The 130,269-nt window shown below is 43.9% G+C and overlaps 2 protein-coding genes across 31 annotated transcripts in view; both read left to right on the top strand.

Moving 5' to 3' along the window:
- Positions 1–364: 364 nt before the first annotated feature.
- LOC115193574 (disks large homolog 5-like) lies at positions 365–112,536 on the top strand. Of its 4 annotated transcripts, none has more exons than XM_029752329.1 (35): positions 365–1,183; positions 37,846–37,914; positions 43,652–43,835; positions 44,876–45,019; positions 49,383–49,566; positions 51,771–52,030; positions 52,133–52,331; positions 52,542–52,655; positions 63,740–63,970; positions 67,030–67,214; positions 67,475–67,600; positions 70,065–70,197; positions 70,394–70,521; positions 70,630–70,805; positions 70,967–71,070; positions 72,934–73,026; positions 73,586–74,650; positions 76,626–76,746; positions 77,580–77,733; positions 78,247–78,344; positions 78,533–78,622; positions 79,343–79,511; positions 80,131–80,208; positions 80,953–81,115; positions 87,286–87,419; positions 87,808–87,972; positions 88,121–88,307; positions 89,033–89,181; positions 96,995–97,165; positions 97,286–97,479; positions 97,584–97,727; positions 99,771–99,898; positions 100,884–100,993; positions 109,643–109,752; positions 109,884–112,536. In XM_029752329.1, the coding sequence occupies exons 1-35, from the start codon at positions 883–885 to the stop codon at positions 109,985–109,987; spliced, it is 6,165 nt and encodes a 2,054-aa protein (XP_029608189.1). In that variant the 5' UTR covers positions 365–882; the 3' UTR covers positions 109,988–112,536. The 4 variants fall into 4 exon arrangements, with proteins under 4 accessions (XP_029608189.1, XP_029608187.1, XP_029608188.1 ...); XM_029752327.1 differs by having other exon boundaries at positions 366–1,183; positions 78,247–78,383; XM_029752328.1 differs by having other exon boundaries at positions 366–1,183; positions 43,682–43,835; positions 78,247–78,383.
- Positions 112,537–122,198: 9,662 nt separating this feature from the next.
- The window catches only part of LOC115193575 (calcium-activated potassium channel subunit alpha-1), a 381,356-nt gene continuing 373,285 nt past the window's right edge, over positions 122,199–130,269 (top strand). For all 27 annotated transcript variants that reach the window (XM_029752332.1, XM_029752334.1, XM_029752331.1 and 24 more), the window contains exon 1: positions 122,199–123,285. In XM_029752332.1, the coding sequence (XP_029608192.1) occupies positions 122,998–123,285 (288 nt within the window). In that variant the 5' untranslated portion in view covers positions 122,199–122,997. The remainder of the gene's footprint in view (positions 123,286–130,269) is intronic.

Genomic DNA, 130,269 nt, shown 5'->3' on the forward strand with positions numbered 1-130,269 from the left:
AAACCATATGAATGAATATATTCAACGATTTTAATAAATCTAAACATATTCATTGATATTCATATAAACATAATAAAACATCTCTTCAGTTTCAATTTTTAAGTTTTAATGTCAAGTACAGTGAACATCTCCTCTTCATCTCACCAAAATGGATATATGTTGGATACCAAAAATGTTTTAATTGGCTACAACAATGTTTGCTGAGTTGGTTGTCGTTACTGCCTCTTCTATAATGTATGTATGCTACAATGTATGTATCACAGCAACATTTTTATGCATTGTTTTAAATCCATTCTCATCTTTTCCGCCTAGGTTTTCAGAACGTATGCCCATTGAAAAATCAGGTGTGTCTTGGGGTAAGGCCCGCCCCGTTCTACTTTACATGGCATTGTATGGGAATTTGATTGACAGCAGGCAGCAGCTGCTGAACAGCCCAGACATTGCGCAGGATACAGTATAGCTGGGGAACAGCGAGCGAGTTACGGTAGTTTTCCTAGCACTTGAGTTGGTATAGTGCATGAAATAAATGACTCTTTGGAAAAAGCTCATGTGTTAGGGCAGGGTTTTCTCGGAATAACGCAAAAATGGACGAAGTTGCCAAACGTAAGTAACCTGGGAAAATGTATGGCTGTTTAGTGCAGTCAACAGTAGGCAACAAATATGGCTTCGTGTGCCTTTTCCTATTTGTTATAAAAAATTGCTGTCCCATGCCATTAGATGTCATGGCTGTTCTGCTGAATTCATACAAGTGACAATTAGGAAGTTAGTTCCTTGTTCGCTTATCGGGCAGGGGGGTCATTTTGGAGAAATAAAGCCAAGGATACGTTAGCTAACCAGTCTGCTAACGTTAGCTAGTTAGCTACCGAACTAAAGCGAACGGCAATGGAGCCAAAGCACAAAGAGTTGTTAGACCAATGCCACCAAAACTTGCTGGACTCAATAACTGACGCAGACCGGCTGATAGAGTTGCTGATACTCTCCGGTACTCTAAGCCAGCTCGACCGCTTCGAACTGGACCAAAACTGCTCTTCCAGCGCGGAGAAAGTGGACCAGCTTTTGAAGATGCTTGTGAACAAGGAAAGCGACCATTTCCTCGAACTGTGTGTGGCCTTGGAGAAGACGTACCCTGAGCTGTATTCTGCACTCTTTACTAACGGCGGTGGACCCGTTGACCATTCGTCTGGTAAGATACCATGCAAGCATGCAACACTTTTGCACATCAAAATGTATGACGCATTCTTGCTACATTCCTCCACACAACATTAGAGATATTGAAGTGCAACCTATACCCAAGTCTCATAGTGCACTTACAGGGTGGTCTGCTGTGCAATACTTCTAAAGGCTATTCTACATAAGATAAAACTGTTTCCTTCCAACCCTAGCCACATGATCCTAAGGATCATTGACTAGCTATGTCATTCTCATGTTGACATTAGGGGTGTTGATATGCAGCATTCAAAGCCATAATGCCAGAACTCCAGGTCCTTGTGAGGCCCTTGTGGTTTCTTTCAGGATGGAACTTTTTTGAAGGTGAAATATTGCTGTGGAATGAAAAATGTGATGCTGAAAAGAATGCAACTTTTCACATTTTAGGTTGTTACCAAAGTTTGGTTCTGTTTCAGCATCACGTTGTTCATTCCACAGCAACATTTTACCTTCAAATAAGCAAATGATCACCAGCAGAGACATAGAGGCCACAGGCTCTATAACCAAACTCGTATTACTATTTATTATAGTCTGTGTGGACTCTGCTACTGTTTGGCTAGGCAGTAGATGCTAAATGAACACACTTGCCATTCCTCCTTTTGAATGAGAAGCATACAATATGTATTCCAGAATAACACTTCAGAGACCACCCGTATATAGGTAACAGCATATCTTCATTACAGTTGCAATGCACATATAGAGTCGCCTTCATAGTGGGCATGTTCTACAATGTATAGGATACAGATGGGGCTATTTCACTGTATTTAGGTATGCTCCTCCCCCCCCATCAAACTATACTGAACAAAGAGGGCAACATGCAACAAATTCATTGATTTTACTGAGTTACAGTTCATATGAGGAAGTAAATTCATTAGGCCCGAATCTATGGATTTCACATGACTGGGAATACAGATATGCATCTGTAGGTCACAGATACCTTTAAAAAAAAAAAAAAGTAGGGGCATGGATCAGAACCAGTCAGTATCTGGTGTGATCACCGTTTTGCCTCATGCAGCGCGACACATCTCCTTCACATAGAGTTAATCAGGCTGTTGATTGTGGAATGTTGTCCCACTGCTCTGCAATGAGGATTAGGGCCTAATGAATTTACTTCTTCATGGATATTGGCCGGAACTGGAACATGTTGTCATACACTTCAATCCAGAGCATCCCAAACATGCTCAATGGGTGACATGTCTGGTGACAATGCAGGCCATGGAAGAACAAGAACTGGGACATTTTCAGCTTCCAGGAATTGTGTACAGATCCTTGCATTATCATGTTGAAATATGAGGTGATGGCAGCAGATGAATGGCACGACAATGGATCTCAGTACCTCGTCACGGTATCTCTGTGCATTCAAATTGCCCTGGGTAAAATGTGGTTGTGTTCGTTGTCTGTAGCTTATGCCTGCCCATACCGTAACCCCACCGCCAACATGGGGCACTCTGTTCACAACGTTGACATCAGCTACCGTTCGCCCACTCAACGCCATACATGTGGTCTGCGGTTGTGAGGTCTGTGGGACTTACTGCCAAATTCTCAAAATGTATGTTGGAGGCGGCTTATGGTAAAGCAATGAACATACAATGTTCTGGCAACAACTCTGGTGGACATTACTGCAGTCAGCATGCCAATTGCACGCACCCTCAACTTGAGAAATCTGTGGCATTCTGTTGTGACAAAACTGCAAAATTTAGTGGCCTTTTATTGTCCACAGCACAAGGTTCACCAGTGTATGACCATGCTGTTGAATCAGCTTCTTGATATGCCAGGTGGATGGATTATCTTGGCAAAGGAGAAATGCTCACTAACAGGGACGTAAACACATTTGTGCACAAAATAGAGAAATAAGCATTTTGTGCGTATGGAACATTTCTGGGATCTTTTCAGCTCATGAAACATAGGACCAACAGTTTACATGTTGCATTTATATTTTTGTTCAGTGTAATTCAAGTGTCCTTTTACTTTAGGTTTATTAGGGGAAATTAAATGCAGTAGCATTTTCTGTGTAGGGCTAAATGTGCACGTAATTTCCCAAGTTGTCATCAATATAGTAATATCATGTAATTTGCATTTACGTTTAAATACAAGTGCTTCCTGGCTTTTATATTATATGCTCACAGCCTGACTTGTTTCCATGGAAATGCTCTCGCGGCTGACGTGCCCTTTCATATCGACCCTAGCATGATGTGCATGCGTATAACTATGCTTATAAATCCATAACATGGTGTCAGTCATATTCTCTATTTTCCATTGTACAGTAGATTTCATATAGCCAGTACTATACACTCAGTTATTGTCCTACTAGACCAGTGGTCCCCAATTGCATTCAGCCGCGGTCTGTTTTTAAAAATTTATTGGTGAACCCTGTACTAGACCATTTTTAAAATGTTGCATCTGAATGACAGTCTTTCATTCAGCCTGTATGCACTTTCTCAAATGGAGGCTGAAACCAACCGTTCCCAGACAGTTTAAAGGTGGACTACAGTTGACTCTTGATAAATGCACATCGTATATATGCATTAGGGATGTGCGTCTTTCCCTTTCAATAGGATACGTATCTAGATACACTACCGTTCAAACATTTGGGGACACTTGGAAATGTCCTTGTTTTTGAAAGAAAAGCAACAAAAAAAACGTCCATTAAAATAACATAAAATTGATCAGAAATACAGTGTAGACATTTGTTAATGTTGTAAATGATATTGTAGCTGGAAAGAGCAGATTTTTTAATGGAATATCTACATAGGCATACAGAGGCTAATTGATCATTAGAAAGCCCTTTTGCAATTATGTTAGCACAGCTGAAAACTGTTGTCCGGATTAAAGAAGCAATAAAACTGGCCTTTAGACTAGCTGAGTATTTGGAGCATCAGCATTTGTAGGTTCGATTACAGGCTCAAAATGGCCAGAAACAAAGACCTTTCTTCTGAAACTCGTCGGTCTATTCTTGTTCTGAGAAATGAAGGCTATTCCATGCGAGAAATTGCCAAGAAACTGAAGATCTCGTACAAAGCTGTGTACTACTCCCTTCAAAGAACAGCGCAAACTGGCTCTAACCAGAATAGAAAGAGGAGTGGGTGCACAACTTAGCAAGAGGGCAAGTACATTAGTGTCTAGTTTGAGAAACAGACGCCTCACATGTCCTCAACTGGCAGCTTCATTAAATAGTACCCGCAAAACACCATCCTCAACATCAACAGTGAAGAGGCGACTCCAGGATGCTGGTCTTTTAGGCAGAGTTGCAAAGAAAAAGCCATATCGCAGACTGCCCAATAAAAATGATTAAGATGGGCAAAAGAACACAGACACTGGACAGAGGAACAGGAGTCGCCTCTTCACTGTTGACGTTGAGACTGGTGTTTTACGGGTACTGTTTTAATGTGCAAGATCAGGAACAGGCCGCCTACCTTGCATTGGTCAGCGCTCAAACCTGGGCACAGTGACGTTACCCTGTGTATCTGAAAATGACCATATACAGTTGAAGTGGGAAGTTTACATAGACCTTAGCCAAATACATTTAAACTCAGTTTTTCACAATTCCTGACATTTAATCCTAGTAAAAAGTCCCTTTCTTAGGTCAGTTAGGATCACCACTTTATGTTAAGAATGTGAAATGTCAGAATAATGGTAGAGAGAATGATTTATTTCAGCTTTTACTTCTTTCATCACATTCCCAGTGGGTCAGAAGTTTACATACACTCAATTAGTATTTGGTAGCATTGCCTTTAAATTGTTTAACTTGGGTCAAATGTTTCGGGTAGCCTTCCACTAGCTTCCCACAATAAGTTGGGTGAATTTTGGCACATTCCTCCTGACAGAGCTGGTGTAACGGAGTCAGGTTTGTAGGCCTCCTTGCTCGCACATGCTTTTTCAGTTCTGCCCACACATTTTCTACAGGATTGAGGTCAGGGCTTTGTGATGGCCACTCCAATACCTTGACTTTGTTGTCCTAAGCCATTTTGCCACAACTTTGGAAGTATGCTTGGGGTCATTGTCCATTTGGAAGACCCATTTGCGACCAAGCTTTAACGTCCTGACAGATGTCTTGAGATGTTGCTTCAATATATCCGCATCCTTTTCCTTCTTCGTGATGCCATCTATTTTGTGAAGTGCACCAGTCCCTCCTGCAGCAAAGCACCACCACAACATGATGCTGCCACCCCCATGCTTCACGGTTGGGATGGTGTTCTTGGGCTTGCAAGCCACCCCCTTTTTCCTCCAAACATAACGATGGTCATTATGGCCAAACAGTTCTATTTTTGTTTCATCAGACCAAAGTATGATCTTTGTCCCCATGTGCAGTTGCAAACCGTAGACTGGCTTTTTTATGGCAGTTTTAGAGCAGTGGCTTCTTCCTTGCTTAGCGACCTTTCATGTTGTGTCGATATAGGACTCGTTTTACTGTGGATGTAGATACTTTTGTACCTGTTTCCTCCAGCATCTTCACAAGGTCCTTTGCTGTTGTTCTGGGATTGATTTGCACTTTTCGCATAACAAAGTATGTTCATCTCTAGGAGACAGAACGCTTCTCCTTCCTGAGCGGTATGACGGCTGAATGGTCACATGGTGTTTATACCTGCGTACTATTGTTTGTACAGATGAACGTGGTACCTTCAGGTGTTTGGAAATTGCTAACCAGGATGAACCAGACTTGTGGAAATCTACTATATTTTTTCTGAGGTCTTGGCTGATTTCTTTTGATTTTCCCATGATGTCAAGCAAAGAGGCACTGAGTTTGAAGGTAGGCCTTGAAATACATCCACAGGTACACCTCCAATTGACTCAAATTATGTCAATTAGCCTATCAGAAGCTACTAAAGCCATGACATCATTTTTGTGGAATTTTCCAAGCTGTTTAAAACCTGTTAGGGATAGGGGGCAGTATTTTCACGGCCGGATAAAAAAACGTACCCGATTTAATCTGGTTACTACTCCTGCCCAGAAACTAGAATATGCATATAATTAGTAGATTTGGATAGAAAACACGCTAAAGTTTCTAAAACTGTTTGAATGGTGTCTGTGAGTATAACAGAACTCATATGGCAGGCCAAAACCTGAGAAGATTCTATACAGGAAGTGCCCTGTCTGACAATTTGTTCTCCTACTAGGGCATCTCTATCAAAAATACTGCATCTCTGCTGTAACGTGACATTTTCTAAGGCTTCCATTGGCTCTAGGAAGGTGCCAGAAAGTGGAATGAGAGCTCTCCAGTCTCTGGGCGAAAAACAGCAGGGGTTTTTGTGAGTGGGGCTTCTGAGAACAATGACACTGGAGCACGCGTGCACGAGACGACTCCATGTTTTACTTTCAGTGTTTGAACGAATACAACGTCGCCCGGTTGGAATATTATCGCTATTTTACGAGAAAAATCGCATACATTTTTTTTAAACAGAGTTTGACATGCTTAGAGGTACGGTAATGGAATATTTTGACATTTTGAGTCACAAATATTTTGACATTTTTTGTAACTACCCTTCGGATAGTTACCTGAACACATGAACAAAACGGAGCTATTTCAATATAACTGGATTATTTCGAACCAAAACAACATTTGTTGCTGAAGTAGAAGTCCTGGGAGTGCATTCTGACGAAGAACAGCAAAGGTAATACAATTTTTCTTATAGTAAATCTGAGTTTGGTGAGGGCCAAACTTGGTGGGTGTCAAAATAGCTAGCCGTGATGACCGGGTTATGTACTCAGAATATTGCAAAATGTGTTTTCACCGAAAAGCTATTTTAAAATCGGACACCGCAATTGCATAAAGGAGTTCTGTATCTATAATTCTTAAAATAATTGTTATGTATTTTGTGAACGTTTATCGTGAGTAATTTAGTAAATTCACCGGAAGTTTACGGTGGGTATGCTAGTTCTGAGCATCACATGCTAATGTAAAAAGCTGGTTTTTGATATAAATATGAACTTGATTGAACAAAACATGCATGTATTGTATAACATGATGTCCTAGGAGTGTCATCTGATGAAGATCATCAAAGGTTAGTGCTGCATTTAGCTGTGGTTTTGGTTATTGTGACATTATATGCTAGCTTGAAAAATGGCTGTGTGATTATTTTTGGGAGGGTACTCTCCTGACATAATCGAATGTTTTGCTTTCGTTGTAAAGCCTTTTTGAAATCGGACAATGTGGTTGGATTAACGAGAGTCTTGTCTTTCAAATGGTGTAAAATAGTCATATGTTTGAGAAAATGAAATTATAGCATTTTTAAGGTTTTTCGTATTTCGCGCCAGGCGCTACCATTGGATATTGGCGAGGCGTCTGTCCCTAACAGGTTAAAGGCACAGTCAACTTAGTGTATGTAAACTTCTGACCCACTGGAATTGTAATACAGTGAATTATAAGTGAAATAATCTGTCTATAAACAATTGTTGAAAAAATTACTTGTGTCATGCACAAAGTAGATGTCCTAACCAACTTGCCAAAACTATAGTTTGTTGACAAGAAATTTGTGGAGTGGTTGAAAAACGAGTTTTAATGACTCCAACCTAAGTGTATGTAAACTTCCGACGTCAACTGTAGGTCTACTGATTGTTTTAACTACTAAAACTATTGCTGATTGTGAACCTGAACCATCAAAATAGTGCGCACTTTGCCAAGGCTACTAATATTCCCTAGGGTTGTTAGCCATGCAAAATCTCTTGTAGATCAATGACTTACAACACAGTTCTATGCTTAGTTCGACACTGAAGGAGAGGGTGCATTAGTTGTCACAAAATATGGTATTTTTGGAAGAATTGGTGATTCTTAACGTTTGAATGGGTTTTCCAGACCTATGCATGCCCCATTTGGATCGGTTTAGGGTCCGCAGACCAATGCTGTTGTATCATTAAACATTTGAATCGGGGACCAATGTGTCTGTGAATTGTTACGTTCCTAATATGCATGCATACACACTTTAGTGCATACTCCCTTTTTAGTGTATTGCAGTTCACCAAAATGCACTGTTTTGAATGGTGGTTGATACCATGCTTCATTTAGTCAGTGGCTGTGCGGAGAGAGGGAGCGAGGTGGTGAGGGAGATGTTTACTTATGGGCCCTTCCCAACAATGCAGAGAGGGGGGAAAATAATTAGAACACAAGGAATGAGTAACTATAACTCATCACACAGGTGTCTTTCACTCACTGAACCATCTCTCTTAAACATGCGACATTGGCAATTTGCCCATTGCCACCTTGCTGTTTAATGCTGTAGATGAGAGGAGCAGCAGCAGGGCTGTATGTATGGAACTTCGACTGCGTCACACAAGGCACCCTACTCCCTTATGTAGTGCACTACTTTTGGCCAAAGCCCTATGGTCCCTAGTCAGAAGTGGTGCACTACATAGAGGATATGGTTGCATGTAGTACGCAGTCCGAGTGGGTCCATAGTGGTTATTCACCAGAGGACTAGCTCTACTCTGCCTGCCTGTTGTAAGGTGTCTCTGTGAGACGTGTATTATCATGCCTCCACTGCCCTCTGTATTAACTCCTGCTCCCTCCCTCACGGCTGCTGCTGCCTCAGCACACACACACAGGGAGAGCTGTAGTAGAGAGGTATTTTTGAAGATAATGAAAATAATTAAGTGCAGCGATTCAGGCTGACGCGATTACTGCGTTTAACCAGGCTGGCTGGTGAGAGAGCGGAGACGAGCCTCCTAGTTGCTTCAGGCAGAGTAAAAAGGGAGCGTAGAGAGGAGACTTAGCTCGTGTGTGAGAGCAACCTGCTCTCAAGCCATCCCCTCATATTCGCATTTCCTCACTGGCAGACTCTCTCCTTCTTTCACTGAGAGACACACACACACACAGTGCATGTATCATTCACTGTACAAACACACACAAGACACACCCCTTTGACTTCAAGGCACACACACACTTGCAAGCACGTAGACTGTGAAGGCAGTGGAGGAAGAGCAGCGCTTTGGTTCTCCCTTCTCCAACCCTCCCAATATGGCTGCTGTGGGAAACCGAGAGAAATGTACCTTCATTTTATGCACCATTAACATCAAAACTGCCAATATGAGAATTGTATTTAGTCAATTACAGAATATATAGCCTAAGTAGACCACCGGTATCTTTGCCTTGTATAATAAACTATGCTATAGCATTTCTAGCTGATTTCATTCATACACATTTGGTGCAATAGGGCTAATAAAAACCAATTTCATGCCTTCTAGTCCCCTGCAGTGCTTTGTGAAGAGACTTCTCCCAGTCCCCTGCAGTGCTTTGTGAAGAGACTTATCCCAGTCCCCTGCAGTGCTTTGTGGAGAGACTTATCCCAGTCCCCTGCAGTGCTTTGTGGAGAGACTTCTCCCAGTCCCCTGCAGTGCTTTGTGGAGAGACTTCTCCCAGTCCCCTGCAGTGCTTTGTGGAGAGACTTCTCCCAGTCCCCTGCAGTGCTTTGTGGAGAGACTTCTCCCAGTCCCCTGCAGTGCTTTGTGGAGAGACTTCTCCCAGTCCCCTGCAGTCCTTTGTGGAGAGACTTCTCCCAGTCCCCTGCAGTGCTTTGTGAAGAGACTTCTCCCAGTCCCCTGCAGTGCTTTGTGAAGAGACTTCTCCCAGTCCCCTGCAGTGCTTTGTGAAGAGACTTCTCCCAGTCCCCTGCAGTGCTTTGGTGTTTCACCTATAGAGTAGTTCTACCTGTATAGGCCTCTCTCTCCTGACTGACTGAGACATTGATTTAAACAGACACCAAGAGGAATGTGTTATGCACTGCTCCCTGACAGGAGCTCTCTCTGTGTATTGAAGATGGACCATTGCCTCTGGGCGACTGTGCTACACCTCAACTCGGCTCAGGTGTGTGCAGTGTACTCTGAAAACCTCTGTTTTTACGCTCTACTGATTTGTGGTGAGCTGAAAGGCAGTCGTTAACCTGTTTGGTATAGGGGGCAGTATTGAGAATTTTGGAAAAAATATGTTCCCATTTTTAACTGCCTCCTACACCAACTCAGAAGCTAGAATATGCATATTATTGTTCAGGTTTGGATAGAAAACACTCTGAATTTTCTAAAACTGTTTGAATGGTGTCTGTGAGTATAACAGAACTCCTATGGCAGGCAAAAACCTGACAAGGCTTCAAGCAGGAAGTACCCTGTCTGACAAGGAGTCGTGCGTCTTACCTCTTTTTATTGAAAAGTAAGGATCTTAGCTGTAACGTGACAATTCCCAGGGCTCCAATAGGCTCTCAGAGCCCGCGAAATAACTGAAGGTTTACGAGGGAACCTCAGGTTGAAACATATTATCGCCTTTTGTAAGTGGATGCTCGGAGGACCTTTCAATGATGCGCGTGCATGAGTCGCTTCTGAGGAGAAATTTTATTCGGCTGTTTAGGCTCAATGCATACTCCCGGTCGGAATATTATCACTTCTCTACGACATAAATGGCATAAAAATTTGTTTTAAACAGCGGTTGACATGCTTCGAAGTACGGTAATGGAATATTTAGACATTTTTGACAAGCCAACGCGCCATGCGCGGGACCGTGAGGAAGCATTCTGATAGTGTCTAGAACTCACGAACAAAACGTCGCTGTTGGAATATAACGATGGATTATTTGGGACCAAACCAACATTTGTTATTGAAGTAGAAGTCCTGGCAGTGTATTCTGATGAAGAACAAGCAAGGTAAGAACATTTTTCTTATAGGAAATGTGATTTTGGTGGAGGCTGAACTGGGTGGGTATCTAAATAGCTAGCCCTGTAATGCCGGGCTATGTACTTAGATTATTGCAAAATGTGCTTCATCCGAAAAGCTATTTTAAAATCGGACATATCGAGTGCATAGAGGGGTAATGTATCTATAATTCTTAAAATAATTGTTATGCTTTTTGTGAACGTTTATCGTGAGTAATTTAGCAAACTGTTAGTAAATTCACCGGAAGTTTGCGGTGGTTATGCTTTTTCTGAACGTCACATGCTAATGTAAAAAGCTGGTTTTTGATATAAATATGAACTTGATTGAACAGACATGCATGTATTGTATAACACAATGTCCTAGGTGTGTCATCTGATGAAGATTATAAAAGGTTAGTGCTGCATTTAGCTGTGGTTTGGGTTTATGTGACATGATATGCTAGCTTGAAAAATGGGTGTCAGATTTTTTCTGGCTGGGTACTCTGCTAACATAATCTAATGTTTTGCTTTTGTTGTAAAGCCTTTTTGAAATCGGACAGTGGGGTTAGATTAACGAGATTCTTGTCTTTAAATAGCTGTGAAATAGTCATGTTTGAGAAATTGAAGTTATAGCATTTCTAACGATTCAAAAATCGCGCCACTGGATTGAAGTGGCTGTTACGTAGGTGGGACGAAATCGTCCCACATACCCCAGAGAGGTTAAGAGTAGGCCTCTCTTTCTGTTTTCTTTCTGTAAGTCCTCTAGCTATCTCACCCACCCTCCCCGTTTCTCTCTTTCTATACCCATATCTCTTTTTGTTGTTGTCTCTTCCTCAGACTTGGCATCTGTTTTGAAGTGTAGCAGGCCCAAAGTTCCCAATCGTGTGTGTGTGTGCGGGCGGGCTGGCGGACTAGGACAGGACCAGTGGGTCTGTCTGTCTGCCTGCCGACCAGTGTCCCACTCCCAGTAGCACGTAAACCATGGGGACACAATGAGTTATGTCTTGACACTTTGTCACTGCTACTCACTACTACCAACCCAGTGCTCTTATCTCTTTCCTGGGATCTGACTACTGTAGCGCCAAGCTACAATCGCTCTCTTTCTCCCTTTTTCTCTCCCAGCATGTCTCTAGATTAGGCCATCAATCCATCCGTCGTACACCCAGCCTGTCTGCTGGATATGATGTAGTATAACATAAGGCCTATGAAATGACATGTCACTGGGCATTTTATTATTGTCTATTGTACTGCCGTGGTGTATCCACTCAAGCATAACGGGTTACAACCAGGGGTGTGAAGTTGGGGTCCTTAACGTTAAGAAAAATCCATAACCAATTTTTCCCCCACATAATTTAATCACAGTGCAGTTATCACAGTTGGTGTACTGATATGACATTTTTGGCCGACACCGATATCCGATATTTTCCTTGCCAAAAAAACCCGATACCGATAACCAATATTTAACATTTTAGCTGCCTTTTAAGCATTCTAGTACAGTTTAATAGTTAACACACACACGTGGACGCAGCGTTCTAAGTCACTGCATCTCAGTGCAAGAGGCGTCACTACAGTCCCTGGTTCGAATCCAGGCTGTATCACATCCGGCCGTCAATAGGGCGGCGCACAATCGGCCCAGCGTTGTCCGGGTTTGGCCGGTGTAGGCCGTCATTGTAAATTAAGAATTTGTTCTTAACTGACTTGCCTAGTTAAATAAAGGTTACACCACACTGACCAAAAAGTTATTTTGTTGGCATTTACGTATGTCCCCATTACCAGTAAAACATAATCAAAACCTATTTCTTTCACTTCCTGTTCTGTTTCGTTGTTCATTTGTTCAGTCCTTTCATTCTCAACCAGGGTTTCTCATACTATAGAACGTCTTTTGGGTCTTTGCGTGTCAAATAAGCTTGTTGACCAATCTGGACCTGAATATAACTGCACGTCACATAATAATTTAACATGTTCATTAATTTTTTATGTAGTTATTACACATTGATTACACTCACTCGTATTTCATATGTCACAACGATTCATAAACGTATGCTATGATGCTGGTAAAGTTGTCAGTGCTGGTCATAAATAAAAGCTAGCTAGCTCATGGATGCAAACAATGTTCTTCCCCATAAACATAGAAGAACGACATCTGTTTCAGTAGCTAACTCGATAGCTAGGTGTCATAATGTAAAATAACCCTAATTTATAAGACAGTTCTTATTTGATTAATGGTGGTTGGACCCATCTATGTGAAGCTAGCCACAATAAAGATTAGCCACAATAGTGGACTTCGCGGTTAGCCTTCAAAATGATGCAAATGAATACAAATAGTAGAATTATGCCATAATTGAATAGATCATGCTAAATGAGGTTGGAATGTTTATATAAAATCAACAAAAGACAATTTGTTAATTTGACAACAACCTGAACTCACACTGGGTGTATTATTATACTTTACGATTGCATTGGGGGTATACTTATTTCAGCGAACAGCCTTACCTCATGTCATTGATCCACAATCCATAGGTATCAGTCTACTCAGTGACACCCAGAGAACATTAGCATCGTAGCTCTTATTGCGGGACTCGGAAACAACTGTGAATTGAGTCACATTTATTGACAACCTATGTGTATTGAACACTATTCCAGAGGAAAAACAGTACCGTGTGGATGTTTTGGAGTCTGATAACTCTGAGGAGGATGTTGGGGGGGAAAAAATTATTGAGCAGACTGAAACCCCATTTCATTGATCCCAAATCCTTAGGTAAAGCTGTACAGGGCAATATGAATGTCAGTACACACAATAGGCTGACTGGGGAGGTGATTTCACACAGTCACAGTCCTGCGATAAGAGCTACAACGCTAATATTTGCATTAACTCTTCACAGTTGTGTGTGGGTGTCACCGAGTAGACTGATAACCCATTTCATTGCTTCACATTCCAACCTTGTTTAACATTATCTAGTCTAAATATGGCATGATAACACCAATTTGTAACCATCTGCATCACTTTCAAAGAGGTACTTTTATTTTGAAGGCAAACTGAAAATTCCACTACTGTGCCAAATCCTTATTGTGGCTAGCTTCACAGGATAACCCTGTCCGGTCGAGCGTCACTACTGTAGACAGATTAAGTTAGCTGGCTGCTTATAGCGTTAGCTTTTGGCAACAGGGTTAAGTAGCTGGCTAGCTATTTATTTACATGAAATGAAGTTCGACTTTAATAAGCGAACAACAATTGGCTACCTAGCTAATACTTACTCACAAGGATTCCTAAATCATTGCTGAGAATAATGAAAATGACTGCAGGTTCTACTGGTCATTGTTTTCAGGCTGGTTGTATTGGTGCTGGCTAGGTACCAAGCAAAAGCTAGCTAACGGTCCAGCAAGCTAGCTACCGGTCGACGTTGCGGTCGAGCAAATAATGCTTTATTACCAACGCAGTATTGTAAACACATCGTTCGTGGTCGGTGTTTGCTTGTTTGCAGACTTTTTTTTTGTACAGCTTTGACAGTGCTACTGATAGTAGTAGTGGTGGTGCTTGGCTTGCACGTGCAAATTCAGAACACACAACATTCCATAATAGCACTGTTATTTGACGTGTCAAAATAAAAGCTTATTTAACACGTCAAATTATTTTTTGACACCTGAAGACCCAAACTGCGTTCCAAAATAGGTCGTGAAGCTAATAGCACTGACGCTGTTATTGTATAACTCCGGTAGGGCAACATGTGTACCGGTGCTCGTCCAGTCGGGCGAAAGCCAACATCATCCACGACAGAGAACGGTGGATTGTCAAGGGCAATGAATCCCATTATCTAGGCGTTAATGGATTTCATATTTGAGTTATCTCGCTGAACTGTTCTTCTTTAAAATGACTGCTCGACTTGACTGCTCGATCCACACAGCAGACATTGTGGGCTAGGTTAGGAATGCTGTGTTGCCCGTGTAGCACAACATTTTACCTCGGCGTCATGTTTTATTTCACCTTTATTTAACCAGGTAGGCTAGTTGAGAACAAGTTCTCATTTGCAACTGCGACCTGGCCAAGATAAAGCATAGCAATTTGACACATACAACAACTCAGAGTTACACATGGAATAAACAAAACATACAGTAGAACAAAAGAAAAACAAAAAGTATATATACAGTGAGTGCAAATGAGGTAAGTTAATGCAATAAATAGGCCATGGTGGCGAAGTAATTACAATATAGCAATTAAACACTGGAATGGTAGATGTGCAGAAGATGAATGTGCAAGTAGAGATACTGGGGTGCAAAGGAGCAAGATAAATCAAATAAATAGATGGGCTATGTACAGGTGCAGTGATCTGTGAGCTGCTCTGACAGCTGGTGCTTAAAGCTAGTGAGGGAGATATGAGGCTTCAGAGATTTTTGAAGTTCGTTCCAGTCATTGGCAGCAGAGAACTGGAAGGAAAGACATCAAAGGAGGAATTCGCTTTGGGGGTGACCAGTGAGAGATACCTGCTGGAGCGCGTGCTACGAGTGGGTGCTGCTATGGTGACCAGTGAGCTGAGATAAGGCGGGGCTTTACCTAGCAGAAACTTGTAGATAACCTGGAGCCAGTGGGTTTGGCGACAAATATGAAGCGAGGGCCAGCCAACGAGAGCACAAAGGTCGCAGTGGTGGGTAGTATATGGGGCTTTGGTGACAAAACGGATGGCACTGTGATAGACTGCATCCAGTTTATTGAGTAGGGTATTGGAGGCTATTTTATAAATGACATCACCGAAGTTGAGGATCGGTAGGATGGTCAGTTTTATGAGGGTATGTTTGGCAGCATGAGTGAAGGATGCTTTGTTGCGATATAGGAAGCAGATTTAATTTTGGATTGGAGATGTTTGATGTGAGTCTGGAAGGAGAGTTTACAGTCTAACCAGACACCCAGGTATTTGTAGATGTCCACGTATTCTAAGTCAGAGCCGTCCAGAGTAGTGATGCTGGACAGGCGGGCAGGTGTGGGCAGTGATCAATTGAATAGCATGCATTTAGTTTTACTTGCATTTAAGAGCAGTTGGAGGCCACGGAAGGAGAGTTGTATGGCATTGAAGCTCGTCTGGCGGTTAGTTAACACAGTGTCCAAAGAAGGGCCAGATGTATACAGAATGGTGACGTCTGCGTAGAGGTGGATCAGAGAATCACCGGCAGCAAGAACAACATCATTGATGTATACAGAGAAGAGAGTCGGCCCGAGAATTGAACCCTGTGGCACACCCATAGAGACTGCCGGAGGTCCGGACAACAGGCCCTCCGATTTGACACACTGAACTCTATCGGAGAAGTAGTTGGTAAACCAGGCGAGGCAATCATTTGAGAAACCAAGGCTGTCAAGTCTGCCAATAAGAATGTGGTGATTGACAGAGTCGAAAGCCTTGGCCAGGTCGATGAATACGGCTGCACAGTAATGTCTCTTATCGATGGCGGTTATGATGTCGTTTAAGACCTTGAGCGTGGCTGAGGTGCACCCATGACCAGCTCTGAAACCAGATTGCATAGCGGAGAAGGTATGATGGGATTCGAAATGGTCTGTAATCTGTTTGTTAACTTGGCTTTCGAAGACCTTAGAAAGACAGGGTAGGATAGATATAGGTCTGTAGCAGTTTGGGTCTAGAGTGTCACCCCCTTTGAAGAGGGGATGACCGCGGCATCTTTCCAATCTTTGGGAATCTCAGACGATACGAGAGGTTGAACAGGCTAGTAATAGGGGTTGCAACAATTTCGGCAGATAATTTTAGAAAGAGAGGGTCCAAATTGTCTAGCCCGGCTGATTTTTATGGGTCCAGATTTTGCAGCTCTTTCAGAACATTAGCTGACTGACTGGATTTGGGTGAAGGAGAAATGGTGCGGGCTTTGGCGGGTTGCTGTGGAGGGTGCCGGGCAGTTGACCGGAGTAGCCAGGTGAAAAGCATGGCCAGACGTAAAGAAATGCTTATTGAAATTCTCAATTATAGTGGATTTATCGGTGGTAACAGTGTTTCCTAGCCTCAGAGCAGCGGGCAGCTGGGAGGAGGTGCTCTTATTCTCCATGGACTTTACAGTGTCCCAGAACTTTTTTGAGTTAGTACTACAAGATGCAAATTTCTGTTTGAAAAAGCTAGCCTTAGCTTTTCTAACTGCCTGTGTATATTTGTTCCTAACTTCCCTGAAAATGTGCATATCACGGGGGCTATTCGATGCTAATGCAGAACGCCACAGGATGTTTTTGTGCTGGTCAAGGGCAGACGGGTCTGGAGTGAACCAAGGACTATATCTATTCTTAGTTCTAAATGTTTTGAGTTGGGCGTGCTTATATAAGATGTGAGGAAGGCACTTTTTAAGGAATAGCGAGGCATCATCTACTGACGGGATGAGGTCAATGTCATTCCAGGATACCCGGGCCAGGTCGATTAGAAAGGCCTGCTCGCAGAAGTGTTTTAGGGAGCGTTTGACAGTGATGAGGGGTGGTCGTTTGGTCACAGACCCATTACGGATGCAGGCAATGAGGCAGTGATCGCTGAGATCTTGTTTGAAAACAGCAGAGGTGTATTTGGAGGGCGAGTTAGTTAGGATGACATCTATGAGGGTGCCCGTGCTTACGGATTTGGGGTTGTACCTGGTAGGTTCATTGATAATTTGTGTGAGATTGAGGGCATCAAGCTTAGATTGTAGGATGGCCGGGGTGTTAAGCATGTCCCAGTTTAGGTCACCTAGTAGCACGAGCTCAGAAGATAGATGGGGGCAATCAATTCACATATGGTATCGAGGGCAAAGCTGGGGGCAGAGGGAGGTCTGTAGCAAGCGGCAACAGTGTTGTTTCTGGAAAGGTGAATTTTTAGAAGTAGAAGCTCGCATTGTTTGGGTACAGACTTGGTTAGTAATACAGAACTCTGCAGGCTATCTTTGCAGTAGATTGCAACACCTTTGGCAGTTCTATCTTGGCGGAAAATGTTATAGTTAGCGATGGCGTTTTTGGTGGTTTTTCTAAGCCAGGATTCAGACATTATTATTATTATTATTACTATTATTATTATTATTATTATTATTATTATTATTATTTTTTTACATTTTATTTATTTGTAATAATGACAATTACAACAATACTGAATGAACACTTATTTTAACTTAATAAAATACATCAATAAAAATCAATTTAGCCTCAAATAAATAATGAAACATGTTCAATTTGGTTTAAATAATGCAAAAACAAAGTGTTGGAGAAGAAAGATAAAATTGCATTATGTGCCATGTAAGAAAGCTAACGTTTAAGTTCCTTGCTCAGAACATGAGAACATATGAAAGCTGGTGGTTCCTTTTAACATGAGTCTTCAATATTCCCAGGTAAGAAGTTTTAGGTTGTAGTTATTATAGGACGATTTCTCTCTATACGATTTGTATTTCATATACCTTTGACTATTGGATGTTCTTATAGGCACTTTAGTATTGCCAGTGTAACAGTATAGCTTCTGTCCCTCTCCTCGCTCTTACCTGGGCTCGAACCAGGAACACATCGACAACAGCCACCCTCAAAGCAGTGTTACCCATGCAGAGCAAGGGAAACAACTACACCAAGTCTGAGCGAGTGGCGTTTGAAACGCTATTAGCCCGCACCCGCTAACTAGCTAGCCATTTCACATCGGTTACACCAGCCTAATCTTGGGAGTTGATAGGCTTGAAGTCATAAACAGCGCAATGCATTGCGAAGGGCTGCTGGCAAAACGCACAAAAGTGCTGTTTGAATGAATGCTTACGAGCCTGCTGGTGCCTACCATCGCTCAGACTGCTCTATCAAATATCAAATCATAGACTTAATTATAACATAATAACACAGAGAAATACGAGCCTTTGGTCATTTAATATGGTCGAATCCGGAAACTATCATCTCGAAAACAAAACCTTTTTCCTTTCAGTGAAATACGGAATCGTTCCGTATTTTATCTAACGGGTGGCATACCTAAGTCTAAATATTCCTGTTACATTGCACAACCTTAAATGTTATGCCATAATTACGTTAAATTCTGGCAAATTAGTTCGCAACGAGCCAGGCGGCCCAAACTGTTGCATATACCCTGACTCTGTTTGCAAGAGAAGTGACACATTTTCCATAGTTAAAAGAAATTCATGTTAGCAGGCAATATTAACTAAATATGCAGGTTTAAAAATATATACTTGTGTATTGATTTTAAGAAAGACATTGATGTTTATGGTTGGAGCAACGTGTACCTAAGCGATTATATGCAACGCAGGACAGGCTAGATAAACTAGTAATATCATCCACCATGTGTAGTTAACTAGTGATTATGATTGATTGTTTTTATAAGGTAAGTTTAATGCTAGCTAGCAACTTACCTTGGCTTATTACTGTATTCACGTAACAGGCAGGCTCCTCGTGGAGTGCATTGTAAAGCAGGTGGTTAGAGCGTTGGACTAGTTAACTGTAAGATTGCAAGATTGAATCCCCGAGCTGACAAGGTAAAAATCTGTCATTCTGCCCGTGAACAAGGCAGTTAACCCACCGTTCCTAGGCCGTCATTGAAAATAAGAATGTGTTCTTAACTGACTTGCCTAGTTAAATAAAGGTCTAAAAATAAAAATCGGCGTCCAAAAATACCGATTTCCGATTGTTATGAAAACTTGAAATCGGCCCCAATTAATCGGCCTTTCCAATTTTAATCGGTCGACCTCTAGCTAAGACATCCGGGTTGGCAGAGTGTGCTAAAGCAGTGAGTAAAACAAACTTAGGGAGTAGGCTTCTAATGCATGAAACCAAGGCTTTTACGATTACAGAAGTCAACAAATGAGAGCACTAGGCACTGCAGGACCTGGGTTAACCTCCACATCACCAGAGGAGAAATAGGATAAGGGTACGGCTAAAGGTTATACAAACTGGCCGTTCAGCACGTTCGGAACAGAGTAAAAGGAGCAGGTTTCTGGGCACGATGGCATAGTGTACAGACAAAGGTAAGGTAGGATGTGAGTACATTGGAGGTAAACCTAGGCATTGAGTAATGATGAGAGAGATATAGTCTCGAGAGACGTTTAAACCAGGTGATGTCATCACATATGTAGAAGAGGGTCAAATACTTAATTCCCTCATTAAAATGCTAATAATTTTATAACATTTTTGACATGCGCTTTTCTGGATTTCTTTGTTTTTATTCTGTCTCTCACTGTTCAAATAAACCTACAATTAAAATTATAGACTGATCATTTCTTTGTCAGTGGGCAAACGTACAAAATCAGCAGGGGATCAAATACTTTTTTCCTTCACTGTATGTATCCCCTTGAAAGCGCCTTTGGCTACGGCATGTTTGTTTTTCTGTTTGGGTAGGATCACTACACTTTATAAACGCTGACACTAAACCTTCTCTGGAGACATGAACGGCATTTAACTTGTCTGTAAAGTAATGCCACTTCTGAAGTGAGACTAACTTCCATCACTAGGCGACCAGATCAGTCAATCCTAGCCTGCCTGCGCGCAGACCACTATTCCCTAAAAAAGTTTAAATATCACAACTTACCAAAACATTTAGTAGAAAGAAAGCACATCTAGCTACCCTACCATTAAAAAACTGCATAAACAACACAGCTGGACATATATCAGCAGCATTTGTTGTCAGGGATTCTAGGCTGGGGTCCAAGTAGACAGCCCTTTGCCCTAAACCCTCAGCCTTTTGAATGACGTTTTACATCATCACGTCCGAATGTACCTTAGATGTCCCTTGTCCTAGCGAGGGAGAGTGATGATCGGAAGGCAATGTCCTTGGTGGTAATCTTGAAATGGAGCTTAAAAACAACCGACCTAAAGCTATTAATATACCTAGCAAGCTAAAGTAGCTGGTTAGCACTCCTGTCAGGTAGCTAGCCAGCTACAGCTTCATTTCAGAATTCCCCAAAATATGTTTGAAGCAAGCTACGCTTTATAGGGTTCACTACGAGACTAAGCCAATTAGTCAATGCTAAAATAAGTGTGATATATATATATATTTTTTTTAATTTGTTGCAAGCTAGCTCCAATAATTTTGTCTGACATGCTGAAAATGTAGCCGTGTTGATTAAATTTGACACCTCGCGGCCCTCCGGAGTATGACACGTGACTTGAGGGTAATATCAACACCACAAGTGATTTAAAGTTCTTGACTCGCTAAATCGAGGGCTGAGGGGGCAGCGTTAGTGAATTGGACCTTCTTAAGATGGCAATCAAATTGCATCTGGTTTCGACTGGGATTCCCCCATGGGAAAGCGGCTATTGCGAGGACTGAGGGGGTGAAAATAACATGTTTGGACTGCAGCCCTACTGTCTGAAAAGGTACAGATGATTCTGATACCGCACTTTTTGAAATTGTCTGTAAAGTTATCAATTATCCACGTTTCTTCACTGGGTTCTATTTCTGTAAAGGGTAGATATACAGTTTAAGTCGGAAGTTTACATACTTAGGTTGGAGTCATTAAAACTCGTTTTTCAACCTCTCCACAAATTTCTTGTTCACAAACTATAGTTTTGGCAAGTCGGTTAGGACATCTACTTTGTGCATGACACAAGTAATATTTCCAACAATTGTTTACAGACAGATTATTTCACTTATAATTCACTGTATCACATTTCCAGTGGGTCAAAAGTTTACGTACACTAAATTGACTGTGCCTTTAAACAGCTTGGAAAATTCCAGAAAATGATGTCATGGCTTTAGAAGCTTCTGATAAGCTAATTGACATAATTCAATTGGCGGTGTACCTGTGGATGTATTTCAAGGCCTACCTTCAAACTAAGTGCCTCTTTGTTTGACATCATGGGAAAATCAAAAGAAATCAGCCAAGACCTCAGAAAAAAAATTGTAGACCTCCACAAGTCTGGTTCATCCTTGGGAGCAATTTCCAAACGTATGAAGGTACCGCGTTCATCTGTACAAACAATAGTACTTAAGTATAAACACCATGGGACCACGCAGCCGTCATACTGCTCAGGAAGGAGACGCGTTCTGTCTCCTAGAGATGAACGTACTTTGTTATGCGAAAAGTGCAAATCAATCCCAGAACAACAGCAAAGGACCTTGTGAAGATGCTGGAGGAAACGGGTACAAAAGTATCTATATCCACAGTAAAACGAGTCCTATATCGTCATAACCTGAAAGGTTACTTCCTGAAAGCAAGGAAGTAGCTGCTTCAAAACCGCCATTAAAAAAAGCCAGACTACGGTTTGCAACTGCACATGGAGACAAAGACTGTACTTTTTGGAGAAATGTCCTCTGGTCTGATGAAACAAAAATAGAACTGTTTGGCCATAATGACTATCGTTATGTTTGGAGGAAAAATGGGGAGGCTTGCAAGCCGGAGAACACCGTCCCAACCGTGAAGCACGGGGGTGCTTGGCTGCAGGAAGGACTGGTGCACTTCACAAAATAGATAAGGATGGAAATGAGGGGGGAAATGATGTGGATATATTGAAGCAACATCTCAAGACAGCAGTCAGGAAGTTTAAGCTTGGTTGCAAATGGGTCTTCCAAATGGACAATGACCCCAAGCATACTTCCAAAGTTGTGGCAAAATGGCTTAAGGACAACAAAGTCAAGGTATTGGAGTGGCCATCACAAAGCCCTGACCTCAATCCTATAGAAAATTTGTGGGCAGAACTGAAAGTGTGTGCGAGTAATGAGGCTTACAAACCTGACTCAGTTACACTACACTAGCTCTGTGAGGAGGAATGGGCCAAAATTCACCCAACTTATTGTGGGAAGCTTGTGGAAGGCTACCTGAAACGTTTGACCCAAGTTAAACAATTTAAAGGCAATGCTACCAAATACTAATCGAGTGTATGTAAACTTCTGACCCACTGGGAATGTGATGAAAGAAATAAAAGCTGAAATAAATCAGTCTCATTACTATTATTCTGACATTTAACATTCTTAAAATAAAGTGATGATCCTAACTGACCTAAGATGGAATTTTTACTAGGATTAAATGTCAGGAATTGTGAAAAACTGAGTTTAAATGTATTTGGCTATGTAAACTTCCGACTTCAACTGTACATACCCAGCGTCCGACAGAGCTGCAGGAGTTCTGACCCATTTATGTTGGTTATGTTGTGTCAAGGGGGTCTTATTGGGGAGGGAAGCTGTCACCTCCAGGTAGGTGTTTGTCCCCCTGTGTGCTGAGGTTGTCGGGCTCTTGTTCAGTTCTGGCAGGTTGCTACAAACTAGTACAGTACATGTCCCTGGGCCTGGAAATTCTTGATCTCCCCCTCTAGGATGGAGAAGCTGTCATCGTTAAAGCACGGGGATTCTATTGGGGGATATAGGTAGCACACAAGGATGTTTTTCTCTGTTAAGATCGTTTCATTATGAATTTCTAGCGAGATGTAAAATGTTCCTCTCCGTCGTTTACCCCCCCCCTCTCTCTCTGTCGTCTACCCCCCCTCTCTCTCTGTCGTCTACCCCCCCTCTCTCTCCGTCGTCTACCCCCTCTCTCTCTCTCCGTCGTCTACCCCCCTCTCTCTCTCCGTCGTCTACCCCCCCTCTCTCTCTCCGTCGTCTACCCCCCCTCTCTCTCTCCGTCGTCTACCCCCCCTCTCTCTCTCCGTCGTCTACCCCCCCTCTCTCTCCGTCGTCTACCCCCCCTCTCTCTCCGTCGTCTACCCCCCCTCTCTCTCCGTCGTCTACCCCCCCTCTCTCTCCGTCGTCTACCCCCCTCTCTCTCCGTCGTCTACCCCCTCTCTCTCTCCGTCGTCTACCCCCCTCTCTCTCTCCGTCGTCTACCCCCCTCTCTCTCCGTCGTCTACCCCCCTCTCTCTCTCCGTCGTCTACCCCCCTCTCTCTCTCCGTCGTCTACCCCCCCTCTCTCTCTCCGTCGTCTACCCCCTCTCTCTCTCCGTCGTCTACCCCCCTCTCTCTCCGCCGTCTACCCCCCCTCTCTCTCTCCGCCGTCTACCCCCCCTCTCTCTCTCCGCCGTCTACCCCCCCTCTCTCTCTCCGCCGTCTACCCCCCCTCTCTCTCTCCGCCGTCTACCCCCCCTCTCTCTCTCCGCCGTCTACCCCCCCTCTCTCTCTCCGTCGTCTACCCCCCCTCTCTCTCTCCGTCGTCTACCCCCCTCTCTCTCCGTCGTCTACCCCCCTCTCTCTCCGTCGTCTACCCCCCTCTCTCTCCGTCGTCTACCCCCCTCTCTCTCCGTCGTCTACCCCCCTCTCTCTCCGTCGTCTACCCCCCTCTCTCTCCGTCGTCTACCCCCCTCTCTCTCCGTCGTCTCCCCCCCTCTCTCTCCGTCGTCTCCCCCCCTCTCTCTCCGTCGTCTACCCCCCTCTCTCTCCGTCGTCTACCCCCCTCTCTCTCCGTCGTCTACCCCCCTCTCTCTCCGTCGTCTACCCCCCCCCCTCTCTCTCTCTGTCGTCTACCCCCCCTCTCTCTCTCTCTCTCGTCTACCCCTCTCTCTCTCTCTCTCTGTCGTCTACCCCTCTCTCTCTCTCTCTGTCGTCTACCCCTTTCTCTCTCTCTCTGTCGTCTACCCCTCTCTCTCTCTCTCTGTCGTCTACCCCTCTCTCTCTCTCTCTGTCGTCTACCCCTCTCTCTCTCTCTGTCGTCTACCCCCCCTCTCTCCGTCGTCTACCCCCCCTCTCTCTCGCCGTCGTCGTCTGCCCCCCCCCTCTCTCGCCGCCGTCGTCTGCCCCCCCTCTCTCTCGCCGCCGTCGTCTGCCCCTCTCTCTCTCTCTCTCTCGCCGCCGTCGTCTGCCCCCCTCCCTCTCGCCGCCGTCGTCTGCCCCCCTCTCTCTCGCCGCCGTCGTCTACCCCCCTCTCTCTCGCCGCCGTCGTCTACCCCCCTCTCTCTCGCCGCCGTCGTCTTCCCCCCTCTCTCACTATTCCAATCCAGTCTCTGATGCATGACCAAAGGCCTGTGTTTCCCGCTACTTTATGTTATGTCATGGTAAGATGTAGTCTAGACAGGGTGTGTATTAACATTTACCTACCTTGTTCATAAAGGGGCGACGGTGTTCTGCTCTTGGAGATAACTCAAGTATATTACACAACTCTATGCCCAAGACAAGCTATAGCCTAATGATGACTGTAAGCTTGCCAAGTGGTCACAGCATTCTGCTGGTTTCCTGGTCTCCTTGGCTGTCGAGGCTACTGATTGGCTGGAGAATTCACACACCTGGAGAAATTAGTCCCTTGTCAAAAGCCAACGGTGATGTAATCAGCAGGACTACGGCCCCAGAGGACCCGAGCAATGCACCTCCGCTATCGAGATTTATGAGCTGCTTTCATAGTTGTTTTTAACTTTGTCTCACTTATGCTGACTTCTAGTATTCTTCAGGGTTAAAGCACCACTAGCTTGGCTGATAATAGGCTGTGTGTTCGCTGTAATGCAAGTAGGGGCATTACTGGACCAGCTAGACTGCTGCTGTTCAGCATTTCTGCTAGAGGTACAGCGAGCAGCTCATCTCATTGCATCTCAATATTCAGACTCTTTACCCCAGCCTAGTCCTAGATCTATACTTGGTCATTTTTATGCTAAATGCCAGCGACCATATGACTCGGCTGTACAGCACTTGAGAGATCTAGAACCAGGCTAACTTTAGCCAGCCTTGACTCCTTCAGTGCTCAAAACTCTGAAATGACTGGATAGGTATAACCTAGATATTGATCATGGCACCGTGTTGTTGTAAACCTCTAAGTTATATAGAGGTTCCTCCACCTTGTTTAGTCTTTTCACATATTTGAATAATGAGTGAAGCGGGACTAAGCGAACAACCACACCACTTCTGTCTGTCATTTAGGATGATGTTTTGTTCTTCAGCAGTTTGGCTACATTCCACTGCTATACAGTACATGTCTAATCTGTGATGAATATCAGCTGTTTTATTTCGCAAAATTTGTTTCGTTTTGACCTTCCGAGGTCTCAGATTTGTTTCAAACTCTGTTCTTATTGACCAAGTTCAGGTAGTACCTTCCCGTTTTCCTTCTACTGACCACGACCTCGCAGACTCTTCTGGTCATGTGACCCACTGCCATGCATGGCCTTCTTGTGAGAGACAGACCTCCTGAAATGGAGTCCTTCCAAGCCCAGCCAAACAGCGCGCGCACACACACACACACACACACACACACAGTCTGTTCCTGAATTCAGACACAAAGTGAGTGGAGGTTACGGTGGTTAATTCAGCAATAAGGCCCAAGGAGGTGCAGCAGTAAAGGCTGGAACCACCCAGTTTATAATACAGAATATCAGAAGGAATATTATTAATGTAACAATAATAACCTTCGTTCTCTAACAGTCCCTGAAGTCGTCTTCTCTCCTCCTCAGGAAGAGAAGGCCTTGCACCAGATCGTTAGTTTCAGGGTTGTCAAGATGTTAAGATAGAAAGTGTTTGAAATGGCAGAATCCGATTCCTCAGATAAACGCGTACCTAGATTTTGGGGTAGTTGGTGCATTTTTAGAAAATCTAATTATCTGGGTGACCTCTTACGTTATTTAGTCACAGTTGACAGCGGCACCAGACTGATCAGTATGAGGGGAACACGCTCTGTCGTTCCTCGCCACTCTTCCTATTCTACCCTTTTTCATATTTTCGCCAAACTGCAGAATTTAGTATTCCTCCGCTTCATGGAAAGATAATCTGGCCGTATGGAGCGCGAACTGTTGGCCCTGGAGGGGAGTGGGAGTACGGTTGCACATTTTGGGGAATTTTCAGAGGTGGAAACTTTCCGTTGGAATTAATGGGAATATATGGGAATTAACGGAATATATGCAAATTAATATTAATACCATTTAAATGTAGATGTTTTTTTGCATTGGATATATTTACCATATCGTATGTAAACAAACATAAACATTTTACCTTGTCATAAGTAGGCAATTGCAAATTATTAAATCCTTCCAATAGAAATAACATTTTAAAAAATGATTTACGAATTGAACTTTAATTAAATGAGATGACTCTTCACATGGGATGATTTCACTGAACAACAAAAGGGAATATTGAATGATCCCCAATGATTCATCGCACCTCACAAAAACATTTTCAACATACATCTGTAAAATGATAGTCTAGAAACTAAAGCTGTGGTTGTCTTCCTCTCAGGCTTCCATGTCTTCTCCCTGGAACTCCTCAGTCCACCTCTTGAACATCAGACTCTGAGGCCTCATCTTCCTTGTTGAGGATGGCTTGTTGCCAGGCTCAAAAAGCCTCAAAATTGCCCAATGGCCACCAATTTTTCAACCCTTGTATTGGTCAGCCTGTTGTGTGCTTTGGTGTGTGTGTTCCCAAACAAGGACCAGTTGCGCTATGAGTCGGCTGATGTTGGTTGGATTTGGAGGATAATGGGGGCAACAGGGGAAAGAGCCTCAGATCCACAAAGTCCCTTCCACCAGGTGGATGATGAGATATGTTGGCACCACTGCCATATTGCATCTCCATCCCAAAGCCTTTGCTTGGAAGTGTACTTCACCAGACTGCCAAGAACCTTTTCCCTCATCCAGGCCAAGGTGGTGAGACATGGTAGTGATGACACCATAGGCCTTGTTGATCTCTGCACCAGACAGGATGCTCTTGCCAGCATACTTGGGGTCCAACATGTACGCTGCGGTGTGCTTCAGGTAGAAGTCTTCACGCTTTTTGATGTATTTCAGAACTGCAGTTTCTTCTGCTTGGAGCAACAGTGAAGTGGGCAGGGCAGTACGGATTTCTTCTCTTACATCTGCAAGCAGAGTCTGAACATCAGACAGGATGGCATTGTCTCCCTCAATCCGTGTAATGGCTACTGCTTTAGGTTTCAGGAGTTTCAGGGTGCTCACCACTCTCCCAAAATACATCAACCAGGAGGATCCTCTTGATGGGGCTGTTCATATCGGCAGACTGTGATATGGCCATTTCTTGGAGAGACTCCTTCCCCTCCAGGAAACTGTCAAACATGATGACAACATCACCCCAACGGGTGTTGCTGGACAGCTTCAATGTGGTGCTCTTATTCTTCTGTTTGCTTGGTGAGGTAGATTGCTGCTATAACTTGATGACCCTTCACATACCTAACCATTTCCTTGGCTCTCTTGTAGATTGTATCCATTGTTTTCAGTACCATGATGTCCTTGAGGAGCAGTTTCAATGCATGAGCAACACAGCCAATGGGTGTGATGTGAGGGTAGGACTCCTCCACTTTAGACCAAGCAGCCTTCATGTTCACAGCATTGTCTGTCACGAGTGCAAATACCTTCTGTGGTCCAAGGTCATTGCAGATAAGCTGAAGGCAGTCAATGTAGAGACCGGTGTGTCTGTTGTCCCTTGTCTGCGCTCTTGTAGAATACTGGTTGAGGGGTGGAGTTGATGTAGTTAATTATTCCTTGCCCATGAGCATTCGGCCACCCATCAGAGATGATTGCAATACAGTCTGCTTTCTTTATGATTTGTTTGACCTTCACTTGAACTCTGTTGAACTCTGAATCCAGCAAATGAGTAGATAAAGCATGTCTGGTTGGAGGGGTGTACGCTGGGCAAATAACATTCAGAAATCTCTTCCAGTACACATTGCCTGGGAGCATCAGAGGTGAACCAGTTGCATGAACAGCTCAAGCAAGACATTCATCAGCATTTCTCTATGTTCCTCCATTGAGTCAAAAAAACCTCTGATTCCAGGAGGACCATGAGCTGTCGGTATCGATAAGGTGTCTGATTCATCATTTTCACCTCAAATAGAAGTAGGACTTTGTCAGAGGTTGCTTGTTGTGAGTGCTGAGGGAACTTTATGCACTTGGCCAGATGATTCTGCATCTTTGTTGCATTCTTCACATATGATTTGGCACAGTATTTGCAAATGTACACAGCTTTTCCTTCTACATTAGCTGCAGTGAAATGTCTCCACTCATCAGATAGTGCCCTTGCCATTTTCCTGTAAAGACTAGAAGAAAAGGTGTAAAAAAACAAATATAATTCCATATACAGATGAATAATTAAGCAGTTAGATTAAACAACTCCTTTTGTAAGATAAATGTTTTAAAATGAAACGTGTATGGAAACAGGTGAATTTAACACTCCTCAGTTAGCAGGCTCAAGCAAACTAAAACCCACATGGTATCAAAAACTAACTAGCAGAAATTGTTAACAAGTTATAAATGATTTAAACACATCGCTGTAGGCTACAATTTACTACTTAACTAAAAATCATGTTTGTCATATAGAATATATTCACCCCACCCAGTATTGTAATCAAAACTTACCAGAAAGCATGTAGTCCTTGGCTCAGACAGTGTAGTGGTGTGGGCTCAATAGCATCTCATTAGTGTGCAAGATCTTCAGAATCAGCTGCACATGTGATGGAAGAATGCACTGTGCATGCAGAGGGTTGCATTTCCATTATATTGGTGATAGTTTAACCTCTAGAGGATAAAATCCCGTTAACGGGATTGGTTGGACAACAACCAGTGAGATAGCACAGCGCGAAATAAAAAAAAATATATTCAAGTATTATACGGCATTTTAAAGATACTCTACTCGTTAATCCAATCACATTGTCCGATTTCAAAAAGGCTTTACGGTGAAAGCAAAACATTAGGTTATTTTAGCATAGCACATTAGCAAAAAAATATATATAATCTTTCCAAGCATGGATAGCCGTCATAAAACCAGATATACAGCTAAAATTAAGCACTAACCTTTGACAATCTTCATCAGATGACACTCCTAGGACATCATGTTAGACAATACATGCATTTTGTGTTCGATCAAGTTCATATTTATATCCAAAAACCCAATTTTTACATTGGCGCGTGACGTTCAGAAAATGTTTTCTCCCCATAACCTCCTGTGAATAGGCACATACATTTACAGAAGAACTCATAAACGTTGACAAAATGTATAACAATTATTTAAAGAATTAGAAATAATCTACTCCTTTATGCAACCACTTTGTCAGATTTCAAAATAACTTTACGGAAAAAGCACATTGTTCAATATTCTGAGTACAGAACTTAGCCTTCAATGCTAAGCTATACAGTTAGCCTACAACCACGGCGTCGACAAATCTCTAAAAATATGTTCTAAATATTTTCTTACCTTTGCTGATCTTCGGCGGAATGCACTCGGAAGGGCACCCACTTCCACAAGAAATGTACATTTGTTCTGCAAAGTCCATCATTTATGTCCAAATACGTCCGTTTTGTTGACCCATCCAGAACACTTTACAATGCCATGTGGCGTGGACGCAAATCCATAGACGAAATGTTCAAAGTTCCATTACCGTTTGTAAAAACACGTCAAACAATGTTTACAATCAATCCTTTAGGGTATTTTTTTAACGTAAAATTGCGATATTTTCACAACCGGGCAATAGGTATTCATCCCAGAAGAAAAATAAAAAACAACGAAGTCACGTGCACGCGCGTCATAAGACACCTGTCCTCAGACTGGCCAGTGATTGACTGAGCCACAATTTTCTGCCCGGTAACAAGTGACGGATGAAACCAGTTCCTAAAGATTGTTGACAGCCAATGGAAGAGTTAGGAGGTGCAATGTAAATCCTATGTCACTGTAGTTTTTCAAGGGATTCAAAAGAAACTACATTTCTAATTTCTCCCACTTCATGATTCAATTTTTCTCAGGTTTTTGTCTGCCATATGAGTTCTGTTATACTCACAGACACCATTCAAACAGTTTTAGAAACTTCAGGGTGTTTTCTATCCAAATCTACTAATAATATGCATATTCTATTTTCTGGGCCAGAGTAGTAACCTGTTTAAATTGAGTACGTTTTTCATCCAGCCGTGAAAATACGGCCCCCTAGCCCCAACAGGTTTAACCAAAATATGCCACAAGACCTAGAATTTCCCCACAATAAAGGTTCACTGTTATAAGCTAACATTTTTTTGTGAATTTGATGAATTTAATCAAAATTCCCCAAATTCCCGGGCTTAACTTCCCATGGAAAATTTCTGGAAAAATTCAGGAAATTCACCGGCAAGTTTCCGACCCTTTGCAACCCTAAGTGGTAGACATGGAGGGAGTCAGGGAGAGGAGATGGGCCTTTGTTCTACTATCCCTGTCTACCATCAGCTCTCACATGGCTATACCCTACTCGATCTTTAACCCCTGTGCGGCCTCGACATCCAGCGAAAAATCATATCGCCATTAGCATAACAAAATGTAATAGTTTTTTCCCCCCATTTTTTTTTCAAATTATATTGTTTTATAGATACACCTCTCCTGAATCGAACCACGTTGTCCGATTTCAAAAGGCTTTACAGCAAAAGCAAAACATTAGATTATGTTAGAGTACATCGTAAAAGTAGCCACATAACCATTTTCCGACCAACCACATGCATCACAAATAACCAAAAAACAGCTAAATGCAGCACTAACCTTTTACAAACTTCATCAGATGACACACCTAGGACATAATGTTACACAATGCATGCATTCTTTTGTTCGATAAAGTTCATATTTATATATAAAAACAGCATTTTACATCGGTGCGTGACGTTGACTAACTATTTTCCCTCAAATGCATCCCGGGAAACAGTGCTACAATTTACTCAATTACTATTCGAAAACATTTTTAAAATGTAATATTGTCATTCTAAGATTTATAGATGAATATCTCTTGAAAGCACCTGTAATACCAGATTTAAAAATAACTTTACTGGGTAATCACACTTTGCGATAAAAGGGGATGCGATACTCAGAAAATTACCTAGTAAATACAGCTCTGCGCCATCTTGGAACAATCGCATATCACATCTAATCTTGTATACTATTGTCAATAATCCCTTACCTTTGGTTGTCTTCATCAGAAAGCACTTCCAGGAATCCCAGGTCCACAACAAATGTATTTTCGTTCGAAAAAGTCCATCCTTTATGTTCCATTAGCTTGCTGTTGTTAGCGCGTCTGAAGGCTAATCCAAATGCTCAGTCGGCCGCGGGACAGCCATTTCGAAAAAAAATTTTTTTCCCCCATTTAGGTTCGTTCAAACATGTCAAACGTTGTATAACATAAATCTTCAGGGCCTGTTTCAACAAGAGAGCCAATATGATTCGAGGGGGACGATTGTATTGTGTTTCAAAACGTTTCGAAAGGGGAGGGTAGGCAGGGCCGCCGGCGTCATAATGGTGATGGCCCTCCTCCTGTGACCAATTTCAACAGCGTGTCATTCTGTCAGTTTCCACAGTAGAAGGCTCAAACCACTTTGTAAAGACTGGGGACATCTAGTGGAAGCAATAGGAAGTGCTCAATGACGGTGTGATTAATAGGCAAAGATGTGAAGTTGAGTCCACAATTCAGAATTCCACTTCCTGTTTCGATCGGTCTCGGGGTTTTGACTGCCATATGAGTTCTGTTATACTCACAGACACCATTCAAACAGTTTTAGAAACTTTAGGGTGTATATGCATATCCTAGCTTCTGAGTTTGAGTAGTAGGCCGTTTAAAATGGGCACAATTTTTTTTCAAAATGCGCTGTGGCGCCCCCTATCCTAGGGTAACGCCAAGAGGTTAAACAAGGCTGTGTTCAGGATCCCTACACGTCTTCCTAAAGTGTGCATTGCTCACTCACCCTCAGTGAAAAAACATTGGATGTTGTTCAGAGAAAGTGAACGAGTCCGCACTTTCAGGTTACATTCTGTTTCCCTACACTTCTTCCTAAAGTGTCCACTTACTCACCCCCACACGGCAAGTGCACACTTGAAGATAGAATGGTAGAGAATTGGACTGTCTGCAGTCTAAGTGCCGAACACTAGATATTTTTTAGCTCTAATACGTCTACTATTTTTTGATGCCGTCAGCTTGTTAACAAATCGGCCCGGCTGAATGAGACCAAGGTCTAATTTCTATTGATAATTACCCTGTTTAGGATAGGGGGCAGTATTTTCACGGCCGGATAAAAAACGTACCCGATTTAATCTGGTTATTACTCCTGCCCAGAAACTAGAATATGCATATAATTATTTGATTTGGATAGAAAACACCCTGAAGTTTCTAAAACTGTTTGAATGGTGTCTGTGAGTATAACAGAACTCATATGGCAGGCCAAAACCTGATTAGATTCTATATGGGAAGTGCCCTGTCTGACCATTTCTTGTCCTTCTATAGCCTCTTTATCGAAAATAGAGGATCTCTGCTGTAACGTGACATTTTCTAAGGCTCCCATAGGCTCTCAGAAGGCGCCAGAACGGGGAATGATGACTCTGCAGTCCCTGGGCGAAAAACAGTAGGGGTTTTGGAAAGTGGTCGTTCTGAGAACAATGACACTGGAGCGCGCGTGCATGTGAAGACTCCATTTTCTATTTTCAGTGTTTGAACAAAAACAAGGTCTCCCGGTCGGAATATTATCGCTATTTTACGAGAAAAATGGCATAAAAATTGATTTTAAACAGCGTTTCACATGCTTCGAAGTACGGTAATGGAATATTTAGAATTTTTTTGTCACGATATGCACCGGCGCGTCACCCTTCAGATAGTGTCTTGAACGCAAGAACAAGCGCAGCTATTTGGATATAACTATGGATTATTTGGAACCAAAACAACATTGGGTGTTGAAGTAGAAGTCCTGGGAGTGCATTCTGACGAAGAACAGCAAAGGTAATCCAATTTTTCTTATAGTAAATCTGAGTTTGGTGAGTGCCAAACTTGGTGGGTGTCAAAATAGCTAGCCATGATGGCCGGGCTATCTACTCGGAATATTGCAAAATGTGTTTTCACCGAAAAGCTATTTTAAAATCGGACACCGCGATTGCATAAAGGAGTTCTGTATCTATAATTCTTAAAATAATTGTTATGTATTTTGTGAACGTTTATCGTGAGTAATTTAGTAAATTCACCGGAAGTTTTCTATGGGTTTGCTAGTTCTGAACAGCACATGCTAATGTAAAAAGCTGGTTTTTGATATAAATATGAACTTGATTGAACAAAACATGCATGTATTGTATAACATAATGTCCTAGGAGTGTCATCTGATGAAGATCATCATTGGTTAGTGCTGCATTTAGCTGTGGTTTTGGTTTTTGTGACATTATATGCTAGCTTGAAAAATGGGTGTGTGATTATTTCTGGCTGGGTACTCTCCTGACATAACAACGAAAGCAAAACATTAGATTAAGCCTTTTTGAAATCGGACAATGTGGTTAGATAAAGGAGAGTCTTGTCTTTAAAATGGTGTAAAATAGTCATATGTTTTAAAAATGGAAGTTTTGGCATTTTTGAGGAGTTTGTAATTCGCGCCACGCTCTATCATTGGATATTGGCGAGGCGTTCTGCTAGCGGCACATCTAGATGTAAGAGGTTAAAGTCCTGTTTTAAGAGGTCTACCTCTGCCGACCCTTCCAACACCGGATGGCCTGCTACCATTCAATATGCTACTGCATTCATTGGCCTGATAAGAGACTTACAGTGTAGACTGTCGCCTCTTCACAGTTCTCAATTTGATACATTTCTAGCCTGTAGGCTAGGCCTACTTTTTCTCAATTTCCATACTGTCTTCTAACTTACTGTATCTTTATGTTTAAATTAAAGACAGGATATAACAGGCAAGCCGCCGGTATATGAAATCTGTAGTGAGCATTGACAATGATTATTACAAGTGATTTGGTCTTTGCAATGTGGCATGACATGCTGGTCGGAGAGGGGACAGATTACTTAGAAACAAATTATTTTTGTGTTCTGGGGCTGGCCTTTTCAAATCACACATCTCCCAGACCTGTTCTTGTATCAGTAAAACACGTTTGTCTAGCAGAGAAGCCTTCCATGTAACATGACTTATCCCCTAGCTGAGCCGCAAGAGTTCCAGTGTAAATAAAAAAGGTAAAGGGGGATACCTTTGTCAGTTGTACATCTGAATGCATTCAACTGAAATGCGTCTTCCGCATTTAACCCAACCCCTCAATCAGAGCGGTGCAGGGGGCTGCCTTAATCGACATCCACGTCTTCGGCGCCCGGGGAACACTGCCTTGCTCAGGGGCAGAACGACAGATTTTTACCTTGTCAGCTCGGGGATTCGATCCAGCAACCTTTTGGTTACTGGCCCACCGCTCTAACCACTAGGCCACCTGCTGCTTCCAAATCTGACAATAATAAAAATAAAAAGTGTAGCCTACTTCTTTTAAATGCATCTGGGAAAATTAGTCAAAAGTGTGCCTTCAGTGTGCAGCAGACTAGTAGTACAGTGCTAGGCTATGTGCAGTTCTCATGTCAGCTAGAACAATGTGAAATCCTCAATGTGTTCCCCAGTGGAGCGCAGCAGTGGAGACCGAGCTTCAGGGAGTGTCAGAACAGATTAAAAGCCAGTCACCTTTCTTCTACCTTCATTTAATTTCTAATCTCGCGCTTTCTCTTCGCCCCCGGCTAATGAGGTTAGGCCTTGTGTGATCTGCAGGCTTGGTGTTGTAAGGGCTATAGCCTACACAGCAGATCTGGGATAATGGGATTTGATCGATGCCCTCTTGATGATATCACTCCCTTGGTGAGATTTTTCTGCCATTGAAATTCCAATTTGTACAAAAACGCTTTGTGTTAACTTAAATGACTTCCCAAAACAATGAACAAAACAATGAATTTAGCGGTAGATATTATGTTTGAGCAAAATAACACAGGATTAGCCATAGCAAAATAACACAGTATTAGCCATAGCAAAATGCATAGAATTGCAGGAAGTTTGCTTTAAAACTAAAATGTCTCCGCTCCATGCCCGCCACCTAAGTCCCTTTTTTGATTCAGAAAAAAACCCTGTCTTTGGTGTGTGTCATGAATGGGTTTTAGAGGACACACTTAAAGGATAAAGCTTTAAAAAATATATATATATATTTTTATGTAAATGGCTTTAGAAGGGTCCAGATACCTTTTTGAGGATTTCGCATGTTTTAGAGAAACTTACCCCAAATAGCAAATCACTTCCTCATCCTCCTTGTTTAGTATGGGGCCCCTAAATAAAAAAAGGATCCAAAAACAACCAAATAAGTTATTTTAGATAGGGCAAAACTCTCAGTATAGTGATGCAGGTCATTAGATGTACTATACACATGAAATAGTCATTCCAAACTTCATCCGCAACCTTATATTACATTTTGTTGTGACTCAAACGATACCTCTCTGTCCATTTTACAGGTAACTGCCAAAATAAAGGGAACACTTGCGTAGTGAGTGGTACAATATATATTGAAAGCGTGGGGTGCTTCCCTTTTATTTTGGCAGTTACCTGTAGCAGCAGGCTACATGGTAAATGGAATGGCTCGAGTAGCGCAAAAGAGAATATAACATTACAGATAAAGTTCTGAATGACACAATTTCATGTGTACAACATCTAAAGACCTGCATAACTTTACTGAGAGCTTTGCCATTTATAAAATGATGTTTGGAGGTGTTTTTGTCTTTATTGTAAAAGTTGTTTTGGGGCCCCCATACTACACAATGAGGATGAGGAAGTGATTTGCTGTTTTGGGATAACTTTATCGAAAACATGTGACATCACAAAGGTGTCTGGACCCTTCTATAACATTCCATTTACATAAAAAATAGATTTGGTTGTAAACAAAAAAATAACTTCTCCTTTAATTGCAGTCTTATGCCTGCTTGAAGTGTGACAGAGGCACATCTCAATTGATCACAATATACCCATTTAGAATATATATAACCAGCTATTGTATATCTGTTTGTCTTCTTAATACTCAGAGGAGCACTAAACGGTACGTCTATATTATGTCCTATGGCAAACCTTCTAACTGATTCTTAAAGATGGTAACAGCAAGGGCTGCTCATTCAGTCTGTACTGAAGTAAAAATCCCAAAGTGGAACACTGAGAATGATGACATTCTAAGAACTCACTCCGCAAAGGGTTAAACTCATATGTTTACATGGTCCTTTAAAGGCAGTCAATCTGTTGCTGCAGCTAGAGCGGTGATATCCAGCAGCATGACCTTGTATAGCTCCCTCTATGGATTCCTCTACATGAAAAGGTAGCCTAGTGGTTAAGAGCATTGGGCCAGTAACCGAAAGGTCACTGGTTCAAATCTCCAAGCCGACTAGGTAAAATCTGTCTGTGCCCTTGAGCAAGGCACTTAACCCTAATTGCTCCTGTAAGTCGTTCTGGATAAGAGCGTCTGCTAAACGTATAAATATCAAATGAAATCTCCCTAGGCGTAAAGGAGTCAGCATGCTTCAGGTCAGCTAGGCGAACCAAACTAGTGTGCTCGCATACTCTTTTAAAAGACCATTGCTTGAAAAGCAAGAATAAAGCGGCAATAGTACTGTTTGTCCATTTTAAGATGCCGTTGCCAGTATGTACTTCCTCAAAATAGTCAAAATGAATCTAAGAACTCAAATCAGTCATTAGTTTCAGCTTTTTGTCAAGGAGTTCTTAATCATGCAATTTTACATCGAACTAAGATGTTTGGTCCAGTATTTCTCAATGGAAAAAATGTGCTTGAAAACGAGTCGTCTCTCGTTGAATGACGACAGACTTTATTGAAGAATCCCTACTGTTGACCAATCACCGACGAAGGGGAGTAGACTTCAGTTACCGACTTTGGCGTGCCTTGAGAAAATGTTGTGCCCGAACAGCCGAAAAAACCCTCACTGAAGTCCAAAACAAACAAAAACGTCACAATGTCATTAATATATGCATGTCCTCTTTTGGAACTGTTTCTGCTGGGAAGCATGCAGACGCCTTTAGATGTGTGTAGCACTATGCAAATAGGGCATCATTGTCCTGAGTGCTGTCTCCATGTGCTCCTTGACTTAGAAAGGAGAAAATCACATTCTAACCGTGACACTCTGCTTGACTAGCAGGGACATACAGGAAATATACATCAAAGCATTGTACTAGTTGCATGGAGAGCGAGAGGGGACATGAATAAAGATAAGTTAAAATCATAAGTACAGGAGAAGATGTATTTTTTTTAAAAAGTATGCATATTTGTATTGGGTTATGAAGCTAACTTTACAGTACTAATTCATCGATTGACGAACCAATCCATTTGTTTCAAGAACGACTTCAATGGAAAACACCTGATTTCGGGATCATCTTTTTGACTGGTTACTGATTACTCTCTTCTTCTCCACCTCATCACTGTCTCTGCAGGCTCTACATACAGTGTTCTCTCCACCATGCCCTCAGACTCTGAGAGTAGCAGCTCCCTAAGCAGTGTCGGTAAGTATTGGGCCTAGGACATTTTCTGTGTGTGTTCACCATGCTACCTCCTTAACACTCACTTAGTGCCAGAGCTTGACAGGGGTCCAAATGACTCAGCATCACTGGGTGTTACGTAAACCCTTAAAGGCCCAACCTGATGCCAAGGATGGCACATAATCCTCCGAGTTCCTGCCTGCTTGGCTCTGCCTGCCTGCCCGTCTGTCTCTTGGTCTGGCCCGCTCCTCCTTCTGTTTCTGTTCTAGGGAGGGAGGGAGGTAGAGAGAGATGGGTCTGTCTGTCGGCCTCCCTGCCAGGCCTGCTTCTGTTCTGGGATGAGTGGGAAAGAGGGGAAAAGTAAAAGAGAGAGAGGGTGAAGGGAGGTAGAGGGGTCTTCTCTGAAAGGTGCGGTGTAGGCTTAGTGCTGTGGCAGTTATGACATTTTGTCAGCCGGTGATTGTCAAGCAAATAACTGCCAGTCTCATGGTAATTAACATAAACATGTTTAGAATCTCCTTGCTTCCACACATAGTCTAGAAGCCACTGATACAGACCTTTTTGAAACATCTACAATAAATCCATTTAATATAGCCTACACCATCACAAGAAATCATTTCATTTATTTTAGACCGGTCTAAAGAAACATGATATGAAGAAATTGTGGTCTATTTCAGAAGAACAAAATGGCATACTCTGGGTTGTCCTGATCTGGCTATGCCATATGGTTGTGGGCTACACTAGTTAATTTTTTATTTTATTTATTTATTTATTTCACCTTTATTTAACCAGGTAGGCAAGTTGAGAACAAGTTCTCATTTACAATTGCGACCTGGCCAAGATAAAGCAAAGCAGTTCGACAACATACAAAAACACAGAGTTACACATGGAGTAAAACAACATACAATCAATGATGCAGTAGAAAAAAAATAAGACTATATACAATGTGAGCAAATGATGTGAGATAATGGAGGTAAAGGCAAAAAAATGCCATGGTGGCAAAGTAAATAAAGTATGGCAAGAAAAACACTGGAATGGTAGATTTGTAGTTTGAAGAATGTTAAAAGTTAAAATATAAATAATATGGTGCAAAGGAGCAAAATAAATAAAATAAATAAATACAGTAGGGGAAAGGGTAGTAGTTTGGGCTCAATTAAAGATGGGCTATGTACAGGTGCAGAGATCTGTGAGCTGCTCTGACAGCTGGTGCTTAAAGCTAGTGAGGGAGATAAGTGTTTCCAGTTTTAGAGATTTTTGTAGTTCGTTCCAGTCATTGGCAGCTGAGAACTGGAAGGAGAGACGACCAAAGGAGGAGTTGGCTTTAGGGGTGACCAGAGAGATATACCTGCTGGAGCGCGTGCTACAGGTGGGTGCTGCTATGGTGACCAGTGAGCGGAGATAAGGGGGGACTTTACCTAGCAGGGTCTTGTAGATGACCTGGAGCCAATGTGTTTGGCGACGATTATGAAGTGAAGGCCAGCCAACGAGAGCATACAGGTCGCAGTGGTGGGTTGTATATGGGGCTTTGGTGACAAAACGGATGGCACTGTGATAGACTGCATCCAGCTTGTTGAGTAGGGTATTGGAGGCTATTTTGTAAATGACATCGCCGAAGTCGAGGATTGGTAGGATGGTCAGTTTTACGAGGGTATGTTTGGCAGCATGAGTGAAGGATGCTTTGTTGCGAAATAGGAAGCCAATTCTAGATTTCATTTTGGATTGGAGATGATTGATGTGAGTCTGGAAGGAGAGTTTACAGTCTAACCAGACACCTAGGTATTTGTAGTTGTCCACAAATTCTAAGTTAGAACCGTCCAGAGAAGTTATGCTGGATGGGCGGGCAGGTGCAGGCAGCGATCGGTTGAAGAGCATGCATTTAGTTTTACTTGTGTTTAGGAGCAGTTGGAGACCACGGAAGGAGAGTTGAATGGCATTGAAGCTCGTCTGGAGGGTTGTTAACACAGTGTCCAAAGAAGGGCCAGAAGTATACAGAATGGTGTCGTCTGCGTAGAGGTGGATCAGAGATTCACCAGCAGCAAGAGCGACATCATTTATGTATACAGAGAAAAGAGTTGGCCCAAGAATTGAACCCTGTGGTACCCCCATAGAGACTGCCAGAGGTCCAGACAGTAGGCCCTCCGATTTGACACACTGAACTCTGTCAGAGAAGTAGTTGGTGAACCAGGCGACGCAATCGTTTGAGAAACCAAGGCTACTAAGTCTGCCGATGAGGATGTGGTGGTTAACAGAGTCAAAAGCTTTGGCCAGGTCAATGAATACGGCAGCACAGTAATGTTTCTTATCGATGGCGGTTACGATGTCGTTTAGGACCTTGAGCGTGGCTGAGGTGCACCCATGACCAGCTCTGAAACCAGATTGCATAGCGGAGAGGGTGCGGTGGGATTCAAAATAGTCGGTAATCTGTTTGTTGACTTGGCTTTCGAAGACCTTAGAAAGGCAGGGTAGGATGGATATAGGTCTGTAGCAATTTGGGTCAAGAGTGTCACCTCCTTTAGCAGACAAGATTTGCTTAGTATTCCATGGCATTATTTTATAGTATGAAGAATACAATTGAACATAGCTGAATAAAATAAAAATGATATTTTCTACAAACGGTTTCCAAGAGAGTGCGGACATGCAGCTATTCTGTGTTAACAAAGAAACAGGTCCTCCTATATGCTTCATTTAAGGTTATTTATGCAACTTTAGTTGTGATACAAACGTTGGGCTATATGTTTGGATTTTTAATGCATTCTAAGGCTGCATGATGCGACTCTAATTTGAAGAAAGTAGCATGGAAGGCAGTGCAGGCTGTCCACACTTCATCAGTCTCATTCACAATTTGACAAGCACTTGATAATATTCTCACCAGGCCTCAAATTTCACGGCGGCATCCCCCATGTGTGGCCGTAATGCCCCCTAAAAAATCCATGCCTTTTGCGGGCAGTGGCCGTTGTGCTTTTGGGCTGAATATTATAATTCCTTTCTCCGAGCTGCCGTGCTCCGACTCACCTCCCTCACATGGCTCTCTCAGATATCTCAATTCTTATTAGCCAATGCCCGTCACGTGATCGGGTCCTTCTCACAGGCATCTCAGCTAGAAGTAGACTACTAGTGAAGACAGACACATTGGGGACGCAACTGCGCGTCCCTCTTATCAAATTCTGAGGCGCGTATTGAAGATGTTTAGCAGAACTGTCCAAAATTCTCATTTTCATCAACCGACAAGGTGAGTAGGCCTAACAAACAGCAAAAGTACTAGCCTATGTCAACCTACTATGCCCCATAGTACAAAGTTGACATTCTATTGGTCAAATTTTCCTTCTGTGCAATAAATAAATATTCCAAACATGCTTTGTGACAGTTGTGGGATGCGATAGATCCTAAATGAATACAACCACTCGCATCAAACATTTTTAAAGCAATGAGGCAGATACAACAGATCAGAACATTTAGCTTAAAATGGTGATAAATTATTAGGCTTTTTGTTCACATTATAAACGCAGCAATGCGCACACGGCAGTAGGCTGTAAGCACGAATGTTCCAAAATGCAGTTAGCGGGAAAACACTGTTCTCAAAAGTGACCGCAAATGTGATTATTAATGTAATGCTTTATTATAAAGGTGCATTTTTATGGTAAAAATGATCTTCCCCAAAGTTGAAACTCACCCGCCGACTATGTATGCCAGTTAGGCTCTACACCGATTATAAAGAGAATTAATGTGCTTAATTTAAAGTGTTTTGTCTACTCTAGTTGTGATACAAACCTTATCAAAACATATAGGCAGGCCTATGGGCTAGACTACATGAAGTGTGTGACTATGATTTTGAAAAAGGCATGAGCTGTTTCTTGCCTTACTGCACACGCCGGGCATCATTCACATGCGACAATGCAGTGCTCACAAGCAGCAATGCAGCGCTCACAAGCAGCAATGCAGCGCTCACAAGTGACAGGCTAATATTGTCACCCATCAGACTAGTCTTGATTTAATCTTGTCTTTACATATATTATTTAGTATATGTGTGATATTAGTATTAATTTAGAATGGACCATTATCATGCACCTGTATCAAAACAGGGGCAGCAGGAAAAAATACATGTCATCTATGCACTTAAATAGCGAATGGAGGATGCTTTTCCCCGTGGTTTATTGTCATGCCAGCCAGGTAGGCTATACTCCTGTTGTAAATATAAGCAATGTGCTTAATATTAGGAAAGTTGAGAAATAAATATAGTAGGCCTAGCCTACAGAAAGCTGATGGGATCCTCTTTTTAATGGAGGCCATCACTGTGTTTTCTCATGCAATTGCATAGCCTATAGAAATGTTACACAACATGAGCTCATGGGTTTTCATGAACCATTTGATTTAGATTTAGAGTGCTGGGACAATAGAGTGCTGAGTACCAGGCAGTTACCATGTTTGGTAGGCTACTAATGACCAGCAGCATCTGAGCTTGGAGAAGCCTACGTACCATGACTAAATGGTCACGCGGTATTTGACTGCAGTCATAACTCGTGACCGCCGCCGGTGTGGCGGTAATACAGTCATCGTAACTAAACACGTCCTGTATCACACCTTAGTCATGTTTAGATAGGTGGTCACAGGGAAGAGACGCAAAGAAAAGGTGAAGGGATATTTTACAGTATTAGGATAGACTATTGGCCTACAGCAGCTTAGTAGGGGAAAAAAAGCTTTTTTCTTGATCTGTAGGTCAATAAAAGGATCGAACAAATGTCATAATCGTAGCTAAGGGAACAGGGGAAATTATTAATTTCAATGTAGACTATTAATCTTATATTTTCTACTTCCTCAATTTACCTTTTAAATTGTATTTTTGTACGACTACACAAATCTATTGCTTAATGCAACACGATAAAAGTGCCCCAGAGACTCTGCATAAGCCAGACAGACAAAAAGTACCAGAAATATGTTTTATCAGATATAAATCCCATCTCTAGTATGCTGCTATCTGAGATTACCAGCATTGTTGCCTTGTGGATCTGAGGCTATTCTTGGAAAATTTGGATATTTTCTTGGTAAATATTAGAAGAATTTCAAAATATGCTGTGCTAAAGCAGTTCTTTGATAGTGAATTGGTTGAGAATGTCAAGGACAAGGCCTCAACCACTTTAGGTTTGTTTGTTTTGTCATAGTCCAGACTTGCTGTGTTGCATTTAATCATAAGTTTCTGTCCCAGTCTGCTGGTGGTGGTAACTGGGTTTTTGAGAAACATTGCGCTCATATCCAACATTAATACAGTATTAGGCCAGTCTAGTAGAAGTTGACAAAGTTGCAGGAGGTTCAATTGAGGTTACTCTTTTCTGTTTGTTAGCTGAAATCCTGACTTGGGATTTATGTGCCTTACCTCAGCCTTCACCTGAATAATACATTAATGTCAACTTGCAAGTCTAGTTCTTCTTTATGTAAATAACTTATTTAACTCATGTCAGATGTGGTAGGCCTATATACACCTGTGGTAGAACCCTATTTTACCCAGAATGAGACACAGGAGAAACAGATCAAGAATCACTTCAAGTTAGAGGTTATCCAATCAATTCTCGCTGAACTCTAGTGCTCTTCCAATATGAAGGACTGCGCTTATAAAATGTTTCTTTATTAACCTTAGGCATTTCTGTGTTTGGTTGATATTATGATGCAAGTGTCCATTTCATCTTCTCCCAACCCCTCCTCTTCTTGTCCCGTGTATTCCGGTGGCGGTGAGCTGCTTTTGCCCATGGTGACATACTCACTGTTGCAGGTTCACCCCCCGGTACCGGTAATGGCTCAGCCTCGTCTCCGCCCCCAGCCCTCAACGACAACCGGCCAGCCGGTGACAACCTGGACACCATCCTGTCCCAGCTGCGTCAGGTGACCCGTGAGAGGGACGAGCTCCGCAAGCGCCTGGCCCTGGCAACACCCGGCACCACCTTCGACGACTGCAGGTACAGACAACCCCCACCCACCACATGACTCAGGAGAGGGAAGAGCAGTATTAATGTATTAATCCAACAATTGGTCAAATACAACATCTAGACAAAAGTAGAGTAGATCAACTTTACTTAATGTCTCTATGCAACAAGTAGTTCAAATGCAAGATTTAGACAGAGAATACCATCTAGCTAATCATAAAATTCAAGGAAATCAGCCATTGTTGTGTTGTCCCTAAGCACCTGAACTACATCACACGTAGTCTGCTACGATAGACACTAACATTTTGTTAATTTCTCTCTGTCGCTCATTACTTTGAGGATTTTGACCTGTAGGTTTATGATTGGGCATGTTTACACATTGTTTTATGAAGCATTCTGTTTCCTGAAGCCAGTGTACAGAATCAAGAGGGATGCACAATAGTGAGTTAATCTCTCATAGGCAGACGTGCTCTCAGGGAAAAGGGCTACAATCCAATGACGTTAGTCAACAAACTGCGGACACTGCTATGAAGAGTAGTCTGAAAGTTGCAAAGTAGCCCTGCCTCTGACTGAGTGTATTTAAGGTCCTATCAAGTCTATTGCCCTCCCTGTCATCTGGCTTTACGATCAGTACTGTTGACAGAAATTGATAGGTAACCATGCGGTAACCATCCTGTTCAGTTTATGAACGCCCTCGTGAGTTCCGGGTACCAGGTTGTTAAAAATGCAATTCAGAACAGGGAGGGACGCCTAGTGGATTTGGAGAGAGAGGGAGAGATGACATTTTAATTAGAGGTACTTTGAATTTAACCAAATGTACCAAGACAATCAAATTCCAGTCAGAGTGCAAATTAGGAACCCTTCATACAGTTCGCTGTGCTCCGCAGCTCTGGGTTGACTCATGGATGCATTTTCCTTTGGGTCCTCTGCATTTTGATACAAGGCAAAGCAACTGCATGCCTTGGTTCTATCTAACTCTTATATCTAAACTGACATTGGGCTGCCCTTGTAGACCAGGTCTCAGTTGGTAGTTCTTATGTAGTGTAGCATCTTATTGTCTCGTCTCCCCAAAGGCCAAATTCCAAAGCCAGCCATGATTACGAGCGTCTGAAAAACCAGTGTATGAGGGCCATGGCAGATCTCCAGTCTCTACAGAACCAACACACCAAGACTCTGAAGAGATGTGAGGAGGCTGTCAAGGAGGCTGACTTCTACCAGTGAGTACCACCATCATCACTGATTGGGTGGGTGGGTTGGTTGGTCGACTGACTGACTGGGTTGTTGAAAGAAAGACGTGTCATGTCTGGGTAGAGGTGGACATTGAGTGGTCCTGGACTACACTTCCCAGCCTAATGTCAGGAATCCTCTGTTCCTCTACTGTTTCTGAATAGACTGTAATTAGATGGGAATAATGAGAGGTTGTATGGCATCATGGTTTTACTCACTTAGACTGGAGAAGTGCCTGGTGCTGCAATTACACTAATTGAAAGAACATTGATGTGCTAATGGTGTGTTTCTATTGAAATGTAATGGGGATTATCTGATTTAAGGAGTTGCAGACCTGCCAACCCTGTTCAACTTTTTAGAGTAACAGACGAACGCGGCAAATTGGAGATTCAGCTCGCGCTTGTAGCACGCTCAGAATTGGCGTTTACCCCCCCCCCCCCCCACGCTCGTGCGCACGCAGTTTGAGTCTATAGAAGCATTGCCTCTATAGCTAATACCAGACACTCACTCATTCTTCATCAGTCTTCTAAACTCCTCACTCCATTTAATGCCAACATGTTTATTTATTTTTCATTATACTTTTGAAATGCTTTTTGTGACGTGGATCATAATTACAGTTAGTCTATCAGGTTGTTGATCCTTGTAACGTTATGTGGAAAATACACCTAATGGGATGCAGAATTAAATGTACATCACACTCGCACAAATGCGACCAGATATTTTTCTTATTTGCATTTCATTTCTTTCACTGCTGGAACTTCAGAGCCCACTGAATGTCCATCTTATGTTCGCAAACGTTAGCTTGAACCAATTAGTGTTTACCTTTCCACAACACACGTAGTGGAAAAGTGATTTGTCCATGTGTTTACCTACAGCTGACAGTCGGCAAACTCAGCATCACAACAAACATGAGGGACAGACACCGGGCAGCTACGTTGAATAATGATGTATTAATCTTTATGGCCGTTGACACAAACTCTGTGTGTTGCAGCTCGAGAATCAGGATGTTAGATTTACTCAGTGGATGTATTTTTTATGAAACTTTAAAAAGTAAAATAAATCACCTCTTCATTTCTGCGTACTTTTAACTCGGATCTCGTACCTTCGTACATGGACAGAGAACTGCGTAGTTACGCAAAATGCGTCCATGTTGGCAGGTCTATCGTTTATAGTCAACTTGATAGTAATCCATTATCAATTATGTTCTATAGGCCTACCAAATGCTTTAGTCAACCGAGAGTACGTGTACCTGTCATGCTTTTAATCACTTACCAGAGTAAAAAAACATATCTATCTATTTTTTTTTAAAGCTTTATTTAACTAGGCAAGTCAGTGAAGAACAAATTCTTATTTACAATCACGGTTAACTGCCTGTTCAGGGGCAGCTTGGGGATTCCATCTAGCAACCTTTCGGTTACTGGCCCAACGCTCTAACCGCTAGGCTACCTGCCGCCATAGGTAGCCTATATGTGGTAATCCATGGCATTAAATCCAGGCATGGAAGGTGCGTGCACTTTAAGGGATCGTTTGTGGATACCATTTGTATGTCGCTTTGTCCAGTATGACGGAAGTAAGGGGTAGTTTTGTGAGCCACTGCTAACTAGCTTAACGCAAAGACTGGAAGCTAGCTAGCTGTGCCTGACTATTTCCAGTCTTTGCGCTAAGCTTGTTAGCACTGGCTCTGGAAACTAAACTCAGCAATAAAAGGAAATGTCCTCTCACTGTCAACTGTGTTTATTTTCAGCAAACTTCATAACATGTGTAAATATTTGTATGAACATAACAAGATTCAACAATTGAGACATAAACTGAACAAGTTCCACAGACGTGACTAACAGAAATGGAATAATGTGTCCCTGAACAAAGGGGGATCAAAATCAAAAGTAACAGTCAGTATCTGGTGTGGCCACCAGCTGCATTAAGTACTGCAGTGCATCTCCTCCTCATGGACTGCACCAGATTTGCCAGTTCTTGCTGCGAGATGTTACACCACTCTTCCACCAAGGCACCTGCAAGTTCCCGGACATTTCTGGGGGGAATGGCCCGAGCCCTCACCCTCCGATCCAACAGGTCCCCGACGTGCTCAATGCAATTGAGATCCGGGCTCTTCGCTGGCCATGGCAGAACACTAACATTCCTGTCTTGCAGGAAATCACGCACAGAACAAGCAGTATGGCTGGTGGCATCGACTCGTCAGTGAAGAGCACTTTTTGCCAGTCCTGTCTGGTCCAGCAACGGTGGGTTTGTGCCCATAGGCGACGTTGTTGCCGGTGATGTCTGGTGAGGACCTGCCTTACAACAGGCCTACAAGCTCTCAGTCCAGCCTCTCTCAGCCTATTGCGGACAGTCTGAGCACTGATTGAGGGATTGTGCGTTCCTCGTGTAACTTGGGCAGTTGTTGTTGCCATCCTGTACCTGTCCCGCAAGTGGGATATTCGGATGTACCGATTCTGTGCAGGTGTTGTTACATGTGGTCTGCCAGTGTGAGGACGATCAGCTGTCCGTCTTGTCTCCCTGTAGCGCTGTCTTAGGCGTCTCACAGTACGGACATTGCAATTTATTGCCCTCGCCACATCTGCAGTCCTCATGCCTCCTTGCAGCATGCCTAAGGCACGTTCACGCAGATGAGCAAGGACCCTGGGCATCTTTCTTTTGGGGGTTTTCAGAGTCATTAGAAAGGCCTCTTTAAAGTCCTAAGTTTTCATAACTGTGACCTTAATTGCCTACCGTCTGTAAGCTGTTATTGTCTTAACGACCGTTCCACAGGAGCATGTTCATTAATTGTTTATGGTTCATTGCACAAGCATGGGAAAGTGTATAAACCCTTTACAATGAACATCTGTGAAGTTATTTGGATTTGTACAAATTATCTTTGAAAGACAGGGTCCTGAAAAAGGGACGTTTGTTTTTTGTTTTTATTTTACCTCCTCGCTTCCTTCATACTGGATACAGAGACATAAAAATGGTATCCACGAGTTCATCTGACTCTGGGGAAGTAGAGAAAGTGCCTCATTGGCAAAATCCTGAACTATAATTTTAAGGTGTGTGTGTGTGTGTGTGTGTGTGTGTGAGAATTGTGAGCAAGAATGAGTAAAGCCAGTCAAGTCCCTCGTTCCCTAATTAGAAAATGTCAACGTGACGTAAAAATAGAATATGATGACAATGGTTTTTGAAATTGTTCAACAAATGATTGTATGCTAATGGGTGGCAGGAGCTTCAAGTAGACCTATAGATATTCTACAATTTAATAATGAAGCATGATGTAGCAAGTGAAGCGACGTTGCCATAGACCTAATATGTTGACCTTTAGGTTATTGGTTAGGCTACAGGGAAATACGTTATAGATAGGTTACATCTGAGCCGCTTCAGTATATCTAATATGTTGACCTTTAGGTTATTGGTTAGGCTACAGGGAAATACGTTATAGATAGGTTACATCTGAGCCGCTTCAGTATATCTAATATGTTGACCTTTAGGTTATTGGTTAGGCTACAGGGAAATACGTTATAGATAGGTTACATCTGAGCCGCTTCAGTATATCTAATGGCTTAGTAATAGGTAGGTCTATCGATTGCACATACATGAAAATTGTCAAACTATATAATTTTGTTATCTCAGTTTTCATTTCTTGCTTCGCTTGTTTATAACATTGTAAACTTTTTAGTCTATTTATATTAAACTATGAAGTTTTTGGCAGTCACAGAGACATCTTCATTCTTTGTCTAGCTGAGGTCTTGTGTGTGTAAAGTGACAGTGATGTAGTGATGCACTGAGCTGTTGTAAGAGTGCTCTGAGGCAGGCGTTACATTACGAGCCATTTCAAGTCCACCATTAATAAAAATGCTTTTGGGAAACGGCTTGGAAATTTACAGATGCTCTTCCGAACGTTATAACGATTAACTTCGCCTTGAGGCTTTTGAGAAGCGGGCCCTGGACAGGAGTCTGTTGTAAATGCAGTATTGGTGCAATAATGGGCTGAGCTTGGATTGGTTCTCTCCAATGTTTTTTTTATTTCCTGGGGGATTGAGACTTCACGTTGTTTAGATTTGAAAATCCAACAGTGTTATGGGAAGGGGGCGGTGCTCAGGAGCTCTGTGTGTGGTTGTCCATGAGGGATTTTTGTGAGACACCGAGGAGAACCAAACTTTAAAAAAGTTTATCGTTGATCGACTCCATCGTGCCTACAACACCAAGCAGCCTGGCCAGACTGTAATCAGGAGGACAGTTTGTTGTTAGTCTGACTACCATGTGATCATGGAGAATCTCTATTTACTTCTATTCGGACTGTGTTGTGGGATGTGCCATCAGTGTCTTCCCCTCCCCCAGTTTTGACCTCTCCCTCTCGGTCTCCAGTATACTCCACAGCCGTGTGTTAGGAGACCAGTCTCAGCTGAAGGAGGAGCTGGAGGTGTTGAGGAGAGACAACACTCAGCTGGTCAGGGAACACAACCACCTGAAGCAGAGCTGTGAGGAGCTCCGCAGGCTGCACAGTGACGACCAGAAGGAGGTGGCTGACATGAGGCTGCAGCAGCAAGAGGTACCGCGCACACAACCACGCACGCGCACACAACCGCGCACGCGCACACAACCGCGCACGCGCACACAACCGCGCACGCGCACACAACCGCGCACGCGCACACAACCGCGCACACAACCGCGCACGCGCACACAACCGCGCACGCGCACACAACCGCACACGCGCACACAACCGCACACGCGCACACAACCGCACACGCGCACACAACCGCACACACGCACACAACCGCACGCACGCGCACGCACCCGCACACAACCGCACACAACCGCACACAACCGCACACACGCACACAACCGCACACACGCACACAACCGCATACACGCACACAACCGCACACACGCACACAACCACGCACACAACCACACACACGCTCACACTACCACGCGCACACTACCACGCGCGCACACTACCACGCGCACACACACTACCACGCGGGCACACACACTACCACGCGGACACACACTACCACGCGGACACACACTACCACGCGGACACACACTACCACGCGGACACACACACAACCACGCGGACACACACACAACCACGCGGACACACACACAACCACGCGGACACACACACAACCACGCGGACACACACACAACCACGCGGACACACACACAACCACGCGGACACACACACAACCACGCGGACACACACACAACCACGCGGACACACACACAACCACGCGGACCACACACAACCACGCGGACACACACACAACCACACACAACCACAACGCGGACACACACAACCACGCGGACACACACACAACCACGCGGACACACACACAACCACGCGGACACACACACAACCACGCGGACACACACACAACCACGCGGACACACACAACCACACACAACCACAACCACAACCACACACAACCACACCAACCCACACACAACCACACACACCACAACACACACAACCACAACCACACACAACCACAAACCACACACACAACCACAACCACACACAACCACACACAACCACAACCACACACACACAAACACACAAACCACACACAACCACAACCACACACACAACCACAACCACACCACAACCACAACCACACCACAACCACAACCACACACACAACCACACACCACAACAACCACACACAACACAACCACACACACACAACACCACCCACAACACAACCACAACCCCACACACACACACACAAACCACACACAACCACAACCACACACACACACACACACAACCACAACCACACACACACACACAACCACACACAACCACAACCACACACACACACACACACAACCACACACAACCACAACCACACACACACAATCACACACACAACCACAACCACACACACACAACCACACACACAACCACAACCACACGCACACAACCACACAAGGTTGCTGTGACCTATACTTGGCTGCTGTGCTTTCACACATCCACACATCCCCGGAGTAGACTGCTGCGGTGGACAGGAGACACACACGGAGCGCTTCTGTAAAGGGCAGTGTTTGAGGACAATGTCACTGGCTTATGTAAAGGGTGTGTAGACATCCCCCCCCCTGGTACCTAGTCGTCGTCCTGTGTTCAGAGATCTGTAAGGTCCGGGGAGGTGTTTGAACTAAGGCCACAGACATACCTTTACATGCTGTGATGTAGTCTGGATCAATACTGCCCTGGGGTCTCACCTGCTCCCTCACTAATTACCACAGAGTCCAGCAAGCCTGGAGGTTATTGCATTTTAATGGTGAAGAGGTGATTTTACAGGCCGGCAAAAGTGAAACCTAGTTAGTTAAGGCTGTGTTTGCACAGGCAGTCCAATTTTGATATTTTGTCTAATTATTATTAGATCCTTTGCCAATAATCGGGCAAAATATCAGAATAGGGCTGCATGTATAAACGCAGCCTAATGGTCTTGAATAATCCATACTGCATCTCCTCACTGTCGCCCTCTGCTGATTAACTGGTGTAAAAATGAATCCATGCTCATTCTGGCTTGTTAATGTTTCCTTGTGGCTTGGTGCTGTAGAACAATAACATTGCCACACACTATCAATCTGAAGAATTGCATGTATTTTAATAAACCAACGTTTTTTGAATGTGTCAGCTGTATATAATAAACATGTTAAATTCATAGTTTCACACAGAGATGGGAACTGAAAATTAACTGTATGTATAGTTAGAAAATCAGCTGGATGACCGTGTCCTTCCTCCAGGTGATGAGAGAGAACGGTTCCTCAGAGGTTCTCAACAAGCTGTACGACACAGCCATGGACAAGCTGGAGGGGGTGAGGAAGGAATACGATTCGCTGAGCAAACGCTACGGTGAGAAAGTTGCCAATCACAACACGGACCTGAGCAGGCTGGAGCAGGCGGAGGAAGAGAACAGACGACTACAGAAACAGATGGACACATTGCTGAAACAACGAGACAAGGCCATACACTACCAACAACAGTGCTCTACGTCCATGAGGAGGTAAACACACACACACACACACACATACGGCACAATCCACGAGGATAGTCTATACACTACAAACATCTATACAGCACTACACACCTCTCCTTCTCTCCCCAGGTTTGACTCTGTACAACAGGAGCTGGACAAGTCTTCAGGCCAGAACAAGGTGCTGCAGAGGGAGATGGAGAGGCTGCAGTCGGAGGTGATGCGCTGTAAGAACTTCCAGCTGAAGGCAGTAAAGGACTGTGAGAAGTACAAGGAGGAGAGAGACTCTGTGTTCAACGAGTATAGGCTCATCATGAGCGAGAGGGACCAGGTCAGAGAGAAATACATTTATTACTTTAAAGCCCAGTTTCCCAGACAAAGATTATTCCTAGTCCTGGACTAAGAAGCTACTTTCAATGTATAATCACCATTGAGTATGCTTCTTTTGTCCAGGAATTCAGCCCATTATTATTTTATAATAATACTATAATAAAACAGTACTAATAAAATATAAAGTGGTTTATTAAATTCTGTGGAACAGGTGATCAAGGAGCTGGAAAAGCTGCAGACGGCGCTGGAGGCTGCAGAGGCCCGCCTCAAAAACACCTCTTCTGAAAGGATGGTGGCCAGCGAGGAGACGGAGGCTCTCAGACAGGTTCAGATCAATTTAGAATGGAATCAATCAGTCCACCAACCAAATCAAACACCTCTTCTGTGAGGTTAATCTATTATTTAATCAATCTATCGATCAGTTTATTACTAGACAGTCAAAACTTCTAATCCGAGAGGAGGGTATCCAGAGAGGATATTGCGTCTTTCTGACAGGTAATCATCAATAGGTTAATCAATGAATATACAGTACCAGTCAAAGGTTTGGACACACCTACTCATTCAAGGGTTTTTCTTTATTTGCACTATTTTCTACATTGTCGAATAATAGAGAAGACATCAAAACTATGAAATAACACATGGAATCATATAGTAACCCAAAAAGTGTTACACAAATCAAAAAACATTTTAGATTCTTCAAAGTAGCCACCCTTTGCCTTGATGACAGCTTTGCACACTCTTGGCATTCTCTCAACCAGCTTCACTTGGAATGCTTTTCCAACAGTCTTGAAGGAGTTCCCACATATGCTGAGCACTTATTGGCTGCTTTTCCTTCACTCTGCGGTCCAACTCATCGCAAGCCATCTCAATTGAGTTGAGGTCAGGTGATTGTGGAGGCCAGGTCATCTGATGCAGCACTCAATCACTCTCCTTGGTCAAATTGCCCTTATACCGCCTGGAGGTGTGTTCGGTCATTGTCCTGTTGAAAAACAAATTATAGTCCCACTAAGCACAAACCAGATGGGGATGGCGTATCGCTGCAGAATGCTGTGGTATCCATGCTGGTTAAGTGTGCCTTGAATTCTTGAATTCACAAAGACATGGCGGTTGGAACAAAAAATCGCAAATTTGTACTCATAAGACCAAAGGACAGATTTCCACCGGTCTAATGTTCATTGCTCCTGTTTCTTGGCCCAAGCAAGTCTCTTCTTCGTAGTGGTTTCTTTGCAGCAATTCGACCATGAAGGCCTGATTTCATGTCTTAAAGTAATAATATTCTGTAATTTCTGTTTGCTTATTTGTGCTGTTCTTTTCATAATATGGACTTGGTCTTTTACCAAACAGGGCTATCTTCTGTATACCACCCCTACCTTGTCACAACTGATTGGCTCAAATGCATTAAGGAAGGAAATTCCACAAATTCACTTTTAACAAGGCACACCTGCTAATTGAAATGCATTCCAGGTGACTACCTCATGAAGCTGGTTGAGAGAATGGGAAGAGTGTGCAAAGCTGTCAAGGCAAAAGGTGGTGTTAGCAGTTGATGTTCTTCAGTAACACAGACCCCAAAGCAGACCAGGGGGAGGAAAATAGGTTTATTCTTATTCAAAGAGGATGAATCATGCAGGGAGGTAGATGTACATGCTCCCCTGGCCTCAGTGATTCTCCACAGAACAAAGGGATAGGATGTACTTTAACTTAGCCCTAGCCTGTGGTTGACCTATTACAATTCCTTGCAATAAACTGGGCCTATGGCCAAAGAACGAGTATCCTATTTCAGGTTGTACCAATAAGAATGTGGCACATGTAACTACAGAAAAACACTTTCCATTGATTGTTAATTCTAGTCCTCTGCATTGTGTATTTATCTTCGACATATTCTTACTACCCCTAGACCAGTGGTTCTTAACCTGGGTTCGATCGAACCCCAGGGGTTCGGTGAGTCAGTCTCAGGGGTTCGGCGGAGGTCAAGACACACACCCGACTCATATGATTCGTGATGACACGCCCCGCTTGGCCATCATTGGCTGCAGGTGATCACGCAACATCGCTTGGCCTATCTGTGCTGCAGGGAATTTGGCGCGCTCAGTAGTCGAATTGTGACTGTCGTGATGGTACATCGTGTGATTTCTTTCTTAATATTTTAATCCCTTCATACTAACTATGTCGAGCAAAAAAAGAAAGTGGTCGGACGAATATGTACAATATGGATTCACATGTATAACGGAACGTGATGAGAGTTAGCGTCCTAACTGCATGATTTGCAATGCCAAGTTGAGCAATTCTAGTCTAGCACCGGCAAAACAAAGAGAACACTTCCTTAAGCTGCATGGAGATGGACAATACAAGAACACAACGCTCGCTGAATTCAAGGTGAAGAGAGCCATTTTTCCAATTAAGAAGGGTTCGGTGAATGCGCATATGAAACTGGTGGGGGTCAGTACCTCCAACAAGGTTAAGAACCACTGCCCTAGACCATTTAAAAAAACAACAACATGTCTTTAGGAAACAAAAAACATGAAAAAATAAACAGTATCAAAAACATTAGCAGTAACAAAATCATTCACATTATATCTTGCATTTCTATAAAACACAAAGGGCATATTGTACTTGCTGTTATAGAAAATAAGTATTAACCTGTGTAATGATGTCCCTTACGACTCCTACCACATCCTGTACTAGGAGGAAACTCACAAAATAAATGTCTACAAGACAATAATATTCAATTGTCCTATTGGCAAGGTAATTATTCACCAAGTCCTTTAAAAGTTACCTGTCTTCCACACTGATATCAGTCCCACATAGATAACTATTAGAACTGATGTTCTGCCAGTCTGCCAGTAGTGAGGTATTCCTCTTCCGTTCCACTGGTTGATAAGGACTTCTCTAATGAGCACTTCACCGGTGATCTTGTATCATTTCAAGTACAGTCCTGGATCAAGGGATATTGCTTCAGACTGTAGATTCTCATAACCTGAAACAAAGGAAACAAATGTGAAAGTAACATGTCCTGTTTCAAGAGAAATTGATGTTTCTCATAGATTTCCCTAAGTAAGCATGTCCTGATTTTCAGGAAAAAGTTGTACATTTCACCTAGATATCCCTAATATGATGACTGTGGTATACAACATAGAAGCTTATCAGGTTCCAATCATCTTACTATGCTTCTTCACCCGAGATTGACCCCCAATTGCTAATTCTTTATTCTCCAGGCTCCGCTTTGTCATCAAAATAGACAACCTTGCAATGAGTGACATGTATCCATTGTGATTTTCCCTGGACTTTTACTGTTGTTATGAGCAGAACTTGATAAAGACCTTCCCATTTTGGCCCTGATGTGTCTTACATATCTTTTTACCATCACCCGCTGTCCTGGCACGACGTCATGTCCCTCCTCGGGAGTTATTCCCCACGCCTCTTTTACTTCTATGATTTCTCAATTAAAAAATGTAGCTGTGTGTTGTGCAGTTCCTTTCTTAGTAGGGTAGGCTTCAACCCATCGTGAAAAACGACAATGACCAGCACGTCTTTGTGTCCCATACATTTGGGTAGCGTGATGTAATCAAGCTGTAGATGACTGAAGGGTCATGGTGGGGCAGGCGCTCGTCGTGTCTGTACTTTCACTCGTCCTTTGGTGGTATTTTCCATACAAATGTTGCAATTCGCCACAACAGCCTCAGCCTCTTTCCGCACACCAGGATTCCACCATTTGCCCACTAAACTATAAACTATCTTGTCCACACCAATGTGTCCCAAAGAGTGGATCTGTGCCACCAAGTAGGGTCAGGTTGTATTTCCACACACCTTCTTGATTGAGTTTGCATCCTGCAGCCATCCATTCCCACACTTCATGTTTTGGTGCACTGCTTTGCAAATCTCTGTGTTGCAATGTATCCAAGGTGTATCTCCTAATCAGTTTAGGTGACAGAGGTGTTCTCTTGGCAGCTGCCTTGGCAGCTCTGTCAGCCAAATCATTACCATTACCCTTGTCTGTAAAGATTTTTCCCATGTGCTTTCATTTTCAAAATTGCAACTTGTCCAGGTAACTGGAGAGCATTCAGTAGAGCCATCACCTCTGGTCCATTCTTCACAGGAGCTCCCAGTGATATCATAAATCCTTTTTCCATATTTTTCCAAAATCATGGGTAACACCAAAAGCATTCCTTGAGCCTGTAGATATTAGCTGTTTTTCATTCAGCCTGTTTAAGTGCTTCTGTCAAAGCCACCAATTCCACCACATGTGCTGATGTTCCTGCAGGTAACGTCCCTGTCACTATCACATTGTCCGGTGTAGTAACTGCCCAGCCTGCCTTCCTCACACCCCCCTCCACAATGTTTAAACCATCTGTGTATAAGATAAACTCAGCGTTTTCCAACGGCTGACTCTTAATAAACTCATCAAAGAGCTGATCCAAAACCAACTCGCAACAGTCGTGTTCAAGTAATGTGGTATCTGGAGGAAGCATCAGAGTAGCTGGATAACATGGTGTGCCATGATGTTAGGAGCCTCCATGTTAGGAGCAACACCTGTCAAGCACTCTGGTTCCGTATCCAAAGTTCCACTCTCATTTTTCTTCGTAGTCCAAATAGGATGGTTCTGAACTATAGATACCTGCAGTTGTCTAATTTGCCATGTCACCTTTCCTTCAGAAATGTTTAATGTAGAGTCAAGTTGCATAATAATATCAAGGCCTAAAATAGGTTGTTCAAATGAGCCTATCCACACCCTTGCATCAATTTTCATTGGATCAATAGAAATTGATAATGGTTTGGTCTGTTTCATATGTTGTCGTCGTCCCGTCCCCCCCACTCCTGTTGCTCTCATCTTCTTGCCTGTGTATTGAGGACATATGTTTTGCATAAGATATGAGCAATACAGTGACTTCAGCACCCATATCTACTAAAAATAATCTACTGCAAAGTTATGTTCACATATATTCCATCCGCAATAATGACATTGACCAGGTTTCTCTTCTGCTGAACGAATCTTGTTTGTTTCACTCGGAACCTGCACAACTCTGATTACAGCCGGTGTAAATCAAATCTGATTGGTCACATACACATGGTTAGCAGATGTTAATGCGAGTGTAGCGAAATGCTTTTGCTTCTAGTTCCGACCGTGCAGTAATATCCAACCTAACAATTTCACAACTACCTTATACACACAAGTGTAAAGGAATGAATAAGAATATATGAATGAGTGATGGCCGAACGGCATAGGCAAGATGCAGTAGATGGTATAGAGTACAGTATATACATATGAGATGAGTAATGTAGGTTATGTAAACATTATGAAGTGGCATTGTTTAAAGTGGCTAGTGATACATTTATTACATACATCTCTAGCCACTTTAATAATGAAAAATGTATGTATGTTGGCAGCAGCCACTCAATGTTAGTATGATGGCCTTGAGATAGAAGCTGTTTTTCAGTCTCTCGGTCCCAGCTTTGATGCACCTGTACTGACCTCGCCTTCTGGATGATAGCGGGGTGAACAGGCAGTGGCTCGGATGGTTGTTGTCCTTGATGATCTTTTTGGCCTTCCTGTGACATCGGGTGGTGTAGGTGTCCTGGAGGGCAGGTAGTTTGCCCGCGGTGATGCGTTGTGCAGACCTCACTACCCTCTGGAGAGCCTTCCGGTTGTGGGCGGAGCAGTTGCCGTACCAGGCGGTGATACAGCCCGACAGGATGCTCTCGATTGTGCATCTGTAAATATTTGTGAGTGTTTTTGGTGACAAGCCAAATTTCTTCAGCCTCCTGAGGTTGAAGAGGCGCTGCTGCGCCTTCTTCACCACGCTGTCTGTGTGGGTGGACCATTTCAGTTTGTCCGTGATATGTACACTGAGGAACTTAAAACTTTCCACCTTTTCCACTACTGTCCCGTCGATGTGGATAGGGGGGTGCTCCCTCTGCTGTTTCCTGAAGTCCACGATCATCTCCTTTGTTTTGTTGAAGTTGAGTGTGAGGTTATTTTCCTGACACCACACTCCGAGGGCCCTCACCTCCTCCCTGTAGGCCGTCTCGTCGTTGTTGGTAATCAAGCCTAACACTGTAGTGTCGTCTGCAAACTTGATGATTGAGTTGGAGTTGTGCATGGCCACGCAGTCATGGATGAACAGGGAGTACAGGAGAGGGCTGAAAACGCACCCTTGTGGGGCCCCAGTGTTGAGGATCAGCGGGGTGGAGATGTTGTTACCTACCCTCACCACCTGGGGGCGGCCCGTCAAAGTCCAGGACCCAGTTGCACAGGGCAGGGTCGAGACCCAGGGTCCCGAGCTTAATTACGAGTTTGGAGGGTACTATGGTGTCAAATGCTGAGCTGTAGTCGATGAACAGCATTCTTACATGGGTATTCCTCTTGTCCAGATGGGTTAGGACAGTGTGATTGCGATTGCGTCGTCTGTGGACCTATTGGGGTGGTAAGCAAATTGGAGTGGGTCTAGGGTGTCAGATAGGGTGGAGGTGATGTGGTCCTTGACTAGTCTCTCAAAGCACTTCATGATGATGTGAGTGCAACGGGGTGATTAGTCATTTAGCTCAGTTACCTTAGCTTTCTTGGCAACAGGAACAATGGTGGCCCTCTTGAAGCGTGTGGGAACAGCAGACTGGGATAAGGATTGATTGAATATGTCCGTAAACACACCAGCCAGCTGGTCGTCTGGGCCGGCAGCCTTGCGAGGGTTAACACGTTTAAATGTTTTACTCACGTTGGCTGCAGTGAAGGAGAGCCCGCAGGTTTTGGTAGCGGGCTGTGTCGGTGGCACTGTATTGTCCTCAAAGCGAGCAAAGAAGTTGTTTAGTTTGTCAGGGAGCAAGACATCGTGGTCTGCGACGGGGCTGGTTTTCCTTTTGTAGTCCGTGATTGACTGTAGACCCTGCCACATAACCCTCGTGTCTGAACCGTTGAATTGCGACTCTACTTTGTCTCTATACTACGCTTAGCTTGTTTGATTGCCTTGCGGAGGGAATAGCTACACTGTTTGTATTCGGTCATGTTTCCGGTCACCTTGCCCTGATTAAAAGCAGTGGTTTGCGCTTTCAGTTTTGCGCAAATGCTGCCATCAACCCACGGTTTCTGGTTGGGGAATGTTTTTTTGATAGACGCTGTGGGTACAACATCACCGATGCACTTGCTAATAAACTCGCTCACCAAATCAGTGTATTCATCAATGTTATTGTGCGACGCTATGCGGAACATATCCCAGTCCACGTGATCGAAGCAATCTTGAAGCGTGGAATCTGATTGGTCGGACCAGCGTTGAACAGACCTGAGCACGGGTGCTTCCTGTTTTAGTTTCTGTCTATAGGCTGGGAGCAACAAAATGGAGTCGTGGTCAGATTTTTCGAATGGAGGGTGGGGGAGGGCTTTATATGCGTTGCGAAAGTTAGAATAACAATGATCCAGGGTTTTGCCAGCCCGTGTCACTCATTCGATATGCTGATAAAATTTAGGGAGCCTTGTTTTCAGATTAGCCTTGTTAAAATCCCCAGCTACAATAAATGCAGCCTCAGGATATGTGGTTTCCAGTTTACAGTCCAATGAAGTTATTTCAGGGCCATCGATTTGTCTGATTGGGGCGGGATATACACGACTGATTATGATCGAAGAGAATTCTCTTGGTAGATAATGCGGTCAGCATTTGATTGTAAGGAATTCTAGGTCAGGTGAACAAAAGGACTTGAGTTCCTGTATGTTGTTATGATTACACCACGTCTCATTAATCATAAGGCATACACCCCCGCCCTTCTTACCAGAGAGATGTTTGTTTCTGTCGGCGCGATGCGTGAAGAAGCCGGGTGGCTGTACCAACTCTGACGTATCCAGAGTGAGCCATGTTTTCGTGAAACAAAGAACGTTACAATCTCTGATGTCTCTCTGGAAGGCAACCCTTGCTCGGATTTCGTCTACCTTGTTGTCAAGAGACTGGACATTGGTGAGTAGTATGCTCTGGAGCAGTGCGCGATGTGCCCGTCTACGGAGCCTGACCAGAAGACCGCTCCGTCTGCGGCGCCGTTGTTTTGGGTTGCCGGCTGGGATCCGAGCCATTGTCCTGGGTGGTGGACCAAACAGAGGATCCGCTTCGGGAAAGTCGTTTTCCTGGTTGTAATGTTGGTGAGTTGACATCGCTCTTATATCCAATAGTTCCTCCCGTCTGTATGTAATAAAACCTAGTATTTCCTGGGGTAACAATGTAACACATAAAAAAATTAAATACTGCACAGTTTCCTATGAACGCGAAGCGAGGCGGCCATCTCTGTCTGCGCCGGAAGTCCGTTCTGTGTCACCCACAAAACCTCAGGGAGATGCGGGCCAGGAAATCCACCTTTTTTCTCTCTGTCCAGTTGTGACAGTCTGTTGCCGTAGTTTTGTCTCTCCCTGTCATTAGTGGTGGAAACAAAAGTTTTTTGCAAATCATCATGTATGGATTGCATCAGCTGATGTGGGATTACACTCAATTCCTCAAAAATGGGGCATCATCTTCCATGTCAGGTAACCCACTGTGTCTAACCACCTCTGCTCTAAATCTTTCTTCAAATTCAACAAACGGTTCTTTCGGTTTTTGAACACATTTGGTTCTTTCCCCTATTGGTGGTTGCATTGGTCAGACCCTTAAGGAAAACGTGTGTGTGTGTGTATATATAGATAGATAGATATCTATCTATCTCTATCTCTATATATATATCTCTATCTCTATATATATATCTCTATCTCTCTATATATATATATCTCTATCTCTATATATATCTCTATCTCTATATATATATAAAAATATATCTATCTCTATATATCTATCTCTATCTCTATATCTCTATCTCTATATATCTATCTCTATATATCTATCTCTATATCTATCTCTATATATATATATCTCTGTTTTATATATTTATTTAACCCCAAAGTGTGTGGGTGTAACCCCTTTTAAGGACTCAAACCTCTTCTAGAACACATTGTTTTTGTAGGGCCTGGCTGCCCATAACTTATGTTCACTTCAAAAAGCTTGTTGAAGGCTTACGTTAACCTCTCTGGGCTAGGTGGCAGCAAATCGTCCCACCTACGTAACCTAGTTGAATCCTGTGGCGCGATTTTCAAAACCTTTGAAATGCTATTACTTCAATTTCTCAAACATATGACTATTTTACAGCTATTTGAAGACAAGACTCTCGTTAATCTAACCACACTGTCCGATTTCAAAAAGGCTTTACAACGAAAGCAAAACATTAGATTATGTCAGCAGAGTACCCAGCCAGAAATAATCAGACACCCATTTTTCAAGCTAGCATATAATGTCACAAAAACCCAGAAGACAGCTAAATGCAGCACTAACCTTTGATGATCTTCATCAGATGACACACCTAGGACATTATGTTATACAACACATGCATGTTTTGTTCAATCAAGTTCATATTTATATCAAAAAACAGCTTTTTACATTAGCATGTGACATTCAGAACTAGCATACCCCCGCAAACTTCCGGGGAATTTACTAACAATTTACTAAATTACTCACGATAAACGTTCACAAAAAGCATAACAATTATTTTAAGAATTATAGATACAGAACTCCTCTATGCACTCGATATGTCCGATTTTAAAATGGCTTTTCGGATGAAGCACATTTTGCAATATTCTAAGTACATAGCCCAGCCATCACGGGCTAGCTATTTAGACACCCAGCAAGTTTAGCCTTCACCAAAATCAGATTTACTATAAGAAAAATGGTCTTACCTTTCCTGTTCTTCGTCAGAATGCACTCCCAGGACTTCTACTTCAATAACAAATGTTGGTTTGGTCCCAAATAATCCATCGTTATATCCAAACAGCGGCGTTTTGTTTGTAAGTTCTAGACACTATCCGAAATGGTAAATCAGGGTCATGCGCATTTCGTGACAAAAAAATTCTAAATATTCCATTACCGTACTTCGAAGCATGTCAACCGCTGTTTAAAATCAATTTTTATGCAATTTATCTTGTAGAAAAGCGATGATATTCCGACCGGGAATCTGCCTGTCTGTAAAAAGAGGGAAAAACAGAAAGGCGGGGGCGGCCAGTGCACGCGCCTAAGCCTTTTGTCTGCTGATAGACCACTTAGCAAAAGCGCTCGTGTGTTTCAGCCAGGGCTTTGAATTACGTCATTCAGGTTTTTCCCGGGCTCTGAGAGCCCATTGGAGCCGTGGGAAGTGTCACGTAACAGCAGAGATCCTTTGTTTTTGGAAGAGATGTCAAAGAAAGCCAATAAATGGTCAGACAGGCCACTTCCTGTAAAGGAATCTCTCAGGTTTTTGCCTGCCATATGAGTTCTGTTATACTCACAGACACCATTCAAACAGTTTTAGAAACTTTAGGGTGTTTTCTATCCATATATAATAAGTATATGCATATTCTAGTTACTGGGTAGGATTAGTAACCAGATTAAATCGGGTACGTTTTTTATCCGGCCGTGTAAATACTGCCCCCTAGCCCCAACAGGTTAACCAAACGTGTAAAAATTGCTACTCAACTAGCAACTCACTTCGATGCAACAAGAAGGTTTCACAAAAAGAAAGGATTCTAACCTTTTAATAGAGAACAAAGGACTTGAACCTTATACATCACAGATACGTATCACTCATTGTATACACCAATTTTAACCTGATTTTAAAAGATATATATTTTTATTATATTAATCCTGACTTACCCAGCACTTTTGCCATCAATCGGGAGATTAAGAGTTGACTCCCCAAAGTGGGTTGCGCTCAGTCTTCACTCTTTCTTCTGGATCAACACACAGTTGAGTTTTTCTTGTTGTTGTTCAGACCAATTCATTTTGGGTCACGGCACCAAATGTTAGCAGTTGATGTTATTCTTCAATAACACAGACCCCAAAACAAATCGGGGAGGAAAATAGGTTTATTCTTATTCAAAGAGGACGAATCATGTAGGGAGGTAGATGTACATGCTCCCCTGGCCTCAGTGATGCTCCACAGAACAAAGGGGCAGGATGCACTTTATAACCCAGCCCTAGCCTGTGGTTGACCAATTAGAATTCCTTGTAGTAAAACTGGGCCAATGGCCAAATAACAAGTATCCTGTTTCAGGTTGGACCAATGAGAAAGTGCCACACGTAGCTATGAGTTCAGGACTGACATTCCTAACAGATGTTGAACTGAAAACCAACTATTTCCATTGATGCCATATTACAGAAAAAAACGCTGTTTCCATTGATCGTTAATTCTAATCCTCTGCGTTGTTTTTACATTCAACATATTCTTACAGTGGCTACTTTAAGGATTTTGATTTGTTGAACACTTTTTTTTGGTTACTAGGCTCTCGGACCACTGCCAATTAGCTTAATTTGTCGCTGCCGGATCAATCAAGGGATTTTGTGACTGTGTTATGGCGTTAAATCTGATTGAAATTATTGTTTTTAGGAGCTGAACTCGTCATTGGTGGATCGGGACAGAGCAATTTGTGAGAGGAACGAGCTATTGGAGAAGTACTGCCACGAGGTGAAGGACAAGGCTGAGGCCCAGAAGGAGTTGAGCCAGGCCTGTAAAGACATCGAGACGGTCCGGGAGGAGAGAGACGTGGCCCGCAAGGAGAGGACAGAGGCTATCATACAGAAGGAACAGCTACTGAGAGAATACTACCAGGCTAGACAGGTAACACACTCACACACACCTGGGAACAACACACACACACACACACACACACACACACACACACACACACACACACACACACACACACACACACACACACACACACACACACACCTGGGAACAACACACACACCTGTATTAGAGAGAGGACAAAGGTTGTCATACAGGGAGATCAGCTACTGAGAGAGTATTACATGTTACATGTTACATGTTAGTCATGCTTGCTAGACAGGTAACACACTCACACCTGGGAACAACACACACACCTTACAGATATAATACACCTGTATTTAAAAAAATATATATATACTACCGTTCAAAAGTTTGGGATAACTTAGAAATGTCCTTGTTTTTGAAAGAAAAGTTAAACATTTTTAAAATCAATTGATCAGAAATACAGTGTATATATTGTTGATGTTGTAAATGACTATTGTAGCTGGAAACGGCAGACTTTTAATGGAATATCTACATAGGCGTACAGAGGCCCATTATCAGCAACCATCACTCCTGTGTTCCAATGGCACGTTGTGTTAGCTAATCCAAGTTTATAATTTTAAAAGGCTAATTGATCATTAGAAGACCATTTTGCAATTATGTTAGCACAACTGAAAACTGTTGTGCTAATTAAAGAAGCAATAAAAATTGCCTTCTTTAGACTAGTTGAGTATCTGGAGCATCAGCTTTTGTGGGTTCGATTACAGGCTCAAAATGGCCAGAAACAAAGACCTTTCTTCTGAAACTCGTCAGTCTATTCTTGTTCTGAGAAATGAAGGCTATTCCATGCGAGAAATTGCCAAGAAAATGAACATCTTGTACAACGCTGTGTACTACTCCCTTCAGAGAACAGCGCAAACGGGCTCTAACCAGAATAGAACGAGTGGGAGGCCCCGGTGCACAACTGAGCAAGAGGACAAGTACATTTTATTGTATAGTTTGAGAAACAGACACCTCACCAGTCTTCAACTGGCAGCTTCAATAAATAGTACCCGCAAAACACCAGTATCAACGTCAACAGTGAAGAGGCGACTCCAGGATGTTGGCCTTCTAGGCAGAGTTCCTCTGTCCAGTGTCTGTTCTTTTGCCCATCTTAATCTTTTCTTTTTATTGGCCGGTCTGCGATATGGCTTTTTCTTTGCAACTCTGCCTAGAATTCTAGCATCCCGGAGTCATTTTGCAGGAGAATGTTAGCCTATCGGTCTGCCAATTGAAGCGCAACAGAAGTTGGGTGACGCAACAGGACAACAACCCAAAACACAGAAGTAAAACAGAATGGCTTCAACAGAAGAAAATATGCCTTCTGGAGTGGCCCAGTCAGAGCCCTGACCTCAACCCGATTGAGATGATGTGGCATATCCTCAACAGAGCAGTTCACACAAGACATCCCAAGAATATTGCTTAACTGAAACAGTTTTGCAAAGAGGAATAGTCCAAAATTCCTCCGGACCATTGTGCAGGTCTGATCCACAACTACAGTAAACGTTTGGTTGAGGTTATTGCTGCCAAAGGAGGGTCAACCAGTTATTAAATCCAACGGTTCACATACTTTTTCAACCCTGCACTGTGAATGTTTACATGGTGTGTTCAAAAAAGACATGAAAATTGTTTATTGATTTATTAAGCAGACTGTGTTGTCTGTTGTTGTGACCTAGATGAAGATCAGATCAACTTTTATTTATGCAGAAATTCAGGTATTTCCTAAGGGTTCACATAATTTGTATTGCCACTGTACGTACACACACGTTTTCTGAAACACCGGTATGGACAAAGTACATAGGCATCGAAGGTCAATTTTAATAAAGAAAAAAATACAATCTACCCAGTTATCAGCACCATCCCTGCTGTCTGTCAAAAAGTGACTGCTCCCAGCCACAGGTTAGACAATGATGAAGTGACAGCTCCCAGCCACAGGTTAGACAATGATGAAGTGACAGCTCCCAGCCACAGGTTAGACAATGATGAAGTGACAGCTCCCAGCCACAGGTTAGACAATGATGAAGTGACAGCTCCCAGCCACAGGTTAGACAATGATGAAGTGACAGCTCCCAGCCACAGGTTAGACACATGATGAAGTGACAGCTCCCAGCCACAGGTTAGACAATGATGAAGTGACTGCTCCCAGCCACAGGTTAGACAATGATGAAGTGACAGCTCCCAGCCACAGGTTAGACAATGATGAAGTGACAGCTCCCAGCCACAGGTTAGACACATGATGGAGCTTAGAGTATCCCATAAACTGTCAACCATTGGATTATGCCAGTGGAATGACCCTAAAACAGATTTAGTCCCCTAGATTAATGCTGCTGCTGACACTTCAGACCACTAGATGGCCCTCCTACTGCGGTTTACACTACAGAAGTCAGGATGCCTAAAGGTAGACTCAGTAAAAAAATATATATATATATTTTACCTTTATGTAACTAGGCAAGTCGGTTAAGAACAAATTCTTATTTACAATGACGGCTTAGGAACAGTGGGTTAACTGCCTTGTTCAGGGGCAGAACGACAGATTTGTACCTTGTCAGCTCGGGGATTCGATCTTGCAACCCTTCGGTTGCCGCTCCATGAACAGCACCGCAGAAATTGAGATGAGCGAGATGCAAGACTTCGCTCTCACACAGTCACACACAGCATCTGCGCATGTGCACGGGTTCGCTTCACGCTGTCACAGCGTGGAAGCCAGGGGACCAAAACGGCGGAGAAGTTGAGCCTCGCGCTTCAACCCTCTTAGTTGTTGCGGAAATTGACCCAATATGCTGTTTACTTTCTATATCTACGTCATATCGCTGAGTTCACCTTTTAAAATATGTGTTAGAAATACCAGTTGGAATATTTCCTCTCTGGTTATTTCCTTCTGATTGTGGGAATTCTCCAACTGAGATTACTGAGAAACCTGGGAACCTTTGGAAAGTTTCTGGAAATTTGGGTTTGATCTGTTGATCTGCATGTACTGAAAGTGACTGACTGTGTCTCTGTGTCTACTGTGTGTCCGCTTTTCTCTTGTCTGCATCTCGTGTGTCTGTGTCTCCTGTGTGTGCGTGTCTCCTGTGTGTGTGTGACAGAAACAAGATTCTGCCACCCTGGACATAGAGCGGGTCAACAAGGAGATGGAGGTGTTGAGGAAGCAGTACGAAGCCATGTCCCAGGAGCTGAAGGAGGCCACCCAGGAGGCTGAGGTGGCCAAGTGTCGACGTGACTGGGCCTTCCAGGAGAGAGACAAGATAGTGGCAGAGCGAGAGAGCATACGGTGAGTACAGGGTGAGAGAGAAGGGGGATGGAGAGAGGGAAAAGAAAAGGTGGGGTAGGCTCACTCTTAATTAGTCTTTCTTCGCTTCCTTGTGTCTTCTCTCCTTGCCCCCTTCTGAAAACGCATTGGAGTAAATGGTCAGAGAGGGGGAACCTCAGATCTCCCCCAATACGTTTTGAGAAGGAAGCATGGAGAGGGGATGCAAGGAATATTAAGACTAAACTGCTGATGCTTGACGATGTCATATCCTGCCCCTCCAGGACGCTGTGTGATAACCTGCGTAGGGAGAGGGACCGGGCGGTCAGCGATCTGGCCGACGCCCTGCGTAACCTTGACGACATGAGGAAGCAGAAGAACGACTCGTCACGGGAACTGAAAGAACTCAAGTGAGTCCCTGAGTCTTTATATATATATATATATATATATATATATATACACACACACACACACACACACACACACACACACACACACACACACACACACAAGCACTTTCAACTTTCTCATCCCCTCTGTATTGATGTGAACATCTCCCTCTACTGGTCAGTGTGTGACTGCCATTTTAAATTCTCTCTGTTTCTTGTGACTTTGAGAGGTCAACCTCCTTCCTTGTGACGAAGAAGAAAATAGTAAGATTTAGGCTCAAGTCAATGACCCCCTCTAGGCCTGCCTCATGAGGACATAATGCATCTTAGTGACAGTCAGCCACCGTAGGCCAGTTTCTCCTTCAAACTTTCCTTTACACACTGCAGAGTATGACCTTGCTACTGCGTTTTAAACTTGCTGCACTTGCAGCACCTTTAAATGGTAGGTAGCATAAACACAACTACAATGAATATGTGGATTTGCGTTAGTATACGCATCAAAAGCCCTAATGCAAAGTTACACCTCACTTTTCTATTTTCCGATCAGAATTCCTGCAGACGTTAGCCCTACTACCCTGCAGGCGTTAGCCCTACTACCCTGCAGGCGTTAGCCCTACTACCCTGCAGGCGTTAGCCCTACTAGCCTGCAGGCGTTAGCCCTACTAGCCTGCAGGCGTTAGCCCTACCAGCCTGCAGGCGTTAGCCCTACCAGCCTGCAGGCGTTAGCCCTACCACCCTGCAGGCGTTAGCCCTACCACCCTGCAGGCGTTAGCCCTACTACCCTGCAGGCGTTAGCCCTACTACCCTGCAGGCGTTAGCCCTACTACCCTGCAGGCGTTAGCCCTTCTACCCTGCAGGCGTTAGCCCTACTACCCTGCAGGCGTTAGCCCTACTACCCTGCAGGCGTTAGCCCTACCAGCCTGCAGGCGTTAGCCCTACCACCCTGCAGGCGTTAGCCCTACCACCCTGCAGGCGTTAGCCCTACCAGCCTGCAGGCGTTAGCCCTACCAGCCTGCAGGCGTTAGCCCTACCAGCCTGCAGGCGTTAGCCCTACCAGCCTGCAGGCGTTAGCCCTACCAGCCTGCAGGCGTTAGCCCTACCAGCCTGCAGGCGTTAGCCCTACCAGCCTGCAGGCGTTAGCCCTACCACCCTGCAGGCGTTAGCCCTACCACCCTGCAGGCGCTAGCCCTACCAGCCTGCAGGCGCTAGCCCCACTACACTGCAGGCGCTAGCCCCACTACCCTGCAGGCGCTAGCCCCACTACCCTGCAGGCGCTAGCCCTACCAGCCTGCAGACGCTAGCCCTACCAGCCTGCAGACGCTAGCCCTACCAGCCTGCAGACGTTAGCTAGCTAGCCAACCAACCATGGTCAACATGGCTAAGTAGTAAGCCAGAGAACAACACCAACTAGTCTAACACAGGTAGGAACCCACAGAACACACACAAAAAGAGAGAGCAGAGACTTACCGATTGACCGCTGAGTTGGTTACCAAAGAAGGGCCAAGGAGCGATTCCCTTCAGAGGGATTGTCAGCTAATCCAATAGCGATATAGTGAGGTAAATCCAAAAAGACAGATTCCAGAGGCAATAATCCATTGGACAACGAAAACGAGGGGAGGAGTCAACAATAAGACAGCGATCGGAGGAAGGCTCCAAGCAGATGGAAATGATCACAACAGCACAGTCAGCTAGCTACTATAGCACGCTAGTACTAAGTAAAGGTTGAAAAACTCTGGTAGCCTACTACACGGAGATCATGTGGGTAATCTGATTGGTTGTTTACATCACACCTCCTCGTGATTGCAGGATTGTTGTTCACCACTGCCAACACTCGTTTTGCATGGCTAGTGGCTAATGTTAGCCAGCAGTTCTGGGATGTCACTTTATGGCTTGTGTGCAGAGGTGTCATGCCCATAGGGGGCACAGGGGCACTTGCCCCCTCAGATTTGTCCTTTTTTTTTTTTTTTGTAGTGCTACTAGCCACCTAGCAATGTTCTAAAGTTGGCTTTAGCTAGCCCACATATTTTCCCAACCTCATAACTAGCTACCAAGAACCAATTTCAGGTTTTCAATCAAGTTAGTTTAGAAAAGCTAGCTACTCAATCTTAGCTGGCATGCCTGCTGGCAAGGTTGGTAGACTTTAGATAAACAAGCAATAACTAAATGTGCTGAATAAGTCTCTCTTTCTTTTGAATGTGTTACCCAGATTTTTACCAGAAAATCAAATTTAGTTTGTTTAATAAAGAACCACCAGTCAGGAGGATACAGACCGATCAAGAGGTAGGCTTAGATATTTAGAAAATGTGATTTTTTTTTACATAGAAGGTAGCATAATGATTATAGATCTAGATTGCAGGAAAAGGCTTTTTCAGGTGTTTGAAAAATGCTCAATTCTCCAACTTCCGGATGCTTCAAAACAACCCCCAGCCATCCTCACATACTTTGTGATATCACTTCCTGACCTGTGTCTTGTCACTGTGTTCAGAGAGAAGATGGAGAGCCAGCTGGACAAGGAGGCAAGGTTCTGTCAGCTGATGGCACACAGCTCCCATGACTCGGCTATCGACACCGACTCTCTGGAGTGGGAGACTGAGGTGGTGGAGTTTGAGAAGGACAGGGTCAGTCTAGAGACATCAACTACTGTTATCGATTTAATTGAATTATTATTTGACCATGCGTGGATGGACTGATGGCTCGATTGACTGATTTCATAATTTGATAAATTGATTTCCAAATCCTGGTAAATACATTGTCTCTGAACCGATGTATAGAAAACCAGTGTACAGTATATTAAACTTACATGTTTTCCTGCAGGATGACATGGATTTGAGGGCACTTGGGTTTGACATAGCAGAAGGGGTAAATGATCCGTATTTACCAGGAGATTGTGGAATATTTGTGACAAGAGTTGACAGAGGAAGTATTGCAGATGGAAGGTTAAGGTAATTCTCACATTTTTTTTTTACATTTCCATCTTACTTTTAACATCACTGAACACAACCTGTTCTTTCCTCACCTCCAATAACATGTTTTCACTTCCTGCTTTTCAGAGTGAACGATTGGCTGCTGAAGTTAAATGATGTGGATTTGACCAATAAGGACAGGAAGCAGGTGGTGAACGCGGTGCTTAATGGAGGCGGACTGATCAACATGGTTGTGCGCAGGAGGAAGTCTCTGGGAGGGAGGCTGGTCACCCCCATACACATCAACCTAATTGGACACAAAGGTACCAGCTTTTTTGACAAACTCTTTTTAGAGTTAACGTTGATAATGAGTGTTCTGGCACCTTACATATTGAACTCTGCCTTATGATGCATCCCTTTTAATAATATTCCATCTAGTGGATATGGCTTTTATATCTTTCATCTATCCTTCTCTCTAATCCAGACAGTGGTATAGGTCTGGAGAGTGGCGTGTTTGTGACGGCCCTGGTCCAGGGGAGTCCTGCTGCCAGGGAGGGATCTCTGACAGTCGGAGACAGACTTATCGCTGTGAGTCTTCTTCTTTTTCCCCTACTCCTCCTCTTCTTCTCCGCCTCGTTCTCCTCCTCCTGTTCTTCTCCTGTTCTTCTAATCCGTTATCTTCCAACCTCTCCCTCCTTTTCCTTCACCTGATTTCACCCCTGTTCCATGTATGTCTCTAGTGACTTAGTGACAGACCGAATCATAGCCAGTCATCACTCTACCTAGCAGAATGACTTGCTTTCTAATCATGATCCACCAACTGCAGCAGAAAGCATAATCCTCCAGATCCTGACTGTGAAGCTCTACTGCTTATTAAAGCTACTGGGCTTAGATGTCTCCCCACTCACCTCTAATGACAGACCAGGGCTGTGTCGCAGTAGTGCACCCTATTACTTCTTACATGCAGCACTGTTTTTAACCAGAGCACATTAGGCCAAGGTCAAAAGTAATGCACTATATCGGGCTTAGGGTGCCATTTGGGATACACCCAGTTGATACCCTCACCTTCAATAGTAAAATCAGGCTAGCTGATATGGGAGATGACCGCTCAGTGTTAGTGATTAGCGACCGTTGGATCAGATGCCTGCAGATGTCAATCATGGTTGTGTATCGTCTTATACGATGTCCTTGTAGTTGTTAATGAATGTAGCAGGTTCTATTTCGCATATACAGTAGATGTTTAATAATGTTAGAAGGGAAAGGACTTGAACGCGCTGACCCTAGAGCGACATGCAGTCAGTGCACAATCTGCATATACTAATGCTCATTACTCCAATGTCTCAGACTAAGCTGTCAGCCCCACAGATGGAATAAACTGCTTCGAACAGTACAGTGTTAAATATTCACTAGTCTGACCTCTTTTTAGAAAGGACTCAGGCTTGCATTTATTACCAAATGTCCTCTTCTCCCTCCCTGCGCCCCTCTCCCCTCCACAGTATTTTTTATAATTCGCCTCAGTCCTATTGTCATTGAAATGTGGGAGCTACATTTCTGATAGAAGGCCCGCTGGCCTGCATTTCTGATAGAAGGCCCGCTGGCCTGCATTTCTGATAGAAGGGCCGCTGGCCTGCATTTCTGATAGAAGGCCCGCTGGACTGCATTTCTGATAGAAGGCCCGCTGGCCTGCATTTCTGATAGAAGGCCCGCTGGCCTGCATTTCTGATAGAAGGCCCGCTGGACTGCATTTCTGATAGAAGGGCCGCTGGACTGCATTTCTGATAGAAGGCCCGCTGGACTGCATTTCTGATAGAAGGCCCGCTGGCCTGCATTTCTGATAGAAGGCCCGCTGGCCTGCATTTCTGATAGAAGGCCCGCTGGCCTGCATTTCTGATAGAAGGGCCGCTGGACTGCATTTCTGATAGAAGGCCCGCTGGACTGCATTTCTGATAGAAGGCCCGCTGGCCTGCATTTCTGATAGAAGGCCCGCTGGACTGCATTTCTGATAGAAGGCCCGCTGGCCTGCATTTCTGATAGAAGGCCCGCTGGCCTGCATTTCTGATAGAAGGGCCGCTGGCCTGCATTTCTGATAGAAGGCCCGCTGGACTGCATTTCTGATAGAAGGCCCGCTGGACTGCATTTCTGATAGAAGGCCCGCTGGACTGCATTTCTGATAGAAGGCCCGCTGGACTGCATTTCTGATAGAAGGCCCGCTGGCCTGCATTTCTGATAGAAGGCCCGCTGGACTGCATTTCTGATAGAAGGGCCGCTGCAGCAGGAAGGAAGGCATACTCCCATCTCTAGCACTGTTCTTTGGAGGCAGAGAATCTCTTAGGGTTAGGTTCATTCTCAACCTAGCTTGAAAGCAAAACAACCTAGCAGAACGTGTGTTTGTGTTTGAGAAAGGTGTAGTTTGAGTAGTGTGTTTCTGAGCGTGTCCTCTGTTGTCCCCAGATCAACGGCATCGCTCTGGACAACAAGTCGGTGACGGAGTGCGAGACTCTGCTGAGGAACTGCAGGGACTCTCTAAGCCTCTCTCTCATGAAGGTGAATCTAAACTAGCCCCTTGTACTAAGCTCTTTCAATATGCACTGGCTTAAAGTTCTCCTCCAGCCAATGTGGTGCCACATAACATTCTCATTTAGGATAGGGCTTTGACTTGAAGGTGAATCTAAACTTCACTGCAAACTGGCCTCAAATTAGCCTTACATTTTAGTTCTCCTTGAGTATGCAACAACCTTATTTGATGCTGTAGAGGGCACTCGTTTTAGGACGGTGATTGAATTTCTCAATAACAAACACTTTAGATACTACTGCACTGCACAGGTGGTTGGTGGCACCTTCATTGGGGAGGACAGGCTCGTGGTAATGGCTGGAGTGGAGTCATTGGAATGGTATCAAATACATCAAACACATGGTTTATTGCCATTCCATTCGCTCCGTTCCAGCCGTTATTATGAGCCGTCCTCCCCTCAGCAGCCTCCACTGATGCGCTGCAGTGGCTAGATTTCAGGATAGTGTAATACTTTTTTTGGGGGGGAAAGTAAATGTGTTCACTATTCCTAACACACCTCTTTCTCTGTCCTCTATCCTCTTATGTCCCCAGTTCTTCCCTCACAGTTCATCGGGCCAGAGCATCTTCGAGAGCCTGCGGGAGTCATCGTCCAACGGCCGTCTCTCCGAGGTACTCTCCAGGAACAGCCTCAAACACAACAGCTCCACACAGACAGACATCTTCTGCCCCGACACAGGAGTGGGTGGTAGTAACGTCAACATCCCTGGAGAGAGGAGGAAGGGCGGGGCAGGTGAACCTGAGGAGGGGATGGGGGTGTACGGGGACATCAGGAAGCCCTTTTCAATGGGGTCTCTCCACTCAACCAGCCTTCGGCCGTCCTCTGACCTCGGTCTTGGTCCCCCGGGCCGCTACGGACCCAGCGCCTTCCAGGAGTGCTGCTCTGGGTCCCCCTATGCCAAGGCACCTCCACCCCCCATCACCTATGACCCCTCTAACCCTGCCGACTGCATCACCATGGAGACCACCCTGGAGAGGAAGCAAAGTGGCGGCACCTGGCCCAAGGTGATCTTAGGTGGGATGTCTGTCGCCGTGGATACGACCACAGCGATGACTCCGACCCAACTGTCCATCTTCAAGTCGCCCAAACAGAGGAAGTCCATCTTCAACCCGGATTCCTTCAAACCACGGCCTGAGACGGCGCCCCAGTCTTCCAAGATGGAATACCTGTCGCCCAGTCAGCTGGTGGTCCACTCCCCGCAGCCCTCCAAGACGGAGTCTCTCTCCTCCTCCTCTACGGCCACACCCACCCCTCCAACTCCACCCACCCGCAACGATTCGTTCAAATTCAAACACAAACAGCAGAGCAGCTCTGCCTCCGACTGCACGCTTACCTCCGACTGCACGCTTACCTCCGACGGGGGCAAAGGGGAGGCTGTTGCCATGGTTATGGGGGAGAGCAGTGGGGAACGAGAGAGGGACAGGAACGGGAACCACTACTTCCTGGACGGGAAGGTCCTGACACAGAGGAAGTCATGTGACGAGGACATTGGTCGAACCAGGGGTGAGGAGCCTGAGGTGAAAAGGCCCCGCCCTAAATCTGCGCCAGCGCTCAGACGTAGGATGACCCCCCAGTCCATCACCCTGCCCTCCTTCCAGGTCAGTTTGTTATTAATGTGATACTATCTATAGTGCTTTTCACAAGGGCCGATCACAATAGTCTACCCTAAAGGCTTCCTCTCCTCTCCTAATTCTACAGTGACGTTAGAGAACTGAACAGGTGAAGGCATCCTCTTATGTTGTGTGCACCTTCCAACACTATGTTTAACATCAACTATGATCAAGTAGAGGAGAGGATGCCACTTCTATTGGAGAGGATGCAACTTAATAAGACTATAGAGATGCATCTTATGTCTCAAAACACAGAGAGAAACTGCTTGATACCTCTGCACAGAGTTCCAAGCAATAAGCAGACCATGTCTCACAGTGCTGAGCCGGGGGCTGTGGTCCTGTCCCAATACTCTCAAACGGCTCCTTTAGTCTCCTCCTCTTCCTGTTTCTGCTCCTGGTCATTGAACTGTGATTGTGATCCCAACTCTCTGAAATGGGTCCTTCTCCTTATTCTCCTGCTGTTTCTGTTTATCATCATTAACCTCTCTTGGGTATGTGGGACGTGACCGTCCCACCTGCAGGACACACTCCCAACAGCCAGTGAAATAGCAGGGTGGCAAATTCAAAACGTCCAAAATCTCATAATTCAAATTTCTCAAACATACGACTATTTTACACCATTTTAAAGATACACTTCTCCTTAATGCAACCACATTGTCTGATTTCAAAAAGGCTTTACAGCGAAAGCAAAACATTAGATTATGTTAGGACACCACCTAAACAAGAAAAGCCACACAGCCATTTTCCTAGCATGGAGAGGTGTCACAAAAAACAGAAATACAGCTAAAATTAAGCACTAACTTTGGATGATCTTCATCAGATGACACTCATAGGACATCATGTTACACAATACATGTATGTTTTGTTCGATCAAGTTCATATTTATATCCAAAAACAGCATTTTACATTGGCGCATGATGTTCAGAAAATGTTTGCCTCCCAAAACCTCCGGTGAATGTGCACATTAACAGAAATACTCATCATAAACGTTGACAAAATATATAACAATTATTTCAAGAATTATAGATATACTACTTCTTAATGCAACCGCTGTGTCAGATTTCAAAATAACTTTACGGAGAAAGCACATTGTTCAATATTCTGAGTACAGAGTTCAGCCATCAATGCAAGCTATACAGTTACCCGCCAAGTTCTGGCATCAACAAAACTCTAAATTAGTGTTATAAATCTTTCCTTACCTTTGCTGATCCTCGGCGGAATGCACTCGCAGGACTCCCACTTCCACAAGAAATGTTATTTTTGTTCGATAAAGTCCATTTATGTCCAAATACCTCCGCTTTGTTGGCGCGTCCAGAACACTATTCCAAAGGCACGATGCGGGAGCGCAAATCAATAGACGAAAAGCTCAAAAGTTCCATTACCGTTTGTAGAAACATGTCAAACGATGTTTACAATCAATCCTTAGGGTGCTTTTAACATAAATAATCGATAATATTCCAACCGGACAATAGCGTATTCATTACAGAAGAAAAATAAAAAATGCTAGCCATGCGTAAACGCGCATGAAGTAACTACATGACCTCAGACAGTCCACTGCTTGAACCGGCTGTTATTCCCTCAAAATTCACCATAGAAGCCTCAAACAAGACTGTTGACATCTAGTGGAAGCCTTAGGAAGTGCAAAATGACCCCTAAGTCACTGTAGTTTGGAAAGGGAATTAATTTTTTTTAAACTACAGCCTCAGATTTTCAACTTCCTGGTTGGATTTTTCTCAGGTTTTGGCCTGCCATACGAGTTCTGTTATACTCAGTCATCATTCAAACAGTTTTAGAAACGTCAGAGTGTTTTCTATCCAAATCTACTAATAATATGCATGTTCTAGTTTCTGGGCCCGAGTAGTAGGCAGTTTAATTTGGGTACGTTTTTCATCCGGCTGTGAAAATACTGCCCCCTACCCAAGAGAAGTTAAACCAATTGATTTCTGTATCTGTCAATCACAAGAGCTACTCCAATGATGACCACTCTCCAGAGCCCAGAGAGATGCTTCGCTCCTCCCCCAACCGCTCCCACAGACAGAGTGTGGGCTTTGTCCCCACAGTCTACAACGGTACCCTGCCTGCAAGTGAGTCTCTCTCTCTCTCTCTCTCACACACACACACACACACACACACACACACACACACACACACACACACACACACACACACACACACACACACACACACACACACACACACACACACACACATCAAAAAGAAAAGGGAATACCTAGTCAGTTGTACAATTGAATGCATTCAACTGTAATGCGTCTTCTGCATTTAACCCAACCCCTCTGAATCAGAGAAGTGTGGTAGGCTGCCTTAATCGACATCCAATGTCCTCATCGCCCGGGGAGCAGTTGTTTTTGGGGGCCAACTTCCTTGCTCAAGAGCAAAATGGCAGATTTTCCACCTTGTCCACTTGGGAATTGGAACCAGCGAATTACTGAACCAGTGAATTACTGGCCCAACGCTCTTAACCGTTCCTCCTGTCTAACCGGTGTGTTCCTCCCGTCTAACCGGTGTGTTCCTCCCGTCTAACCGGTGTGTTCCTCCCGTCTAACCGGTGTGTTCCTCCCGTCTAACCGGTGTGTTCCTCCCGTCTAACCGGTGTGTTCCTCCCGTCTAACCGGTGTGTTCCTCCCGTCTAACCGGTGTGTTCCTCCCGTCTAACCGGTGTGTTCCTCCCGTCTAACCGGTGTGTTCCTCCCGTCTAACCGGTGTGTTCCTCCGGTCTAACCGGTGTGTTCCTCCCGTCTAACCGGTGTGTTCCTCTCCGTCTAACCGGTGTGTTCCTCTCCGTCTAACCGGTGTGTTCCTCCCGTCTAACCGGTGTGTTCCTCCCGTCTAACCGGTGTGTTCCTCCCGTCTAACCGGTGTGTTCCTCCCGTCTAACCGGTGTGTGTTGTGTTGTCAGATTCGGCCCGTCATGGCCTGGCCCCGTGTCCAGCAGTGACTGCTGTGATGAGGAACCCAGTCTACACAGTCCGCAGCCACAGAGTCCAGACCAACAACTGTCCCTCTGTCTCCTCCCAGATCTGCCAACACCAGCACAACAACCAACACCACAGGTAACTACCCCAGACAGAATAACTGCCCCGAAAACCAAGATGCCCAGTCATTCTTAACGGGGGCAAATGACTGTTTCGTCTAAATTACAGTATAGTGGCTTAAAGATATGATTCCATTGCTAAAGTAGGCAAATAATTAGTAGGAAACAACTTGGTCATCATTATAATGTAGTCAAATTTACTTTAGACAGATGGCAAGGTTGCTATTAGTAAGGAAAGTTTGTTAAAAATACCTAGCAATGCTAATGTTAGCTAGGTAAAATGCTCTCCCCTCAATCTTAGCTAGCTAGCTAACGTTGAACAACATGTGAAGCCTATGTGACGACATTGCAGTGATGACCAAGGTTTTCCTGCTAATTAGTTGCCTTCTTTTGAAATGTCGTCCTGTTTGAGAATGCATTGAGTCGCACGTTCAGTCGTGCACCAGTCCTCAAGATGCATTTTATAACAATGGCGTGCGTAAATGACGCTAAGTGCAACCCATGAATTATGTAGTTAGAGAGTGTGTGTCAGTCCGCAGCACCAGGGCCGTCTGAGCCTAGACCTGAGCCAGAAGCGTCCAGCAGCAGACTACTCATCGTCCTCGTCACGCAGCAGCAGCACCTCCCATGGTACCAACTCACTACCCTCCAGCGCTCGCCTGGGCCTTGGTCAGTCACCACGCACGCACGCACGCACGCCACACACACAATACTCATTATACAGTACATGCTTACACACACACACACACACACACACACACACACACACACACACACACACACACACACACTGATGGACTTTTCATCTATTCCATCAGGTTGGTCCAGTAACGTCCAGTACCGGACAGAGAGGATAAAGATCCCCTCCACTCCCCGCTACCCTCGGTCCATGCTGGGTTCTGACAGAGGTACATACATGGATAGAGCAATGAATGAATGAATTAATGAATGGATCAATTTATGCATGGATGGATAATTGAACAAACAAATGGGTGGGGGGTTGGGAAAATGAATGAATTAACAAATGGCTGGATGGATGAATGAATGTATTACATTTTAAGATTCCTGTTCCCTGAATACTGTGCCTCTACTGATATTTTCTGATGCTGGACCCAATGGGCCTTTAGAGCACTGATTTTCCACTCAACTAAAGAACTTATTCCAAATCAAACAGCTGACTACGCTCATGTATTCTCTGAGGAGAATGTGACAGCCCTGTTAGCAGCTCATTTAAAGGTGCTGTGATTTACTGCTGAAAGAGGTTGGAGGAAAACAGTCATAACACTAAACTCAGGGAAACACTTGGTTAATCGTATAGATTTTCGGTCCCGTGCTGTTAAAGCTGGGGGTCAACATGCTTGTGTCTGGTATTTCCAACCTGATTACTTCTCTGAGAAATGATACTGGAACTATGGACCAATTCTCTCCCTCTCGTCCTACTACCATGTTTTAACTGTTGTGAGTATTTTAATTGTTTTTTCTATGGTTGTAAGAATAACAAACACATTTTCCTTTCGGGAATAATTAAGTACATTATCATCTCATCTCATAAGTTTCTTCCCCTCTCTTCTCCCCCATCTCCCTTCCCCTCTCTCTCCCTTCCTCTCTCCCCGGCCCCTCGCCTCCAGGCTCCCTGTCCCATTCAGAGTGCAGCAGCCCCAGTCTCATCACTCCACCCCACTCACCTCTCAACCTGGAAACTTCCTCCTTCGCCAGCAGCCAATCACAGAGCTCTATCTCCACCCTGCCCAGAATCTCCGTCAGCCCTGTGCAAATAGGAGAGCGGAGGAAAGACCGGTAGGAAGGAAAAGATGAGACAAGGGGGTGGGAAAATAAGAATGATTTTGAAAAGGGCAGGAAGGTGTAAAACCTTGTCTATAGTACCTCCCGCCACCAGTAGTTCTATGTATTGACTGGTCCAGTACTAGAACACGTGATTCAATTGGTAAAATAATCACCAAGTCCTTTGTTAGTTGAATCAGATGTGCATGTACTGGAATAGGCTGAGGGTACACGAGGAGAGGTTTGGCAAACACTGGTCTAGAATAATAGAAAATAGGAAGTGTGTGATTCATTGATTATAGTTCAGTTATAATGCTGTTGGTAAATGCAGTATGTTGCTGTCATTTCTATTTGTAGCCTGGTCCCAGATGTGTTTGTGCTTTAGCCTACTTCTCTTACTATGCCAGTGGAGTGACGATGTTAGAAGGATTTGCTAAAGCACACACTGAAGGAACCAGGCTAGTATTCTTGTATTTTTCTGTTTTTCTTCTCACAGCAGAACTGTTTAGCCTCTGCATATTTTCTCTTTTTCACCACCTTGCCGTCTTTCTTCCTCTGCCCTGTCTGTTTTTCTCTCCTCCATCTCCTCCCTCGTTTCTTCTCTTCCATCTGCCATGTGTGTAAATGTCTCCAGGTCTCTGTACAGTAACAGGTCTTTTCTGAGGATCCCTCTGGCTGCTAGGCCGAGGTTCTCCTCTCTCAGGAGCCTCAGGTTCGTTGGATCCACCTCAGACACAGATGATCTTACTGTTAACATGCTTGAGATAAAGAGAGAGACCCAGGCCTGTCCAGAAACAACCCCTATCCTGAGGTCTAGTGACTAGGAGAGAGCCCATAGAGATCTGGTCTAGACACCTGGGATGTATAAAGCATGTGTTGTGTGGTATTTCTCAACCCGAACAGCAGTTAGGCCTGAATCCCACCTTCCAGTCAAACAGGTCTGCGCATGCTAGGTTTACAAAGATCCAGAAAACCTGCACAACTATTCCTCTTGATCCAGATTTGATAGATTGATGTGTGCTGTCTCTCAGTTGTTGTTTGTATGATTGGACTTGTTTGAAATTACGCGGCCCCTTGTTTCATGTGTAAAGTCATTCTCACTGAAGCTGCATGCGACTGAAGGTCCGTGCCCTTTTGCAGATGGCATGGCATTCTGTGTGTGTTTGGGTCCAATCCTAGTCGCGATGCTGAGTGTGAAGCTACCTCTGAGTCCACCTCACCACCTTTTGCTTGTCTTCATCTTTTAGCACTGTTTGTCCCTTTTATTTCTGGCTGTTGGTCCTTCCTGTGATATATAATATGACTCCATGTATGAAATATGCCTATGTATTGTGTAAATCAACATGTGAGTTTCATAACACCCTAGTCCCTATGTAGTGCACTACTTTTGTCCAGACCCTTATCGGGGATTTGACATGTAGCCCTGATGTTTATTCTCATCCCTCCCTCACATCAGGCCGTACCTGGAGGAACCTCGAAACGTAATCGTTCACAAAGGGGCGGAGCCTCTGGGCATCTCTATCGTCGGTGGCGAGAACGGTGGCATCTTCGTCTCCAAGGTGACGGGAGGCAGCATCGCCCACCAGGCCGGCCTGGAGTACGGCGACCAGCTCCTCGAGGTAACTTCCTGTTTCATTTCTTCCTGACAGGGTTAAGGATCAAATCCATTTCAGCTCAGGAGGAAATTGTCAATGTGATTCTGTGATGAAGTTTATTCCTATTAATGGAATAAAACATTATAGTCATTTACAGCACCAGTCAAGGTTTGGACACCTACTAATTCAAGGATTTTTCTTTATTTTTACTATTTTCTACATTGTCGAATAATTGTGAAAACATCAAAACTATGAAATAACACATATGGAATCATATAGTAACCCAAAAAGTGTTACACAAATCAAAATATATTTCAGATTCTTCAAAGTAGCCATCCTTTGCCTTGATGACAGCTTTGCACAATCTTGCCATTTTCTCAAACAGCTTCACCAGGAATGCTTTTCCTACAGTCATGGAGTTCCCACATGTGCTGAGCACTTGTTGGCTGTTTTTCCTTCACTCTGCAATCCAACTCATCCCAAACCGTCTCAATTTGGTTGAGGTTGGGTGATTCAGCACTTCATCACCCTCGTTCTTGGTCAAATAGCCCTTATACAGCCTGGATGTGTGTTGGGTCATTGTCCTGTTGAAAACAAATGGGATGGCCTATCGCTGCAAAATGCTGTGGTAGCCATGCTGGTTAAGTGTGCCTTGAATTCTAAATAAATCACTGACCGTGTTACCAGAAAAGCACCATCACACCTCCTCCTCCATGCTTCACGGTGGGAACCATACATGCAGAGATCATCCGTTCACCTACTCTGCATCTTACAAAGACATGGAGGTTGGAACCAAAAATCTCAAATTTGTACTCATAAGACCAAAGGACAGATTTCCACCAGTCTAATGTCCATTGCTCCTGTTTCTTGGCCCAAGCAAGTCTCTTCTTCGTAGTGGTTTCTTTGCAGCAATTCGACCACGAGGGCCTGATTCACACAGTCTCCTCTGAACAGTTGATATTGCGATGTGTCTGGTGTGTTTGTTGAACGCTGAAGCATTTATTTGGGCTGTAATTCCTGAGGCTGGTAACACAAATTAACTTATCCTCTGTAACTCTGGGTCTTCCTTGCCTGTGGCGGTGCTCATGAGAGCCGTTTTTATTATAGAGCTTGATGGTTTTTGTGACTGCACTTGAAGAAACTTTCAAAGTAATTGACATTTTCCCGATTGACTGACCTTCATGTCTTAACCTCTATGGGCTAGGCTTTGCCTCAAACGCATTAAGAAGGAAAGCCATTCCAGAAATTAACTTTTAACAAGGCACACCTGTTAATTGAAATGCATTCCAGGTGACTACCTCATGAAGCTGGTTGAGAGAATGCCAGAGTGTGTAAAGCTGTCATCAAAGCAAAGGGTGGCTACTTTGAAGAATCTCAAATATGAAATATATTTTGATTTGTTTAACACTTTTTTTTGGTTACTACATAATTCCATTTGCGTTATTTCATAGTTTTGATGTCTTCACTATTATTCTACAATGTAGAAAATAGTAAATATAAAGCAAAACCCTTGAATGAGTAGGTGTCTAAACTTACGACTGGTACTGAAGCAGACACTCTTATCCAGAATGATTTGGTCACACATTAATGCCTGAAACTTTTTGAGGCTATTTGATCCTTTCAGTCTGGAAAAACCCCAGGGCTTAATGGCATACCGGTAGAGGTATATCAAGTATTTTTTGATATACTAAAAGCTCCATTGTTAGATTGTTTAACAACTCCTATAGAATGGTAGTCTGTCAGGTACTCAGCAGGAAGGTCTGATTTCTCTATTATTAAAACAAGACCCAGATGGCAAATATAAAGACCCAGTCTATCTAAAAAAACTGGAGGCCCCTTACACTTCAATGTTGTGATGGAAAAATACTAGCGAAATGCATAGCACTCAGAATTAAAAAGGTTTTGCCAGTTATTGTTCATCCTGATCAGACAGGTTTTTTACATGGACGATACATTGGAGATAATATACGACAACTACTAGAAATAATAGAACAACATGAAACATATAAGAAGCAAGGAATGGTATTGATAGCAGATTTTGAAAAGGCATTTGATTAAGTAAGATGTTATTTATAAATGTTATTTATAGATGCCTGGATTTTGTCAATTTTGGTCATTCTCTTATAAAATGGGGAAAAATGTTTATCAACCCTAGGTGTAAAATAGTAAATAACTGCTACTTCTCAGAGTTTTGAATTGTCAAGAGGATTTAAACAAGGGTGTCCGCTGTCACTATATCTATTTGTTATGGCCATCGAAATGCTAGCTATTAAAATCGGATCCAATAACAACATTAAAGGATTAGAAATCCAAGGCTTAAAAACAAAGGTGTCCATGTATGCCGATGACTCAAGTTTTATATTAAGTCCACAAGCTAGATCCCTGCAATGTCTCATTGAAGATCTAGATAATTTTTCTGAACTCTCTGGACTAAAACCTAATTATAATAAGTGTACAAAATTACGTATTGGATCTTAAAAAAATACAACTTTTACATTACCCTGCAGTTTACCTATAAAATGGGCTGATGGTGAAGTAGACATATTCGCTATTCATATCACAAAATATATAAATAAGCTCGTCATGACGTTGGCCTGTGGGTAAGGTTTATGACCCCCCCCCATAAATACCTTTCTCCCTTCCCTCTCTCTCTGACTCTACTGAAGGACTCTTGAATAGCCTTTGTTAAACATAGAGAGTCTGGGAACATCAAACAAGTGTAGGGAAAGGAACCATATTTCGGTAATAGAACCAGTTCAAAATATGCGTTGATACTTAATAAATATGATGTCAGTTCGGTTGTCATCTGAGACATTTTGACTGATGACAGGACGACATAAACTGTATCTGGGAAAGTCTACACATTCTAGTTATCAGATTCACATGGAATTGTTGTGCAATTTAAATGTTTCAATATGAAGCTATTTGTGAAAAGATTAAATGTAATTTTAGCTTCCAAATGAGAGAATTGGGTTTTCATAAGGTTAGAGCCCTGCTCAATCAGTGGCCCGCCCCTGTGAAGAGACATGGGTTATAAACTATGCAATACACCCTTCTCTCCCTCCATTATATAAGCCCTTGACGAAAATGTAACCTTCTGTTCCGAGGACGATAGGACGACGGTCCATACATTAAAAAGGACTAACATGTCAACTACAGAACTAATCCAACCTCAGCGTGAGCTTTGGTTGTGAATGGTATGAACTTTGAACTCTTATTCACTAAAGAAGTGAGACCTCCTAGCCATTGAGTTAGCAACAGCAGCTGTAAACGTGGGCTAGGAAAGGGCGGACGACGTATCCAGTCTAACACACAACGAAGATACTACAACGTATCCAATTTACCACCAGAGACATTCTTCCAAGGACAGGAAGATCTCTGTTGGCCAACACGGCCAGCATCTACGACCAACCTACGGAAGCGCAGCTCAGAGTAAATATTTATTGCGCTTTCCTTTTCCAAATGGGCGGTAATTTAGAATGCATAAGATCCTGTATTTACGAAAGCTTAGCTTCTCCCTTTGTTCCTCAGTCTTCCCGCTCTTTCATTCAAGCCCAACCCCCTCTCTTTGTGTAACAAGCCAACATACAGGTTCCGTCCACCAGGGACGTTTTCTGTATGACATAATTTGCATTCTGTGTATATGCAATTCTGTGTGATTAGTTGGGTATTTAGGAAATAAATAAATAAACCCAATTTTGTATTGCTGATTCAAATAGCCAGGGTTCGTGAAGATAACCAAGAATTTACAACTTTCAGATGAAACTGAAATAAGGTGACGATTAATATTGACTGCTATTGATGTAAAATATTACTAGGTCTTTCAGAGTTTATTCGGAAGATAACAGCTCTATAAACACTCTTTCGTGATGCCCCGACTTTGAGCTAATCATGTAAATGAAATTAACTAGAATCAGGTAATATTAATTACAGAGAAAGGATTTTATAGCATGTCATATCACTTAATCTGGCATAGCCGAAAACATGACACTCTCCACAATGAATTTCAATAGGAAACTTGTAAAAATAGACATGATCCTGCAACCATGGAGAGGTAAATACCTGTCTATTTATGGAAAAATTGCCCTGATTAACGCCTTAGTGATATCTCAGTTTACTCACTTACTTATGGCGCGGCCTACTCCTGATGATTCGTTTTTCAAATCATATGAGCAAAAAATATTTCGCTTTATCTGGGACGCTAAACCAGACAAAATAAAGCGTGCCTATCTATATAATGAATATGAATTGGGTGGGTTGAGATTATTAAATATAAAAGCACTAAACCTCTCTCTACAAGCTTCACTTATTCAAAAGTTTTACTTGAACCCTAAATGGTTCTCAAGTAGATTACTAAGAAAAGCTCATCCATTGTTTAAAAATGGCCTTTTTGCCATTGTGCAGATTGCCATGTCTCATTTTCGATGAATTGAAAATTATACTTTTTTCAAAAGCATTGCAGAGCTGGCTTCAATTTCATCCCCCAGAAAAGATAGAACAAATATTATGGCTGAACTCAAATGTGCTGGTTGATTAAGTATCTGTATTTATGGGAAAGATATTTGAAAAGGGTGTTTTCTTCTTAAATGATATTGTAAATTGGAATGGTAGAGTTATGTCCTTCATGGAGTTATCAGAATTGTACAGGAAGGTCTGCTCAATGCAAGAGTACAACCAATTGATTACAGCATTGCCCCAAAAATGGAGGAGGCAGGTGGCAGCAGGAGGAGGGTAGGGAACTGGTCTGTCTGCTCAATATAAAGGATCAAAACTGGCGGAGGAATAAAAATAGCATACATAGGAAAGTATACCAGTTTCATTTGAGGACCAGGATGCTGACAATTGTGCCATACAGATTGCAAAATAGTTGGGAAGAGATTTGATATACCGATTCCATGGTACAGAGTGTATGAGTTGATATATAAAACATGATTCAAGACTTCGTGCTTTTCAGCTAACATTATTATATAGAATTCTTGCAACCAACAAAATGTTGAATATTTGGGGCATAAAATCATCGAAGCTCTGCAGATTTTGTTGTGAGACCATTTATTATGTTATTGCCCTCAGGTAGCCCGTTTCTGGTCTCGGGTTCAGGAATGGCTGAAAATGCTGATCTAAAATTGACCCTAGAAATAGTACTGTTAGGAGATCTGGAGAGACCGGGTCAGTCAATTACAAATAGTCTTAGTAAAAGTATTTATCTTCAACTCGCAACCTGTGGGTTCTTTTCGATTAGATAGGTTGAAATTGCACGTTAAACATCACAGCATAGTTGAAAGATATGTGTTGCGTAGAAACCCGATGTGGGTGGCCAGCAGAGATAGATGGGATGGGCTGAGGGAAGCTGAGGGTTGGGATGTGGAATTGGAGACAAGTGGGAGTGGAGTTGCTGTATGGGAGGTGGAATGATGGTCAAAGATAAAAGTTTTTAAAAAAAATTTTTAAGTCAAAATAAAACATAATAAAAAGTACATTTGAATGACACTAAGTGGCAGTGTTTTTACAACTAATGCTGGTTTGCCTGAGGTTGATGCTGTGCAGGTGTTTGTACACATGCATATACAAACACACTCATTCAAATAAACACGTACAAGAACACACACATACATGTAATAGTGCCAGACATGCACACAAACATATACAGTTGCCATTGCTGTTATGTTTTTAGTTGTCCTTGATGTCCTTTGTTTTAAATGTATTTATAAAAGTAAAAAAATTGCCTTGTTGTTCGCCGTTTTCTTCTGTCTTTTCCTTTTCTTTTTAGTGCATTCTCTTGGTTGTTTGCATTGGGGGGTTGGGAGTGGGGAATGGAATTAATTGTATTTTTTATTTTTCTTCCTGGGGGGGGGGGGGATGTGGGAGGAGTCTTGAATGGTTGAGGGACAGCTATTAGGGTACTGTGGGGGGGATCTTGGAGGGTTCGGGTTCACGTTTTTTGGCCTGGTGGGAGATCTGTCAACATGCCCTTGAGCAGGGCATTGACCCTGGATGCTTCTGTGTGTCGCTCTGAATGGGAGTCTGTTGAATGACTGGTATGGTGTAGTTGTTGAGCGGCTTCACTGCAAGTATACTGTATGTTTCGGATATTCAATAAAAAATAAATGCCTGAATATGACCTGTAGAATTGAGAAGTGCTGTTTATTTTCAGTGAGGATTTTTCAATAACATATAGACTTTCTCTCCTCCTCCAGTATAACGGTATTAACCTGCGTAATGCCACAGAGCAGCAGGCCAGGCTGATCATTGGTCAGCAGTGTGACACCATCACCATTATGGCTCAATACAACCCCCACATGTACCAGCTGGGAAACCCCTCACGATCAAGGTAAACAATGACATGGGCAATTTACATAAATATAGTCTTTTGTACTTCAAAAGGTGTGTAAAATTGACCTCGGACATACCATGACATTTGTAAATCTCGTAGTCATATAGAATATACAGGCCTCATTTACCACCATTTAAATAGATGGCACCAATATTTAAACTTTATTTAACTAGGCAAGTCAGTTAAGAACAAAAATCTTATTTACAATGACGGCCTAGTCCGGCCAAACCCGTCCTGTGGGACTCCCAATCACGGCCGGTTGTGATACAGCCTGGATTCGAACCAGGGTGTCTGTAGTGACACCTCCAGCACTGAGATGCAGTACCTTAGACTGCTGCGCCACTCGGGAGCCCATACTAAGGTTTTTCTTTCTCTGCGTGTGTAGTTCTGGTCTGGAGCCGGTGAGCAGCCAGTTCACGCCCCAGGGCAGTGGAGCCACCACCCCAGACAGCCACTCTACTATAGACACTCTGAGTGAACAGGACGAAGGAACACTCACCCCCTCCTCCAAACAGACCACCCCTACAACTAGTCCTCACAGCTTCATCAGGTAACAAACACACCGCTGACGGGCCCACCGCTGACTGCTCCAGCCTCTCCAGCTTTATGTGGTTTTGTGTATATTGCAGGGGTTGTGTACTGCAGAAGACACATTTCTGTTTGGTAAGGTATTCGTGTTGTTCCCTCCCCCACTACAGGGTGTCGTCAGAGGGCAGTCGTAAGGTGTGTGAGCCGCGGGTGGTGACGGTGCGCAGGGCCCAGGGTGCAGAGCTGGGGCTGGGGCTGTGTGGAGGGAACCTCCGGGGGGTCTATGTAAAGAGTCTGGAGGAGGACAGCCCTGCTAGGGGACCAGAGGGCCTGCAGCCTGGGGACCTCATACTGGAGGTAGGTTATATACACCAGCAAGTAGGTGGACACACACACAAGGTCTATCACAACTATTTTATGAGTGAACATTTTTCACTGTGCAGCATCCCTGCCAAAGCCCATCGCTGTTTTCCTTGCCTGTCTTTGTTCCTTTATCGATTGCCCCTCCTCTCTTTCTCTCATTGTACACTGTGGTGTACCTACATGGCCAATCTCTATACAGAGATACGCAGGCAGCTAACTCGTACTGTCCCATTCCTGTGATGCTCCCACTCTGTCACTTTAATCTCTGTTCTCCAAGCAGGCCTAGAGCCTTGTCATCAGAACAGAACTCTATGTCCATTCTCCTCCTCTCTCATCCTCCTCCTAATCAATAGACAGACACTTCAAACATTCAAGGGGCTTGTGCCCCCTCCTCCTCCTCACTAATCAATAGACAGACATGCAACCAAAAAACCACAGAGGCTGAAGGAGTCGGTGTTTTACTTTCTGGACCAGCCCAGGGCTTTGAAATGAATGTATTGATTGGTCTAGACACTGCCAAAATCTATCACTCATCTCTCTCACTCTCGATTTCCCTTTCTCTCTCTGTATCTCACACTCTTGCTCCTTCTCTCCCTCTTCTCTCCTTTTTCTCTCTCCTCCCTCACTTCTCCCTCTCTCCTATTTAAAAAAAAAAGTGTTTGTGTAATGATGATGTTTCCCCAATAAAGGGTTTTGTAAATTCCAATTCTCTATCTCAGTATGGGTCAGTGAATATGAAGAACAAGACAGTGGAGGAGATGTATGTAGAGATGCTGAAGCCGGCCGAGACGGTTTCACTCAGAGTCCAACAACGACCTGACGACTTCAACATGGTCAAAGACACACCGGGGGACGGCTTCTATATCAGGTACACACACACGTCTCCAAAATGCCTGTTTCATGATGCACCAGTGAAGCCCATGGAGAGGAACTCTCTCTTCATCTAAAGCAATTATGTCCCACATCCAGGAGAATTATCCTCTGTTACACTATATAGATAATGTCTGTTTATTTATATATATATATATATATACTGCTCAAAAAAATAAAGGGAACACTTAAACAACACATCCTAGATCTGAATGAAAGAAATAATCTTATTAAATACTTTTTTCTTTACATAGTTGAATGTGCTGACAACAAAATCACACAAAAATAATCAATGGAAATCCAATTTATCAACCCATGGAGGTCTGGATTTGGAGTCACACTCAATATTAAATTGGAAAACCACACTACAGGCTGATCCAACTTTGATGTAATGTCCTTAAAACAAGTCAAAATGAGGCTCAGTAGTGTGTGTGGCCTCCACGTGCCTGTATGACCTCCCTACAACGCCTGGGCATGCTCCTGATGAGGTGGCGGATGGTCTCCTGAGGGATCTCCTCCCAGACCTGGACTAAAGCATCCGCCAACTCCTGGACAGTCTGTGGTGCAACGTGGCGTTGGTGGATGGAGCGAGACATGATGTCCCAGATGTGCTCAATTGGATTCAGGTCTGGGGAACGGGCGGGCCAGTCCATAGCATCAATGCCTTCCTCTTGCAGGAACTGCTGACACACTCCAGCCACATGAGGTCTAGCATCGTCTTGCATTAGGAGGAACCCAGGGCCAACCGCACCAGCATATGGTCTCACAAGGGGTCTGAGGATCTCATCTCGATACCTAATGGCAGTCAGGCTACCTTTGGCAAGCACATGGAGGGCTGTGCGGCCCCCCAAAGAAATGCCACCCCACACCATGACTGACCTACCGCCAAACCGGTCATGCTGGAGGATGTTGCAGGCAGCAGAACGTTCTCCACGGCGTCTCCAGACTCTGTCACGTCTGTCACGTGCTCAGTGTGAACCTGCTTTCATCTGTGAAGAGCACAGGGCACCAGTGGCGAATTTGCCAATATTGGTGTTCTCTGGCAAATGCCAAACGTCCTGCACGGTGTTGGGCTGTAAGCACAACCCCCACCTGTGGACGTCGGGCCCTCATACCAGCCTCATGGAGTCTGTTTCTGACCGTTTGAGCAGACACATGCACATTTGTGGCCTGCTGGAGGTCATTTTGCTGGGCTCTGGCAGTGCTTCTCCTGCTCCTCCTTGCACAACGGCGGAGGTAGCGGTCCTGCTGCTGGATTGTTGCCCTCCTACAGCCTCCTCCACGTCTCCTGATGTACTGGCCTGTCTCCTGGTAGTGCCTCCATGCTCTGGACGCTACGCTGACAGACACAGCAAACCTTCTTGCCACAGCTCGCATTGATGTGCCATCCTGGATGAGCTGCACTACCTGAGCCACTTGCGTGGGTTGTAGACTCCGTCTCATGCTACCACTAGAGTGAAAGCACCGCCAGCATTCAAAAGTGACCAAAACATCAGCCAGGAAGCATAGGAACTGAGAAGTGGTCTGTGGTCACCACCTGCAGAACCACTCCTTTTTTGGGGGTGTCTTGCTAATTGCCTATAATTTCCACCTGTTGTCTATTCCATTTGCACAACAGCATGTGAAATGTATTGTCAATCAGTGCTGCTTCCTAAGTGGACAGTTTGATTTCACAGAAGTGTGATTGACTTGGAGTTACATTGTGTTGTTTAAGTGTTCCCTTTATTTTTTTGAGCAGTGTATATATAGACAGACAGACAGACAGACAGACAGACAGACAGACAGACAGACAGACCATATGTATGTGTGTATATATATTTATATATATATATATATACTACCGTTCAAAAGTTTGTGGTCACTTAGAAATGTCCTTGTTTTTGAAAGAAAAGCACATTCCTCAACTGGCAGCTTCATTAAATAGTACCTGCAAAACACCAGTGACTCTGGGATGCTGGCCTTCAAGGCAGAGTTGCAAAGAAAAAGCCATATCTGTCTGGCCAATAAAAAGAAAAGGTTAAGATGGGCAAAAGAACACAGACACTGGACAGATATGTCTGTGTGCCTCTGTCTGTCTGTCTATGTCATGTCTGTCTGTATCTGTCTGTCATGTCTGTCTGTATCTGTCTGTCATGTCTGTCTGTATCTGTCTGTCATGTCTGTCTGTATCTGTCTATGTCATGTCTGTCTGTATCTGTCTGTCATGTCTGTCTGTATCTGTCTATGTCATGTCTGTCTGTCATGTCTGTCTGTCTGTCTATGTCATGTCTGTCTATCTGATGTCTGTCATGTCTGTCTATCTGATGTCTGTCTGTATCTGTCTATGTCATGTCTGTCTATGTCATGTCTATGTCATGTCTGTCTGTCTGTCTGTCTATGTCATGTCTGTCTATCTGTCTATGTCATGTCTGTCTATCTGTCTATGTCATGTCTGTCTATCTGATGTCTGTCTCTGTATCTGATGTCTGTCTCTGTATCTATGTCATGTCTGTCTCTGTATCTGTCTATGTCATGTCTGTCTCTGTATCTGTCTATGTCATGTCTGTCTCTGTCTATGTCATGTCTGTCTCTGTATCTGTATCTGTCTATGTCATGTCTGTCTCTGTATCTGTCTCTGTATCTGTCTATGTCATGTTTGTCTGTCTCTGTATCTGTCTCTGTATCTGTCTATGTCCTGTTTGTCTGTCTGTCTCTGTCTGTATCTGTCTGTCTGTCTGTATATGTTCTGTCTGTATCTGTCTCTGTCTGTATCAGTGTGTCTATCTTTCTGTCTGTATATGTTCTGTCTGTATCTCTCTGTCTATCTGTGTCTGTCCGTCTCTGTGTATATAATCTCTATAGTAAGATTTATAGCTATCGTCTGATATTATTTATTACCCAAGACACTACAGAATTAAATAATATTTAGCAAATGATATGCATTCAATAATTATGGTCAGTTCAGCTACCATCTAGCCCCACTACGCAACCAGCTACCATCTAGCCCCACTACGCAACCAGCTACCATCTAGCCCCACTACGCAACCAGCTACCATCTAGCCCCACTACGCAACCAGCTACCATCTAACCCCACTACGCAACCAGCTACCATCTAGCCCCACTACGCAACCAGCTACCATCTAGCCCCACTACACAACCAGCTACCATCTAGCCCCACTACGCAACCAGCTACCATCTAGCCCCACTACACAACCAGCTACCATCTAGCCCCACTACGCAACCAGCTACCATCTAGCCCCACTACGCAACCAGCTACCATCTAGCCCCACTACGCAACCAGCTACCATCTAGCCCCACTACGCAACCAGCTACCATCTAGCCCCACTACGCAACCAGCTACCATCTGTCTCACTACGCAACCAGCTACCATCTATGTCTCACTACGCAACCAGCTACCATCTAGCCCCACTACGCAACCAGCTACCATCTATGTCTCACTACGCAACCAGCTACCATCTAGCCCCACTACGCAACCAGCTACCATCTATGTCTCACTACGCAACCAGCTACCATCTAGCCCCACTACGCAACCAGCTACCATCTAGCCCCACTACGCAACCAGCTACCATCTAGCCCCACTACACAACCAGCTACCATCTAGCCCCACTACACAACCAGCTACCATCTAGCCCCACTACACAACCAGCTACCATCTATGTCTCACTACGCAACCAGCTACCATCTAACCCCACTACGCAACCAGCTACCATCTAGCCCCACTACACAACCAGCTACCATCTAGCCCCACTACGCAACCAGCTACCATCTAGCCCCACTACGCAACCAGCTACCATCTAGCCCCACTACGCAACCAGCTACCATCTAGCCCCACTACGCAACCAGCTACCATCTAGCCCCACTACGCAACCAGCTACCATCTAGCCCCACTACACAACCAGCTACCATCTATGTCTCACTACGCAACCAGCTACCATCTATGTCTCACTACGCAACCAGCTACCATCTATGTCTCACTACGCAACCAGCTACCATCTAGCCCCACTACGCAACCAGCTACCATCTAGCCCCACTACGCAACCAGCTACCATCTAGCCCCACTACACAACCAGCTACCATCTAGCCCCACTACACAACCAGCTACCATCTAGCCCCACTACGCAACCAGCTACCATCTGTCTCACTACGCAACCAGCTACCATCTAGCCCCACTACGCAACCAGCTACCATCTAGCCCCACTACGCAACCAGCTACCATCTAGCCCCACTACACAACCAGCTACCATCTAGCCCCACTACACAACCAGCTACCATCTAGCCCCACTACGCAACCAGCTACCATCTGTCTCACTACGCAACCAGCTACCATCTAGCCCCACTACGCAACCAGCTACCATCTATGTCTCACTACGCAACCAGCTACCATCTAGCCCCACTACGCAACCAGCTACCATCTAGCCCCACTACGCAACCAGCTACCATCTAGCCCCACTACACAACCAGCTACCATCTAGCCCCACTACACAACCAGCTACCATCTAGCCCCACTACACAACCAGCTACCATCTATGTCTCACTACGCAACCAGCTACCATCTAACCCCACTACGCAACCAGCTACCATCTAGCCCCACTACACAACCAGCTACCATCTAGCCCCACTACGCAACCAGCTACCATCTAGCCCCACTACGCAACCAGCTACCATCTAGCCCCACTACGCAACCAGCTACCATCTAGCCCCACTACGCAACCAGCTACCATCTAGCCCCACTACACAACCAGCTACCATCTATGTCTCACTACGCAACCAGCTACCATCTATGTCTCACTACGCAACCAGCTACCATCTATGTCTCACTACGCTACCAGCTACCATCTAGCCCCACTATGCAACCAGCTACCATCTAGCCCCACTACGCAACCAGCTACCATCTAGCCCCACTACACAACCAGCTACCATCTAGCCCCACTACACAACCAGCTACCATCTAGCCCCACTACGCAACCAGCTACCATCTGTCTCACTACGCAACCAGCTACCATCTAGCCCCACTACGCAACCAGCTACCATCTAGCCCCACTACGCAACCAGCTACCATCTATGTCTCTTCATCTGTATAGTCAGAGGGAAGGTGCTGGAGCTGAGCACAAACTGACCTTTGGCTTTTTCTTAGGTTCAGATGGACATATGGTTCAGGATTGTAGTTCTCGTTGAGTGTACGTTCTAAGTTTTAGGTTGAAACTCAAAATCAACTGCCCATTTTTCCACAAAGGCTTGTCCTTGATTTGGTTAACACCACCTGGTAATTTGTTCCTGAGTATACTGTATATACTGCAAATCAGTTTCACAAAACATAGATACTCATAACTATCCGTGGTCTAGAAAGTGGTTAAGGTCCCAGTCCAACTGTTTTTGTTGTTGTGATTCTGTGTTCTGGAAAATGTATCAGTCTGTTCCATGTCACCTTTTTGCCGAACCACGCATGGTTCCCAACCCATATCTCCACAGATGGCCAGGTTTGGAGTCAGTTTGTGAACACCAATAAAGCAGCGGATTGCTCTGTTCTGAACATTGTTACAATTAGTATCCTGTCTGTCTACGAATGGTTTACATTCAGACAGAAAAACAGAGGAGACTTGCCCTCTCCATTAGCCCCTGGTTAAATTCCTCTGTAGAGAGTTTGCGTGTGTTTGCATGTGTGTGCACGAGGCAGACCGGGACAGCTCATAGACTACAGGCTGTGGATGAGTGGATGTGTGTGCACGAGGCAGACCGGGACAGCTCCTAGATTACAGGCTGTGGATGAGTGGATGTGTGTGCACGAGGTAGACCCGGGACAGCTCCTAGATTACAGGCTGTGGATGAGTGGATGTGTGTGCACGAGGCAGACCGGGACAGCTCCTAGACTACAGGCTGTGGATGAGTGGATGTGTGTGCACGAGGTAGACCCGGGACAGCTCCTAGATTACAGGCTGTGGATGAGTGGATGTGTGTGCACGAGGCAGACCGGGACAGCTCCTAGATTACAGGCTGTGGATGAGTGGATGTGTGTGCACGAGGCAGACCGGGACAGCTCCTAGACTACAGGCTGTGGATGTGTGTGCACGAGGCAGACCGGGACAGCTCCTAGATTACAGGCTGTGGATGAGTGGATGTGTGTGCACGAGGCAGACCGGGACAGCTCCTAGACTACAGGCTGTGGATGAGTGGATGTGTGTGCACGAGGCAGACCGGGACAGCTCCTAGACTACAGGCTGTGGATGAGTGGATGTGTGTGCACGAGGCAGACCGGGACAGCTCCTAGATTACAGGCTGTGGATGAGTGGATGTGTGTGCACGAGGCAGACCGGGACAGCTCCTAGACTACAGGCTGTGGATGAGTGGATGTGTGTGCACGAGGCAGACCGGGACAGCTCCTAGACTACAGGCTGTGGATGTGTGTGCACGAGGCAGACCGGGACAGCTCCTAGACTACAGGCTGTGGATGAGTGGATGTGTGTGCACGAGGCAGACCGGGACAGCTCCTAGACTACAGGCTGTGGATGTGTGTGCACGAGGCAGACCGGGACAGCTCCTAGACTACAGGCTGTGGATGAGTGGATGTGTGTGCACGAGGCAGACCGGGACAGCTCCTAGACTACAGGCTGTGGATGTGTGTGCACGAGGCAGACCGGGACAGCTCCTAGACTACAGGCTGTGGATGAGTGGATGTGTGTGCACGAGGCAGACCGGGACAGCTCCTAGACTACAGGCTGTGGATGTGTGTCGGTCAGAGCAGGTGTTCCTTGTTAGAAGTCTGTAAGAAGCTGACTTGGTGTCCCAAATGGCACTCTGTTCCCTATATAGTGCACTATTTTGAACCAGGGCCCATTGACAAGTAGTACACAATGTAGGGAATAGAGTGCCATTCGGGATGCAATCTGAGTCTCTGCATGGCAGCAGCTGCCTGCCAAAGTCACACAGACCGTGTCAGGATGTCCACCCCCAACCCTGACACGGCCTTCACACGCACAGATACATGCACACACACAGCCCCAACCCTGACAGGGCCTTCACACAGATACATGCACACACACAGCCCCAACCCTGACACGGCCTTCACACGCACAGATACATGCACACACACAGCCCCAACCCTGACAGGGCCTTCACACAGATACATGCACACACACAGCCCCAACCCTGACACGGCCTTCACACAGATACATGCACACACACAGCCCCAACCCTGACACGGCCTTCACACAGCCCCAACCCTGACAGGGCCTTCACACAGCCCCAACCCTGACAGGGCCTTCACACAGCCCCAACCCTGACAGGGCCTTCACACAGCCCCAACCCTGACAGGGCCTTCACACAGCCCCAACTCTGACAGGGCCTTCACACAGCCCCAACCCTGACAGGGCCTTCACACAGCCCCAACCCTGACACGGTCTTCACACAGCCCCAACCCTGACACGGCCTTCACACAGCCCCAACCCTGACACGGCCTTCACACAGCCCCAACCCTGACACGGCCTTCACACAGCCCCAACCCTGACACGGCCTTCACACAGCCCCAACCCTGACACGGCCTTCACACAGCCCCAACCCTGACACGGCCTTCACACAGCCTCAACCCTGACACGGCCTTCACACAGCCCCAACCCTGACACGGCCTTCACACAGATAGACAGACACACAGATACGCTGAGAAAAAGAGCTATGGGGCTCCAACCTTAGTGGGCTGGACTTTAAAGGGGAATAGGTACGCATGCTCGCTCACATAGGAGCACACACACTAACCCTCTCTCCATTCCACCCCTCCTCTCGCTCTTCCCCTCTCCGTACTTCCCCCTCCATCTCTCTAGAGCACTTTATGAGCGGACTGCTGAGGCAGAGCTGGACCTGAGTTTTCAGAAGGATGACATTCTCTATGTGGATGATACTCTACCAAAGGGCAGCTTCGGCAGCTGGATGGTCTGGCAGCTGGATGAGAACGCACAGCGGATCCAGAGAGGACAGATCCCCAGCAAATACATGTAAGAGACACACACACTACTAAGTTATTAGCTGATACCAGTGAGTCTCTCCCCATCATTTGGGTAAGTTCCGTGTGTCATGACGAGTCTTGTGTGACTATATTGTATGTGTCTGTGCAGGATGGACCAGGAGTTCTACCGTAGACACAGTATGACAGAGCTGAAGGATGACAAGGACAGTAAGAGTCTTTCTGCTGCCGCCAGGAGATCCTTCTTCAGGAGGAAAAACAAACACAAACGCAGCAGCTCCAAAGACGGCAAGGAACTGGTGGCCCAGGACGCCATTAGCACAGACTCCATACCATTTCTAGAGGGTGAGGGGACACACACCTTTACATGGACAGAGTATTAGGCTGTCGTGTGTAACGCTACCCCACTAACTGATTCGGTTGGGTGTGTGTGTGTCTCTCCCCCTCAGACTGTGTGAGCCTGGCGTACCAGCGGGTCCAGAAGGTAGTGTGTGTTTCCTCTAGGCCGGTCGTGATCCTCGGCCCTCTCTCAGACCCCGTCAAGGACATGCTGGTTAAAGAGTCCCCCGGGAAGTTCTGCAGATGTGTCCTGGGTGAGTAAAGTACAGCAGTACCACAATATAATACTGGTTGAGTAGAGTACAACATATGGTACCACAATATAATACTGGTTGAGTAGAGTACAACATATGGTACCACAATATAATACTGGTTGAGTAGAGTACAACATATGGTACCACAATATAATACTGGTTGAGTAGAGTACAACATATGGTACCACAATATAATACTGGTTGAGTAGAGTACCACATATGGTACCACAATATAATACTAGTTGAGTAGAGTACCACATATGGTACCACAATATAATACTGGTTGAGTTGAGATCAGCACCGTATTCAGACCCCTTCACTTTTTCCACATTTTGTTACAATACAGCCTTATTCAAAAATGTATTAAATAGTTTTTTTGCTCAGCAATCTACACGCAATACTCCATAATGACAAAAAAGTATTATTGGATATGACGCTACAAGCTTGGCACACCTGTATTTGGGAAGTTTCTCCCATTCTTCTCTGTAGATCCTCTCAAACTCGGTCAGGTTGGATGGGGAGTGTTGCTGCACAGCTATTTTCAGGTCTCTCCAGAGATGTTCGATCGGGTTCAAGTCCGGGCTCTGGCAGTGTGCTTCGGGTCGTTGTCCTGTTGGAAGGTGAACCTTTGCCCCAGTCTGAGGTCCTGAGCGCTCTGGAGCAGGTTTTTATCAAGGATCTCTCTGCACTTTGCCTCGATCCTGACTGGTCTCCCAGTCCCTGCCGCTGAAAAACATCCCCACAGCACGATGGTGCCACCACCATGCTTCACCGTAGGGATGGTGCCAGGTTTCCTCCAGACGTGATGTTTGGCATTCAGGCCAAATAGTTCAATATTGGTTTCATCAGACCAGAGAATCTTGTTTCTCATGGTCTGAGAGTCCTTTAGGTGCCTTTTGGCAAACTCCAAGCGGGCTGTCCTGCCTTTTTACTGAGGAGTGGCTTCTGTCTGGCCACTCTACCATAAATGCGTGATTGGTGGAGTGCTGCAGAGATGGTTGTCCTTCTGGAAGGTTCTCCCATCTCCACAGAGGAAATCTAGAGCTCTGTCAGTGACCATCGGGTTCTTGGTCACCTCCCTGACCAAGGCCCTTCTCCCTCGATTGCTCAGTTTGGACGGGCAGCCAGCTCTAGGAAGTGTCTTGGTGGTTCCAAACTTCTTCCATTTAAGAATGACTGTGTTCTTGGAGACATTCAATGCTTCAGAAATGTTTTGGTATCCTTCCCCAGATCTGTGGCTTGACACAATCCTGTCTCTGAGCTCTACGGACAATTCCTTCAACCTCATGGCTTGGTGTTTGTTGTGACATGTACTGTGAAGTGTGGGACTTTGTATAGACAGGTGTGTGCCTTTCCAAATCATATCTAATCAATTGAATTTACCACAAGTGAACTCCAATCAAGTTGTAGAAACATCTCAAGGATGATCAATGGAAACAGGATGTACCTGAGCTCAATTTCGAGTCTCAATTCAAAGGATCTGAATTCTTATGTAAATAAGGTTTTTCATTTTTTACTTTTTTTTAAATAAATTTGCAAACATTTCTAAACCTGTTTTTGCTTTGTCATTATGGGGTGATGTGTGTAGATTAATGAGGCTGTAACGTAACAAAATGTGGAAAAAGTCAAGGTCTGAATACTTTCCGAATTCACTGTAGTGCACTACTTTTGACCGCAGCCTTATGTGCCCTGTGGATGGGGTGTCATTTGGGACACATTGTCCTATATGCACTCCAAAAGAAAAGCATACATAATAATATATTATTGCCTACTGATGATTGCTTGTCATTTTATCGAACAGAATGGGGTTTAGTGTGTAGCCCTTGTCATTTTATCAAACAGAATGGGGTTTAGTGTGTAGCCGTTCTTGTCATTTTATCAAACAGAATGGGGTTTAGTGTGTAGCCCTTCTTGTCATTTTATCAAACAGAATGGGGTTTAGTGTGTAGCCCTTCTTGTCATTTTCTATTTCTTTGGTTAGACTACTGGGTTGTATTCATTAGGATGAACAGTCTCTGACTTCTGTCTGTGTGTCTTCCTCAGAGGTGATGAAGGCATCCCAGCAGGCTATAGAGCGTGGAGTCAAAGACTGCCTCTTCATCGACTACAAACGCAGGAGTGGCCATTTTGACGTGACCACCGTGGCCTCCATCAAGGAGATAACAGAGAAGGTACAACATCAGGGCTGATCTAGCAGCAGTTTCACCTTTTAGATAATAGTGAATAAAATTATTTGAACGGGGGTCAGATCCTCGTCTCTTATCAAATTAAAGTGTTCCCCTTAGTTATTTCAGAATAAAGTTAGATGTGGTCAATTAAAAGCTTATTTAATGTCACCTCAAAAGCAGTCTTCAGGTTTTTCATTTCTCACAATTTACAACTTTCTGTCTTAATAGACGTCGAGTCTCTTGCATTTGATCCTTTCTGAAAGCAGCAGCAGCATGTTGGTCCTTTCTGAAAGCAGCAGCAGCATGTTGGTCCTTTCTGAAAGCAGTAGCATCATGTTGGTCCTTTCTGAAAGCAGCAGCAGCATGTTGGTCCTTTCTGAAAGCAGCAGCAGCATGTTGGTCCTTTCTGAAAGCAGCAGCAGCAGCATGTTGGTCCTTTCTGAAAGCAGCAGCATGTTGGTCCTTTCTGAAAGCAGCAGCAGCAGCATGTTGGTCCTTTCTGAAAGCAGCAGCATGTTGGTCCTTTCTGAAAGCAGCAGCAGCATGTTGGTCCTTTCTGAAAGCAGCAGCAGCATGTTGGTCCTTTCTGAAAGCAGCAGCAGCATGTTGGTCCTTTCTGAAAGCAGCAGCAGCATGTTGGTCCTTTCTGAAAGCAGCAGCAGCATGTTGGTCCTTTCTGAAAGCAGCAGCAGCATGTTGGTCCTTTCTGAAAGCAGCAGCAGCATGTTGGTCCTTTCTGAAAGCAGCAGCAGCATGTTGGTCCTTTCTGAAAGCAGCAGCAGCATGTTGGTCCTTTCTGATAGCAGCAGCAGCAGCATGTTGGTCCTTTCTGAAAGCAGCAGCAGCAGCATGTTGGTCCTTTCTGAAAGCAGCAGCAGCAGCATGTTGGTCCTTTCTGAAAGCAGCAGCAGCATGTTGCTTGTCATCCCAGTCTTCTCTCTCTCCTAGAACAGGACTGAACTGAGATGTCCTCTTCTCCCTCTCTTAGGACTGTCACTGTCTGCTAGACATCGCCCCCCACGCCATTGAGAGGCTGCACAGCGTTCACATCTACCCTATTGTCATCTTCATCCGCTACAAAAACGCCAAGCAGATCAAGTAAGTAGCCAGCCACACCATCCTCTTCACGGATTTTCAGTGTTATAATCATTCTAGATCTTTTAAATGTTATGTTCCATTTTACGAGATCCCAGGTCTGAGATGAAATAATTCCATGGAGACGCATCTTTAGTGTGTTTTGTCCATTTGTACTTGGTGGTTGAGTTCACGGAAAGCTTTTGTGGGTGTGTCTCTGTCTGGGTGTGTGTGTGCGCGATGGTCCCCCGGGTGAGTAACTAATTGGAGAAATTAATGGGATGTAAAGGGATTCAGCAGGAACAGTATAATAATAGCAGTATAACGCTAGCACAGTCAGAAATCCCTAGGCTCCTTTTCTTTTTGACTACTACCACACGCACACTGAGAAATCCCCTGGCTGTATCCGAATGTTATTTGATAACTTCTTCTCCTCCTTGACCAGTCGGTAATGAAAAGGTTGGATAGATTTCCTCTACCATGAGATTCCCCCGGCAGACACATTGCCGGGGGAACTTTATAGCCTAATATTTTATTGGTCTTTACTTTCCTAAAACAGTTATTGTCCACCTCATGGTTCAACTGTCAGCGATTTGAGCACTAAATGCATCAGGGCATTTCATGCATAGGCTTAGGCATTTAAAAAAAGCTTTTTTTAACCTTTTATTTAACTAGGCAGGTCAGTTAAGAACAAATTCTTATTTACAATGATGGCCTAGGAACAGTGGGTTAACTGCCTGTTCAGGGGCAGAACGACAGATTTGTACCTTGTCAGCTCAGGGATTTGAACTTGCAACCTTTCGGTTACTAGTCCAACGCTCTAACCACTAGGCTACCCTGCCGCCACTAGGCATCCACTGTATTATATTGTATTTGTGTGTAAATACATTTGAAGTTGGAAGTTTACATACACTTAAGTTGGAGTCATTAAAACTAGTTTTTCAACCACTCCACAAATGTATTTTTAACAAACTATAGTTTTGGCAAGTCGGTTAGGACATCTACTTTATGCATAGCACAAATAATTTTTCCAACAATTGTTTACAGACAGACAAATATTTGCATATTATTAGTAGATTTGGATAGAAAACACTTTGAAGTTTCTGTTTGAATGATGTGAGTATAACAGAACTCATATGGCAGGCAAAAACCTGAGAAAAATCCAACCAGGAAGTGGGAAATCTGAGAATTGTAGTTCTTCTTTTTAAACCCTATCGAAACTACAGTGTCTGTGGGTTCACGTTGCACTTCCTACGGCTTCCATTGGCTGTCAACAGCCTTTAGAAACGTGTTTCATCCTTCTCCTGTTACTGGGCAGAAAATTTGAGCTCAGTCAATGAGTGGACTGCCTGGGACCAGTGAGTTGTTTACTGCGCAGGCACATTTGGCGCGCCGCTCCTTCTTTTTCCTCTGTAATGAATACGCTATTGTCCGGTTGGAATATTATCTAAGTTTTATGTTAAAAAGACCCTAAGGATTGATTGTAAACAATGTTTGACATGTTTCTACGAATGGTAATGGAACTATTTGACCTTGTGTCTGGATTTACGCTTGCGCGTTATGCCTTTTGGATAGTGATCTGAACGCACGAACAAAACGGAGGTATTTGGACATAAATATGGAGTATTTCGAACAAAAATAACATTTCTTGTGGAAGTAGGAGTCCTCGGATTGCATTCTGACGAAGATCAGCAAAGGTAAGAGAATATTTATAATACTAATTCTGAGTTTGACTTAAATGTTTAGTTGACCCCAGAACTTGGTGGGTATCTGTATAGCTTGCTTTGATGGCTGAGCTATGTACTCAGAATATTGAAAAATGTGCTTTCTCCGTAAAGCTATTTTAAAATCTGACACAGCGGTTGCATTAAGGAGAAGTATATCTATAATTCTTGCAATAGCTGTTGTACATTTTATCAACGTTTATGATGAGTATTTTTGTAAATTGATGTGCAGTTTTGGTGGGAATACATTTTCTGAACATCACGTGCCAATGTAAAATGGGGTTTTTGGATATAAATATGAATTTTATCAAGCAAAACATACATGTATTGTGTAACATGAAGTCCTATGAGTGTCATCTGATGAAGATCATCAAAGGTTAGTGAATATTTTAGCTGTATTTTTGGTTTTTGTGATGCATGTCATTGCTTGGAAAATGGCTGTGTGGTTTTTCTTGTGAAGTTGATGTCCTAACAATCTAATTTTATGCTTTCGCCGTAAAGCCTTTTTGAAATCGGACAATGTGGTTAGATTAACGAGAAGTTTATCTTTAAAATGGTGTAAAATAGTTGATTGTTTTGAGAAAATGAAATTATGAGATTTTTGCTGTTTTGTATTTCACGCCCTGATATTTCACTGGCTGTTGATAGTGTGTATCGCGGGTGGGACGCTAGCGTCCCACATAGCCCATAGAAGTTAAACAGCTTGGAAAATTCCACAAAAATGATGTCATGGCTTAAGTAGCTTCTGATTAGGCTAATTGACATCATTTGAGTCAATTGGAGGTGTACCTGTGGATGTATTTCAAGGCCCACCTTCAAACTCCGTGCATATTTGCTTGACATCATGGGAAAATCAAAAGAAATCAGCAAAGACCTCAGAAAAGAATTGTAGACCTCCACAAGTCTGGTTCATCCTTGGGAGCAATTTCCAAACACCTGAAGGGACCACGTTCATCTGTACGAACAATAGTACGCAAGTATAAACACCATGGGACCACGCAGCCGTCATACCGTTCTGTCTCCTAGAGATGAACGTACTTTGGTGCAAAAAGTGCAAATCAATCCCAGAACAGCAAAGGACCTAATGAAGATGCTGGAGGAAACGGGTACAAATTATCTATATCCACAGTAAAACGAGTCCTATATCAACATAACCTGAAAGGCCGCTCAGCATGGAAGTAGCCACTGCTCCAAAACCACCATAAAAAAGCCAGACTACGGTTTGCGTTTGTACTTTTTGGAGAAATGTCCTCTGGTCTGATGAAACAAAAATAGAACTGTTTGGCCGTAATGACCATCATAATGTTTGGAGGAAAAAGGGGGAGGCTTGCAAGCCGAAGAACACCATCCCAACCGTGAAGCACGGGGGTGGCAGCATCATGCCATGGGGGGTGCTTTGCTGCAGGAGGGACTGGTGCACTTCACAAAATAGATGGCATCATGAGGTAGAAAAATTATGTGGATATATTGAAGCAACATCTCAAGACATCAGTCGAGAAGTTAAAGCTTGGTCGCAAATGGGTCTTCCAAATGGACAATGACCCCAAGCATACTTCCGAAGTTGTGGCAAAATGGCTTAAGAACAACAAAGTCAAGGTATTGGAGTGGCCATCACAAAGCCCTGACCTCAATCCCATAGAAAATGAGGAATGGGCCAAAATTCACCCAATTTATTGTGGAAGGCTACCTGAAACGTTTGACCCAAGCTAAACAATTTAAAGGCAATGCTACCAAATACTAATTGAGTGTATGTAAACTTCTGACCCACTGGGAATGTGATGAAAGAAGTAAAAGATTAAATAAATCATTCTCTCTACTATTATTCTGACATTTGACGTTCTTAAAATAAAGTGGTGATCCTAACTGACCTAAGATGGGAAATCTTTACTTGGATTAAATGTCAGGAATTGTGAAAAACTGAGTTTAAATGGATTTGGCTTAGGTGTATGTAAACTTCCCACTTCAACTGTAAATGTGCGTGCGTGCGTATATTGATTTTACTGAGTTACAGATCATATGAGAAAATCAGTCAATTGAAATAAATTCATTAGGCCCTAATCTATAGATTTCACATGACTGGAAATATAGATATGCATCTCTTGGTCACAGATACATAAAAAAAAAATGGGCCTCACAATGGCCCAAATTGCCATCGATAAAATGCAATTGTGTTCATTGTCCATAGCTTATGCCGGCCCATACCATAACCCCACCGCCACCATGGGGCACTCTGTTTACAACTTTGACATCAGCAAACCTCTCACACAGACAACGCCATACTCATGGTTGTGAGGCCGGTTGGACGTACTGCCAAATTCTCTAAATGATTTTGGAGGCGGCTTATGGTAGAGAAATTACATTCAATTCTCTGGCAACAGCTCTGGTGGACATTCCTGCATGCCAATTGCACGCTCCTTCAAAACTTGATACATCTGTGGTGTTGTGTGACAACTGTACATTTTAGTGGGCCTTTATTGTCCCCTGCACAACGTGCACCTGTGTAATGATCATGCTGTTTAATCAGCTTCTTGATATGCCACACCTGTCAGGTGGTTGGATTATCACTTTACGTTGGGTTTACATGTTGGGTTTACATTATTAAGTGTATGTATGTAAATACAAATAAAGTAATTAAAAAGGAAAGAAGAGAAGGTTAGTCCTGGCCCCAGAGAGCTAGAGATATGCCGGCGGCATGCAATAACACCGACATGCATTTCTTTGTCAGATTGTTACGGCGTCTGCTATATAGATATAGACATACAGAAGGAGGTTAATTCTTACATTTTCTCTCCAAAGATTTTGTATAAAGATAAGCATTATATTGTTAGATTATAGGAGTAACTCTGGTAGGTCTGAAACACTTCCTCACCTCAAGTTCAACTGTTGGAGTTAGTAGGAGCGCCGGTCTGCACTGCCTTCATATCATGCCTTTATATCATAGGCCTGCAGTATAACAGGCTAATAATAGCCACACCACACAACTTTTACAAAAGTAAGTCAAGCCATTGTTTATAGGGAAAACAAGAGGAGGCTATTATGTTGCGGCAAACACAGCATTACAGTTAGAACTTAATTTGGCCAAAGAAAATGGCTGAACAGAATTAAACAAAACACTTGCGAACTGGTTTAAACCTTCACAATACTCTTTGTCCTCAAACAGGAGTAATAATCAGATTAAATCGGGTACGTTTTTTATCCAGCCGTGAAAATACTGCCCCCTATCCATAACAGGTTAAATCTACAGAATGGTAGCTCTCCAGGAACAGGGTTGGAGGTTAAACCTACAGAATGGTAGTTCTACAGGAACAGGGTTGGAGGTTAAATCTACAGAACGGTAGTTCTACAGGAACAGGGTTGGAGGTTAAACCTACAGAACGGTAGTTCTACAGGAACAGGGTTGGAGGTTAAACCTACAGAACGGTAGTTCTACAGGAACAGGGTTGGAGGTTAAACCTACAGAATGGTAGTTCTACAGGAACAGGGTTGGAGGTTAAACCTACAGAATGGTTGCGCTCCAGGAACAGGGTTGGAGGTTAAACCTACAGAATGGTAGCTCTACAGGAACAGGGTTGGAGGTTAAACCTACAGAATGGTAGCTCTACAGGAACAGGGTTGGAGGTTAAACCTACAGAATGGTAGCTCTACAGGAACAGGGTTGGAGTGAAAACCTACAGAACGGTAGTTCTACAGGAACAGGGTTGGAGGTTAAACCTACAGAACGGTAGCGCTCCAGGAACAGGGTTGGAGAGCCCTGCTATAATTTGACTTTTTTTCTTCCAACTTATGAGAGAAGATGATTCTGTGTTAGTGGAGGAGTCATTCTTGAATGCGGTGACATTTGCATCAATTTTTGCCACCATTTTAAAACACTTTAAAATGGCGTAGTTTCCTCTACTACATATTTTTATGCATTGTTTAAAGTTTTTAGGGGAGCAAATTGGTTTGTCCCAGGACTGATGAGTAGAGTTGTAGTGACATGGGGATTTAGATGTATCTATTATTTAGTAGTTATATTTTACTCAGACAAACCTCTTTTCCCAGAAGTTGGCAATCTTAGGCCCTAAAAATTGTCAAAGACTCCAGCCACCCTAGTCAAAGACTCTTCTCTATGCTACCGCATGGCAAGCGGTACCAGAGCGCCAAGTCTAGGTCCAAGAGGCTTCTAAACAGCTTCTACCCCCAAGCCATAAGACTCCTAATGGCTAATCAAATGGCCACCCAGACTATTTGCATTGACCCCTCGCCGCCGCCACTGCTGCTACTCTGTTTATTATCTGTGCATAGTCACTTTACCTCTACCTACATGTATATATTATCTCAATTACCTCAACTATATTATCTCAATTACCCCCGCACATTGACATTGTACCAGTACCCCCATGTACATAGCCTCGTTACTGTTATTTTATTGTTGCCCCTTAATTATTTATTTTTAATTTAAAAAAAATATTTTTTATTATTATTCCGTTTTATTTTAGTAAATACTTTCTTAACTTATTTTTCTTAACTGCATTGTTGGTTAAGGGCTTGTAAGTAAGCATTTCACTGTAAAGGTCTACACCTGTTGTATTCGGAGCGTGTGACAAATATCATTTGATTTCTACAGTGTGATGAAACGAACGAATGAATGATTTAGGTCCACTCAAGTTACGGTATTAAGACTGAACAGGATGTGCTCTTAGGCCTACAGCTTAATGGTGGTTATACAAGGCTGCTATACTAAGCCTACTAATGATATTGATAATTACTTATCATAATGATGGTCATAATAGTAATAATAACAAGGAGGTCAAGAAAAAGGATAGTTATAGGCTATATTATGATGAATTATTCTGACAATTTGAAAAAGTGTAAACACAATAAATGATAAGAAATAAGATGCAGTTCTAACAAAAAGTATAAAGTCTTTATTACAGCAAAGATTAAAAACAGCTGAATTTGTGAAATAGTTTTTCCAACATGTTGTGGTTGCGTGAGGCTTGGCGATCACGGAATCAGTAGGCTGATAACGTGAACAATCACAGGCAACAGAAGCAGGATCTGTCTTATTACTATAGATATCTGTGGATGATTGATAAAGCCGGGCACAAATGACTGCCTCGCCTGGTTCACCAACTACTTCTCAGACAGAGTTCAGTGTGTCAAATCGGAGGGCCTGTTGTCCGGACCTCTGGCAGTCTCTATGGGTGTGCCACAGGGTTCAATTCTCGGGCCGACTCTTTTCTCTGTATACATCAATGATGTCGCTCTTGCTGCTGGTGAGTCTCTGATCCACCTCTACGTAGACAAAACCATTCTGTATACTTCTGGCCCTTCTTTGGACACTGTTAACTAACCTCCAGATGAGCTTCAATGCCATACAACTCTCCTTCCGTGGCCTCCAACTGCTCTTAAATGCAAGTAAAACTAAATGCATGCTATTCAACCGATCGCTGCCTGCACCTGCCCGCCCATCCAGCATCACTACTCTGGACAGTTCTGACTAAGAATATGTGGACAATTACAAATAACTAGGTGTCTGGTTAGACTGTAAACTCTCCTTCCAGACTCACGTTAAGCATCTCCGATCCAAAATTAAATCTAGAATCAGCATCCTATTTCGCAACAAAGCATCCTTCACTCATGCTGCCAAACATACCCTCGTAAAACTGACTATCCTAACGATCCTTGACTTTGGCGAAGTAATTTATAAAATAGACTGCATCCAATTTATTGAGTAGAGTGTTGGAGGCTATCACAGTGCCATCCGTTTTGTCACCAAAGCCCCATATACTACCCACCACTGCGACCTGTGTGCTCTCGTTGGCTGGCCCTCGCTTCATATTCGTCGCCAAACCCACTGGCTCCAGGTCATCTGTAAGTCTTTGCTAGGTAAAGCCCCGCCTTATCTCAGCTCACTGGTCACCATAGCAACACCCACCCGTAGCACACGCTCCAGCAGGTATATTTCACTGGTCACCCTCAAAGCCTATTCCTACTTTGGCCGCCTTTCCTTCCAGTTCTCTGCTGCCAATGACTGGAACGAATTGCAAAAATCACTGAAGCTGGAGACTTATATCTCCCTCACTAACTTTAAGCATCAGCTGTCGGAGCAACTTACAGATCATTGCACCTGTACATAGCCCATCTGTAAATAGCCCAACCAACTACCTCATCCCCATATATATATTTTTTTGTTGTTGCTCATTTGCACCCCAGTATCTCTACTTGCACATTCATCTTCTGCACATCTATTACTCCAGTGTTTAATTGTAATTATTTTGTCACTATGGCCTATTTATTGCCTTTCCTCTCTAACCTTACCTCATTTGCACAGAGTGTATATAGACTTCTCTATTCTGTTTTTGACTACGTTTGTTTATTCCATGTGTAACTCTGTGTTGTTTGTATCGCACTGCTTTGCTTTATCTTGGCCAGGTCACAGTTGTAAATGAGAACTTGTTCTCAACTGGACTACCTGGTTAAGGTGAAATATTTTTTTTACCTATTAGGCTATTGATTATATACCTAATTGAAGTTTGTTTCCCCACTTTTCTTAGACATTTTAAGGCAAGGGCTGTTTTCTCATCTCCTCATTCTGCTGCTGCCTCTGCCGCATTGTTCTCAACACCAATATGCTGGTTAACTTTGCTATAATGCAACATGGTCTAGCAAAAGGATAAGAGCGTCTGCTAAATGACTAAAATGTAAAAGGCACCAATTCAACAGAGCACAGATGTTTCAGAACCACGGACAGCGATCACTAGAATTTATGCCAAGGCGCATTGAAGCTATTCTGGCGGCTCATGGTGGCCCAAAACCCTATTAAGACACAATGTTGGCGGTTCCTTTATTTTGGCAGTTTACCTGTATGTGTTGGTAGTGAGGCTGTGTGTTATTACTCTATATTGGTTTGTCTGTGTTAGTAGTGAGGCTGTGTTAATACTCTGCACTGGTTTTCTCTCCTCAGGGAACAGAAGGATCCAGTGTATCTGCGGGACAAGGTCTCTCAAAAACATTCCAAGGAGCAGTTTGAGGTTGCACAGAAGATAGAGCAGGAGTATAGCACATTCTTTACAGGTTGGTATTCAACGCATGTTCCACTCTCTGTTTCCCTTTGGCTGTGTGTGGATGAGTTTGTGCATACGTGTATGTGGCTTCGTGTGTCATTTTCTAACCTAGTTAACCCTTCCCTTCCTGTATCTTTCCAGGTATTGTCCAGGGCGGCACTCTGCCCTACATTTGCACTCAGATCATAACTATAGTTGACCAGGAACAGAGTAAGGTCCTGTGGACTCCCCTTGGCTGCCCCTAGAGGGTGGAGGCCACCACTGCACCCTTCTACCCTAGAGGGTGGAGGCCACCACTGCACCCTTCTCCCCTAGAGGGTGGAGGCCACCACTGCACCCTTCTCCCCTAGAGGGTGGAGGCCACCACTGCACCCTTCTCCCCTAGAGGGTGGAGGCCACCACTGCACCCTTCTCCCCTAGAGGGTGGAGGCCACCACTGCACCCTTCTCCCCTAGAGGGTGGAGGCCACCACTGCACCCTGTTGCACTGCGCCTCTCCCTCTCCACAACAAACACTACAAAACCTTCCACACTATACCAATAGGTACACTACAGTAAGCTACTACACATGTAAACTAGATCTTTTTGTTATTGTTTTTAGGGTGTTGATTTGTACCTTAACCAGAGCCTTTTCTTCTCTGTGTAATCTGTAGCAGGTTGGTAGAACTGACAGGTGGTGTTACACGTCATTTGGTCTTCCCTAAGGGTTTTAAGGTGGTGTTTCTGAAAAGCTGCATTGTAAGCAGCCTTTTACAGTTACGAAATGAGTGCGTATTGTTGTTAAATGTTCTGCTGGAATGTGTTAGACCCCCTGACCCAGAATCAGCCCTTAAATCAAACCTGTGTATCAAATGACATCACCCTGTTTTACACACCCCGTTCAATGACTGACAACTAATAATGTGGAATAATAATAACTGTGTGTGCGTATGAATCGTGTGGGTACGAGTGAGAGAGAGTAATATTATTGATGAATTGTAATGACTTTGTTGGTTGGATTGAAACATGGTCTTTAGTATGAAGTTGACGCCATAGAAACGTTACCTGTAGAACAGATAATCCTCTCCAAGCGATATGTCTTATCGGTCTTCTGTCAAAAATATTTTATCCAAAAGGCGATTTTGGATTGGTCAAATCAAACAATATTTTACAGCTTTCAATCAGACCAAACTTCGGTGTGCATCACATGTGTAACTGTGTCAATAAATTAAATTGAGTGTATAGCAAAGCAAAAGCCATGTAAATCACACATGGCAGTAGCGAATGGTGTCTGGTCTACTCGTTGCGTTTCTATGGTCACTGCACGTGAGTGGACAGTTTACGGGCTTATCGGAAGTGCCTTCCGTCGGAGACAGGCCCCCATTCCTTACCCTTTCGGATCTGATGGAACAGGATAAGTAGAAGCAATATGGCGATAGAACCTCCCCACTGCCCATTGGAAGGCTAGCTGGAGCCATCACCATGCTGTTCACACCCATCTGTTACCTTCAGATCTGCAAACACCATGAAGTTAACACTAGGGTTGCAAAATTCCCTGATGTTCCTGAAATCCCAGTTGGAGGATTCCCGGAATCGGGAGGTGAATAAGCAGGAAATCCGTAATCCGTCAACCAGGATTTCCGTTAAACCAGGGATTTTATTGAAAGTTCACGGAATTTTGCAACCAAAGTTAACACTATAGGTCTGCAAACAAACTATAGAGCAGGGTTTCCCAAACTCGGTCCTGGGGCCCCCCCAGAGCTTTTTTTGGGATGAGACAGTACAGAGCGTATGACAATGGCAAGGTTGTGAGGGTAGGCCAGACAGCGACCACCTCAGAATACACTCCAGGGCTAGACAGACCACTGTCTCCATCACATATCTATCTGTCACATATTTAAAGACAATATAGAGAATATATATATATATATATATTTGTGTGTGTGTACATGCCTCACAGGGGCCTATGGACAGTATGCAGATGAATTATTCTATAGTACATGTATTTCAACTAGTTCTCAGGCCTGTGGAAGTTCAGTAGTCATGTCTTAGCAGGTATTTGCATGTTTTTGTCTTTGGTTGTCACCTTTTTTAAATGTACTCGCAAACCAGAATGACACCATGGAGCAAATATATATATTTTTTCTTATTCCATAATAAAACCATTTAAATGTTAGTGATTATTATTTTTTTCATTGTTATTTCATGTATTTTTTATTTTGAAATGTTTTATCTAAGAGGCACAAACACATTCTCCTGCATCCTAATGTGCCAAAATCCAGTATGTCAGTTTGATCTTTTTTATTTCTGTTTTGCACTTGTTATTCTGTGGACCTTAACAAATAGTTCCTAGGTTTCCCAGTAGACGTTATAAATAAATAGGTACTATATCATTTTTACTAACTAATTCACATTTTAAATGTATCACATTAGTTCCATACATTTCATTGATGGCCTTTTTACTCTTTAATAATCTTGATTAGAAAACAACAGACAGAATGCTCCTCCATATTTGCATTCTCGCTGAAGAAGGGACTTAATGCACAGTTTTTCAAAGGAAAATCAGATCTGAAGTTTGACTATTGGGCTGTATAATAGGCATATTAAGTACAACTGTAATATACCTTTTTTGTAGTAGGTAGAGATGGTTTAAAATGAGGGATGCCATGTGAAATGGTTGTATTTCTAAGAAGAATGACAAGCTGCCCGGTACTGTTCTGCGGTTTTATTTTTACTTTCTTTGAAAAATAATGTGATATGTATCAAATGTTGAGACATTAACATTAGAATAAAAGTCATTTTCTCTATCGCAATTACATGGCTTCTGTGTCAGACTCATTACTGGGGACTTACACTTTGCGAGACTATCAGCAACCTAGCTGCAGTCATTTTCAATGGAAGAAGACGCGAGGAGCCCCAGTGAGCTAGCTACCAGTGTTCAAGGTTTCAAAAGGTTATGCAAATTTCAGCGACGTGACTGCACAACAGCCAATCGGGAGAGTGCAGCTCTTGCAAGAACGCGTTGACATTGGCTAACAACCAAACTGCCATTTGCATGCTGTTAAGGATACAACCACCTGTGTAGATCTCAACAACTTGATCGATGATTATCTCTGCAAGTGGGAGTCATCAGTTATTTGTGTCTCGCTATCTCTCCCTGTTCTTGAATGAGTTAGTTGGCAACGTTGTTTCATTCAGTACTAGGAAATACTAAACGTAGACCACTTAATACTGTTCAGTCATCCCCTTTAGAAATAGAATACAGTAGTTATTGTTCATTTTGCATTGAAAAGGTACCCAACCAGACACCACGCACAGTTGCCTAAAGGACAGCTTTGGCCCCTGATGGTCTGGCAGCTAGATGAGAACGCACAGCGGATCCATAGAGGACAGATCCACAGCAAATACATGTAAGAGACACTGCACAGAGGTTTATTTTGATATAAAGCAGGAAAATGCAGTGTTTCGCATTTTGAAATATGATGCCCCTTAAAGCTGTCGCCCTTCAGAGATGCACTATAATGAAAAAATTCTACTTTACCTGAAAGCAGCAGAGTACACGACATGGCAGTTAAAACCAACATCCATCAATTTTTCTGTGCAGAGAATGAGAAGGCAGACCGTATCTCTGGATCACTGTAGAGAGATTCGGCCTCGCCTCAGAAATGACACAGCGCGCTACACTTTCCTCTGCATTCAAACCGACATCCCTAATCAAGATGTACTAGTAGAGCAACAATCAACCAGGTTTTCCACTCTTGGCTGACATCACAGAGACAGGACTTTCACCTGTCCAGTCCTCTGACTTCTCTCCCATCAGTATACAGGATGGGAAGAAAGACAATGTTAGAGAACAGGGTCATGTTATTTTACTGAAGGACTTTGTTCTGGCCAACGGTCTTGCTAACACTGTCATCAAATGGTCTACACTGATCATTATCATGGATGTAACAATGAAAATGGCTAAATGTCCCCCCCAAAATTGTATTTGCATGATTGTATTCCATTTGGGGAAATGATTCAATTACAATATTCTCATTACTGATTAACTACAGTATCTTCACTGTTAGTAAATCCAAGAAACTTAGACACAACATTACTATACAGTACCAGAAATGTGCTGTGTGATTTCCCATTCCATCAAGTTAGGCAGCCTCTAGCTACACCAGATCTGATTGGTGGATTGGGCTTCCAATGCTCAAGGTCACTTCCTCAAAGCTGTAACTAAGGTCACATGGTCTTCTTCCTATGATGTTCAAGGAGATAACTGGCCTCCAGCTCCCTGGCATACTCATTGGGGCGAGAGATCGCCCCATGACCCACCTACCCATCATATCCTATCCCGTTTGCCAGGCCCTTGGACCAACCCTCAAGCACCATCATCTTGCTCCCCCTTCTCCCCAAAGTGTGCACTCTTTCACTCCCTATCAAAGATTTGAAAGAATATAATATTATTCACAATTATGTACGCTTTCAGATAGGCTGATGTATTAGCTGGAGGAAGTTTCCCACCATATTCCATAGAATAGGAATACTGTTGTTGTCATGGAAAGCTTGGCACCCAAATGGAGACCAGTTTGTCAAATACGTGTACGGAATACATATTATGAACTGTGTCATTCTTCCTCAGAGCTCAACCCTCCCCTAGCCAAGCGTCACGCCTCTTCCTCAACTCTCAGCCCTGATTGTTTCAACACAACCCTGTGTTAGTAAAGCCTCATCCTCCTTCCTCTACGGGATGGCACACTATTTTGTGTGAAGTCCTGCAAAAAGTATTCCTGCATAATTATTTGAAAAATAAACAAATGCATCGAGCAGACACAAGCCTATGGAACCATGTCTCAACCCTGCATTAGTCAAGCCTCACCTCTCAAGCTAACTTGGATTAACATTCAGAAATCACTTAGGATTTCCTGGTTCATTATGAATATAATCACTGTTCCGATAACCTGACAAATTGTGATTTGCCTTTTCTGCTACTTTAGGTTAGGGCCCCCTGAAGGCTGGCTATTACAGTTGAGGGACTAATCTTCTTAACACTATAAATCAGCAGCATATAGCTCACACTGACTCCACCACAGTATATCTTCTTTACACCAGTTAAACTGGATGTGTGTTTATGTTCAAAATCAAAACAGTCTGACCATCAGATCCTGTGTTATAGGGACTAACACCCTAAATAAGACCAACACGCTCATGCCAAGAAATACATGGAGCGGATGGATGAGTGGATGAATTAATGAGTGGATGGATGGATGGATGATGGATGAATTAATGAGTGGATGGATGGATGGATGGATGATGGATGAATTAATGAGTGGATGGATGGATGGATGATGGATGAATTAATGAGTGGATGGATGGATGGATGATGGATGAATTAATGAGTGGATGGATGGATGGATGATGGATGAATTAATGAGTGGATGGATGATGGATGAATTAATGGATACATGAATGGATGGATGAATGACGGAATTGGATAGATCACTGAATGAGTGAATGAATTAATAGTTGTTATAAACCATTGATAAAGCATGGATATAGTAATTTTGTTGGCTTAGCTGTCAGTATTGTCAACAGCATAGAATAGAGTGGAATGTATACGTGAATATGTCATTGCATTGCATCGTGTTCTACTGAAGAAACAATTTATTTTATATTGTCCCACACATGGCCAACAACCCCCAAAGACCCGGACTCATCCCTCCTGTCCGACTACCAACCAAGTAAAAGTTCCTGCAGGAACATCAGTGCAAAGGGCTTGGTAGGAAACTTTTGTTCATAAAGAGTGGCAGACATTATGCTAGTATTTTCCTAATGAAACTTGAGAAATTAATATACAATTATGTAGAGGGTTCTACATGGAACCCAAAGGGTTCTACCTGGAACCAAAAAAGGGTTCTACCTGAAACCAAAAAAGGGTTCCACCTGAAACCAAAAACGGTTCTCTTATCAGGACAGCCAAAGAACCGTTTTGGAACCCTTTTTCTACGAGTGTACCTGCTCTCAGGTGAGACCATGGCCAGTATATTACCTACCTCCTCTCTCTCTCAGGTGAGACCATGGACAGTATATTACCTACCTCCTCTCTCTCAGGTGAGACCATGACCAGTATATTACCTGCCTCCTCTCTCTCTCAGGTGAGACCATGGACAGTATATTACCTACCTCCTCTCTCTCTCAGGTGAGACCATGACCAGTATATGACCTACCTCCTCTCTCTCAGGTGAGACCATGACCAGTATATTACCTACCTCCTCTCTCTCTCAGGTGAGACCATGACCAGTATATTACCTGCCTCCTCTCTCTCTCAGGTGAGACCATGACCAGTATATTACCTGCCTCCTCTCTCTCAGGTGAGACCATGACCAGTATATTACCTACCTCCTCTCTCTCAGGTGAGACCATGACCAGTATATTACCTGCCTCCTCTCTCTCAGGTGAGACCATGACCAGTATATTACCTACCTCCTCTCTCTCAGGTGAGACCATGACCAGTATATTACCTGCCTCCTCTCTCTCAGGTGAGACCATGACCAGTATATTACCTACCTTCTCTCTCTCTCAGGTGAGACCATGACCAGTATATTACCTGCCTCCTCTCTCTCTCAGGTGAGACCATGACCAGTATATTACCTACCTCCGCTCTCTCAGGTGAGACCATGACCAATATATTACCTACCTTCTCTCTCTCTCAGGTGAGACCATGACCAGTATATTACCTGCCTCCTCTCTCTCAGGTGAGACCATGGCCAGTATATTACCTGCCTCCTCTCTCTCTCAGGTGAGACCATGACCAGTATATTACCTACCTCCTCTCTCTCTCAGGTGAGACCATGGCCAGTATATTACCTACCTCCTCTCTCTCTCAGGTGAGACCATGGCCAGTATATTACCTGCCTCCTCTCTCTCTCAGGTGAGACCATGACCAGTATATTACCTGCCTCCTCTCTCTCTCAGGTGAGACCATGGCCAGTATATTACCTACCTCCTCTCTCTCAGGTGAGACCATGACCAGTATATTACCTGCCTCCTCTCTCTCTCAGGTGAGACCATGACCAGTATATTACCTACCTCCTCTCTCTCAGGTGAGACCATGGCCAGTATATCACCTACCTCCTCTCTCTCAGGTGAGACCATGACCAGTATATCACCTACCTCCTCTCTCTCTCTCAGGTGAGACCATGACCAGTATATTACCTACCTCCTCTCTCTCAGGTGAGACCATGACCAGTATATTACCTACCTCCTCTCTCTCAGGTGAGACCATGACCAGTATATTACCTGCCTCCTCTCTCTCAGGTGAGACCATGACCAGTATATTACCTACCTCCTCTCTCTCAGGTGAGACCATGGCCAGTATATTACCTACCTCCTCTCTCTCTCAGGTGAGACCATGACCAGTATATTACCTACCTCCGCTCTCTCAGGTGAGACCATGACCAGTATATTACCTACCTCCTCTCTCTCTCAGGTGAGACCATGACCAGTATATTACCTACCTCCTCTCTCTCAGGTGAGACCATGACCAGTATATTACCTACCTCCTCTCTCTCTCAGGTGAGACCATGACCAGTATATTACCTGCCTCCTCTCTCTCAGGTGAGACCATGACCAGTATATTACCTGCCTCCTCTCTCTCAGGTGAGACCATGACCAGTATATTACCTACCTCCTCTCTCTCTCAGGTGAGACCATGACCAGTATATTACCTGCCTCCTCTCTCTCAGGTGAGACCATGACCAGTATATTACCTGCCTCCTCTCTCTCTCAGGTGAGACCATGGCCAGTATATTACCTGCCTCCTCTCTCTCAGGTGAGACCATGGCCAGTATATTACCTACCTCCTCTCTCTCTCAGGTGAGACCATGACCAGTATATTACCTGCCTCCTCTCTCTCAGGTGAGACCATGGCCAGTATATTACCTGCCTCCTCTCTCTCTCAGGTGAGACCATGGACAGTATATTACCTGCCTCCTCTCTCTCAGGTGAGACCATGACCAGTATATTACCTACCTCCTCTCTCTCTCAGGTGAGACCATGGACAGTATATTACCTGCCTCCTCTCTCTCAGGTGAGACCATGACCAGTATATTACCTGCCTCCTCTCTCTCAGGTGAGACCATGGCCAGTATATTACCTACCTCCTCTCTCTCTCAGGTGAGACCATGACCAGTATATGACCTACCTCCTCTCTCTCAGGTGAGACCATGACCAGTATATTACCTACCTCCTCTCTCTCTCAGGTGAGACCATGACCAGTATATTACCTGCCTCCTCTCTCTCAGGTGAGACCATGACCAGTATATTACCTACCTCCTCTCTCTCAGGTGAGACCATGACCAGTATATTACCTGCCTTCTCTCTCTCAGGTGAGTCAATTTCCATTATGTTAGCATTCATTGATGGTGAATTGATGGTTTATTTCATAAACAGTGTGAACGCTCTCACTATAATTTACTCATATTCCATCAATATTATGTTATCAAAATCAACGTTTTTTTGACATATGTACAGGATACAGTGGGGTATATACAGGAATATGACATTGCATTGTACTTTTGAAGTAACAACTAGTGAAGTATCAATTAGTTTCATGGTTTCCCCACACAGGGTCAACAACCCCCAAAGCTCAAAATCCTCCCTCCTGTCAACCAAGCAAGAGTATCTCCAGGAACATCAGTGCAAAGGGCTTGGTAGGAAACTTTTGTTCACACAGAATGGCAGACATTATCTAGTTACAGGTATTTTACCTTTTCCTGATGAAACTTGAGAAATTAATATACAATTACATGCAGTTAGAATCAATACAAAGAAAGTTAGTTTGGAAAGGCCATTGACACTCGTGCTAATAAGTGATTCCAATACACTTCAGTGATAGATTGTTTATGGGGGGAAAAACAGCAGCACTACCGCAGTAACAGAACCATGGATAACTTGGACTACTTGCTGCATGATAGAAAACTGTCCACAAATCTCTTATGTAAAAATCCACGTACAAAGACAATTACCAGTAAATAAGTAAGTCACAACTGTGTCCTCTACATGCAGTGCATTCGAAAAGTATTCAGACCCCTTGACTTTTTCCACATTTTGTTACAGCCTTATTCTAAAATGTATAAATAAAAACATATCTACACTCAGTACCCCATAACGACAAAGCGAAAACAGGTTTTGAAAGTTTAGGAAATGTATTAAAAATAAAACAACAGAAATACCGTATTTACATAAGTATTCAGACCCTTTGCCAGGAGACTCGAAATTGAGCTCAGGTGCATCCTGTTTCCATTGATCATCCTTGAGATGTTTGGAACCACCAATCTTGGTTTCATCAGACCAGAGAATCGTATTTCTCATGGTCTGAGAGTTTAGGTGCCTTTTGTCAAACTCCAAGCGGGCTGTCATGTGCCTTTTACTGGGGAGTGGCTTCCATCTGGCCACTCTACCATAAAGGCCTGATTGGTAGAGTGCTGCAGAGATAGTTGTCCTTCTGGAAGATTCTCCCATCTTCAGAGAAACTCTAGAGCTCTGTCAGAGTGACCATTGGGTTCTTGGTCACATCCCTGACCAAGGCCCTTCTCCCCCGATTGCTCAGTTTGGCTGGGCGCCCAGCTCTAGGAAGAGTCTTGGTAGTTACAAACTTCTTCCATTTAAGAATGATGGAGGCCACTGTGTTCTTGTAGATCTTCAATGCTGCAGAAATGTTTTAGTACTCTTCCCCAGATCTGTGCCTCGACACAATCCTGTCTTGGAGCTTTAAGGACAATTCCTTCGACCTCATGGTCTGTCTATATGCATGCACTGTCAACTGTGGGACCTTATATAGACAGGTGTGTGCCTTTCCAAATCCTGTCCAATCAATTGAATTTACTACAGGTGGACTCCAATCAAGTTGTAGTAACATCTCAAGTATGATCAATGGAAACAGGATTCACCTGAGCTCAATTTCGAGTCTCATAGCAAAGCGTCTGAATACTTATGTAAATAAGGTATTTCTCTTTTTTATTTTTTATAAATTTGCAAACATTTCTAAATACCTGTTTTTCTTTGTCATTATGGGGTTTGGTGTGTCGATTTCTGTCCAAAAAATATTTATTCCATTTAGAATAAGGCTGCAATGTAACAAAATGTGGAAAAAGTCAAAGGGTCTGAATACTTTCCGAAACACGTGCCGCGTTCTACCAGTTGGGAAGTTGGACATTTCTGAGTTTCCTAGTTCCGACTAGCACGTGAACGCAGCATCAAATTTGATTTTAAGAAGAGAAATGCTAGAAATAAGCAGGGTTTATGACAGTGGCTGTGGTAACTAGTGACGACCAGGCCATGGCAGCAGGGGCATTCAAGTAGGCAGGATTTAACACAAAGACGCACCTTGCCCAGCAGTCTGGTCTCATAAACTAGATGTAACAAAGTAAATGTGAATCCAGGACACACTCAAATTAGTATGATATGTTAGGATTGGTATGGTTACATAAGACAAAAGGTTACCTAAGGCATAAACAAAAGGAGGGTGGTTGGTCGGGGTAGATGGGTGGATGTATAATGCGAACGTCTAGCAACCCAAAGGTTGCACGGTTGAATCGCTTCACGAACAACTTTAGCATTTTAGCTAATTAGCATCTTTGCAACTACTTACTACTTTTAGCTACTTTGCAACTACTTAGCATGTTAGCTAATCCTTCTCTTAACCTTAACCCTTTAACCTAACTCCTAACCTCAACCCTACGCCGCTAGATTATGCCATTGCTAGCCAGCTAGATAATGTTAGCAACAACAAATTGAAATTTGTAACATATCATACGTTTTGAAAATTTGTAACATATCAAACGTTTTGCAAATTCTTAATATATTATACAAATTGCAATTAGTAACATATTGTATGTTTTGCAAATTCTTAATATATTGTACGAATTGCAATTAGTAACATATCCTACAAATTGTAAATCGTAACATATCATACGAAATGGATGATGGACTACCACAAATGAATACATACCATACGAAACGCAACGGATTTACGTACAGAATAATTTGAAATGCTCTGAGACCAGGTTGCAGCTGCCCAGAAAGCCAGCCCAAGACGGCTCAGGGGTCAACCCCCTTGTTTTCGTTCAAAGTGAAAACACTACACAAGAAGTGGGGCAGCATAGGGTCGCCCACGAACTGCGGCTACACGTCTCCCTGAAACTGTTGATCGATTTAAATATTTTTGATCTGTGTGTCCTTGGTCTCATCAACCAGGGGCGGACTAGGCATCTGGCATTTCTGGCATACACCAGATGGGCAGGTCCAGTTTTAGCCCCGTGGGCCTGTCAAACTTGGATTTTTCGTGCAAAAAGGATCCTTATCTGGCTAAAAATGGGGGCCTCAAGGAAAAAAATGGGTCGGTGTGTTAGAAATGACTGGGACGATTTTTGTCCCAGTCTGCCTCTATCATCAACACAGATCTGAGATCAGTTCAACAGTGTAGTTAGTATAGAATATGATGAAAAGAGATTCAAGGCTTTGACCTCAAAGGACATAGGTAACAGGGGAGGTGTTGAGACAGTGTAGCACACTATGACCTCTGTCAAGACAAGAGGTCTGGACCTTTATGGCACATGGTAGGCCTAGTGTACATTCCCTGGAAGGGTGAGGTCACTGGTTCCAGTCCAAGTCCCATTCCCAGCTGTGGGTCCTCATGCGCCCTCTGTGATCGTCCTGTCCTGAGACACAGCCATGTCTTTCTATAGGCCACTGATGCATCTGTCTATGGGTGGCACCTGTTCCTGTCTTATCCTCGCTCTAATTGTCTTCAGAATGTAAAGGATAATTGACTGGGGGCAGAATAAGGGCTTTGGCACTGGAAACACATGTTATGGTGAATAATTGAAGGAGCCTCCTTCAAATGAAGATGAAAATAAGCCAATGTCATTTACAGATAACAGAAAATGAGAAAATATCCTTATAGTGACAGAGGCCTGTGTAGCAAGGGAAACTCCTTTCATCAGGTTCAGTTCTGAGAATTAAAATGGGGACAACTGCCGTGTTGTATGAACTCGATGGAATCATCTGTGGCCAATCTAATAACTGTCCTAAAATGGAAGCCTTGGCATTTCAAACCGAAGCTGCTGCTGCATCACAGTACGAGTTATTGTGGGCTGCTGTTCAAATGGACATGACAGTCACATATGTAGCTCAGAGACATGTGTCACTTTAAACGTAAATACGTTACACCGAAAGAGCGCAATGTATTGCCTAATGCCGCGTTCAAGACCACTGGGAACTCGGTAAAAACAAGCTGCGACTGGGATTTTTTATTTTATTTGAACGGTCATCCAATTTGGAATTCCAAGTCGGAAACTCGGTGGCTCTTTCTAGATCCCCGACTTTCAGACCTGACGTCACTGACGTCATGACTTGATCTAGTTTTTTCCCCCGAGTTCTCAGTGGTCTTGAAAGCACAATAGGAACTGACTGAGACAAGTGAGTGGCTGGTTGGCACTTGGTGGTATTACTGCTTTCTGCCCATCTCTGAGCGTTTTGAGCTCCGCACCGCCCCTCCTACCTGTAAATCTCTCTAGCGTTCACTGGAGCGAGCGGCTCTGACAGGCACTATCAACTGGCGGATCTGCGTGAGCCTGGATCAAGGGGAAGGAATGGGGACAGGCAGTTGCGAAGGCGACATCACCCGAGCGCTTGTATGTCAGAAAGCGAGCACGCCGCTAGATTATGTCGTTTGTGTTTTCGCATCGTCGCAACAGTTTGGGGACTTGAAATAGCTTCTGCCATTCAAAAACCATCGAGGCTATCGATTAAATTGGCGTTAAGAAAAGTGAAATCGATTTCCCACCGTTAATCGACCGAATCCCTGGATGGAAGACGACTTGAGAGGTCGGACAGAAACTGTTTGAAGAAAACAGCCTTTTTTCAATGTCGCTGCGCCTATCATAATCTGAAACATCACTGGCAGCCTCGACGGCTGCTAGATGAGACAGACCATCTTTGCCATGGCATTGGTCCTGAAAAACTCGGAAAACCTCTCAAAATGAAAAGCGCTCAACGTTTGTCATTACTGCGGATTTAAATGCCTCTCGCGAATGGACACCGACCGGCTATTTCGGTCCAGTTAGTGCGTGCGGCGTCTTCGACTGTCGCGGAAATCTGAAATAGATTAAAATAAACATACAATTAATTAGGTGCGGGTGAGAATATATAACGCATAGTTTTTTTTAAAGCAATATGGCTGGTGAGTGGGGCTGGGGACGCTGGCATAGGCTCTCCAAGGCTCCTAGATGCTAACTGAGGCGGACGCCACCGTTCCCCATGGAAGCGGCAACTCTATGATGAGTAGAAATAACTATTTTAACAAAAATCCGGACTCCTCGATCTCTATGTCCAAGATGGACGTGATCATCCCCTTCTCGCCAGACGTGCCCTGCGACAACAATGGCCAGCGCATGTGGTGGGCATTCCTCGCCTCCTCCATGGTCACGTTTTTCGGGGGTCTCTTCATCATTCTCCTGTGGAGGACCCTCAAATACCTGTGGACCGTCTGCTGCCACTGTAACATCAAAAAGAAGGTAATGACAAACACCTCAACCGGCAGCGGTTGTTTATTGATGTGGCGCTCATAATATAAAGGCAAGTCGTGCATAATATCACATTTACGGTGATAGATATTACGCCACTGTCTGTCTTGACACATTTTACTGTACACCTTATGACCCGACGTTGTCATTGTTTCTAAAAGCTCCCTGGGCTGGGCTGGTTGATTTACCATGGCATATTGACTTGAGTCCAATTCGTGTTGTTGCATTAGCCTTCACCGGGACAGTGACCCACCAACTTATAGTGTTGATTTACATTTGGTTGAGTTGTCAACTAACGTTTATTCAACGTAAAATCAACAAAACATGTTTTCGGATTTAGGTTAAAGGTAGGGTGAAAAAAATAGTTTTCCACATTGTTGAAATGATGTGGAAACAACGTTGATCAACCAGTTTTTCCCAGTGGGTAGGCTATGAGGAGCTGTCAACTACCCTATACCAAGAAAACTGTCCCCAACATACAACAACACGGTAGTACACCTAATTTAGGCTGCAACATTCTCTATTCTATCTTATTTTATGGTAATATTCCAGACCCCTGGGAAAGCAGTTATTACATGTTTTTCAGTAGAGTCAATATTTAGTATATTTCAGTAGAATCAATTATTGGTATATTTCAGTATTCTGTGTATGTAATGCCTGGTGTTGTTGCTTGATGAATGTAACCTGGACGGCTGATCTGAAAATAGACTGTATGGATGCCCCTGCTGTGCTGCCTGCCTAGTTGGTTTGTTCCAGTGCAACAGTCGGCTAGGGGTGGCCCACATAAAGAATGAATCATGTATGAATCACCTGTGGGTAAAAGACTGCTTCAGTTTGCTATCACTCAGTGTTTGTTGTATAGGGCACAAGTGGTCCTCTTGTTGGTTTAGCTGGATAGTTATAGACCTCTGAGGTGGGCTCCTCACAGATCAAATCAAATTGCACACGTAACATACCGCTGCAACTCCAAGAGCATGTCATTGTTTTCTCCAGTCTCTGCGCAGATGATGCTGTCGGTTCAAAGAAAATGTTTTAGTAGGTCAGACGGGTTCTCAACTTACTGGTAGCATAATATAATAACGTGCAATTTAGAAATGTGGTAGTGCATTAGCCCTTTTCCTCTTACGTCAGTCACAGACAGTCACTAACATTTTCAATTAACAGTAAGTTGGTCTTGCCAGTTATATAAGTGTCCAGGGGCCCTGACCTCCAGGGGGCCCTCATTGATTTTGTTAGTCACTCTCACTCAGATATCATATGAACATGGCTTAAGTCATTGCAAAATGTGTAGAATTACAGGAAATTAGTTTTAAAATTGCACCCCCCAAAAAAGGTTGCGAGAGGGAGAAAGAGGGCCCTTTCTGCCCCGCTGCGAAGTCCTCCTGGCATAGGGTGGGGGGATGGCCCCTTTCTGCCCATCTCTGTTGGGTGTTGTATTGTGACAGCCAGGGGCATCAGAGGGATGACGGCAGGACAGGCAGAGGGCGCTCTTTCCATCCACCCTCCCTTAATTTCAACTTCAAGATTTATTTTTCACATGCACAAGTACAGTGTAATATGGAGTTGGTCCCCCCCTTTGCTGCTATAACAGCCTTCACTCTTCTGGGAAGGCTTTCCACTAGATGTTGGGATATTGCTGCAGGGACTTGCTTCCAGTCAGCCACAAGAGCATTAGTGAGGTCGGGCACTGATGTTTGGCTATTAGGCCTGGCTCGCAGTCGGCATTCTAATTCATCCCAAAGGTGTTCAATGGGGTTGAGGTCAGGGCTCTGTGTAGGCCAGTCAAGTTCTTCCACACCGATCTTGACAAACCTTTTCTGTATGGACCTAGCTTCGTGCACAGGGGTATTGTCATGCTGAAACAGAAAAGGGCCGTCTGCAAACTGTTGCCACAGTTGGAAGCACAGAATTGTCTAGAATGTCACTATATGCTGTAGCGTTAGGATTTCCCTAGCCCGAACCATGAAAACAGCCCCAGACCATTGTTCCACCTCCACCAAACTTTACAGTTGACACTATGCATTGGGGCAGATGGCGTTCTCCTGGCATCCGCAAGCCCAGATTTGTCCGTCGGACTGCCAGATGGTGAAGCGCGATTCATCACTCCAGAGAACTAGTTTCCACTGCTCCAGAGTCCAATTGTGGCTGGCTTTACACCACTCCAGCCGATGCTTGGCATTGCACATGGGGATCTTAGGCTTGTGTGCGGCTACTCGGCCATGGAAAGCCATTTCATGAAGCTCCCGACGAACAGTTATTGTGCTGACGTTGCTTCGAGGAACTTTGGAACTCGGTAGTGAGTGTTGCAACTTAGGACAGCCAAATTCACACGCGTCAGCACTTCAATGTCCCGTTCTGTGAGTTTGTGTGGTCTATCACTTCCAGGCGGAGCTGTTGTTGCTCCTAGACGTTTCCACTTCACAATAACAGCACTTACAGCTGTCAAAACTCTCCTGTGACGATCTGAAGGATCAGATTACAGTGGGTCCGCTTTACGAGTGGGAAGTCGGCTGTTTTATGGTCGGTCATAAAACACGCTGCCCCTATGCTCTGTAGTGTTCGAGACTGGAATGTAAACTGTGGAACACAGAGAGACCCTTGGACATCAAAAGTTTGAGTAATTAAACAATATTTATATTTTTGAGAATGTGGGAGTGGTCCGTGGACACTTAAGGGACAGTCATGACGAGTGTGTTTCATTTGGTGATCTCATGAAGTACAGGAAACACACAATACTGTATCTCTGTGTACACTTTTCAATTATCAGATTTACATATAGATGTTGGATAAAATGAATGAGTAAGTATGGAACTATTTGTGAAAAGATGTATTGTGATGTTAGCTTTCTAAATGAGAGTATGGATTTTCATATAAAGTTTAACTAGTCAGTGGCCACTCCCCCGTGAGGCCAGACATTACATCATGCGTCATGGAATCGTCCCTTTTTCCACAGAGTATAAAACCCACTTCCTAAAAAATTGACATAAAGTCAGAGAACGCCGGGACGGAGTCCCCTCGTTGGAATGGCTACAATTCTATACACCATTAGACTAGAAAACATGCAGCTGACGCAACATGTGAAATGGTTAAGAACAACAACTCTATAGGCCATGGAGACCATACAGCTTGTAGCGTTGGCTTCACGGCTGGAAATGGTTAAACTCTGAGACTATCGATCACTACAGAATAAGAGCAAATCCTAAACGTAGAATTACTAGTCTGCAGCTGGAAATTACGTAAGTCTAGTACGAAAATACCGACATCCGTGGAATAATCGATTCTATGCTACGACCATCTGTACGTCTGGCGTATCCATTACAACAGACGCTATCCAGAGCCGCGGAGAAAGCGACAACTATGAAAAACATTGACTTCTGGGGAAGTTAACCAGAGACTCTCTGATAAACTGACTCTCCAGCAGACGGACCGGCGATTCCACCAGAGAAGACGACAACGGCGACATATGGATGTAAATATATACATTGCAATTATTCTCGAATGAGTGGCCATTCATGTGCAAAGGATTAGCATTTCAATGAAGATAATTATCAACTGTGTGTAGTGAATCCATTTAGTTGTTCCAGCGCTTTTATCTGTCCCCACCACTTTCATTGTCTACCAAGCCGTGATAGCGGTTTAGTCCACTAGGGACTTTTCAATGCATTGTGTTAGTAACCAATATGTTGTTTGTTTTATGTATTTCTGTGGTTATTTAGTTAGCCAGTAAATAAATAATTAAGCCAATTTGTATATTGATGATTCATCATTTAGGCTAGGGTTCGTGCAGATATCCAAGGGTTTGCGACGTTCAGTAATGCGAACTCATGAGGTAATAATGATACATTAATAGAAGACTAATCGATAATATATGAAAATATCTGAAGAGTCGATTCGGGAAATAGAGACTCTATAAACATTTTCCTGTGGTGCCCCGACTTCCTAGTTAATTAAAGTTTACATGATTAGTTTAATCACGTAGTAATAAGTACACAGAGAATAGATTTGATAAAATAGCGGTCTTCACATTTAATGATAGTCCAGACTCGACACAGTTGACCAGGACAGCTCTAGCAGGGCAGATATTTTGATGAACTGACTTGTTGGAAAGGTGGCATCCTATGATGGAGCCACGTTGAAAGTCATTGAGGTCTTCAGTACTGGCCATTCTACAGCCATTGTTTGTTTATGGAGATTGCATGGCTGTGTGCTCAATTTTTATACACTTGTCAGTGACGTGTTTCGCTGAAATATCCAAATCCACTCATTTTAATGTGTCTTCACATACTTTTGTGTGTGTGTGTATCCACTTTGTCCTGTCTCTGTGTTATAGTAGTATGTGAAACACAGAGAGCCATATCAGTCTTTAGAGGATGACAGATTGCATTGAACCCCTTAAGCCGATTTGGGTGATGTGAAACCGGGCATTATGATGTTTGTTAACGTGACGATGGTGTGTCCCTTCTGGTTAGGAGTAATTAAAGGATAGAAACCTAATTTGAGAAACATGCGTGAAACTACTTCCCCATTGAATCCTGCATTGATCTCAATGGGAAATTCGTGGTAAGATTTGAGTTGCATGCATTTTCCTGCTTCTCAAATTAGGATTATGCCAGGGAGAGCTATAGGGCTAACAGCTTCTCAGGAGTCTCTTTCCTGTATTACCTTTTAATTACCAGCGTGAACACATCACCCAGGCCAGCCAGCCAACCAGGCAGCCCAGCTGAAACACACACCCAGGGCTTTGTACCTGGGGAGCGGTTCTAACGCAGGCATGCCCGACCTGGGTCTCTGGATGGATCACCTGCCTTTCTCAATATAATGTATAAAGATATTCAGGGTGAAGGCAGGGTAGAGTGGTGCTAGTCCTCTGGGGTGACTTTGGGGGGAGGGGTTGGTTTGACACTTGGCCACAGAGGGAACAGGCTTGTTGGGAGCATTAAGGAGGGAAACCGGATCTGTGTTCAGCTGACTGGCGAGGCCGGCTCCATTGGCATGGTGTTAGTAACGGGATTCAGGGCAGCGGGGGCCTCTGGCGCTGGGGATACAGGGCATCAGGGGGAAACTGATGGCTGGGCGGGGTGATGCGTGTGTGAGGTGGTGTTGCATTTCATGCCCTTACCCCCTCTCTGTACCATCCCTGGGACATGTCCCAATACTGTTCAATGGCTTCCTCTCTTCATCTATTTTAACCTCATCTCCTTCCCTTCCTGATCACTGGATGGGCACTCAACTCAGGGTTCTCACCTATCACATTCACTCAGGCAGGTGTTTTCTGCAGAAGGGGAACATTTTTAAATCTTTTTGGTCACATCCACTTTTTCCCAACAATGCAGAAAGAAGGTAGTAATATAGATATGAAATAAAACATGAAATGTGAGAGAAGAAACAGGATAATGCAGTTCTAAAGCTATATACAGGGGGTACCGGTACTGAGTCAATGTGTGGGGGTACAGGTTAGTCGAGGTCATTTGTACATGTAGGTAGGGGTAAAGTGACTATGCATAGATAATAAACAGTGAGTAGAAGCAGTGTAAAAACAAAGGGGAGGGGGGGGGGTCAATGTAAATAGTCTGGGTGGCCATTTGACTAATTGTTAAGCAGTTTTATGGCTTGGGGGTAGAAGCTGTTAAGGAGCCTTTTGGACCTAGACTTGGCTCTCTGGTACTGCTTGCCGTGCAGTAGCAGAGAACTGTCTGACTTGGGTGACTGGAGTCTGTGACAATTTTTTGGGCCTTTCTCTGACACAGGCCTACCACTGTTGTGTCGTCGGCAAACTTCATGATGGTGTTGGAGTCGTGCTTGGCTACGCAGTCATGGGTGAACATGGAGTACAGGAGGGGGCTAAGCACACACCCCTGGGGTCCCCGTGTTGAGAGTCAGCGTGGCAGAGGTGTTGTTGTTTACCCTGCCTGTCAGGAAGTCCAGGATACAGATGCAGAGGGAGGTGTTCAGGCCCTGGGTCTCGATCTTGGAGGGCACTAGGATGTTGAACACTGAGCTGTAGTCGATGAACATCATTCTCCAACCCAAAACCATGCTCATGTATGGGCATATCTAATACAGAGGTTACTAGCATACAGTAGGCTACACAGTGATGCAGAGTGGGGAACACTGTTGTTCGTTAGTCCTATTAGTATGGGCCTATCCTATTTTGTTCTCTTAGTGTCCCAGTGTTGCTGACTTGTACTTCCTACTTTGTACTTCCTACGACCAGACTAGGTCTCTGGGGACTACATGCAAGGTTTAGACCAGGGACACACACTGGAATGGAAGCAGAGTGCCAGCAGTACATTGGGAGACAGCCTGAGAGGTGGAGCTACAGTTTGTTTATCTTTAAGGGGCACTATGCAGTGATCACTCCGCCATTTCCTGGTTGCTAAACTTCTAATAGTTCGCCTAATTTCAGATTTTGTGACAAAACAAGCAGTCATTGTGTAGAGAATCATTGTACTATTTAAAACGTTATAAAATACATTTTCCTTAACCAAAAATATTGTATATTCAGCTGTTTTTGAAGAAAAACGAAACTTCAGAAAGGGAAGCATAGAAAAAGCACACAGCCCTTACCTACAATGCAGTGAGAAATAACTTTAAAAATGTAAGAATAAATATCACATACCTTTTCAAAATGTGCAGTGGTCCATTCATCTGAACTGTGTATGAGCACTGGGCAATTTCTTGACCTTTCCTGTCCACTGTAGCCTACTGCATGTGTTGTCCCTCCCTATGGCCTGGGTACTACAGTAGGCTGTCAGTGGTTGACTTCAATGTGTTGTTATTCCCAGGACATCAGAGTCATCCTGCTCTGATGTAATGGGAATAACATGCCCCTCTATCCTGCTCTGATGTAATGGGAATAACATGCCCCTCTATCCTGCTCTGATGTCCTGGGAATAACATGCCCCTCTATCCTGCTCTGATGTCCTGGGAATAACATGCCCCTCTATCCTGCTCTGATGTCCTGGGAATAACATG

The sequence above is a fragment of the Salmo trutta genome, chromosome 5 (assembly GCF_901001165.1).
Source record: "Salmo trutta chromosome 5, fSalTru1.1, whole genome shotgun sequence".
In the NCBI taxonomy this organism is placed as follows: domain Eukaryota; kingdom Metazoa; phylum Chordata; class Actinopteri; order Salmoniformes; family Salmonidae; genus Salmo; species Salmo trutta.

Bases quoted from the DNA above. Each gene is read 5' to 3' on its own strand.
- LOC115193574 (XM_029752327.1), top strand. From the start codon at position 883: ATGGAGCCAAAGCACAAAGAGTTGTTAGACCAATGCCACCAAAACTTG. The intron at 70,522-70,629 runs GTAATTCTCACA...CCTGCTTTTCAG, and splicing joins ATTGCAGATGGAAGGTTAAG to AGTGAACGATTGGCTGCTGA. The intron at 87,420-87,807 runs GTAAACAATGAC...CTGCGTGTGTAG, and splicing joins GGAAACCCCTCACGATCAAG to TTCTGGTCTGGAGCCGGTGA.